Source organism: Marmota monax, unplaced genomic scaffold (genome assembly GCF_021218885.2).
Source record: "Marmota monax isolate L192 unplaced genomic scaffold, Marmota_monax_Labrador192_F-V1.1 WCK01_AAM20220418_F8-fsc00528, whole genome shotgun sequence".
Lineage (NCBI taxonomy): Eukaryota > Metazoa > Chordata > Mammalia > Rodentia > Sciuridae > Marmota > Marmota monax.
In genome coordinates this window covers 89,191-233,369 of record NW_026694026.1, presented here as the reverse complement: position 1 = coordinate 233,369, position 144,179 = coordinate 89,191, and the positions used below count along the sequence as shown (strand labels likewise).

The 144,179-nt window shown below is 41.1% G+C and overlaps 1 protein-coding gene across 2 annotated transcripts; it reads left to right on the top strand.

The window, feature by feature from the left end:
• Positions 1 to 40,452: 40,452 nt before the first annotated feature.
• On the top strand, positions 40,453 to 134,820 carry LOC124106454 (malignant fibrous histiocytoma-amplified sequence 1). Of its 2 annotated transcripts, XR_006856074.2 has the most exons (4): positions 40,453 to 43,659; positions 121,605 to 121,731; positions 127,677 to 127,787; positions 132,304 to 134,820. XR_006856074.2 is itself a non-coding variant. In XM_046464065.2 (3 exons), the coding sequence occupies exons 1-3, from the start codon at positions 40,650 to 40,652 to the stop codon at positions 132,335 to 132,337; spliced, it is 3,171 nt and encodes a 1,056-aa protein (XP_046320021.1). In that variant the 5' UTR covers positions 40,457 to 40,649; the 3' UTR covers positions 132,338 to 134,820. The 2 variants fall into 2 exon arrangements, 1 of the variants encoding a protein (XP_046320021.1); XM_046464065.2 differs by lacking the exon at positions 127,677 to 127,787 and having other exon boundaries at positions 40,457 to 43,659.
• The last annotated feature ends 9,359 nt before the right edge of the window (positions 134,821 to 144,179 follow it).

Sequence of the window (144,179 nt, the reverse complement as noted above, 5' to 3'; positions counted from 1 at the left end):
TCTCCTGTGCCCCATGCCTTGCTGTATATCACTCTGTCAGAACTAAATGCACATGTGTTCGTCTCTTTCATGAGGCTGCAAGTTCTTTGAGAAAGGGGACTGTATCTTCATCAACTTTGTCCTTCCAGTGTTCAATGCTATGAAAGCAGAAAAGAAAGGAATCAGGATAAGTCGGTTAAAACAGCTGACTGTGGTATTGGTTTCGCATTAGGAGTACACAGCTCAAGAAGTTGTCTGGACCCCCAGGCAGGACCTCTGGGATGCTGGGGGAAAGGAAGGTGTGAAAAGAAAAAGAACTTGGCTGGAGGCTCAGTAGCACAGGCAAGGCCCTAGCTTCAAACACACACACACCCACAGTGTTTGCTCACCAGCAATTTTGGTACTTCCTCAACATTTGCTTGCTTGTGAATGTAAAAAGACAAGGGCGTGACCTTTTAAGCAGAAGGCTGCTTCCTCTAAATTCCTCTGCAGAGGACAAAGTCAGATCACTTTATTGTTGCCTTGACCTTTGTCATCTGCCTCCTGGGCTCCTCAAGCCCTGTTAAAGTTATAGGAACAATAGGTCAAGGGGATGCTGCAGGGAGGGAGGAGGCATGGGAAAAATGGAGGAAGTTTAATTGGGCAAAAGGGAGAGAGCATAGAGAGGATGTATGGGGGCAAGAAAGATGGTGGAATGAGATGGACATCATCACCCTAGGTACATGTATGACTGCATATATGGTGTGAGGCTATATTACGTACAACCAGAGAAATGTAAAGTTGTGCTGCAATCGTGTACAATGCATCAAAATGCATTCTGCTGTCATATATACTAATTAAAATAAATTAATTAATATTTTTTTAAAAGTTATAGGAACAAGAAATGTGAATGTTTCAATCTGGTCCTTTAGGACCTCCATGAAAGTAAGGATGAAGTACTCCTGTCCAAATTTTCATCTTTTCTGACTTGTGCAATTACTTAAACTATTTGGCTGCTGGGGTTTTTATTAAGTAATTAGGAAGCATTAAGTAATTAACTAGGAGCAGCATAGACCCAAAGGTGATTATATTCAATCCTTAAACCAAAAGAAATTTGCAGTATTATTTTAGTGAATGAAGAAAATAGAAAAAGCACATAACCCCACTTGCTAGTTAAGTCATTAGCCAAACGAACTCTACTCTCTTTAAGTAGGGTGACACTGAATGTCAGAAAAAAAACTGAATCCAATAAGTATCAATAGCACAACTAAAAAGAATCAGTGCAATGACTAGATGGGGTACCAAGGAGAACCTCCACCAGTTATCACGTTCTAGGTAGCAACAGAAAAACCCAGCACAAATGTGTTCAAACAATAAAAAAGATCTATAGGATCATCAAAAGGAAAGCTAAGAGTTAACAAAGCTAACTACTCAGGGAAGGTTAACACTGTGACCAACAACCTCAAAATTCTGGTGACTCAACACAGTAAAGATTTATTTCTTCATGCAACTATTTAGTCCCATGTTCCTGCTCAAGCAATGGTCCTGGGAAGTCATCCTCCATGTGGTCACTCAGGCTGCTTCCATAGTGGTCTGTCTGCTTGGATCCTTGGCCCATGTTCCACTGGCTAGATCTCAGGCACATTAAGTTAATGGCCGTTAAGTTAATTCTAAGGAAGCCTGGGATATGTAGTCTGGTGCCCAGGAAAGCAAAGAGAAATGCTGGTGAATATTTAGCAAGTTTCTGACAGTTGTGAGGGGACCTAAATGTCTTCTAGCTTGTATCCAATGAGAAGCAGAGCACCCGATCCCTGCATTCTAAGTAAGAGACTGAGAGCCACCCTAAGGGATCCGCCTGGATCACATGCACATCCCTGCACTGATAAACTAACCAAGGGACTAAAGCTCCCCAGAGCCCCTTCCTCAGCTGGGCAGGGGTCAGTGTTCCCTGAAATACCTGGGCTGCATAGGAAAGAGGTAAATATGTTAGAAAATATGAATAGATGATGGATGGGCAACAGATAACGTGCACAGAAGGTTCTAGTTCCAGAAAAACTGTAATAACAAAAAGAATTGCCAAGGCAGCTCAAGAATCTGGAGAACACTATGGGATACACATAACCCGGTTAGTGAAACTCACTTGGCTGTGTAGGAAGAGAAATAGCCTTCCCTCCTGCCTTAGACTGACATCAGAGGCCCTTATTACAAGGTACAGATTAACAAGAGAAAAGCAAACAAATTTACATTTTGTGACATGGAAGCCTTCCTAAGGAAACAAAGACCTGAAGAAATGGGTAAGCCTGCGTATTTTTGATGCAGGGTTTAATGAAGAAGTATGATTAGGAAAAGAGATATAATCAAATGGCAATAAACTGGGGGGAATTTTGCAAGGCCTGTTTTTTCAAATTCTTCTCAGAGTCCCTGTATCTTCAGAGATACATAAATTCCTTTTCTCCATAAGTAGGAGAGTCTTTTCTCAGGTGACAGTCTTATGACCCAATTCAGGGGAAAGGGTCAGGGGAAGATGAGAGTGGTCTTCTTACTTCTTCCTTTTCTCAAATTCCTTCAGCTTAAAATGTTTTCGGGTAGTGCATCCTGAACCCCATTAACAGCCAGTTGGGTACCTTGAATGAAGTCAGAGCCCTGCTCTCCTCAAACTGAGATCAAGGAAACAAGAGTCACCCTGCCTTTATTCTAAGTGCTTTTCCTTGGAGCCCTCAGACCCTCCTGTACCTGTGACCATGAATAAATCCATAGTGAAAGGCAGCACCAGTCTAGACGCTTTGAATCTACAGAGGCCGGAAATGAAAGAAGTCGGTAGAGAGTCTTCATATTCTGCTTCATATTCCATGATGGGATGGAGATTTATTCCAGAAAGTGAATATACAGATTTTCTCATTAAAATCCTCAAAATGGGTTGAGAAAATACATCAGTGGTATATATAGCCTGTGCTTAGCATGTTCGAGGGTCCTGGGTTCAAATCCATCACCAACAAAGAAGAAATATAGCAACAAAAACCCAAACTCTATTATTCTGGAATGGTAGGTTTTAAATCTACTGTTTTTTTCCACTAGTATTTTCAGTCTCCTGAATTATTAGAGAATATCTCTAATCACAAATGAACCCATGATTTTGCCTTCTGATCCAGCTAAGGGAGATGTATCCATCGTCTACTCTGTAATAAAAGAATATAAAGTGAGTCCTACATTTCTTGTGAAATTTTTATTCATTTTTAATATTGTTTTTATTTTTATATTGCAAATCGCCAAGCATACTCCAGACCCCTACATAGCCCCTGTCACTCAAGTTTAATGTTTGGAACTTGGTTGTCATTTATCCTGAGAAAGAATGTTCGGGAAACGTCCTTGTAAAGTTAAAAGTGTTTTGAAATCTACAGCATATTCCCCAAACACCATCTTTTCTTTCTGACCAAACCTGTTTGGCAATATTTCCCATCCTTCAGGAATAGCCAGGCTGGGTGCTGACAGCCCAGAGGAAGTGGGAGGGAAGAAGGATAAACAGGAGAGGGACAGGCATCCAGGAATGGGAATAGAATAGAGAGCTTTGTTCTTTCCTCTCCCCTCCCCAGGCCAGGGGAGATGCAGAGTTTCAGAAAGCCCTTTTTTTTTAACCCTGTCGAACCTGGAAACCACATAGCTCATAACAATGCACCCATTCAACAAACCCGTCTGCAGGGCTCATTGTATTCCGGGTTCTGTTATTGTGCAAGGCATCCCCCTGGGTGAGAGGATTGGATGGGTGGAAATCATCCAAATATCATTCAATAATACATAATAAATATTGGAACAAGTGTAGAATTATTTTAAGATGAGCTAGAATCCTGTTGATAGGGAAAGGTATCCAAGATATATATAGTCAAGAGAATTTTTTTTTCTAGGATAGTGTGTATATTACGATCCCTCTTTTGATTATTTTTAAAGTGTAATTAATGATCAAAAGTGGCTGTACGGTGGACATGAGTTTAAGGCGCAGGAACTCTCATTTGTATAGGTCTCTTCCAAGACCTGAACTTCATTTTGTATTTTGCATAGAGTCTTCAAAACACTTTAAGTGTTAGGTATAACACCTGAGTCACTCCCTGATATTTATTTACATAACAAACATTACAGCCAGCCTTGGCTACCACAGGAAGTTGGAAAGTAGAGACTTGATACTATTCTATCAACCAAAAAACATGTCCTCCTTCTGTTCTTTTGAGGTCCTCCCTTCCCTGGTCCAGAATCCCTGCAACCTTCCCTGTGTTTCCTACCTTACCTCCAAGGGAGACTATTCCTGGGCTTTGTCAATATAAAACATTATTCAAATGGTAGATACTATCACTACCCCACACCCCAGCCAACCTATAGGACAGTGTCCACCATCATTTTTCTCCAACTTCCTTTAGTCTTAGTTTCCCTACTAGCAAGTGTCTTGACCCTTCATTTCCCTCACCTTCCCTTATCTCCAAGCTGCCTCTGCCCCTCCCTCTCCCTGATTCTGTTTATTTTCCAATGAAAAAACAAAACTTAAAAAAAATGACATACACCTGTTTCAGGGGGAGAGACTTTATTTCTTAGTAATGATAAAATAATTGTCTAGCCCAACAAATGCATCTAAAATCTACTTAAAGTTTAAAGACAAAGAATGCCTAGTAATATCCATAAAGCTTTTCCTTTAATCAGATTATGCTGAATTTTTGCACATATTCTTCTTGAAGAGTAATCTTTGGCCCCCAGAGAAGCTTAGGGCTATTTATGGTTATCTAAAATTGGCTTTGTATATAATAGCTGGACATTTGTCCTGTAAAAGGATTTTGCAAGAAGTTAGTTTGGGGTTGGTTTTGTAAGGTACCTGAAATTCATTAAGAAGTCAGTCTCTCTCAGGCTGTCAGTTCTGCAGTTTCTAGGTTGTAGCCCTTGAATTCATGATCCAAGTAGGTGAACAATTCTCCAGCCACCTCATGTATGTTCCAGGTTGCAACAAAAAAGAAAGAATAAACACATAATACTTCCATTAAGAGCAGACTTCCAGAAGTATTGTACAGTACCTTCACTTACATCTCTATAACTAGTACCTAGTTATCAGACCAAATCAACTGCAAATAGTACAAGGAAATGTCATCTTTAACCTGGACTGCAGTTCCCCAGACAAGAATTGAAGATCTCTTACTAAAGAAAAAGGGAAGATTAAAATTTATATTCCCTGCAACTATCTTTCTTTTTTTCTTTTTCTTTTCTTTTAATAAATTATTCTTGGGTTGTTTTGTTTGTTGGTTAGTTGATTGGTTGTTCATTTGGGACTGGAGACTGAACTCAGGGGTACTCGACCACTGAGCCACATCCCCAGCCCTATTTTGTATTTTTTTATTTAGAGACAAGGTCTCACTGAGTTGCTTAGTGCCTCGCTTTTGTTGAGGCTGGTTTTGAACTTGCAATCCTCCTGCCTCAGTCTCCCCAGTTGGTGGGATTACAGGTTTGTTCACCGTGCCCAGAAACATCCCCGCTCTCCGTCAGTATCTTAACATAAATAATATCTTTATTTACAAATTCTTTGTCTCTTTTCATAAAACTTTAATTCTGTTAAGAGGTGATCAAATAAAAATCTGATTTAAAACAAGGTAAAACCGGTTTTGATCAGTATAGTATATCATCAAAATTGAAATAAATTCATCATAACTGCAACTCATGATTGGGCTGCATTCAAGAGTGTTTGCTTGGAGGACCATAGAAATATTCAGGGAGCAACTACTTCTTCCTAACTATTGAAATCTGAAAAGTTCATGCCAGCCCCATGTGTATCTCTCTGCAAAATTCAGTGCTAGAGAACAGAAAGCAGCAGGTGAGGCTCCTATCACAAAAGACATTCCCATTAGTATTGGAAAATAAGCTAAATAACTCTTCAACTTTTGATATATCCATAGTACAAAAGCCTCTCAATATAATGTTAGAGGAAAATCCATAAAGCAATATATAATTTTTCCCCCAATCAAATGTTACAAACAATACGTGCTGAAAGTAATTGCATGTGTTTCTTCTAATGATGAGAAGGTTAAGAGCTAAACTGTAACTAAAGAAAAGATTTGAAAGAGAATGCATAAAGGAGTGCAGATTGTAGATTGAAGAGATTGTAGATTGAAGAGTTAACGTATATTAAATGCTGCTACGTGCAAGCATTTTATGAGGCACTTTTGCATAATACATGAGATAAATATCACTCTTCTGTTTTCAGATGATGAAGCCAAAGCTCTGATAAGTAATTTCCCTTGGTTGATCAACCAGATAATGGAGCAGAATTTGAATGCAATTCTTTTCCAAACTCTATGCTCTTTCTACACAGAATTCTACCTGGAGAGCAGCATAAATGTGTTTTAATCCAAGCCTCACCAGATGGGAGGTTCTGGATGAGGTTGTATTCATATTCAGATTTCATTAGCTCCAAGTGCCCATCTCTTATTCATGTAAGAATTCTGAATTTGCCTGATGAATGGGTCTGCTCTGCAGCCCTGCAAAAGTGTCTACCACCTGGGTAAGTGTGGCCACTACTAACCATGACTGGCTCATGCAAACCCCACACACCCCTGTTCCACTGCCAAAATTCTCTCAATCCTAACAGTTCAGCAGCTTCCCACTGTGAGAAGACTGCTCTCCCCTTTATATTTCTTGCTCAGTTGGTGCTATAGTTTGTATGTTGAATGTCCCTGAAAGTCCCATGTATTAAAGACTTGCTCCACAGGGTAGCACTGTGAGCAGGTAGGGAAACCTTTGAGGGACAAGGCCTTGAAGGAGGTCCTAGAGCTTTGGAGCAGTACACTTGAAGGGGATTGTGGAAACCCTTTCTCTTCTTTTTCCTCTCTGGCCATGAGATGGGTAGTTTTGCTCCACCATGTACACCCACCATGATGTGCCACCTTGCCACAGGCCCAAGGCAACTATGCAAATCAATCATAAACTGGGACCTCCAAAACTATGAGCTCAAACAAACCTTTTATCTTTTATAAGTTCTGTATCTCACATATTTTATTACAGTGACGGGAAACTGATGAACACCTTTGGGGCTATGAGGTTGAAAGTGCTTTGATGGCATAGCAGAGTTGATCAGTTCATTGAGTACTATATTTGTTTCATTCATTCAAGTATGCATCAAGGGCCTCTAACTGAACAAGAGGCAAGCACGACCAACCAACCTGGTTCTTACACAGGCACAGCCAAGTGTTATTTTAGTGGGAGGAGGCAATGGGCATAATAATTGCTAAGGTGGTGAATGCCGTTAAGAGAAGAAACATGAGTGCTATAATAATAAATAATGACAGACAATGAGGGAGGGGTTTACCTCTAAAGTATTAGATGGATTATTTGCATCTAAAGTATTAGAATATCTAATATGATAGCAATTTCTTCTTCCTCAAAAGCAGCTTTGTTTGTTTAAACTTCCCAAAGCTATCACTCATGCCAACATAGCTGAATGAATAATCAAAGGAGCAGCTCTTGGATTGGGGTTTTGACTCAGTGGTAGAGCGCTTGCCTAGCATGTGTGAGGCACTGGGTTCAATTCCCAGCACTGCATAAAAATAAATAAATAAAGTTCCATTGACAATGAAAAAAAATAAACAAAAAAGAAAAAGAAAAAAGGAGAAGCTCTGAGGCTTTCTCTTGCACCACTACTTCCCTCTGTGCCCACACACCCTGACAGAATCCTCTTCATCCCACCCAACCCCCTTCATCTACATCAGTGGTTCTAAAAGCTGACGGTCCACCACCGTATAATGCCATCGTAATGGTACATGTGAACGTCCTGACTGATGCCCTCAAGAGCATCAGTAATGCAGAAAAGGGGGGCAAATGCCACATCTTTACCAGGCCCTGCTCTGAAGTCATCATCTGGTCTCTAACAGGGGTGACGAAGCAAGATTACAAAGGAAAACAGAGCTGGGAGAATTGCTATAAACCTCACAGGAGAGGTGAGGATGTAGCTCAGTGGTAAGGTACTTGCATAGCATGTATGAGGCCCTAGGTTTGATTCCCAACACCATCACAAAAAATGAAACAAAGCAAAACAAAACACCCTCACAGGTGGTTAAACAAGTGTGGAGTGATAGGCCCCAGATTTTCTGTGTAGCTAATATCTGGTAAAATGGCAGACTAAAATGTTCCCTTCCTGTCAGCTCTGTTTCATTATCCTGACAACCTTAGCTGGCATCAGGAACCAAGAAGAAGATGATGGAAAGTCCAGGGATTCTTTTTCTAGGATTGTAAAACATATATGCGAATAAAATGCCTCAATGGACCAAAAATTAAAAATAAATAAAAATTCAAAAATAACACCTAACCAAGTTATTAGACTCCCTGGAAGATCTTTAAAAAATAATCAATAGCATAAAGATTAATAGAGTAGAGGGAAGGGAACAGAGGGAGGAAGGAGTAGAAGGAAAGGAGAAGTACCAGGGACTAAATTAGAACAACTTATATTTCATGCTTTTATAACTATGTACTTCCCCAGCTCAGCTTGCTAGAAATGGCAATGATCCTCAATGGGAAGAGGGAGTGGACCCCAAAATCTAATCAGCCAGTGCCCCCTTTGGCTGGCTGTGGGTTGAAGATTGTCATGGACCGCACGGGATACCATGTGCCCCAGCAGATTAGGACTCCACAGTGTGCCACACCTGACTGGTACTTCCCAGGCTGCCTCTGCTGTGAACACATCACCCTTCCCGCCCCACTCCCAGGTCAGAACAATAACCAGACTTCTAGCAGTTCTCAGGGTCCCAGAGTCACCCAAAGATCTACTAGACCCTAAGCTTCTCATCTCAGGGTTTCTGTTATTTTATTACCATTTCATTGGCGAGAGAACAGAGACTCTGCTAAGTTAGGTAACTTCCCCAAAGTCAGAAAGCCTCTAGTGACTTCCAGGATTTGACACCAGCTTAGTCTGGCAAAGTTGCCCAGGCTCTTCCCATTATGGGGACTATGTTCCCACGGGGCCAGGAACCTGGGCCAACAGTGGATTGCAGCCCAGGAGCATGGATTAGCATTAACGCTGTGTCTTAGACGCCAGGAAAGAGCCCTCCATTCAAAACACGCTTCTCCAATGCTCACTGTCCCTGGCAAAGTAGCTCTGTAGAAAGATTTCCACTTAGAATGATTTGTACTAAGTGTTGAATAAGGCTTAGCCTCCCAAACAAGTGATGGAATTTTAAAGAGTCACTTGTTAACCTAAATGAGTCCATGGTTGCTAGCAAGTATAGGAGGAATTCATGAGGGTGAGTAGGGGTAGGGTGTTGAGGGGCTTTCCTTTCACATAAGACCTTTGAAATGGAAAGGGACACTAGAACATCTGGTCTCATTTTTCCTTGCTCCAAGATGAATCTCCATAAAACAAATTATGAGCATGTGTTAATATACATCTCCACATGTCTGTTTACAATTTTTTTTATCATTATTTACCTTGTTCTAAACAGGAATTGAAGATGAGATTATTTTGAGAATTCAGGTCTATATATTTACTTTATTTTGAGAATTCAGGTCTATATATTTACTTGTCATGTGCTGAGTGACTAGTTACCAGATTCTGTGTTCAAACTTGAAATGTAAAAATCAGAATAAAATTCTTGGCTCCAAGAAAATTCAGTCTCCTGTGGATATCTAATTGTCTAGGGTGCTAAAGTGGCTCAGAGGAGGAAGTAATAAAATATCTGGAAGGAAAGCAGGTATAAGAGTTTATTAGGCTGAGGAGCAGGGACAAGAACCTTCAAGGTGGAGGGCTGGGGGAGGGCACTTGAAAGCCCACAGCAAGTGGCTTTCTTTGGAGCTAAGAGTGGCATGAAGAAGGTGAAAGAAGCAGGCAGGGTCAGGGCGAACCCCCCAGAGAGGTTTTAGGGAGAAATGAAAGTGTGATCATAGAGAGGGATTCACAGAGGGGAGCAGCCTGTGGAACCCAGAAGCTGTTAGACAGGCAGGGCCTAGGGCATGGGGCAGTGGGGTCCAAAGGGAAGGGCAGCTGCAGGGCAGCAGAGAGTTAGCCAGGTTTGCATTGCTGTAACCAAAATACCTGACAATAATGACTCAGAGGTGGAAAAGTTTACTTTGGCTCATGGTTTTCCAGATTTAGTCCTTGGAAGGATGACTCCATTGCTCTGGGCCCAAGGTGAGGCAGCACATTATGGTAGAAGGGTGTGGTGGAGGACCATGCTGTGTTCATGGCTGACCAGGAGCACAGAGTGGGGAGAGGGGCAGGGAAGACCTCCAGGACACACCCCCAGTGACCCACCTCCTCCAGCCACACCCCACCTGCCTGCAGTTACCACCCAGTTAGTCCTTTTGATTTAGGATGATTAGGACGATCAGGTTACAGTTTTGTAATCTAATCATGTCACTCTGAACATCATGAACACTCTGAATCAACACAGCAGCTTTGGGGGGAAGGATCACCTCATATCCCAACCATAACAGGCAGGAAGACAGGAGCCACTGGGATCTGCTCTCAGCTCTCACGATGCCCTTTGGGGATCACCTTCAGGCTGAGGTCTCAGATTCAACAGCCATGCCAGAGAGGTATCAAAGGGATATGTAAACAAACAGCTGCCAGAATCTGGATCTGATGAATACTAGTGCCTTAACTACACGCAGATATGTTGCAGTGTATTTATTTATTTGTTTGTTGCAGGACTAGGGAAGGAATCTAGTGCCTCGGACGTGCCAGACAAGCACTTACCACTGAGATACACCCAGCCCTACTGTTTATTTTATTTTATTTTTAAAAATATCAATGCATCTGAAATGAAGTTGGAATTGAAGTGTTGGGGTTTTTTGAAATTTTTAATTTTTTGTTTTTTCCCCACTCCCTAGATAACTCCACCGGCCGTTTCTGCCAGGACTGATAATGACACAGGGTCGAGAGCAGTTGCTTGGTGCCACGCCTCTGCTGAGTGCTGTGCTCACCCGTTTTGGGCATTAGCTCTCTGCACTGCCTGCTTAGCTTCCTTTCAGCTCTGCCAAGGACGCTGTCTCAGCAACCAGTGCTGGCCGGAGTTTCTGGGCTTCCTGGCAGTCTCCATAGGACCTCGAGGTCAGGGTGGCCTGATTCCTGTTTGTCCAAACACAAGACAGCATGGTGGGTTTTTTTCTTTTCTTTTTTTTTTTTTTAAACTGTTTTATCTTTTGATGTGTAAAGAGTAGGAATCTCCTCCTACCCTACCCACCCCGCCCCCACCACACACCTCAAATATGCACACATTAAGCAACACCTGGGAACAATTAACTGGTTGTTTGACCATAGAAGGTGACTTACCTTACACAAAAGGGCCTTCCTTCCATATAAAAACCTAACGTCAGCTGGAAGACACCTTAGACTCAACTTTATGGTGGAAGAAACTGAGGCCCAGATGGGCTAAGTAATTTAGACCTGGTCATACAGCTAGTTGGTGGCAAAACTGAAACCATAAATCAGCTCTAACTGGAAGCCAGGGCTTTCCCATTATGCCTTCCCTTAACTTTCCATCAAACCATTTGCAAGAGAAGTATATGGAGGGGCACAGAGAGGGAAGTCAAGCTGGTCATTCGGCCATCAATCATGCTGGTCCCTCGATGGATGGGTGATATCAGGAAAATTCCTCTGAAACGTCTCTTGGGGGAAGTGTCTATTGGACCACATTTGTTTGATCAGATATTTGATTTTTGTAGCCATTCCTAAGTAATGTCCAGAGGAAAGCAAAATTTCCGTCCATAATATGGTAGGCAGAAAATCTTGCCAATTTGAGCTGTTAAGCCTCCAAAAACTGTGTCAGAAAATAAATGTTAAGAGCGTTTACAGTCCGGGAGTCTAGAAATCTGCATATACTTTATAAATATTAACATAATCTTTCCAGAAAACTGGAACCAGATTATGAGGAGTACAGTTCTGTATAATGTATACCTGCTGCATCTCCCTTTCCTCTCACTGACTTTAACCTAAAAGCCACATAGAAAGCCCTTCTTTATTAAGACTGCTTTGCTCTGACTCTAAACCAACTGAAACAAAAGAGTATGAAGACTTAGATGGGAAAAAACAAACAAAAAAAAACCACCATATTTTCCTGTAAAGAGAGGACCCCAAACCTGGACATGAATGTTACTAGTCAGGGTCTTTGCATTTCGTGCTGTATCTTGCCACTTTCTAAAAAAGAAATCACTGGAAGACATGTTCCATGATTAGAGAAAATTTCTTGCCTTTTGAAAATTATGTTAATATGGCTTTCTATATGCCAACTTTCTAGCAACTCCAGAATTAATAGTAGTTTCTTAATTCATCTGAATTAAGTAGATTCTTTTGTTGTTGTTGGTTTCTTTGTACTAAGAAAATGTACATCATTTAAAGAAGAATGTCTCAACTACTATTGGGACTCATTTATTCTACTAGGAATCCATCCTAAGGAAATATTTCAAAAGGGGAAAAAAATGCTAAAATGCAGAGATGTTTGCAAACAACTTTATTTATGAAAGCAAAAAAGCAAGAATGAGTAACTATTAGACAATGATTAAATAAAATATGCTAGAAATTCAGTTAAAATAATATGCAAACATTAAAAATGATATGTAGGAAATCACATAAAAAGCAATCACATTATGCCTCATAATTATAGACTTTAGAGTTTCTAAATCATTTTTATATTATCTCACTTGTTTTCACAGCAGCCCCGTGAAATAAAAGCAATTATCTCTATTTGGTTTTGTCTGGGGTCACTCGTGAAATAATCAACACATTAACCATGATGATTTAAAATATGGGCAAATAGATCAAGATGCTGTAACAAGCTGCAAATTGTTGCACCATTAAAACGAAGTGTTTATCTCTGTGCCCATGTTTTTCATAAGACTGCTTTTAACTGATTATTTCTGAGATTATTTATCCTAATCACTGATGCTGTGTCCTTCAGCTTTCTTAGTAAATATCTTAAGAATCCTTGAGATTACCTATCACATAGTTCACTTTGCTTTCTGCAGATAACACAGGAATCCTGCTTAGGACCTGCATTCCCATAAAGAAAGGGAGATTCTGGCTTTTCCAAAAAAGTGGCTTTTACATCTGGCCAGGCTAGCAAGCTCCCACTTTCAACACTGCCATGGTCACTACAGAGCCCATCCACACTGTCTTGCTGGACACCTCGTGGACCCACTAAAGAGATTTCCTCTCTGAAAATCAAACCCATAAATCCATGGTTGAAAGTTTCCAGAGATAATTTCAAGACAATGCCCTCATCTGTTAGGCAAACGAGATAAAGCTTTTACTTTAGGCTCTTGTTTTAATACGAAGAATCTATTACCCCTAATATTTTTCTTTATTTCTCTTTGTTCTCTTTGAACCTTGATGTCTTCTCAAGGATGAATGAGAATGTGGTAATCAAGCTTTGGGAATGTGGTCATCAAGCTCCCCAGTGCTTTATGGTCTAGAGCATGTGGCAAGGTTGCATTTCTCCTCGTCAACCCTGATGTTCTCACTCATGGCTACCATTCCTTCTCTGATGCAGCAGGAACAGTTTCTGTCTAAAAGTGATCTTTCAAGGATTACTGCCTGGCTGCAACTTCATTATAAACACAAATATAAACAGAAGAACTGACATCTGAAAACAATATTTAGTTATAAGTGAGTATCCAGGGGATATAGTGTGTGTGTGTGTGTGTGTGCGCGCGCGCGCGCGCGCGCGCGCCTTTTAAGATTCTCAGGTCTTCTATGATTAAGAAGAGAATACTTTCAAGGATCCCAGTTTGAAAAACATTGCTCTAAACCCACAGCCTTTTGTTTACAGCCTTCTTTCTCTCCTCCCTTTCAGACTCAAGTTTTTCAAAGACTCATCGGCATACATCATCTCCACTTTTTTTTTTTTTTTTTGGTACTGAGGATTGAATCCAGGGGTGCTTAATGACTGAGCCACATCCGCAGCCCGTTTTAATATTTTATTTAGAGACAAGGTCTTGCTGAGTTGCTAAGTGTCCTGCTAAGTTGTTGAGGCTGGCTTTGAACTCATGATCCTCCTGCTTCAGCCTCCCGAGCCACTGGGATTACAGGCATGTGCCACCACGCCCATCTCATCTCCACTTCTTTCTCTGAAGCACTCAGGTTTCCCCTGCGCTGAACTGTCGATACCACTCCACGGAAATTGGCTTTCACTGGCGCTCTTAGTACTTACAGCTTCCTTGTGTGGTTGTCCCTGTTCTTCTCTTGTTCTCCTGACCCAGTCTGTAGTTACTCATTCCTTACATTTTTCACCTACACTACTCTGGGTTTTCTGTCAAGTTCTCAGTCAAGGACAGATGGAAATTGGTGCTAAATCCCTCAATGCCTCCACCTTGGAGTAGAGTGGACCGCATCACAGGTGCCTATCACTGCCATTCCCAAAATTCCCAAAGAGATTCAATGTAGATAATACACCCTTTGGTTTCTTGCTATCTCTCTTTCATTTCCTCATTTCCCCATCACTATTTCTTGGGATCGCCTCCCAAATAAATTACTTGCATTCTAGTTGTTGCTTCAAGGTGTGCTCTTGGGGCGGGGGGGGGGGGAGCCCCTAAGGAAATACTAAATTCCTTTGGGAAGTAGATACTCTTTCAGGATGCTGGTGATGTAGGGCTGGTCCTTCCATGGGTTATGTCCAATCAGAAGGCAGGAAACCTAGTGTTCTCTATACAGGAATCAGTCTCAAAGAGGATGGAGCACCACTGAAAAGGTGTATGTGGGGGGTCAGGAACTATAGGAAGTGGGTGCATCAAATAGACGTGATCGGCATTGACACCGTTAGAGCCAGGCGTGCTACCCTACCATGCTTCTCAGGTAGTAATTCTGCATGGCCTTTGCACTAGTGTGCTCCTAGGATTTATTAGGTCTCCAAGCAGTTTCTGATTTTCTGTAATAGATACTTAGCTTTTGCAATGAGAAGAACATTAAAGAAAATGTACATTAAAAGATTAAAATCATATTTTAAACGAATTGAAACTTTTCTAAAAATTACATATTATAAGTTTGTGACTCAGAATAGCCTAAAGGTCTAATTTCATCTTTATTTGGAGTCAATCATTATTAACCCATGGCACCATAATAAAAATAGCAGTGTCTCTATATAATGGCTTACCACACATGGAAAAAAGCAAACAAATTTAGTATTGTAATCACTCTGCTGAACAGGGTCGATTATAAAAGCCATATTATGGCTTATGAAAGTTCTGTTTAGGGGAAGCAATAATAAAATATAATTTCAAGTCTAGCTCAGTATTAAATATATTTTGTTTAATTCATAAGCAAACTTATGAAATGTCTGGCCATAGAAAGAAAAAGACTGAAATAAACCATGTAATAGAAATTTCTTAGAATACATATTGACAGCCCCTTGCCCCTCAAAAGAGTCATTGCTTTACTTTTTTAAAAAATGTGGCTTTCTAGGCATAGTGGCTCAGGCCTGTAATCTCAGTGGCTCAGGAGGCTGAGGTAGGAGGATCTCAAGTTCAAAGTTAGCCTCAGCAACTTAGCAAGGCCTTGAGCAATTTAGAGAGTCCCTGTCTCAAAATAAAACATAAAAAGGGCTGGGGATGTGGCTTAATAATTAAGTGCCCCTGAGTTCAATCCCCCACCCCACTCCCCATATCTAAATAAATAAATAGATAGATAGATATTTAGATAAATAATAAATAAAAACGTGGCTTAACTAATATCAGAATTCCCAGCGAGAATTCTCTAGATACTGGCTCATTCTTCTGTTCGCATGGGGATATACTGTTCAATATACACAGCTGTTTCTTCTCTCCTGTTGTGTAATGATCTCTTCCTAGGTATGTGACAGGACATTGTAGACAAGAAAGAAGCAGAGCATTGTCAACATTTGGTATGGATCAAATAACTACATTTGATTTCTTTTACTGTGGTAAAATATACGACATAAGATTGACTAAGACTGACCAATTGAACTATTTTTAGGTGCATGGTAGATTATCATCATGTGCATTCCCTTGTTATGCAACCATCACCACCTAGTATCTCCCTATATTGTTAAACAATAACTCCCGATCACCCCCTCTCTCCAGCCCCTGGCAACCACCCACTCGACTTTCTGTCTCTATGCCCTTGATTATTCTTAGTATCTCTCGTAAATGGCTGGCCTATTTCTCCTAGCACAATGTCTTCAAGATCCATCCATGTTGTAGCATGTGTCAAAATTCCATTCCTTTTCAGGGTTGAACAGTATTCCATAGTGCCCACAGGCGTGCATGCACACCTATCCACTATCTTTTTTTTTTTTTTAACCCAGTCATCTAACCACTAACTCTCAGGGGGTTTTCACTTTAGGATATTGTGCATGATTCTGCTATGAACCTTGGTGTAGAAAGTATCAGAGTCCCTTAAACTTGAATTCTAGTAGAAATCTCATTTATGACACATTTAGCATTACCATGTGTTTTTAAGCCTGATTGGGAAGCTTTCCTTTTGAGATATTAGAGCTGAAAAGCCTTTAAAAAGGGAAACTGCTATAAATGAACTATCTGTTATGGTTTTTGAAGTACAGATAGAAAGTAGGTGTAAACAGGAGAGAGATTTAAGAGGAAAGCAATAAAGGGGCAGCTGAATGACTGGATATAAATATCAAGTGCCACAACCACTGTCACACATCCTACATTCCTCCTTTTATAGGTATTTGTCTTAGTTTCCTGGAACTGAATATAAAGAGATGTAAACTTAGGAGGCTGGGTTAGTTAGAGTGCTCTTAGAACAATATTTAACCTTAGTGAAATTTATTTTATGTAACACTGACTTCAAACTCTTTCAACTTCTTCTGTGGGTTTAAATAATCTGTTGCTTTTCTTACTTAAAAGTGGACTTTTTTTCTTTTTGGTTTAAATCTATTTGTGAGTTACATAGTTGCCATTATCTGGCATCTTGGAACTTTGAAAGATGTTTTATTTTAGTTCCATATACTGTCAGATTTTTTTCCCCCTACAACCTGAGTGGTTTTCTGTAAACACAGCAAGCCCATTCGCTTTGTCAGAGGGTGAGATAAGACAAATAAAACAGATGGTTGGTGGAGTGTCAGACAAAAGTGCAGTGTGCCCCAAAGGCAGTTCTTATTTGAAAACCATACAGAACCACGCTCAGCAGCGCAAGTATGTGGCTCAGGCACACCTCTGAATGGGGTCTGGAACTGTTGCTAGGTAACAGTTTCACAATGGACACCTAGCAACTATTAACTGCCATCTTCCTTATCTACTTGTTCTACAGACAGTAATCTTGATTCCTAAATCCAGTGTAAAGACGAACATTTAGGGGAGAAGAGAGATTAGTAACTGTTCATAGAAATAAAGTGAAAACAACATAACACTGATGAATGACTATTTTCCTAATGTTTTCATTATTATAGACTCAAAATTTATGGCCCCCAAATCAAAGCTACTTGCTTATTTATTTATTTATTTATTTGGTACTGGGGATTGAACTCAGGGGCACTCAACCACTGAGCCTCATCCCCAGCCCTATTTTGTATTTTCTTTAGAGACAGGGTCTCACTGAGTTGCTCAGCACCTTGCTGTTGTGAGGCTTGGAACTCTGGATCCTCCTGCCTCAGGCTCTGGAGAGCCACTGGGATTACAGGCATGCACCACTGCACTGGTGCTAATTAGTTTTTTATGTGGTGCTGGGGATGGAACCTAGTGCCTCGTGCATGCCAGGCAAGTGCTCTACCACTGAGCCACAACCCCAGCCCCCAAAGCAACTTGTGTTGCTTTACATTTGTTCAGGTTCTTCTTCTTTCCATTTCTCCCCAAGTCAACAAGTGTGTGATTTTGATATAAATAACAGTATAAATAAATTTATATTGTTATTTGGCTCTTTTAAAACTCTGTTATAAAGATGATGAGTTAATACTGAAAACTTATGGAAAATAATATTCCTACAAAACAGCCCCCCACCCCCAAGAAAAGTGGAGAGAGGTGCAGCTACGGAGAAGGGAGGGGAAACTAGTCAAGCATCAACCTCCTGATTAATCCTTTCTCAAGAACAATGGACCCTAAAGGGAGGTGGATAGGAATGCTGGGCTCAAGGACTTTGACCTTCCCCCATTGCAAATTGGTCCTTAGTGGAGACACTGTAAATATAGAAACTCTGGAGACCTAAGTCCTAGAGAAAAAAAAAAGAAACAACAATGGGCAAAATTTAAGTACTCATCTCTCAAAATCTGGGCTCCCATCTCTCCAAGTAATAATGAGTTTTAACCTTTTTACAGCTGCCTTCCTGAGCTAAGGTTTTAACCTACACAACTAGCCCCTAAGTATCCGAACCGCATGTCCACAAGTTCCAATGATTAAACTATCCTAACTGTACCCTATAAAACTAAAATCCCCTCTGTAACTGATGGCCATTTTTGCATCCATAAAATGAGTCTCTATAGTGCCTGAGTCCACGAATGAATAAACGGCTCCCCTGAACCTGTTGGGGTCCACATCCATCATTTTGTGTTTACAACTACACATTTTGCTACTTACTATTTAGTTACTATTCCATACAAGGGCACAATCTTTTTGTGAATGTTCACTGTGTGTTCCCCCTTTTATGGGCTAGAATTAGATGCTTCAGAATACTCACAGTATCTCACAGGGAGATTTACATCATGAAAAGTTATGTGACCTAATTTTTGTGAGGGATGCAGGAGTTAGAGGAGGGATAAATGATAGGAAGGAAGGAATATAAGTAAAGTCTGTATTAACTCAGATTAAATTCATCTGTGAGTGACAGAAAATCAAAAATAAGAGTGAGTCAAACAAGGCAGAAGCTTGTGTTCATTTCATATACATGTAGCTGGTATGGTAACTCCTGGTTGGGAGAAGAAGACACATTCTTCTGTCTTCTTGTTTTATCCTCCTCAATCCTTGTCTTCTACCCTCTGGGGTCCAAGATGGCTGCGCCTCCCCAGGTATTCTGTCCTCATTCTACGAAATAGAAAAGAAGGGAAGAGCTGAGGAGGGTACTCCCTCATTTAAAAGACAACTCTGGGAGCTGGGTTGTGGCTTAGTGGTAGACAGCATGCCTAGCAGATGCGAGGCCCTCAGCACCTCATAAAAATGAATAAAATAAAGGTATCGTGTCCAACTACAACATATATATATATATATATATATATATATATATATAGAGAGAGAGAGAGAGAGAGAGAGAGAGAGACTTCTGGAAGTTTCACATTCCAGTGCCAACTAGGGTACAGTGCTTATGAACAGCTCTTTGGCCTCTAGTTTAACAGACTCCTCCAACTTCCAGTTACAAAGTGGACATCTCTCCTTCCTCTCTTTCATGAGGTTGTCCCTTATAAGACTGCTTTGACATATCCAGCATTTTATCCCAGGATCCCTCCACCTCCTAAATGATATACCAATTTGCCTACATGAAAGCTCTTACTTCTTGTGCTATAAAATTCTATGGGTTTTATCATGTATTGTTTCTAATATTGAGAAAATTATATCATGTAACAATTTTAATGAGTCTTATTTAATAATTTAATATCAATTTTATATAAAGAGCAACAAAAAATTTGCCCAGGGTTGGGTACTTAGCTCTTAAATGGCAGAGCTGGGTTTCAAACCCAGGGGACTGAGTCTCCAAAACTTCCTTTCCTTCCACTGTACCCTCCCCGCCCAAGAATATCAAACTCTCAATTTCTAATGTGTTGGGAGGATTTTTGTGTTTCCCTGTTGAGGTTACTTGTTCTTTTCTAAATCTTGGCATAATGCTTTCCTAGGTCAGACTAGGAAAATGGCCATCAGTTTGTTTTTAGAATTGCCAACTGTCAGGGGTGAAAAGAGCACATTGACAATTGATTTCATAAAAGACCAATTAAGGGGAACACACAGTGGGAGGTGCAAAGGGGCCTCAGGAAGGGCCAGCTGTAAAAGCCCATCACGTCTCCCATGATTCTTTCTTTTTTGTGGCATTAATATCTTAGACCAGTCAGCACCCTCTGCTGATCTTGCCAGCCAGCATCTCCACTAAATATCCCCGCTGTGTCCTCCCAACTCATGGTTTCTGGAGAGCTCACTAAGGTTTCTCCACCTACTTCTGGTAATGATGTCTGAGAAGTGCAGTAGGAAGGGAGGGAGACGAGTGTTGGGTCCAAAGTTTATAGTTTAAGGGAGAAAAAAACTGACCTTTTCATAGAAATTGAGCTAAAATTCAAAATAGAACCATTACACTTTTCCCTTCCCTGACTTGCCACTCCACTGCATCCTGTGTGGAGACCACTATCATTTCTTATCTCTCCTTCCTCCTGGGTATCAGATTTGTAGAATGATACCATGCTCATGGTCATCCAGAACAATGCCCTTCAACACAGGAATAGGAGTCCAGCAGATAAAGTTGCCTCCCATGGGTTAAGGACAATTCTGATATTGCTAATGAGTTTACTGGAATTGAACAATTAAATAAACAGATGGTGGACGATGGGAGTCACATTTCTTACTGTTGGAACAAGGGGGAGAGGCTAGAATGTTCCATGTGGTAATGGATAGAGTTGGAGGCATCTTGTGAATTCATGTTTAGCTTAATACAGATGCTAATGACTATGATAGAAATATTTATGGATATGTGTAAATATATGGGTTAGCACACGCACAGATATTTCCTTTCTCCTTCAGCTGAGAGATGAACACACCCCAGCAAGAACAACCATCCCTGGCGCTTGGATCTTGATTTGTAATACCATCATCCAATGACCAGCACTTGGGCTCCTTGGAGAAATGGCTGATTCTGGGAGTGGAGCAGGAAATACACCAGAAGAAGCTGGAGCATGTTGTAAGCCAGAAATTAAGGGAGTGCACCCTCCTACTACCACCAAAATGAGGGAGCATGTCCAAAGGACAAGAGCCAACTGAAGGAGCTCCCAGTGGCCAAAGTTGGGAAAGTTGGAGCAAGAAAATAAATAATGAATTGTTGGACTGTCTCCCAAAGTATTAATTTTTTTTTTGCATTTATACTGATATAAATGTATGACTAAAGAAATTAAAATAATTTATGCAAATATCCTGTTTCAAGGAGGTATATTATAATCAGTGTGGGCTGTGTAGTGACTTCCTTCCAAAAATGCAGAATGGAAGGGGGGGGGGGGTGTCAGTGATTTTTATAGTAGAGAAACCTGCCTTGCATTTCCTCAGCTAGGTGATCAAAGGTAACTGCCACAGGATAAGTCATGTTGGTGTGATGTGATGACCATGACATTCTACAACTGTGGTCTTTCTCCCAGGCAAATAACACTAGACAAATCTCACTGAGGGATATCCTACACAATGCCTGACTAGTACTTCTCAAAACTGTCAAATGTATCAAAAAGAAAAAGAAAAAGAAAAAAAAAAAAAACAGGGCTGGGGGCCCTGTGTTCAATCCTCAGCACCACATAAAAATAAATAAATAAAATAAAGGTATTGTGTCCATCTACAACTAAAAAATAAATATTAAAACAAACAAACAACCTGAGAATCTGTCACAACCAGAGGAGCCTAAGGAAGCATGATTGCTAAATGTAATATCATATCTTGAACAGAAAAAACTTGATAGGCAAAAATCAGGGCAACAAGTACAGGAAATATTAAAGTTGATCACAATGTGTCCATAGTAGTATATTATTATTATGGCATTATGTTAATTGCAACAAGGTATCATGATGCTGTAACATCTTAATATTAGGGAAACTGGATGTAGGATACATGGGAACTCTGTACTGTCATTATAATTTTTTTTTTGTTATAAGTTTTATTTTTTCATTTTTATTTTTTATTTGATTTGAGTGGTGATTTTATTATCTTCTTTTAGCTTTTTTTCCCCTTTTTAAAAAATGTTTATATAACAGCGGAATCATTACAACTCTTATCCGTAAGTTTTATTTTTAATAGGATGATAAATGCAAAGCACCTGGCACATTGTAAATATTCAACACATGCAAGATGACCTGAAGTGACTGTCTGATTGGTACCAGTCCCCCACAGCACACAACAAATGACTTTCTTGCCCTGGGAGTTCTGCATAGTGAGTCAGCGTTATTGAAAATTTCCAGATTTCTGTGGAGTTAGTTCCACTCTTGAGAGAGAATATAGCCTGTGTTTGTAGAGAAAAAAATAATAATAAGCTTTTTAAAAAAGGAACAAATATGGACTTGAACATCAGAGAGAAGGGAGTGACACATGAGCAAAGAGCCAAAGCTGAAACTGACTCACTTGGTGGAAGATAACAGAGATGCAGCAAAGTGACCGATTAGTCACACACTCTGCTCTAATGGTGATTACAAAAGCCAAACTGTTTTTATGGGCAACACCCAATGAGCCAGACTAAACAGGAGGAACTAAAGGAGTATTTAAATAGGGGTGTTGAATGGTGACACCAGTCCAGTGGCTTCAGAGACTCAGTACCAAGCACAAGCCCAATAGCCCCAAGCAAAGCTGGGGGAAATGACTCCATAAAAGGGCTTAAGTAGTCATGTGACAAGAAACCAGGACCCATGGCTATGCAGAGAAGGAGGTGATCTGGAAGCACCCAACAGAATGCAGGCTGAAACCCTGAGAGAGCAGAGTTTCTAGTCTTAGCTCTCACAGGGCTGAATTCATGGGCTGCTTCTTGCTAATTTTTTAAAATTTATTTTTCAGTAAATTCTCCATTTGTATCTGATTTCCTATGTTACTTTTGTTACCATGCAGAGTTAACAAGTAAGCAAACCAGATACTTACCAGGTGTGAGAATGTAATAGAAAGCGAAACCATATGTGGTATGACTCTTCGTATGCATAGGTCTGCACTGTTAACTTAGTAATTAGTGTGTTGCAGAAGGGTTCTGTTTTGCTTTATACTGTAGGCATCAGAAGGGGTAGAACTTCCAGGAGTAAAAAAAAAAAATGACATTCATTTTCCAGCAAGTAGGAGAGATGGATGATGAAATCACAATACTTCCAAAATAAAAGCAGACAACTTTTGTGTGTATTTGATTAAGAGTTATTTTTAAGGCAGGCTGTGTCATACAAATAACTACTTTTGTCCTGTATGGCTCATGTGTCCTGTCAATGTTATGATTCATAATAACTGTATCTCACATTTTTATAGCTTGTGTTACAGTTTAAGTATTTCTCACACTTAATCCAAGGTGCTGTCACCTTGACATCCTTTTTAGCTTAGTTCAATTGAACTTATATCTTAGCCTCTGAAAACTAGATCCTGCTGAGAAATAACCCCAATGTGAAGAATACTGTAAGATATTACTAATGACAACATTGAAATAGCTTAAACTACCTAGGATTACAGAGGAAGCCCGAAAACATTATATCCATGGTCTTCTGGCTTTACCTCCTGTATGGGACTCCAATCCCAGGTCTCCACTTGGGAGACCCATAAACTGAGCCTCTTCTATGAGGACCTCCATCTTGGTTGCACTTTAAAAGCTTCCCACATCCCAGATCGTGTAAATTAGCATTTCTCAGAGTAGAATCCAGGAATTCCTATTTTAAAGTTTCCAAAAAATGAAACCAAAGTTAAGGACCACTTTCCCTAAGAATAGAATTCCTGATGAAAAAATGAGATTGTCTAATCTTTTGGGCATATTGTATTTTGGGTTCATATCATTTCTAGTACTGTCTAAAGAATCAAAAGTAAAATTGGATTTTGAGAAAATCTTTTACAGGCACTGCCAAAAAGTTCCTCCCATGTTTGCCTGGATTTGAGATGGCATAATCCATTTTTAAACTAAATGAGGAATGAATTTTAATAAAACCACTAACTGGTAAATTACATATAGACCATAAATTTCTGCTGAGACAAAGATCTTTTATGAAGTACATGACACAGACTGAGGAATGCATTCTTTTTTAAAAAAATTAATTAATTTTAAATATATATATATATATATATATATAACAGCAGAATGCATTTAGATTCATTGTACACAATTGCAGCACAATTTTTCATTTCTCTGCTTGTACATGATGTAGTGTCACACTGTATGTGCAGTCATACATGGAGCTCCGGTTAGGTTATGATGTCCATCTCATTCCACCATCTTTCCTGCCCCCATGCCTCTTCCCCTCCCTTCCTTCCCCTTTGACCAATCAAAGTTCCTCCACTTCCTACCCTCATTGTGGATCAGCATTCACTTATCAGAGAGAACATTAGGCCTTTGGTTTTTTGGGATTGGCTTACTTCGCTTAGCATGACAGAGGAATGCATTCTTGAAAGAGGACTTGCAGTAACTGAGTCACCCACTGTTACAAGGTACCAATTTTCTCACTTAAGAGACTTTTTAAAATTGAGGAATAGTAAATGCTTTTAAATAAGTTGTAACCAGCACAAGACATAGCTAAATGACTTGGAGGAGTCATTTGCTTAAGACTATTCTTATTTTCCCTTTTCATATTCAATCAACTCATGTCAAAAGTGATTTCATCTGTACCTCCCCTGTTACTCCTCACCAGGTTATTCTGAAGCACATCACAGACATCATTTCATCTATAAATATTTCAGTATGTACTACTAAAAGTCAGAGCCTTTAAACTGCTTCCTTTATATCATTACATATCTAGCAAATATTCAAATTTCCTTCATTTCATCATGATTCTTTCTTTCCTTCTTCCTCTCCCTCATCTCCTCCTCCTTCCAACTCAACAGTATTGTTTAAAAAATATGTATTTATTTATTATATTTATTATATATATTTATTTACATAAAATATATGTACATGTATATAACACACAAGATTTACCACTTTAACCATTTTTTAAATGTGCAGGTCAGTGGCATTACATCTGTTTAAGAACATACCAACACTGTTGTGTAACTGTCACCAACATTCATCTCCAGAACTTTTTAATTCTCTCATACTGAAACTCTGGCCCCATGACACATTAACTTCCCACCTGCGTCTGCCTCCCTCAGTAATATGGCAACTGGCATTCGACTTCCTGTCTGACAACTACTTCCTCTGACAACTCTGGGCACCTCAGCCAAGTGGAATCATTCAGTGACTGGCTTGTTTCACTTAGCTGAAGGTGTCCAAGGCCCACCCATGCTGCGGCAAGCTTCAAAATTTCCATCCTCTCTGCAGCTGACTAATATTCCACTATATGTGTGTAGCACATTGTGTTTATCCCATTGTCCCAAATTTACTTAATTGTTTTATTTTGGTCTTTATTTGAAAATCCACTGAGTTCTTTAGGGACAAAGCTGCACACTTTTTTTTTTAACTGTAAATAAAACATGTGGCAGCGATACTTTCAAAGAGTCAAAGAGATAAGGAATCTCATGATTAGATGACTGAATTTAACCTTTTGCAAGATGTTTATAGGCACTCTAACACTCCAAGATTAACCACATTTTAAATAAAAATAAATTTTTCTCCACAGTGGCAGGGCCAGGCTATGATTTTGTTTTGTGGGTGTGGTATCTCTGTTGCACATCATTGCAGAGCACCCAGAACCAGTGAGATGGGCTCTTGCTCATCAAGACTGGTCAGGAAAGAGGGATGTGATCTGGCATGTTGACTTAGTGCCCCTGGCAAAGACACTGCCATAGAGCTCGTTCCCAGACAGAATTTCCCAATACCATTCTACAGTCAGCTTCTAAAGCAACAAGGTGCCATGAACCTGCATTATCACCAGCTCATTCCCAAGTGGTCTCTTGAAAGAATAGCCAATGTCAAGGAGATGAATGTGAGCAGATTTTTTTTGCATTATTGATGTCAAACAGGTAGCGAGGATCTGAAGATTCTGAATTAATTATAGCTATATTGCTACGTATTGATGAGTTTGGGACTCTTGGAATTAGAGTTTTATGACTTTGCCCCACTTCTTTCCAATCTACTTCTTAAGACTATCTTACTGAAATCGGCCTCAGAATCATATAGTGATAACACTGCATATAATTGTCCTTATCATATATTCACTTAAAAATATTTTAATGAGGACCATGAAACCATTAAATTATGTCTAGTTTCACATAATTACAGAATTTTTTATTGACATGAAACATTAAACTATTTTTTAAAAATGTTGTGCATTATGTAGCTTTTGTGTATGCAAAGACACATGTATAATGTACATATCTAAACACACATTTAAGGATATATATGTATATCAATATATATACCTTTTTTTGCAAAACCTCTTCCTTGCTGTAGTACCAGGGATTGAACCCAGGGATGCTTAAGCACTGAGCCACATCCCCAGACTTTTTTATGTTTTATTTTGAGACAGGATCTTTCTAAGTCCTTTAGGGCTTTGTTAAGTTGCTGAGGCTGGCTTTGAATTTGTGTTCTTCCTGCCTCAGTCTCCGGAGCTACCGGGATTACAGGCATGTGCTACTGCGCCTGGCACAAAAACTCTTATAATTGAAAGATGAACTATAATTTTCACTTCACACTGGATTCTAGCCTTACCACCTTGAAGTCTGAGTAAAGCTAAACATAGTATAAAATAAAGTTGTCTAATCAAGTGAAAGTGTATCCAAAATATTCATAAATTGAGAAACGTGGAATGTTAATGCTAAATGGAATTAAAAAGTTCTGTAATTCAGTAGGCCACCATTTCTCTTGGGATTATGAATAGAGAACCTGATGAAAACCATGAATTTCTTCTTTGAAAAATTCATATCATTCTACTTATAATTGTATCTGTTTATGGACCTTCTGATGCACATTGTCAGACTCCAAATTAAGAATCTGATGTGAGGCCAGGTGCAGTGGTGCACACCTGTAATCCCAGCGGCTCGGGAGGCTGAGGCAGGAGAATTGAGAGTTCCAAGCCAGCCTCAGCAAAAAGTGAGGCGCTGAACAACTCAGTGAGACCCTGTCTCTAAATGAAATACAAAAAATAGGACTGGAGATGTGGCTCAGAGGTCGAGTGCCCCTGAGTTCAATCCCTGGTCCCCGCCCCCCCAAAAAGAAAAGAAAAGAAATCAACCAGATACATATTTACAGTTAGAGGAATCAATCCAAGAAGTCTATTGTGCATCATGGTAACTGTAATTAATGAGGATATACAGCATTCTTGAAAAATGCTAAGCAAGTGAATCTTAAGTGTTCTCAAAAGTGACCATAAAAAATATCACAAAATTATGGGCTGGGGCTGGGGCTGGGGCTCAGCCATAGTGTACTTACCTGGCATGTGTGAGGCACTGGGTTCAATTCTCAGAACCGCATATAAATAAATAAATAAAAATAATAAACGTCTATCAACAACTAAAAAAAATAATTCAAAAATCACAAAATTATAACTATGAGAGGTAATGAATTCACTAATCAGTTAGATATAGCCATTCCACAGTGTTTATACACTTCAAAACATCATGTTGTGCAGGATAAATTCATACAATTTTAGATACTGATTTTTAAAATTAATTGATTTAAAAGAAGAAGCCAATGCAATTCAACTCCTTCCTTTTATGGCTGATAGAACCAAGAAACATGATGGCTATGTCACTTGCCCATGGTCACAGAGTGAGGCAGTGTTGAGAGTTCACTCGGTTGTGAAATGATTTTTTTACTATTACTTGGTTATGTGACTTCTAAATAGAGTTCACTTAATTTAGGTGGATTGATGTGAGGGGTTCCATAGGCTTCAATGTTAAATTCTCCTTTGAGACTTTTCTCCTTACCTGCTGTTAACCTTGACCCCATACTCATGCATTTACCTACTCCTCCATGCAGAACAAGGAGGCGGCAGTGGAGAAACACATTATCTAAAAAGTGGGGGTGGGGTGGAAGAGTCTCCTTGGCTAAACTAAAGCTAAGCAAAAGCATGTTTCCAGGACTTCATCTGCTTTAATTTTTTTTTTCTTTTTTCTGGTAGTTGGAAGCTAGTGTTCTGGAAATGTTTTGTATTGTAATACTAAGCAACCAGATTCCTGACATTGTTGAAATGTATTTAAAAATCCCCAATTTTATGAGTCGCATGCAATTAATTTGGAGAAACTGCACATGTTGGATAAGGGTTGTGTTAAGGCTAAGGAGGAAGTTTAGATGGAATATTCCAGGAAGACGGGAGATTTCCTTGTGAACATGTTTGCTCTCAAACAATCACGAATTGAAAGACAGAATTATAGCATTAAATGTACCAAGTGACTGCTTAAACAAAAATGTATGCATATTTTTGTATTCATTTCTTTTGAGATATAATATATTTTGGTGATAAAGATAATACCCCCTATAGAAAATTTGGAAAATACAAAAGAAAGAAAGTAAAATAGCTGCAATTCCAGCAAACAGAAATAATAATTACCAACAATTCGATGCACATATTTCAGACTTTTTTCTATGAATGTACACACTCAAACATATACACACATAGATGTATATAATGTGTAAAACTATTTTACATAAAAGTGGGGTTATGCTTCATATGAGTTATATTTTGATACTTCAACAGATATTACAATACATATATTTTTAAGTTATTAAATTTTTTTGGAAGATTTTTTTATTTTTTATTTTTTTGGTACCAGGGATTGAATCCAGGGGCATTTAAGTACTGAACCACATCCCCAGCCCTTTTTATTTTTTGAGGTGGGGTCTCACTACATTGCTGAGGGCCTTGCTAAGTTTCTGAGGCTGACTTTGGACTGGAGATCCTCCTGCCTCAGCCTCCCAAGTTGCTGGAATCCCAACGACTTGTCACCGTACCTGGTTGGAAGACTTTTTTTTTTTTTTCAATGTGGTGCTTAGAGATTGAACCCAGGGCCTTCTACATGCTATATACTGCTCTGCTATACCCTCCGTTCCTGAAAAACAATTTTTAATGTGTATACAGATTCTATCATACATCCACTACAACATTTATTTTACTGTTGGAAATCCAGAGTGTTTTTAATTTTCTCTGGATCTTTGGGTGGGCGCACCTCTATTTCTTTAGAATAATTTCCTGGAATAGAAGATTTTTAAAGGTTTCTGTTATAGATTATTAAATACTTTACATAAGCATTTACTGTATTAGTTTACACTTGTACCTATTGTACTTGAAAGTGTCCCTTTTCCATAATGTCCTATTAATGCTGGATGTTTAAAATTGATTCCAATTTGATAGACTCTATATGGTATCTGCTGTGGTTTGGATATGGCTGAGTGCATGCCCCCATGGGTTCATGTGTTGGGAGTTTGCTCCTTATTGTGGTGATGTTCAGAGGTGGTGGGACCTTTATGAGGCTGGGTCTAGTGGGAAGTGGTTAGGTCTTCCTGAGGGCACTGCCCTTGGAAGAGGTTAAGGTAGTTCTTGTGGGACTCTGGATCAGCTGTCTTCCCTGGTTATTACAAAGCAACAAGTCTGGTCACATCCTGAACTCTTGTCTTCTTGTTTCCCTCTGTGATCTTTCCATCCCAAATGCTTCCATCATTGTGATGCCATCTACCATGAGGTCCTTTTCACCCAAATAGAGCTGAAGTGAGTACCATGAGCTTAAACCTCCAGAACTGTGGAAAAAAAAAAAAAAAACCCTCATTTCTTTATAAAGTATCCAGTCTCAGGTACTTCTTTATAGTGATAGAAAATGGACTAATACAGGATCCTGTTTTAATTTGCATTGCTTTGATCAATCCCAAGGTCAAATTCTTTTCATGTTTATTAGCATTTTCATTTCTTTCAATGTAAATTCTTTGTCTATTTTTCTATAATACTATTCATCTTTGCAAGTTGATTTGTAGGAAGTCCTTATATATTGAATACAAACTGTCATATGTGTTAAGATATTTTCTCTATCATTTTCTTTAGCTTAGAATGGTACTTTTTCCTTCTTCTGTATCACGAAAAGTCACCTAAATTGATCTGAGCTGAATTGCTATACAAGTCTCAATCATGTTTGTGGAATGAGTCAAGTGGAATAGAGAGAGCAAATGTGGAGGATTTGGGAGTTAAAACTGAAGTTTTGGAGTTGAAGTCCTCAATTTCTCTGGTTTCTCTGAAATATTTCCCTTTTAATTTCCAATATTATACATTTTCCTCAAATATTTTAGTTTCAAAATGGTACAATACAGAATCTGTTGCTACTATGAGACATGTCTTGTGTCCTTGTAGATTGTTTTTCAACTAATTTTGATCTTAGATAGCTTACTGCAATCAGAAAGGCTTCTTTCCCATAATTCTAATTCTTACTTTATTTTCCTCTATTTACTTTTGGTGACACAACCTTGGACTGGAGTCTTTTCCTTCATCCTCTTTCTGCACTTTTTTGAAATTCTGCAAGAACTGAGCACCTTCTAACATACTGTATGTTCCTTGGTTGAAGGACTAGTTACTTCTCACCCCATAAGCGGTGACCTTTTTTTTTCTTCCTGATGGACTGTAACTTGCTAACTCACTTTCAGATAAAATTTTCTATTAAGATCTTTTAGCTTCAAAGGAGAGAAACCAATTCAAGGGCAATCTAGCAAAGGAGATTTAATATAAAGCTTTAGGGTGGGGAATAGATCTAGGACCAGGCAAGAAACCCAAATGTTGTTGGAAATCCCCAAAATAGGCTCTCTCTCCTGTCATCATTTCACATCTGATTTTTTCTTTCTTGGTGAATAGTTTTATGATTTTCTTTTTTGACAGATTGGCTTTCCTCTGCTCCTAGATTTCTATGTAATAGTATAGAGATGACTGCCCATGTCTCCACCATTACCATCTAGACCCACAGAAATTGTGACTTTCCTTCTCTCCGTCCTAAATTCAAATGTCCAGGTGGGGGACTCTCGCCCAGGTTCCATTAAGTGCCCACCTGAGATCTGATTAAGTGAAGGCAGGGGCGTGGGGCCACCCGGACAAATGGCTGCTGGGCAAACAGGGATAGTTAAAAGAACTACTCAACTAGCAAAGAGGCCAAAGAGTTGTACATCATACCGACTGTGTTTCTAAAAGCATGTCCTATAATTTCAGATTTAATTTCAAAAAATAAACTAAAACTATCCTTTTTAAGTTTCTCATCTGCACAAAAGTGAACACTGATATTTGAGAGAAAACCTGAAAGTTTGGTTGTAGTCAAATGCAGTTGTTTTGTAGAGACACAGACTCTAACACAACAATGAAAGCATGGAGGTATGTGATTATGTCAAAGGCAATATAGACCCTAAACTGCTAGGGGTAATATATATATATATATATATATATATATATATATATATATATATATATATATATATATATATATATATATATATATTTGTACCAGGGATTGAACTAAGGGGCACTCAACCACTGAGCCACATCCCCAGCCCTGTTTTGTATTTTTTTTTAGAGACAGGGCCTCACTGAGTTGCTTAGCCCCTTGCTTTTGCTGAGGCTGGCTTTGAACTTGCGATCCTTCTGCCTCAGCCTCCCAAGCAGCTGGGATTACAGGTATGGGCCACCATGCCCAGCAAGCCTCCTATATATTTTTCCAGTTAATCTTGGAGCACATTTTCACTTAATTTGTACAATCAGGTTAAGCTTGCTAAAAGAAAATTTATTAAATTAAGCCAAACTAAGGAAAAAAATATTTGTAATATTTCATATTAGAACAAAACACAAATCCTTAATACATAAACTTAATATTCCAAATGTGATTTTGCAAATATAAATTAAATGTTAATATGACTGTATTTAAGACCATGGAACAATATTCCCCTAAAGGAAGGGAAGGGCTTCCTCAAATTGTTCTTTAATACCTGAACAACCAACGTAGTTAGGGAACAAAGGAATCAAACTGAGGTGCCTGTTGTCTGCTTTATCTAGACCTCCATCAGATCTGCTTTGAGAATTTCTAAATAGTTTCTTTTTAACTTACTAGCAGACCATAGCTTTTGAAGACTATCTTAATCAATAGCAGATAAATAAGTCAGTGAAGAGAACAATGAAGTCTTCTCAAGTTATCTTGTATTCAGACATCTTAAACAGGATCTGACAAAAATATTTGTTGGATTAATAATAAAGCTATGACCAACCATGATATGACATTGTGACAACCCATAATCCCTCATGTTTACATGGCATTATTTCAAGGAACTTCACCAATTCATAGGATGGAGCTGAGAGTAGATAGGGAAATAGGGTATTTGGTTCTGTTTTACAGAAGAATATATAGAAAGGCTTTTTTTGCTACAAGAGTAGTGTTAGGAAGACCATTAATGGTAAATTTGGCTTCATATTCTTGAACAAATACATGGCTTTCACTATAGTCTAGATGTGGAATTTCCACCATAGGCCTCTGTGTTAAAAGCGTCGTCATTAGCTTGGTGCTATTGGGAGGTGGTGGAACTTTTAAGAGGTAAAGCCTAGTGAGAGGGTTAGTCATCAGAACATGCCCTTGAAGGGTGTATTGGGATTCCAACTCCTTCTTCTTTTTCTCTTTCATTTCTTGGGTAAGAGGTAAACAGATTGCTCTGTCATGTGCTCCTACTATGATGGGTTGCCACAGGCCCAAAACAACAGGGCTAATTGGTCATGGACTAAATCTTCAAAGCTTGAGCCAAAATAAATCTTTTCTTTTTATAAGTTGTTTATCCCAGGTATTTGTTACAGTAACAGAAAGCTGACTGGCACAGTTTCAGGAAAACAATAATAATCGGTTCTTTGGGAAGACTTTACATTTTTGGTGCTATGCTTTATGATATGTGTTATATTTTGCCATTATAGACTTTAAAATTGTGGGGGAATGAGTGTTCAAAAAGGAGAGCCCCGTATGCCTGTGTCATTTATTTAAAAGCTAAGAGTCAAGTATATCTCCTTTTAAAAATGAGAAATATTTTTAAAAAACTGTGCCGACAAAAGTAAAGTCCTCAGCTGTTTGTCTCACTGTCACCAAGTTTCAGATTAGTCACTAAAACTCCACTACGAGGTCTACAGAGCTCATGCACACACACACAACCTTTGGAGAGAATGGGTGCAAGTGAAAACCACCCGAGCTTCTTTCGCTGCATGCCCTTGAACATGGCGGTATCTGTGGAATGTGCTGCCTTTAGTGGCTTTGTACATGTTTTTGTCAGCTTTTTCACTGCTGTGATGAAAAGACCTGACAAGAACAATTTTAGAGGAAGAAAAGTTTATTTGGGGGCTCACAGTTTCAGAGGTCTCAGTCCATGACCAGCCTGCTCCATTCACTGGGGCTCCAAGTGAGGCAGAACATTATGGTGGAAGAGAGTGGCGGAGGGAAGCAGCTCACATGATGATCAGAGAGCAGAGACTCCATTGCTAGATACAAAATATATACCACAAAGCCACACCTCCAGGGACCCACCTCCTCTAGCCACGCCCTACCCACCTTCAGGCACCACCAGTTAATCCCATCAAAAAATCAGTTGGCTGATTGAGTTAAGCTTCTCATAACCCAATCATCTCTTCTCCAAACCTTCTTGCATTAGCTCACACATGAGCTGGGGGGAGGGGGAGACACACCTTACATCCAAACCATAATAGCACCATACACCATAGAGGTACCTTTCAAGCAGCCTGACCTTGGTGGGGGGGAGGTCTGTCTGTGGCTTATCATCATCACTGGGCACAAAGTGGAGGGCACCCCCTCTGCCACACATTCACTCTATTCCCTTGTCTGGATGTGCTTCATTTCAAAGTGCCAAGTATGAGATAGTTAGTTCCATTTGTCGTAACTATTTCACAGATGTTTTCCATTTATCTTTCACTGGATTGGTTTTCTTTCTTTCTTTTCTTTTTTTTCCTCAGAACGAGAATATTTGCTCCAGGATTTGGACTGAGAATGGTGTGCAGTAGAATGGGTGGGGTGGGAGCATATTTACACAGCCTAGGAGAAAGTTCTGGAATTGTAGGTGACATTGTGGCAAATCCTTTGGCCTTCAGTGAAATAAACTGGCTCCTGCAGAATATCTTCAGCTGAAAGTACTTTCAATGGGTGCTAAAAATACATTGTAGTTTATTTTCCTCAGTAGGGAGCCTATGTGTTCCCACTTGACCTGGAAACACAAAGAGATCCCACGTTAAATTTAATGCTACACATTCCAAGATAAATTTGTTTTCAGTAGAACAAGGGAAAGGGAAAAAAAAAAAAAAACAACAACAACAACAGACATATTGGTACAATTTTGCTTTTGCTGTCTGGAGGAGACTTGAACACATTTTTTTTTTTTTAACACTCTGTATTTACGTGACTACTCTCAGGCTCTTAACCATTGCTGCTAGGAACTGGCTTGTATTCGAATCAAATCAGATGATGCTTCAAAGGCAGATTTACTTAATTTTGGGAAGAAGGTGGGGCATGCTTAAATAACTTTTAAAAAATCAAAACAAAAAATGTCAGATTCTTTGTCCTTATTTTCACCTTGATAAAGTAGTCTTTTTTTTTTTTTTTTTTTTTTTAATGCCCTTATCAAAATAGTGTGAAATGCCTTCTAATTGAAGTATGGATTTTGTAGACACTGGTATTATACCCATTTGCCTAAAACAGATCAAACAATAACTGGCATAGAAATTCTGTTGGCTCCCTGCAGTAACATTTAATAATAGATGTTAAATTCTGATCTTGTACTTCGGGAATACTGTGTGTTTAGAGCTTTTGATTGCTCAATATGACATTCTTTGATTTTGAGCAAAATTTAATTTCTCCTGAAGAATGGGTGTCAGTCCTGCTTTCCATCTGGTACCAGTGCTTTAGGCTTAAAATACTCAGTCTGCTTCCAGTGAGCTTAGAACATGTCCCCTCCACATTTCTAACCCCTCATCAAATAGCATGGGGACCAAATGCATGAATTTTGCACTCTGCTTGTTTTGAGTTTTGGATTCTGCTATTCACTAGTTCACCTTCATTTTTTTTTTTCTATTTCTAAAATGAGGATAATAATGGAATCCACTGTTCAGAGAGATTGTAAAGATTAAATGAAATACTACATGGATAGCACCCAGCACAGTGTTTGGGTACACAGAACACCATTTAATACATCTCAGTTATTGAGAGGTGAATTATTCTCAGAGCCCAATAGCAGAAGTTCAGATGACACAACTCATAAGACCCTCTTTGGCTAAATTGTTCAATGTTGATTTTTAAAATATTTTATTATTTTTGATTGCCATGTATTAATTGTACCTATTAATGGAGTTCAGTGTGATAGTTTAACACATGCATACAGTATACACTGATCAGATCCAGCCTCCCTTAATCCACTCTCTTCCCCACATTTCTTCCTTCCCAATCTCTAGTAATCACTCTTCTATATCCACATCAACTTTTTTAAAAAATTTTTTATTCTGCATATGAGAGATAACATGCAGTATTTGTTTTTCTGTGTATGGTGTATTTCATTAACACAATGTCTTCTGGTTTGACTCATTTTTACTATAAATGATAAGATTTCATTAATTATGTCTGAATAATCTTCCATTATTTATATATTCCACATTTTATTTATCCATTCCCTTGTTAATGGGCACCTAAGTTGATTTCACATCTTAAGTATTACAAATAGTGCCACAGTATTCATGGGCATATTTGATGTCAATTTTTTGTTTGTTTGTTCATTTGTTTTTGTTTTTGCACTGGGGATCAAATGTAGGGATTCATACCTGCTAGGTAAGTGCTCTATCACTGTGCTACAACTCCAACCCCTTTTTCTTTCTTCTTTTTTTCTTTTGACATACTGTCTCACTAAATTGTCCAGGCTTGAACTGGTGATTCACCTGCCTCAGTCTCCCAAGTACCTGGGATTACAGGTATGTACCACCACAGCCAGTTTGTTGATGTCAATTTTTAATGTTTATTTCTAATCTTCTTCTTTGAAATAAGTCTAAAACATTTTAGAGAGATATCCCTGCTTTTTCTCTGTTTTCCCCTTGATTTCCTCTACTTTTGTAAAGCTGAGCCAAAAAGGGGGAGATTTTCTCTTAGTTACATTTTGTTGGAGAGAAGGGAGCATTGTTGCCGTTTATTTAAAGTAAAACATTGGCTGGATCTAAAATTACAAGAGAAAAATGTGGAAAGTCCTCCCCTTTGTGATCAAGCAGTACACACACTCAACACTTCCAGACTTCAAGGAGAGTTCAAATTCATTTTCTCATGTGGTATAACCCAGCCCTGAGTCTCTTTGCATTGCAGGGTTAAGGGATTGCCAAATATCCTTTCAAGACTAGACATGTAGTTTCCATACTCCATTGTTAGTTAGAACATCCAGCCACATGCCTTTTCTTCTAAGTTGAGAGCAGCTAAGTAAATAAAATCGGGAACTATATTGAGTCTAAAGCTGAACCAAGTAAAATGTCGCACTTTTGGGAAACTGTGCTTTCTGAACTCCTGAATGATGAAAGAAGAGCAAGATAAAGGGCTCTTTTTAAAGACCAAGTAGGTGAACTGACTGTACTAGTTTCCTAGGATTGCCCTGCTTTTAAGCACAGAATGTTTCCCATCCTGGGAAACTCCTCAGTCTTGTGTAAACTGGGACATTGGGTCACCTTACAATAAAGACTTTACTAAGTTGTGAATGACAAAGTTAAAATTCAGTGGAAAAGAGTACTCACATGTTTTTTAGAATTATGCACTTTAATGTAGGTAGAGTAATATAAGTGGAAAAAACATAGTGACTAAGTGCTGTCAAAAGAAGCTATTTGTAACTGGGCAAATCCTAGCCAGTTTACTCATATAGTTAGAGTGGGTCTTCGGTAGCTCTTCATCTAATTGCAAACTTGATTCCTAGAAGGAAATAATTAGTTTTTACAGGGCTCTTTGAAAACCCCAAACTTATCGTAACACCAAATGTCCTACAGGCCAAGAAAAAATAAACTGTCCTAAGGAAGTTTAACATTTTTGGTGATGGGAAGTCAAGGAAGGAGAAAGTGTGAGATGATCTTTTACAGATCAAGATTGGTGACCTTGGTGGGGATGGAATCCAGATTCCTGGGCCCAGAGAGGGAACCAGTGGAGGAGAACCAGATCACCTGGGACAACCCATGTAAGTAAGGTATTCTACAGGGAAAGGCAATAAGGAAATGAGATTGTAACTAGGGTTTAGGATCAAGAGAGAAATATGTCAAGATGGAGAAGAGTTGTGTATGTTGAAGATGGACCAAAAGATATGAGGGATAAAGCTCATGTGGATTTCATTGGTAGTCTTATCAAGGAATAAGAGCAAAAGATCCCTGTCTCTCGACCCCCATTCAAGCTAGGACTGACAGATAAGTAAATGGAGGATCTTTTTCTAGAATGACCACAAGGCTCCCTTCTCCTTAGCCATATCTCTTAAGGCCTCACTACCTCTTTATACATACTCTTCTTAACCTACAAACAACTGTGTGCACCACAGAGGGTCTGGACCCTGGGACAAAGCCGCTGTATGTGGGATGTTATTGCAATCACAGGGCTCAAATGGCAATAGTATAAGTATAAGCAAAATAGAATAAATTAAAAGACTAAATTGGAAAAGTTTTGGAAAGTGTTTAGGTTAGGTCTATGGCAAGAAAATCCAAGGCAAGAAAACTTGTTTTTGTTTTTCAGTATTGGGCGTTGAACTCGGGGGTGCTTAACCACTGGGCCACATTCCCAGCTGTCTCTTTATTTATTTATTTTTTAAAAAATTTTGAGATAGGGTCTTATTAAGTTGCTAAGGCTGGCTTGAAATTTGGGATCCTCCTGAGCCACTGGGATTACAGTCTTTCTTTTTGGGGCAGGGGCAGCGTTTAAGACTTATCCTACCATCTGTAGGGCCTGGGGCAAGAGTACCAAGGGAGACCCATGTACTATGTACCTAAATATGTAAATGTGTTACATCATGCTGACATGTGGTGTGTTCATGCCCCTTTTTGCCCTAATGACTCCATTCAGTGGCAAGGAGCCACGTGGGTACATGGCTACAGTCAAGCCCCATGCACAAACCCCAGGCTCCGGGATGAGTAACTCCTTTTGAATGACCATGACCACCTCATATTCCCTGAGTTTGTTAGCTTTCTGTTACTACAAAATCAAGTTGCCATAAAAAGCTTCCAAAGAGAAAAGGGTTATTTTCGCTCACAGACTGTGGTCCATTGGCTGCATTGCTTAGGGACTGGTTCAAGGCAGCACATCAAAGACAACTCATGGTCGAGCAAGCTAGTCATCTCATGGCAGCTGGAAAGTAAAAGAGAAGAAGAGAAAGGGGCAGCATCCTCTGATCCCCACTCAGGCCTTGTGCATTTGAGGTAAGTACTCTATCAATTGAGCTATATCCCCTTAGCTATATCCCCTATATCCCCTAACCAGGCTTGAGGGTGTTTATATCTGGAATTCTAGGTTCTTTATACCTACTGTGTTTTAGAAGGTAGAGAGGGAAAGTCTCCTTGGCCCATCAGAAACTTAACCACCTAGGGTGCAATATGGCTACAGGAGGACCAAGTTGGTTGCTCAGGGCAGAAGTCCTTCTTGCCTGGGTATACGAGGTATAATAAAGACAATTTCTTTCCCTGAGGTTTTATTTTGTCATTGAGTTCTCCTGATTTGACTTAGTTTTCTAGAACACTGGCTTTCAAAGAATGTGTGGACAAGGCTTCTTACCTGGCTTCCTGTAGTACTAACTGCATCAGTACTTGGCAGGCCAAGGGGCTCTGAGACAGTTCCTGTTGACCAAACTCATTCTTATCAGGTGTAGGACCTCCAGGGAAAGGCCCCAGTCCAGGGGTGTTCTCTGGTCCTATCCAGTTTTCTTAACCAGATAAAGCAAATTGATTGATTGATAAAGGTAGAATACAGTTTTCAAAACACATTTAAGATGGAAGCATACTAATTTTCTGATGGCTTCTAAGGGGAACAGTTTGGCATATGTTATTTGGACGAAATCTAAGCCACTTTAGGAGTTAAGTTTCGGTATTTAGAGTGGAGGAGGAAGCAGATTGATGCATTGTCTGGTCTCCTTCCCCAAGGTGACATTCAGATTTGTTTTGGAAGAAGTGGAAGGATGGAGGATTTGGGGCCTAGTTCAAGAACATTGTGAGGGTGATACACTCAGGGGCATGTCCCACCTGGGGATTTAACATACGTGGCTCTACTTTTTACCTTGCTTGTGTATTGGGAAGCACCTCAATGTTTGGACTCCTTTCTACCTCTGTGGAAAAAGGGTCAGTTTTTCTGCCTTAATTTTTTTTTTGTAAACTTTGAGCCTCTCTGGGAGGGAACCCTTGAGCAATTCAACTGTGGTATGGGAGACCCAGCAGGGGGGGGCAGGGGGGGGGCGGGATTTTGTCTCAGTCATTCTCTTTAAAGAGACAAATTATCACTTCTCCGATGATTGCATAGAGCGGTCCTCAAATGACATGTGGAGCTGCAAGGTTTTAAGACATGCATTTAAGTAACTAAATTCAGTTCCACCTCCCTGAAAACTATTTGATTCATGATTAACCAGCTTGGAGGCAATGATGGAGGTGATAAGGGAAGGTCTTGACAGGTTTAAAGGCTTTGGTAAATTCTGAAGAAATCATTTCCTTAGTGTAGATATGATCTCAAAGACACCTCTCCTTACAGTGGGAACATGAACCTGAGTTGAGTACTGTGAATTCTACCTGAAATAGCTGTCATTTCCTTGAACCCATTCAGCAACAGGTACTATACTGTTTTTCACGCAGCTTTGGAAGATAAACAGGATACCCCAGATAAAACACTTTGCATTGCCCCTACCCCGACCACCCACATTAGGCCATGAATCCCTCCCCTTTAGTTGGTCTCAATATTTGGCAAATGAGTGAATGAGTGCCTGCCTTTCCCTTTCTTTTGTTTAACCAATGTCTCCTTCTAAGCTCCTGCAATGACACCCAGGACTCCGAATTCTGCCAGTTTCATTAGGGTGAGGATGTAAGAGTGGGTGTAAGGGGAAGTGGGTGAAGAACGAGATGGGAAACCAGCGGATACCACAGAGGGAAAAAAAAAAAAAGAAAAGAAATCCTTAGAGACGTGGGGCCAACAAAGAGGCAGACGCCAGCGAACCTAATCACTAGAACCCGGAGCTCCAAATCAGCAGCGAGGACGTGTCCCTGTGCGCCTCCCGGCTGTCCACGTCGCTGGCCGCTCCTGACCGGGTGCCCCCAGCCCAGCACCCGGGGCTAGCCCGTGGCTCCCGCCCCCGGGGCGGTGCCGGGAACACGCGGCGCCTCTGCCGGTCACGTGGGGGCCGCTCCGCCGGGCGGCGCTGCCGCTTCCCTATCGCGCCCTCCCAGCGCCGGGGACGCGGCGCTCGCGCTCCCGCCCGAGCCCCAGGGAAGCGGAGACAAGGAGGCGCCGCCGCCCCCTCCTCGCGGCGACTCCCCGGCCCTGCGCCCGCAGCATGCCGGCCGCGGAGCGGAGCGCCGCCCTCCTCCCGGAGCTCGTGGAGGCGACGACGCTGCCGGCCGCGGGGCCGCGGCTGCAAGGGTAGCGGGGCCGGAGTTGGGCACCCGGGCGCCGCAAGGCGGGCGGAGCGGGAGGAGAAGCAGGCATCCTTCGCGGCGTGGCGGGCGGCGGCCCTGCTGCCCGGCGCGCCCATGGCCCTGGAGGACGGAGAATGCGATCTGCACTCCGCGCCGGCCTCCGCCTCCCCCCGCGCCGCGTGCTCGGCGCCCCCCAGAGCTGCTCCGGTCGCCGCCGCCCCTCAGCTGCGGGCGCCGAGCCGCTAGCTGCGCTAGGACCCATAGCCGCTGGCCGCCGAGGGGCGGAGGCAAGGGAGGAGTGGGAGCGAGAGGGCCCGGGAGACGGGCGCCGGCCCTGGTGCAGCACGGCATGCAGCTGCGGGCTCCCGCGCCCGCGTGAGGGTGTCGGTCCCGGGCCCCGCCATGGCTGGGAAGGACAGTGGCAACCTGAAGACGGTGAGGTTGTGGCGGGACGCCGCCCTTCGCGCCAGGAAGCTGAGGAGCAACCTGCGACAGCTAACCCTTAGCGCGGCTGGGGGCTGCCCCGGGGCCGGAGCCGGAGCCGGAGCGGATCCGCTCGAGTCCCCCGACGCTCCCCAGCTAGTGCTGCCAGCCAACATCGGGGACATTGAGGTGCTGAACCTGGGGAACAACGGCCTGGAGGAGGTGCCTGAAGGACTGGGGTCGGCGCTTGGCAGCCTACGCGTCCTGGTCCTGCGCAGGAACCGCTTTGCCCGGCTGCCCCCTGCGGTGGCCGAGCTGGGCCACCATCTCACGGAACTGGACGTGAGCCACAATGGGCTGACAGCCCTGGGCGCGGAGGTGGTGAGTGCCCTAAGGGAGCTGCGCAAGCTAAACCTCAGCCATAACCAGCTGCCTGCTCTGCCCTCCCAGCTGGGCGTCCTTGCCCACCTGGAGGAGCTGGATGTTAGCTTCAACCGACTGGCGCACCTGCCCGACTCACTCTCTTGCCTCTACCGCTTGCGCACCCTCGATGTGGACCACAACCAGCTCACTGCCTTTCCCCGGCAGCTGCTGCAACTGGCGGCCCTGGAGGAACTGGACGTGTCCAGCAACCGGCTGAAAGGCCTACCTGATGATATCAGTGCCCTGCGTGCCCTCAAGATCCTCTGGCTGAGTGGGGCCGAGCTTGGCACTCTGCCCATCGGCTTCTGCGAACTGACCAGTTTGGAGAGCCTCATGCTAGACAACAACGGGCTGCAGGATCTGCCCACCCAGTTCAGCCAGCTGCAAAGGCTCAAAATGCTCAATCTCTCTTCCAACCACTTTGAGGAGTTCCCTGCAGCTCTGCTGCCCCTGGCTGGTCTGGAGGAGCTTTACCTTAGTCGCAATCAGCTCACCTCAGTGCCATCCCTTATCTCGGGGCTGGGAAGGCTTCTCACTCTGTGGCTGGATAATAACCGCATCCGATACCTGCCGGACTCCATTGTGGAACTGACCGGCCTGGAGGAGCTGGTGCTGCAAGGGAACCAGATCGCGGTGCTTCCTGACAACTTTGGCCAGCTCTCCCGTGTGGGATTGTGGAAGATCAAGGACAACCCACTGATACAGCCCCCTTACGAGGTCTGCATGAAGGGGATCCCCTACATCGCGGCCTACCAGAAGGAGCTGGCTCATTCCCAGCCAGCCGTGCAGCCCCGTCTCAAGCTGCTCCTGATGGGGCATAAGGCTGCAGGAAAGACCTTGCTCCGACACTGCCTCACCGAGGAGATAGTGGAGGGAAGCCATGCAGGAGGGGACAAACAGAAGAACTACCCACCTTCCCTTCCTGCCAGTAGCAAGGGTATTGAGGTGACCAGCTGGACAGCTGATGTCTCCAGGGGTCTGAGGTTCATCGTGTATGATTTAGCTGGTGATGAAAGCTATGAGGTGATCCAGCCCTTCTTCCTCTCCCCAGGAGCCCTGTATGTGCTGGTAGTCAACTTGGCCACCTATGAACCACGCCGCTTTCCCAGTACTGTGGGCTCCTTCTTGCATCGGGTGGGGGCCCGGGTACCTCATGCTGTGGTGTGCATTGTGGGCACGCATGCAGACCTATGTGAGGAGCGGGAGCTGGAGGAGAAGTGTCTGGATATTCACCGCCAGATCGCCCTGCAGGAGAAGCACGATGCTGAGGGCCTGAGCCGTCTAGCCCAGGTGGTGGATGAGGCCTTGGCCCGGGACTTCGAGCTGCGCTCTGCCAGCCCCCATGCAGCCTACTATGGTGTTTCTGACAAGAACCTTCGGCGACGCAAGGCCCATTTCCAATACCTGCTCAACCACCGGCTGCAGATCCTCTCTCCGGTATTGCCTGTTAGCTGCAGGGACCCCCGCCAATTGCAGCGCCTTCGGGACAAGCTGCTTTCTGTAGCTGAGCACCGAGAAATCTTCCCCAACTTACATAGAGTCCTGCCTCGATCTTGGCAGGTGCTGGAGGAACTGCATTTCCAACCACCACAGGCACAACGACTTTGGCTAAGCTGGTGGGACTCTGCACGCCTGGGCCTGCAGGCAGGGCTGACCGAGGACCGACTGCAGAGTGCCCTTTCCTACTTGCATGAGAGTGGCAAGCTGCTCTACTTTGAGGATAGCCCGGCCCTCAAGGAGCACGTCTTCCACAACCTCACCCGCCTCATTGACATCCTCAATGTCTTTTTCCAGAGGGATGCTTCCTTGCTGCTGCATAAACTGCTACTAGGGACCAGTGGAGAGAGTGAGGGGGAGGGGGAAAGCTCCCCAGTGATGTCGCTGCCCACCCAGAGCCAGGACCTGCTCCGGGCCACCCAGCTCCATCACTATGTGGAGGGCTTTCTGCTGCATGGGCTCCTGCCAGCCCATGTCATTCGGTTGCTGCTTAAGCCTCATATCCAGGCTCAGCAGGACTTGCAGCTGCTGCTGGAGCTGCTGGAGAAGATGGGACTCTGTTACTGCCTCAATAAACCCAAGGGCAAGCCTTTGAATGGGTCCACAGCTTGGTACAAGTTCCCATGCTATGTGCAGAACGAGGTGCCCCATGCAGAGGCATGGATTAATGGGACCAACCTAGCGGGGCAGTCTTTTGTGGCTGAGCAGCTGCAGATTGAATATAGTTTTCCCTTTACCTTTCCACCTGGGTTGTTTGCACGCTACAGTGTCCAGATCAACAGCCATGTGGTGCACAGGTCAGATGGTAAATTTCAGATCTTTGCATATAGAGGAAAAGTTCCTGTGGTGGTGAGTTACAGACCTGCCAAGGGGGTCCTGCAGCCAGATACCCTGTCCATTGCCAGCCATGCTTCATTACCAAATATATGGACCGCATGGCAAGCCATCACCCCCTTGGTAGAGGAACTGAATGTCCTACTTCAGGAATGGCCTGGACTGCACTACACTGTGCACATCCTCTGTTCTAAGTGCCTTAAGAGGGGGTCACCCAATCCACACGCTTTCCCAGGTAAGTGGAGAGAAGGTCACAGTTCTGTGGTGTGTTGCAAGTTGCATTCGTGGGATATTTGTTGCTAATTTGGCAGAATGTTTACTTAACCTCACAGGTTCCTTAGGGAAGCTTTGCAGGGTAAATATTGGGAGTTTTGGGGACAAGCAAAGGGCACTGAGTACCTGAGAAACACGAAATACCTTCACAAGTGTCATCTTCTAATGGGAAGACCCAGATTTTTGAAAATCAAAACATTTCCCATCTCCTTTCCACTCTTCTTAATTTAGCCACATTTTGTGGAAGGAAATTTCAGGTGGTTGAACAGAAGCTGGGACTAGAGTGACATTAGTCACTTGCCAAGCCTTGACTGTCAGGCAAATTAGACAGAGGGAGGAGTCTGGATTGGGTCTACCGTCCTTTTCTTTTGTTTAAATCCAAAGTGCAGTCTTCAAGTCACAGTGATGGCTCACTCTTCTTAAGAAATTTCAAAGAAGAATGTTCTGTAATTGGGGGCGAATGGTGGATGAGTAAAGACAAACATTTCAGACTGCCATGCATGACTAAATCCTGAGATTGCTGTTTCACCCCACACACTCTGGGGCATGAAAAAGATTGTTGAAATCTCTGAGGGGAGTTTCCTTGGGTATTTCCTGGCAATTTTGAGCTTTATAGACACACAGTTTGTTTCTTGGTAAATGTTAAGAGATGGAGTGCTCTGGCAGAAATGGAAGGGACAAATAGCTGACAAGAATCCTCTAGGGAGGCTTTCCAATAGAAGACCTTTTTTTCTTTTTGAAACCATCATAGTGGAGTGGGAGAATTTCATGACTAGTTGTTTGGGGTTTATTTTCTTTGTCAGATTTTATTTCCTTTTTTTTCAGAGCAATTTTAGATTTATAGTAAAACTGAACAGAAGGAATGGAGATGTTCCATATCGCCCTGCCCCCAGGCATGCACAGCCTCCCACCCCATCATCAGCACCTTGTACCAGGATGGTACATTGGTTCCAATCCATGAACCTGCACTGACACGTCATTATCACCCAAAGTTCCCAGTTGACCTTAGAGTTCACTCTTTGTGTTGTACACTCTGTGGGTTTGGCCAAATGTATAATGACATGTATCTGCCATTGTTTTGTCATAAAGAAGATTTTCACTGTCCTGAAGAGCCTCTCCACTGGTTTATCTACCTCCCTCGCCCTCCCAGTCTTGCCAACCTCTGATCATTTTATTGTCTCCATAATTTTGCCTTTTCCTTCTCTGGGATTTTTTTTTTTTTTTTTTAAGCTTTGTTAATTAATCTCAAACAAGTGTTTAGCTGGGAATGTGTCTGTTTCTCATTTTTGGGGGTTCTTAAACTCATTTTGTGGAACAGGCTTGGTGAACAGCATTATGAGAGTCCTAGGCATAAACCATATGGCAATTGTGTCATTGCCAGTGGCTTACCTTGTCTCCTGTCCCCTGGGCATTTTGAGGGGTGATAAAATGGAAGACTACACGCAACTCTGATCTTTGTCCTGGTCAGAGTGCCAACAAAAATACAGTTCCTAATAGTATCAGGAAGGAATCGGATACCAATATTTCCGAAGGTAACATCTTTCCGTTGCCCTAGATCTAGGCTGAGTTTAATTCTTCAGTTTGAAAAAAGCCACCATATTGGGTTACCAGTCAACTGAGCCTTTCATTCAGTACTGGCATCTTGTCACAGTTCATGACTTGGTGGACTCTTCAGTTTGTTTTGTATTTACCATTGTAACTTATTCATGGAAGTAGAATACTTCCTTATGTGTTGCTAACTTGCATAAAATGGTTGAGAGTTACATTGTCACAGAGTAGCTTATTGAAGGCCCTACCTAAAACCAGTTTGTAATCCAGAAATGAAGCATTAATAAAACCAATGTTATTAACAACAAAGGGAAAGACATGGGTTATTGAACAAGTAAGGATCTGTACAGAAGAATTCCAAGGCCTTTGAGAAGTAAACAGTGAGGCTGTCCCCCCCCCCCCCAAACCTTAGCTCTTTATCTTTTAACAATCATAAATTCTACAAACAAGTTGTACTATGATGCAGAACAAGCCCACTCTCTTTATTTTTTTGTCCTGTCTGCCTTTCACCTGAGGTACACCTGGTTGGCAGGCCAGGCTACAAGGAAGTGATTAATTTTTCAACTTGCAAAACAGCAACAAAAATGGTTGAAAAACTGTTAAATCTTATGTATTGATTAGGGCTGAATCATTGGTCATTTTCAGAATTTTTATTTCATTTTTATAATCAGAAGTGTCATCTTTTTGATTTGTTTAGGATGGTATTTTTTTCCCCGAAGTATCAAACGGCTCAGAATAGTGGGGCATGTGATTTAAGTACCTTTTTTATTAAATTATGAAGACAAGGAAAACCCACATCTTCCTCTTTTATGTTTTTCTGTGATTGCCATGATTTGTCACTAAGTATCACAATTTTGAAAGATTTGGTAGGAGCTAAAATAATAAAAGTTAGAAGGTGATGTGGGAACAATTATAATGTTTGTTCAGTTAGGGTATGCATTAAAAATGCATTCATTAAGCCATTATGTTAAAACAATTCAAGAGAATCCCTTGAATCTAGTAGTAGCCTTTTGTTTTTTTAAAAAGTCATTTTACTATTTAGGGACATAAAAATTGGTTATTTAGTTTTATATTTAGTTACAAGTATCAAGTCCTGTAAATTATAACAATATTATATACAGTAGTAAAAAAAAAAAAAAAAAAAACACTGGATTTTTAGTTTGTTTTTTAACTTTGGGACACTGCTGTGAGAATATATAACAAGTTACTGTCTACCTTGATATTATCCATAAGAAACACAAAGTTGCATTATTATCTTTTAAAATGTTTTTATGCGAGAAGCCAGTTTAGCCCTGTCCTCTTAAATTTTCTGGCTTGAACTGCATGTATGTAGTTGGCTGAGGTAAGTATAATGCTAGATTTCTCTTTTCTTGTTTTAGTTTTGGAAATGCAAATGTTTTGGAAACTCCTCAATCTGCAACCATTGGTTAAAAGCTCTTGTAAAAAAAGATCTAATCAAGCTGTCAAAGAGATTACATTTTTGTCTTATTTAAGACAGTTGGGCTGAGCCCCAGGAGAATGCTTTCTCAGGTACCCACTACTGACTGCCTCCCTTAGAAAGAGGCTTCCTTTCCTTGTGCTCTTGGCCTGCTGGTCATTTGGTTCTGTGTTCTGGTCTGAGAGCATGCTTCTCTGTGTGGAATAGTTATATATTTTTCTAGTCTATTAGTATGATACTTAAGCCAGAAAAGTCCAGTACTACTGTGGATGTATTGACTAAGACTTGGTGGCTGGAACATTGGCCTGCAGCAAGATTCGGCTGCTTGGATATTCCATTTCAACAACTGAATGAATGCTGTGTGTTCTTCAATTGGAAGAGTGTGTCTTAGTCCAACTTGGCACTGAATGTGCATTTTCACCCCAAATCCTACCTCCCGAATCATTAAAGGTCATTTTTAAGAATAATGAGAAAGCAAATCCAAATCAGTAAACCCAATTAGTTGTATGGTTTTCTTAACTACCTTGTCTTTCATTCACTTGGTAACAACATGAAGAGCTTTCTATACCTCCCGCCAGGTATCGGTTGCACCCTCTTCAGTCCCTTGCACCTGGTGTGTACCTGTCTGATGATGTTCAGTGTATTTTGCCTTATTCCATTGGCGTAGGAGTATGTCATAACATCTCTTTGATGGGATGGTTCACTTGCCTCTTCTAAGCAGGGAGGCACACACACAAACACACACACCTGAGGCTTTGTCATCTCTGGGAGAGTCCCTCTGATGTTCCCTGAATCATTGTTTGGTCTTTTGTGAGAAATACCTTTTCTTCTTTGTCATTCTCATACACTGTCAAATTTCCAGGTAGTAATGTGATGATAATCTGGCCCCTTTGGGCTCCCCCCACCTCCAAATGTTCTTCCAGCCTTCCCTTTGTATCTGTGTTACTGGTCTTGTCCTTGAATGGGTCCTTCATTTTGACCACTGAAGCAAAGGGAAATTCTTGCCTTATTATATCTAAGTTTTAGAATTACTGGAATTTGAGCATGACCTAGTTGTTTGGATTGAATTAGTCATTGTTTTTAATTTTACAAAGGTTATTCAGTATCTTTTTAGTTTTAGCTTTATTAATATTGATGCTCCTTGGCTTTTGTTTTATTTTATTATTTTTTTTGAACAGGCTGCTTTGAACTCCTGGGGACTTTGTTTCATATAAAAATAAAAACCTTACTCATGCAGTGGAAGAAGAACCACATGGAATTAAACGCAAAGACTGGAAAGGTCTTGGGGGTGTTCAAATGAGTTTAACTATTAAACGACCTCTTTCAGTTCCAGGGCAGAATTGCAGGTCCATCTCTGCATAAGTGGTTTAGAATTTTCCAGAGAAAGTGTTTTTTATTTGTTAACAGGCATCTTACGTCACAGTCTGCTGCCTGTTCCTCTTACTCCCCAGTAGACCTTGCCTATTTTGGTTTTTGCTCATTTATTTCATCAAATACACTCTTACAGGGTATGCTTCATAGAGCTGTTAGGGGGGTTGGGTAAGGGAATGGTTTAGGAAAACAGTCTTACCCGTGTCCGAGAAGAAATGTGGGGCTTCACCCATCACATAGGAAGGGGTGACTGCAGAAAGGATAGATTGGACACATCTGGTTGTTTTCTCCATCAACTCCTTAACCGGCTTCTCTCCGTTGGAGCCTATTTTTGATTAAGGACCATAATCAGATCCATAGGGTGCCTTTTGCTTTAGGTTTTGAAAACCAGAGGCAAGAGCTGGCCTCCCTTGTCTCTTGCAGGCTCGGTGCTCTTGTGTCCAGGCAGTGGAGAGCTGCTTCACGTTCCCAGTCTTTGTGGAAAGTACATCAGATGGGGTCTGCCTAGGGCAGGGCCAGCCTAGCCTCAGATCTCCCAGGATCCGCTTATCTGGTTACAAAACCAGTTGCTGGTGGTTGTCAGGTTCTCTTCTTCAGGGACTGGCAACCTTCACTTCAGTGGGGAGGGGCTAGGTAGCCCCACTTAGCCCACATGATCCCATGGTGCTCTAGCACTCGGGAAGCTGGGCCTCTCACCGCTCGCCCCCAGGGGGATGTGGGCATCTCAGATGGCCGCAGAATGCATGTGACCACGTGTCATGGAACCACAAAGACCCTCTCGCATGTAAGAGATGCATTATTACCTACTGTGTTCACTGTCCCCAAGTTCTGATGTCTTGGGCCATGGGACAACAGCAGTCTCTGCCTGACACAGGGCGGAGCAAGTGGAAGGGGCTCAAGGTGCCTTGGTTATTTTGAAAGAACTCAAGAAATTCTAGTGACTCTTGATTCCTTTTGAGGGCTTTGGGTGTTTATGATATTGTTTATCTTAAAACTTGTAGTTAAGGGAGGTACGTCTGATTTCCCCACGGATTGTTCTGGTATGCATATTCCTGCCCTCTGAAACCCTCTCCTAATTCTGACAGAAGTGGGAGGGTAGTGGGCAAGGGGCAGCTTAACTGAGTGCCAGGGGCACGTGGTGGTCAGAGTTGACCACTGAAAGCCTTTTGCCACCTGACGTCATGTTCATTCTCCTTGAGGCAATGAACACCCCTTCTTCCCAAAGCCTACTATTCTGTAACTCTCTCTAAGGAAGCTCCAATCCTCCCTAACACTGGCTTCTGTAAGAGGAAAAGGATAGATTAAGAGGAGCATGAGGATGTGATGGGTGGAGGTGGAATGGGTCTGGGAAGAAAGATATTTCTGGTGGTTTGTACCAGCAGCTTTGCCTTCTTCCTGGTGATGTTGCTTTCCAGAAACTCTGTCCTGGCTAAGCCCACTGGTTTTAGTTCATGGAAGAATGTGGAAGAATTGCTGGCTGTTATGCAGATACAATTCTGTGTATGGTGTATACTATGGAGGCAGCGTGGATAACAATTCCCAGACACTAGTGCCAGCAGGACTGACTTATTTGTGGAGATGGAAAAGGAAAATTTTTGAGTTATTTTTATTTTTGGCACTAAATGCTTGCAAACATTTTCTCATATTTTTTCCTTCCTTAACATCATCTCTTAGCTGAAAATAAATGAGGCTTGATTTCTTAAAGAGTGAATTAGTGAAAAGCCATCAGCCACATTTTGCTTTCTTTAGCTGTAAATTTATGGAAGACAAAGAATATGAAGTGTGAAAACCGCAGAGGCAAGAGGCTGTGGCCAGAGGTGGGACAGAGGCATGGGGTGACTGGCATGGGGTGACAGGCGGTTGATTTGCAGGATCATTGTAAGCCTGGGGGCCATTTCACCACCCTCAGGAAGGGACTTCCTGATCATGGCCTGCAGCCTGGGCAGCCAGGCTGGTCCAGCTATTTTGTTTACTTTTGCAAATCTGTGCACAAGTGTGCTTGGGAGAAGGGCAAGGAGAACAGGAGTGATGTCAAGACTGCTCCTTGGCTGCTCCTGCTGGTGTGTGGCCACTCTGCTCTTTGGGTGGGGTGGCTGAATGAGTCAAGTGCCTGCTGCTGCTGCTATTGCTCCTCCTCTTCCCTGCCCCCCTCTTCCTTTTCTCTTCCTCTTTTGAGGCGGAATTGACATAATGTGAAATTAATCATTTAAAAGTGAACAATTGCTGGGCATTTCCCTCCTTCACAGACTTGTGCAACCAACACCTCTAAGTCAAGTGCTTGTCTAGGCAAGGAGCGCTCTGGCTGTGGGTGGCTTTCTTCCTGGGGCGAGCTGGCTGGGAATTCTTTCCCCAGGCTCTTGGTGGGAAGTTTCCTTTTAGGGCATGTCTTAAGCAGAGTAGGAATTGGATACTTGTGTTGGCCTTGAGATGCTGCATTGATTGAACACCTTTTCCCAGGGTTGCAGTGAGAACCCTCTTATTCAATGTTGATAAGAGGACCAGACACAGGCCATCCCAGCCCTCTGTTCTGTTCTGTGGGGAATGTGATTTAATGGGACACTGGGAAGGATACAGGGAGGAGAAGCACATGTGAGTGCTGGGGAATTGCTGTCTTCTGCACACAACTCTTTTTCTCATTCATCTTGAGCGGATCTGAGGGAAAGGGGATCAAGTGGCAGTGGCACAGAATTAGGACATTGCCAGATGAAACAGAAAAGTGGACCATATGTTTATTAGCTCGGTTCTGTCATCAGTCACTGTTGATACAGCTACAGGCAGAAGTTTGCACTGGACTGAGAGTTTTAGGAGAATAAAATAAAATAAAATCTGACCTCGGGCCATAGGGAGCTGAGGTGGGATCTTGGCTAATGTCATTGCCCATTCTTCTTTTTTGGCACCTGGGATTGAATCTGGGGTGCTTCACCACTGAGCCACATTCCTAGTTCTCTTTTATATTTTATTTAGACACAGGGTCTTGCTGAGATGCTTAGGGCCTCGCTAAGTTGCTGAGGCTGGCTTTGAACTCACGATCCTTCTACCTCCGCTGCTGTGATTATAGGCGTGTCCCACCACATCCGTTGATTAATTGTCAGTTCTTGAGTATATGGAATCTGATCACGTATGGAGAAAATCATTTGTGTATTTGAGAAATTACTGGAAAGAGAGAGAGAGAAAGAAATCCTGGCTTTTGAGTTTTCCAGAAAAAAGAAAAAAAAAATGCTTGTGCTGAAAAAAAAAAAACAAAACTGGCCACAGCTTTAAAGTTTACTTGACATGGATGAGGACTAGGTGGGAAGCAATGCCCCAGTCATTCTTTCCAATTGCTTTTCAGTCTGGATCATTTGTTTGCAGACCAGGCAGACCTTGAGAGGGTGTATGTGAGGTTTTCCTTAAAAGTTCCAAGACTTATCGTCCTTTTTGAAGGAATGAAATGGTTCTTCATCGGGAATCTGTACCTTCCTCCATCATTTATGGATTTGCTCCCATTTTGGAAGGGATTGAAGTCATCAGTCATTTCCAAACACCAAACTCTTTGAATGATCACTGACTCAAAAGACAGTGAATTAAATTGGACGCTGTTGTAATAAAAAGATATGACTGCTCTTTAGCTGTCTTTGTTGAGTGCTTTCCTATTACTAGGCTATAAATGTTGAGAGAATTAAAGAGTTAATTTTCTTAGATCCTCCCTACCCCTAAGATGAAGCGTATGCTATTAACACTGTGTTAGCACTTGGTTACAGTAGTGGTGAATTCTGGGGTAGTAACATCAGCTTTCGTCTCTTCCTCATTCCTTCTCCTCTCTTTCTCCTTCTCTTCCCCTTCCTTCCTTTCCTTCCTTCTATCCTTTTCCATTTTTTTTTTTGACAAAAGAGTTTTTTTTTTAAAGGTAATAGGAGAAATATAAAATTAGAAAATATTTCTCTTAGGTGCTATTGTTTATCAACTTTACTGCTGCAGTGAGGTTTTTATTTCTCAGGCCATAAAGTTTATTTGTTGTGTGTACCCTCAACTCTGCCTTTTTGAGAGCATAGGTGTGGAGAAGATGATGAGACTGGGTGACAATGTTGGGAGACTGGGTGACAATGTTGGGAGACTGGGTGGCAGTGTTCCAAAGATAGCATGAAGTGCCTCATATGGGCCATCTCCTGCAGTCCTGCAGGAACCCTGTGAAGTAGGTATCATTACCACCTTCATTTTCAGATGGAGAAACTGAGGTTTAGAAATTAAGTGAACTCCCCAGAGTGAGAGGGCTCTGGGGTTTTAGCCCAGCCTTCTGCTCCTACCTGCTGCCTGTCCTGCCTCTCAGTTGACTTAGGCACACTTCCCAGTATGCACAAACTCACCTGACTTCCCTCCTCTTTCTATGTTTCTGTGAGGTGGATGTACAGAGACCTGGCACAAGAGGCCTGGGGGTCATAATCAGGTGGTGTAAGAGGTAGGGAGAGCTCTGCTGGGGGTCTCAGAGAGGGATCCGTGATGATTTCCAGGTAGTCACATAAAGAATTAGAGAGCATGGGCATTTCCAATTAGAATGGCATTTAAACAGGCAAGAAGGGCTCAGTCCTGGGTGTGTTTGTGTGTATAAGTGTATATACAGAAGCATTTAGCAATGGTAATAAGGAAGACGTAATGCATAATATTTCAATTATGTTCCTGAACTGGATAACATTTGCCAGTCACCCCTGCTGACCCATAAAGTAGAATTTTGGAAGCCTTCTCCTAGTATGTTTCTTTATCATCAGGCCAGACTCTGTTGAGCCCATGGAAAAGATTTATGGCTGGGACAACTGAAGGGTGGTTTCAGATGATTTGCTCAGATCCATGATCAAATGATTGTTGGGCTAACAAAACACTTGCTCTGTAGATCCATGTCTTAGCATGCCACTGGCCACAGCCGAGGCCAGGGAGAAAAGGAGCATTGGTTATTCTAACAGCCAGAGAGCTGCATGCCTGTGTAATCCCTCAGAATGTAGCCAAGAACATTGATTTTCCTTGATCTATGTCTTACCCTAACAGACCCCGCAATAAAGGCAAATTTGGACCTAACACAATTAGTATTTTATTGTGGGCCTTTTGCATTTCAATCTCTATATACTTTCTTTTATTTCTTTATACACTACAGACTAACTGAAAATATATTTTTAATTAACTTTTTTTTTTGCTGTTGGAACACCAGCTCTTACACATTTCATTTGTTTGGACATGAATTACCATGCTGAGACGGTGGTTTCTTGCACCTTACATCCTATGATAGGATTTGAATTTGTCTTCCCTTGCTTCTCAGTTTATCAGAATATACTTATATACCTTTTAGTTGAAATGCTAGGAAGTACAGGAAAGTTTTAAAACTTACTTTTTTACCTATGTTTACTCCCCCCACCCCCATTCCTGGGGATTTAATCCAGGGGAATTCTGTCAGCAAGCTACACTCCCAGTCCTTTTAATATTTTGAGACAGGGAGTCAGTTGTTTAGCCTAGCCTTGAACTCAAGAGATCCTTCTGCCTTAGCCTCCTAAGTCACTGAAATTACAAGCATGTGCACCCATGCCTAGCTACGTTTAGTTTGTATTTTGACATGAAACAAAGGATTTTGTTTAAAACAGAAGCAATATGGAATGGTATGGTGGTTAGTTGTAAGGGTTCTGGGGATAGACTGCTGGGTTCCAATCCCTGTTCTACCACCTGTCATCTGTGTGATGTTGGCAGTCATCATGGTTTCTGTCTTACAGAGTGGTCCTGAGGATAGAGTTAATGTAGGTAAAAAGCTTAGAAAGATGCCTGACACATGGAAGAGGTCAGTAGATGTTGACTCTTGCTGTGACTGCCAAAATTCCAGAAGGTACAAAAGGCTAAAAGGTATATTTGAAAATCTGATAAGGTTGTAGATAAAACTCTTCTTTTTTTCATAACAGGGGTGGAGAACAGTGTGATCCTTGTTTATAAATACCTTATGTCTTTTAAAAAATGTTTCCTCCCCGTATTAAAACATACAGATTTGGAGGATACAGTTAAAAAATTGCTCAGAGCTGATATACAGCATAATCATACTACATGTTTTGCTATTTCTTTCAGGTATTCCCCCCCAAACCCCACCCCAACTATAAGCTTAGGTTTTAAAATGCATAGTTATTTTGTTGTATAAATAATTCAAGTATTGATTTTTTAAGCCAAATCTATTGTGAATATAGTTTGATGGCATTAATACTTACACAACAATTATAAGTGCTTATAGAGTACATCAAGGTGATTTTACCTTTGTTTGTTAATGTTTTTGGGTACTGGGATTGAACTCAGGGGCGCTCAACCACGGAGCCACATCCCCAGCCCTATTTTGTATGTTATTTTGAGTCAGGGTCTCACTGAGTTGCTTAGTGCTTCTCCATTGCTTAGGCTGGCTTTGAACTCTCCATCCTCCTGCCTCAGCCTCCCAAGCTGCTGGGATTACAGGAGTATGCCACCATGCCCAGCTACCTTTGTTAATTTAACCTCATGTTACCTTGATGTAACCATCTGGGGACTCTTCAAGTTTGTTTTTTTTTTTTAATTTTTTAAAATTCTATGATGACTGCATTTTCTTATAAAAGCTCTTTCCTATTTGTACAGTAATCTCCAAAGTGGAGTCATGAAAGGCAAAGAATGTCATTAAGTCTCAATTCATATAGATGTTGCTTTCCATGAGGGTGGCACAGCTTATATGTCTATCTACTTTGAATGCGAGATCTCTTTCTCTGTGCTTGCTCGACACTAGATGTTATCTTAAAAATGCACTAACATTTAACGGAAAAACGGTATCTCACTGGCAATTCAAAATTCTAATCTGTGACTGTAAGTATTTCTTGTAGGCACGTTCCCTAATTGTGTTGCTGCTTTTCTGAGTTCTCTGATAATGCTGTTTAGCATCATTTGAGTGGTTTTTGTTTTTTTTGTGTCTTACATTGTTTTTAATTTTTTTGTCACAGTGTTTTACCAGTTTATATCAACTCTTCATATATTAAAGGTAATAACCTCATAGCTATCATATTTAAGGCATTTTTTTTCTAGCTTGTTTGCCTTTTCAATTGCTTAGGAAGTTTTGACGTTTTGAGGTTTTAAATATCATTCAATACAGTTGATAGTTCCTTGTTTCTTCCAGAACTTTAAAAAAAATAGCATTATTATTTTTTTTAAATACACAGAAGTAACAGAAGAAATCACACAGTGATTCTCTACCTACATAATTTTAACTGACATCAAAAAAATAATGTCTGCTTTTGAATAGTAAACCCAGTAGCCAATGCCCCCCACTCTTCCCAAGCTGGGCTCATTTCTCCTCTGCAAAATGTTTCTTATGATTTCTTTCAGGGAAAATAAGGCATGTATTTGCATATATTTTACTCAAAGAGATCATGCTATTATGCTCATTGTTCTGTACCTTGCATTTGGTCACTTAAGAGTACAGTTCGCATATGCTTTCATATGAGTAGTCCTAAACCTATTGCCTATTCATGTATTTATGCCTCATAATAGTCTACCCATGACTGTACTGTTTAGTCAGACCTATACTGACAGACCTTTGTTCCTTTCCAAGTTTTCTTTTTTATAGATTTTAAGCTAAAAAGTTTAAGAAATACTCAATTTTATTTCTTTCAAGATTAGCAGTCCTGCTTTGCACTCAGAACACTCCTGAGATGCAATTATAAAGAGACAAATCTCTGAATCAAAATGGTGGGACATAAAAAGAGGCTTGGGAATTATGAAAGTGTAATTTTGTGATTTAAAACAAAGGTAATGTTTTTAATTGGCCTTTGTGATGCATATTGGAACCCCATTGTTTTCCTCATAATTATGCATTTCACAGCTTCATTTATCCACTATCACAGAATGCAAGATGCAATGTTTAGATCTAGCAATAATTACAAATCTTGAATGTTTACAAATAAACAGACCATGGATCAAAATAAGACTGTGGCAGCAAGAATAATTCTGTGGCCGTGTAAGAAATCAATGAAAAAAAAAAAATTGGTAATGAACCGTATCTCGCTGGTTCAGAACACTGTGTAGCCTTCCTACCCAGCTGTTAACCAGAGGAAATCTGCCTGTGCCAGCATAGCTCTTTTTTCCTCTCTGTCCCAGGCTTCCCCTCTGGAGTTCCGCCCTGTGACACTGTCGTATTTTCTAGACCTAGGCTTGGTGTGTTTTGCATAGGACCTGTACTTTGGATGTTTTGTCCTCGTAGCAAGTGGGGGTATAAAATTTAAGAGATTACCCACATTGTTTGCTTTTCTCTGTGGGTAATGAATAAAGAATGAGTCTAATCCAGCACACTAAAATGTGTTTGACCTGGAAAAACAGTAAACAATGAAATCCTGTTTTAGTTGCTTTTGTGTTTAAAAGATAGTTATGGGCATATTTTCTTATTTTTGAAGCTAACAAAGTCATTAGTCAGCCTTGTAGAGTTTAAGAGTTGTTTTTTTTTTTTTTTTTTTTTAAACAGGATCCATTGAACTGTGGTCTTTAAATTCCCCCCTCCTCTCATCCTAAGTGGCCAAATCAATACAGACAGTTGGAAGGAAGAGGGCAGGCCACATTTTCCTGTGAACATGTTATTAAAAAAATATATTCACTGGGATTCTCTTGACTCACCGCATAGCTGGGGTGCCTTTGATTGGAGAGGGTTGCTGCTCATGAATTGCATGGAAAGAACTAAAAATAGAAATGTGAATTTTCCAGAAGAACATTGTGATGCCAAAAATCAGCCCTCTGGTCCGTGGAGAGCTGGGCTGTTTTGTGCCCAGGATAGGATAGGACAGTAATGAAAAAAGGGGATGCAAAACCTCTGTAGGGTGCATCTGTCCCCACCGCTGATACCACTTAGCCTCAGACGGCACATGAAAGGCACATCCCTTGTTGTCCCCTTCTGGCTCTTCCAAGATGTTTTGGTGCCTCTTTTGGGTGAAGCAGGTGTTCTTTTGAATTTACTTCCTTTATTAAGCCTCTGTATCTATGTAGTCCTTTTCCCCCTCTCCAAGAAAAACACATGTGCATGTTCTCTGCCTCTCCCTGGTTTCTACATTGTTTCCGGATTTTTTCCCCCCCTCTTGATGTAGGGAAAGGAAATATCCACTGGTTTTCTGTTTGGTCATTTCAGGAATTTGCCTTTGGGCTGTGTGGTCTGGCTTCTCTAGAGCCACACTGAGCTGAGCAGAAGCCTGCCAGCCTCCCCAGCCACTTCTTGAACACCATGGGTGCTTGTGAGTCTTGTCTGTGTAACGTGGCACAGCATTCAAATCTTATCCAGATAGCAGGAGTGATTGCGTCTTGTTGATCTCCAGGGCTGTTAAAATTTTCTTGCTTAGCCAGAAGAACAGGTGACTGTTTCCAGCAACAGATAAACTGCCCCATATCCGGTCCCCGGTATTCCACAAGAAGGAAGCCACAGGGTCAGAATGCTTATGCCGCCCCCTCTCCACAGTCTATAAACCTTCTGATTTATGGTGCCATTTATGATTCAAGACACTTTCATTCATGGGGGATCTCTACTGAGATCATAACCCACTGTAAACCAGGAGGAAGAATCAGGAATTAGAATGGCATCCATTGTTCTTTGTTAGGAAAGAATCTGATTCTTTGGTTGTAGACAAATACTGGCTTTTGAAGAATCTGGTGTTGTGTCAGTGGCTTTGTTCATATCCCTGCAGAAACATGCTCTCTCGCCTTCTAAGGATTCAGAAGCATGTGTTACACTGGTCATTTCGTAATGCTTAGAATCTGGGTATGTGTTGCTCAAAGCATGAATAACTTTCTGCTTCGTCTTCCCCTTCCCACCACGCCTCTCCTCTGACTTAGCTCATTTCTGTAAAGGGGCTGATCTTCATCTCAAGAAGTCTCTATGGTTCCATAAGGAGGGTGGCTTAGAACAGTTATCTCTCTAGCTACAGCCAGAGGTGAGAACTGGCATGTGGCTTTTTTGCTTTCTGCTAAACCAGAATCAGAGAAAGAGATCTTACATCCTTTATCTTTGGGTGAAGCCAGAGGCAGTGGATTAGGAAGTAAGGAGGCTAGGATCTCTGGGAAGCTTACTTGGCCTCCTTCAGCCTCAGTTTCTTCATCTATAAATGAAGAGAAATAGTCCCAATGGCTCCAAAGCATTTGCTCTTGCTATTACTGTCTTCTCAGATATTGGGAGGATGAAATGATTACTGGACATCTAGAGTAGTTTTTATCGTGAGGTAAGTGCGTAGTAAATGTGAGCTCTGATTACCATGCTCCCTGCTCATAGATGAGGGATACTAAGGCACAGGAGGGCCGGGGACACACAGGATATAGCAGAGTTCAGGCTGTCCCTCAGAACCTACTGTCTGCTACCACCCTAGACTGCGTCTCAGGAAAATAATAGCTTCTACCTGTTAAAGGTGGGTGATTATTTGAATGAAAATGGGTGTCATGTGCAAAGTGCTAGTGGTTCTTTTTAACTTTGGAGCACTGGACTGTGAATGTTAACTGGGGACCTGCCATGACTAGGCACAGTGCAGGGAGGTGAACAAGGTCCTGAGGGAGTGCATGGGAGGTGAACAAGGTCCTGATCCCAGGAAGCTGCAGTCTATGGAAGCAGAGCAAACACAGTGGCAGTACTGTGTGATAAATTCTCTGGGCAAAGACCTTCTGAGGGGCAGGAGAGGCCCAATAAGGGTGTCTGTTCAGAGCCAGGTGGATGAGGTAGATGGATGGGAAGAGGTCTCAGAAGTCAGGTGTGCTTGTAGGCTTTCTGAAAAACACCAGAGACACTGAGTAGGGTGGAAGGATGAGGGTTGCACAAATTACTGGGAACCCAATGATTCATTTATCAATACATTTCATGTGTAAATATTTTCAGCCTATGTATCTGATTAGTTATTTTTTTTTCCCTAAAAAACTATTGGTAGCTCAAATATCGAGCTAAAATAAAGCCTGATGATCTCCCCCCCCCCCGCCTCCCAGGCAAGAGGAAAATATTGAAGCCAAAGGGGAACCGTTGGATTCACGTTTTTGTAGGACCTCTCAAGGCAGTAGCAGAGAAGGTGGATTTGAATGGAGTAAAAAAGGAGTCGGGAACCACTTGAGATCATTCAGAGCCCCAGGCAGGTCTTTAGGAACCAAGGAAACAGGATCTGGGATGTTCATGAGGTGGAGACCTAGCTCCTCACCCTGAGATCTTGAGGCATGTCAAGGGAACTCTGCTAGCTTCAGTTTCCTCATCCATCAGACCTAAAGCCGGACTCTGATTTAAGTTTATGGCTCAGGATAAATTTAAACCACCATGGGGGAAAAAAAAAAAAAAAACTGGGGCATTTATTTTGAAAACAAAAAGCAGAAGTGATTTGATAAGGTTAATCTCAACGGGACTGTTCTGTGTTGCCTGCTTTCTTAATTGGTTTATCAGGGTTGTTTAGTCGCCCTCCTAGATGGATGCACACTGAGCGAATTCCAGAAGATTTATAGTCTCATGTTTGTAAGCAGTGCCATTTGCAGAAGAATAAAGTTCCCCATTTCTTAAATTTGGAAGGGTTGTGTAGAAATAAGAGACTTTATAAATAGTATCTGGTAACCTTTCTCCACTTTAAAATATTGAAAGGATGAATGATGCTGATGGTGGTTTGCTTTGCATCATGAATTATGTATGCAATGAGCCTGGAGTTCTTTATGGCTGCGCATCATGAATCTTCTTTTGTTCTAGGTTATTTTCAGTGGTGGTGCTTGTAAAAGAAGAGGTCAGAGCAAGTGCCTTAAAGAGATCTGTTTGGTTTAGGATGGTTGGTTTTGCTCTCCTATTCTGTTTGTTGCTTTTGTTTGTGCTTCATTGTTTTTTTCATTATCAGATTTGGGGAGGGTGGGAGTAGAGGCCCCTGTGGTGTTCACAGCTGTGGGTTGGGCTAATGGTAAAGCACAGAGCTGGCACATCTCTCCTTGGCTCATGACATTCCCAAAGCAGCTCTCTTCTTGGAGTCTCTTCCCATTCTCTATGCCCCTTTTAAATTTTTCAAGGCGGTGACAGAGATCTGACAAAGATCTTTACACACTATGCAAAAGGAGTTAGATTTTTACTTTTTGACCTAGCAAAATAAAAAAAAAATTGGAATACATGATTAGGAACATATGCATGATCTTTTCCCCTAGCAATTTTCTCTGGACTCTTGATGAATTAGAGAGGATTAGCCTGGCACAGTGGTGCACGCCTGTAATCCCAGCGATTCCAGAGGAGCACAAGGATCATAATTTTAAAGCCAGCCTCAGCAATTTAGTGAGACCTTGTCTCAAAAGGAACTGAGGGTGTGACTCAGTAGTTGAGCAGCACCTCTGAGTTCAATCCAAAGTAATGCAGGAAAAAAAATTAAGATTAAAAAAATATAAAATTGATCAAAGAATTAGTTTGTGTATTCTGATGAGCTATCAAGGGCACTGTTAAAATTTTACACACAAAGTAATAATGACTATAGTGAAAGCCAATTGTAGCATGGCTTGTTTTAGTCATTTACAGCTTCTTTCTATACTGGAAGCTGCTACCTGTGTTTTGAAGGGTGCACTTCCCAACACAGGTGCCATTCTAGGCTCATTGTAGCAAATTGGAAAGGACCTTGCCTGTGTACTTCATTGTAGGTTGGTGAGATGCTCCATCTTTCACAAGATGGTCCCAATAAAAAATGTGAGTAGTTGAGAGTGACTCCAAACTGAGGTGAGCCCAAGGCCAACTGTCCACCTCTGAAAGTGCATATCTGTCTGCCAAAGACTAGTTCCAATGTATTCGTCAAGAGTTAACTGTTAATCAACTTACAGTCACTATAAAACTGTTGGAATTGTCCTTTTGGGGGGTTAATAATGGGTTTTAGCTCATGCTAGATTTTTAAAGAACAGTTTGCAAGCATAATTATTTGACTGAATTTAAATTAACTAAAAGATGCAAAGCAGTGCTCGTGCAGTATAGAGAAGTGGGGTAGCATCTAGAATTTCCATGCAGGTAGATGATATTTATCAGGATATGTATTAATTCATTCCTGTAATATATTCAGCAGGAGGTTACTGAGGCCCTCTGGCAAAGTTCAGATACCAGGGAAGGTCAGCAGGTATCGCCCTCGCAGCCTGTCCTCGGAACTCTGTCCAGAGGGGTGATCAGGCTTGTGCACAGCTCTAATTCACCATGAGAAGTAAATTCACCAGAGCATCCTGAGAATTCAGAGGAGAAAGAATCCTTCTAACCACAGGCCATGAAGAACCAGAGTTCTATGTATTCACAATAGGAAAGGCATGTTGGGAATAAGAGGTAGAGTTAAACACATGATCTCTATTCTTCTAGAGAAGTCATCACATCACTGTTTTTTAACCTGTCACCAAAAGTGGGTAGTAATTAATAATTTTTGAATTATTCTCATGTAATAATACTTTGCATTACTTTTTTGAAACCCTGGGGTTAAAATGAATAATAAAAAGAATAGAAACACTGACTATCTTTAAACTATTTTTCTATGTGGACCCTGTAAAGAGGTACATATATATATGTATCACCTTTTATTTTTCTGTTCTTTTAGGAATTTTTATTACATTTTTTTTGTTCTCTTAGGAATAGTTAAAAGCATAATTCCAAGAGTAACATATTTTTAACTTGTGCTATAAAAATATACCAGAAAGTTTATACAGTGAAAAATTCAGTGGGTCTACATACACTAATTATCATTGTGATTTTAATATGAAAATCATTGTCTTTATTTAATTGCATTATCTGTTAGCACAGACTTGAAGTTCTCAACCCATTTGCTTTATCATCTTTCAATCTGAAGACCAGTTTTTTGTCTCCTGTTCTATTGTATTAGAACATCTTAGTAATATGAGACATATGAATATATTATGTGTAGCCGAGCTGTATATTAAAATAGAAGATATCAAGTCACCTCTAAATTTATAGTGGTTATTTACAAATGATGGAATTATGCCTTAAAATTGTCTCATATATATCTCCCTATCCTCCAAAGGCACCTGATTACTCAAGGAAACTTGTGATTCATGAATTCATGTCATAATTTTATTGTAGGGTTCCTTGTGGTAATTGCTTATTAGGGTAGTTTGCAAAATGAGAGAGATTCAAGTAGTAATATGAACATTTTCCATCCCACTCCTGAAGTTCTGTCTTCTGCATACAACAGATGGTGACAGTCACAGTGAGAATATATAGGAGATTAGAGGGAAGGGACTAATGGCCATATAGTATCACCGACCTTTCCTACCAGGTCTAAGATGGGTCCTTACTAGGTAGCCACAGATCCTCTTCCTGGTTCTCATTTCAGTGCCTGAGTTCTAACTTCTGGAACAACAGTGCTCAATTAGAGGGAGAGTTTGGAGCAGGCAGCGTGGACTCCAGGGGTGTGGACCAGTGGGACAGAGTGCTGCTCCTTGTTTCCTCAATGTTCTTATTCGTTTAAAGAAAGACAAGAATAAATCCACTTTAGTCAAGAGTAAAGCTTTTCAAAAATTGCCCAGCCAAGCCCTGGGGGACCCAGAATTTAAGACTCTTCATCATCATCTCCTTATGAGGGTGGCATATGGTTGGTATTTTTTCCATGGCTGTCCCGTTGGGAGAGCAAACTGAACCAAGCGGGGGTGGAGGACAGCTGTTCTTTAGTAGGAATAACCCCTGCCTTAGTTTTTCTGTCTTCCTGAGTAAAATAATAGAATTCCAATTGTTTTATACAAACCATCCTTCTGACCTTTTTGTTTTACGAAAATTAAATTCTTCTAAGATACTGAATATCAAATTTGGGGACAAAAATAGTTGACCTAAGTAGTGGAAAGGCTGAACAGTGGCAACTCACTTTCACTGTAGGAGAAATTTCGGAGAAGTTACAGGCAGCTCTCCTTGAATATTTGAGGACCTGACAGTTGAGTGATATAAAATTGTACTTAACAGTCATTTTTCAAAAGTAAGAGATTTTTTCCAGGGAGCAGTTAATGCTACATATCATCTGCCTCTCAGCATGACTCACTCTCCAAGGGTGTGCCTCGGCTGAGTCTCTGGTTGGGTTCCAGGTCCATTTGAGTTAGGGTCATGCCTAATCTTCTCTCTTCATCTCCTGAATCTAGCATCTCCTTACCCACTCTTAATGATTACATCCAGAAATTTCTGATTTTAACAAAAATTTTAAAAAGTTTTTTTTCTTAAACTAAGTGGAACTAAGTCTTTATGGCGAAGTAGTTTCTCATCTTCTTATCTTGAAGATGAAATGTTATTATTATCTTTAAACCTAAATGGAGTCCTCACTTTTTTTCCCGAAATTAGATATCCCTTTTAGTAGCTCATGTGTGATCCAAGTATAAAATCAAAAGATATCCCAAGTCATCTTTTGGATGAGAAAATCTTAGCACTGTGATACCACCTCATCTCAGTGTGTCTGCCCTCTGCCCTTTATTCTTTCTCTGTCACTCTCTTTTTCCTCCTCTAGAGAGAGTAGGTAGGTTTAGAGGTAAGTGACTGTCAAGTGATCTCAAGTCCAAGGGCTTCATACTGGGATGTGACTGTTAGACGATAAACACATTTTGAAACCGTGTAATAGGTGGCCAATACAAATTATAGGAAGAGTATAGCTAATGTTGTGCTCACTGTGGTTCTGTAAGATGATATAAATATGTTTGAGTATTTTAGTAGAAAGAAATTTAAAACATGGTCTTGTATTCTTTTATATTTTGACTTCTCTGAAATCTATCAAGGTCAAAAGAAGAATACTTAGAAGATGATTTGGTCCCAGGAATATTGAAAATAGTTTTACCTGGTGGTTTTTTGATATGAAGACATTGTGTCTGCTAATGTCTAAAAGGGGGTGTCTAAATGTCTAAGCATGAACTTGGTGAGACTCACGCCCCTCAAGTTGTGCACTGGATAGCCTGCTTGACCATTAGCAGTTTTAGTTGGATTTGGGTAAAAATAGTTTTGTTTGTTCATTTTTTTTCTTCTTTAGTTATGGAGGGTTTGGATGAGACCCAGACTCTGAGTGACCCAGGCCAGGTCTGGTTTAAGGATTGTCTTGTCCAGGACATGATTCTGTGAGACAGGCCAGGGATATAGACATGAAATGATCAAGATGGAGGTTAGAGACCTTTTGACTATGTGGTTTGGAAAAATATCAAGTCCAGGGGGTTCAGGGGACCCATGTTGGTGGAGCAGGAAAAGAGAATCTGCTGTAATAATATAGGTGAGGTCATCTGGGTGGGGATTCTTTATGCCCCATCTAAGTAAGCAACAGAGAAAGGCCTTTGGGGTGTCACTGGAATATGAGGAAAGAACCACTGTTAGTTTTTAAAAGGAAAAAGGGTGAATGAGGGAGTAATGGCACCATTTGGATTCTTATGATACATATACCACTGAGAGTGAGTGGTCCCATGGGGAATCAGCCTGTGATTAGTAAATTTAAAAATGAATAATAATCCAAGGGGAGGACTCTCACCACCTGATGGTAATACTTACCTGAAACTCTAGTTATTAAGATGGTGTGGTATTGGTTTAGGTATAGACAAACGGGTCCATACATATATAGGCAATTGATTTTTGACAAAGGTGCAAATATAATTCCCATGAAGAAAGGATAATATATTCAATGAATGAGGCTGAAACAATTGGATAACTAGCTGTATTTATAAAAATGAACGTTGACCTGTGGTTCACACAGAACACACAAATTGACTTGAAATGGATCATAGGTATAAATGTAAGAGCCAAAACTAAAAAAATCTAAGAAAGCACAGAAGAAACTTTGACTTTTAAATAGGTAAATATTTTATTTTTTTTTTAAAATAGACTTGTTTTAGGTTTATAACAAAACTGAATGGAAGACACATAGCCCCGTCCACTTCCAACACTCCCACTACAGTGGTACTGATTACAGTGGATGAACCTACATTACAGGTCATTATCTTCCAATGTCCATAGTTTATATTAGGGCTCACTCTTGCTGCTGTGCTTTCTATGGATTTGGACAAATGTACAATGATACATACCCATACATTGTACTGTTGTACAAAGAGTTTCACTGTCCCCCAAATTCTCTATGCTCTGTCTGTTCATTCTTTCTTGAAAAAAAGCAAAGACTTTTTTTTTTTAAGCATAGGTAAAAAATTATAGTTAATCAAAATGAAAAACTTTTGGTCTTAAAAATTTCTGTTAAGAAAATAAAGAGGCATTTCACAGTTAAGGAGAAAATATTTGCAAAATGAATACTGGATTTTAAAAAGTCTTACAACTCAATTGTAAGAACTCAGATTAAAAATGGGCAAAAGATTTGAATAGGCACTTCCCCAAATATGCCATATGAATGGCAGATAAGTACATGAAATGATGTCAGCATTGGACACTGGATAAATGTAAATTATAACCACTGGGAGATGCCACTACATGCCCTTTACATTGCTAAGATTAAGACTGATCATACCATGTGTTTTCAAGGATTTATAACAATAAAGCTTCCTTCTTGGGGATGAAAAATGGTATAGCCACTTTGAGAAACAGTTTGTTACTTTCTTATAAACTTAACATTTGTCATACAGCTCAGCAATTTCATTTCCAATTTTTTACCCAAGGGAAAAGAATTTTAAAAATTAGGTTTTAAAAAAGGTTTATGCAGCTGGGCACAGTGGCACATGCCTGTAATCCCTGCCATTTGGGAGGCTGAGGCAGGAGGATTGCAAGTTTGAGGCCAGGGCCAGCATCAGCAACTTAGCAAGACCTTGTCTCAAAAAAAAAAACAACTAAGAGGACTGGGGATGTAGCTCTGTGGTAAAGCACCCTGAGTTCAGTCCTTAGTATGAAAAAGCAAGCAAGTAAGCAACAAAGAAATGCATAAATGTTTATTTTTAATTTTTTTCCCATTGAGTTGTGTTTCATAGAATATAAGTTATTATTATTTAAAATTTATTTATTTATTCCAACTTACTATACATGACAGCAGACTGCATTTCAATTCATAGGACACACATAGAGAAGAATTTTCGTGTCTATAGTTGTACACAAAGTAGAGTCACACCATTCGTGTCTTCATACATGTACTTAGGAAAATGATGTCCTTCTCATTCCATCATCTTTCCTACTGCATAAATGTTTATAATGGCTTTTCTCATAATAGCCAAATACTGTAAACAATTTGCCGAGTGGATAAATAAATTATAGTATACTACTTAACAATGAAAGAAATGAACTTCTGAGAGAACAGCATGTATGACTCTTTGAAGCATTACGCTAAGTGAAAGAAGCCAGACTCAAAGGAATACATACAGTGTAAGTCCATTTACGTGGAGTTCTAGAAAAGGCAGAACTGCTGTCATGATAGAAATCAGGTTAGGGGATGGTGGTTTAGGTAGGGAATTGAGTGCAAAGGGCCACAGGAGGACATTTTTGGGTTGAAGAAAGTGTTTCATGTCCTGATTGTGGTGGAAGGTATAAGACTGGATACATTTGCCAAAACTCATCAAATTCAACACTTAAAATTATTGAATTTTGTTATGTATCAATTATAACTCATTAATGTTAATATAAAAACAAGCTCTAATTAAAATGATTTCCTTAGATATCTGGAGACATACCTTTTCACATTACTGTGGCTTATGCCTTATGATTATATCCTGTTTATGAATACTTTGGTAAATGGAGCATTGCTACTAAATGAGTGTCTAGACTGTTCATCTTAGTTGATGTGGTTAATCATGTTCTAGAACCATATGAAATTGTTGATGTCCAGTCATTTTTGAACTTTTATAAAAGCAGCACTTTCATGTGGCTGACTAATAGAAGAAGTTCTGTTTGCTTTTTTATTTCATTAGAATGACTCTTGGCAATGGTTATATCTCAAGACTGGCAATCGTTAAATTTCAAGGGTTTTATAAGACAAAAAGCCTCAGTTTTTTGTTCCAAGTTATACATTTTATTTTGTCTTGTTTTGCTTTAATTCAGTTCAATAAATGTTTTATGTCTCTCTACCACTTTTAGGACATTCTGCTTGGAATTGCTGTGGGTTGACATAAAAATGTTGCCTTAACCTGAAATAATTTAGGTGATGAAATTAGAAGACACATAGACCTTGATCATAGTCATTCATAAGGGACTATGAAATACAACGTCTCAGTCATGGAGGAATTAAGAAGTTTGGGTTTTCAAACTGAGGAAATACGTGGTTGTGGATTTGTAAACATATGTACATATAAACATGTTGGAATATGAAAACAAATGGAACCGAGACCAATGATTCACATTGTATGAAAATTAGAAATCTGCTGAGAGCAAGCTTCACTATTAACCTTTTTCAATATAAGAAAAAGTCAGCCAAGCCTGGTGATGAGTGCCTATAATGCCAGCTGCTCAGGAGGCTGAGGTAGGAGAATCACAAGTTTAAAGCCAGCCTCAGCAAAAGTGAAGTGCTAAGTAACTCAGCGAGGCCCTGTCTTTAAATAAAATACAAAATAGGGCTGGGGATGTGGCTCAGTGGTTCAGTGCCCTTGAGTCCAATCCCCGGTACCAAAAGAAAAAAGAAAAAAAAATATATGTATGGAAAAGTCTGGAATTTACCATTACTTAGCAGATAACCTCATGCTGACTCTGCCTTTAGTTATTGGTTGACTATGTCAAGCCATTACTCCTGAGAGAAACCCTCTGAATGACTTCATGGCCTCTCATTTGGAGGGAAGAAGATATTGGGAAATGGCATTAGGGCTGTCACTTCATCCTAAAACCTCTTGTTTGCTGTGACAGTGGCAGAGGCCATACTCAGTGTTTGATGAAGAGCACTGGGAAATGCCTGAAGACATGCTCTAGAGAATTCAGCACAACAGCATGGCCAGGACGGTCAACCTGATGTCATGTCTTCTTGGATCTCTAGGGAAGATCCATCTTGCAGAATGGAGAAGGGCAAAATGCATGCATTCAGCTTCCCACCTGGCACATTCTCTCCTTCTGTTTTCTAGTAAATAAGAGCAGGGAACTGAGAAGGCAGATGGTTTTTGTTTCTATGAGGAATGGGCCTACCCTGGCAGTCAGAGGTGACATTGTCGACACACAGCCCATAGTCTGTTGTCTTTGGATATCTGCCACAGGAGAGAGTGTACCCAAGGACCCATGTTATGTAAGTGGGATGGGCTTCCATGTTTTGTTCAGTGCTCTCTGTACAGAATCCCAGGCCTGTGTGTGTGTTCCCTCTGACACTGCCTTTGCTTGAGTAAGGATTTGCAGCTCCCCTCCTAAGTACTTCAGGAGTTTTGGGGGAACATTGTGAGACGGTGAAGGACAGTTCAGGCTTTGCAGCTCATCAAATATGGCTTTGAATCCTAGGACATCCGCTTAAATTATAGAATCCTAGGCAGATTATTTAATCTGTTTGAGCTATTACTTTTTGAGCCTGAAAAATGAGATTAATACCAGGTGCCACTTAAAATTGTTGGAAAGTAAACACTAAATAAGAACTAATAGTCTTTAAGAATATATCTATATCTATATCTATACCTAAATCTATATCTATATCTATCTATATGTCTATATCTATATTTATATATTTTAATTATAACCATGTAGTAAAATTGACTTCTTTGGTATACATTTGTATGAATTTCAAATCATATGTATATTTATATAACTACCACCATAGTCAGGGTATAGAATACTCTATTATCCCAGAAAAATTCTGTCCTATTGTCCCTCTTCCATAAAGGCTTATTATTAAGAAGGGTCTTGATGTGCAGATTATTCTTAATTTACATCACCCAAAACTTAGGAAAATCTTTATGAAATTGAGAAAATTCTCTATGTTCAGAATTCTGTGTCCTGGTAGGAGGAGGGGGTAGATTTGTAATTACTTTTTCCCCCTTCATCCTTTTCTCAGAAGAACTTATATAATCCCACACACTTATTGGAGAAGTTCATTTCTAGAAAGTCTTAATTCTATAACTACTTCCTCCACATTGAGGTCCTTTCTAATGCAATCATATAAACTGTGTTTATCAAAACTATGTTTTGTACCACCTTTAATATTAGCTCCAGATAAGGTTGCAAAATATGTACTTTGTCTACAGAATCTCTCAATGTTTTGAGGTAGAATTCTTTAAAAATCCATGCCTACTTTTTGGTTACTTGCAGTCTAACTTTGGAGACGAAACTAAGACCAGCCTTCTGTCTCTTATGTATTGAGCTGTATTCACTACCCCCCACCCACCCAGAAAAAGATATGTTAGAGTCCTAATCCCTAGTACCTGACCTTATTTTGGGACAGAGTGATCACAGAAGTAAATTAAAATGACATCAATAGGGTGGGCTCTAATCCAGTTCTACTAGTGTCCTTAATAAAAATGAGAAGTGGAGATAGCAATACCCATAGATTGAGAGTATCACATGACCGTGAAGGTTGGGATGTGTATCAGCAAGCCAATGAACACCAAAGATGGCCGCAGAGCCTGAGGAGAGGCCTGGAACTGATTCTTCCTCAGAAGGAATGGAGCCTGCCCGCACCCTAATCTTGGACTGACATTCATTAGAACTGTTAAGACAAATATTTCTGTTAAGCCACCCAGTTTGTGGTACTTTGTCATGGCAGCCCTAGGGAACTAATATGTGGTCCTCCATTAAATGATTTTTTAAAAATAATGAGTTCTTTGTGTTTATGAAGCAAGGACAATTGGTGTATGATAACTTTGAGTCTTGGTGCCGAGATTGCTCAGTATGTGACAGTGGACAGTTCCTGGTGCTCCTGCCATCATACAGAGACCCCTTTACTGCCACTGTGTTTTCTAAAGTGTTTTATCGTTGTTATAGCTTCACCTCTCTTCCTTTGTATGTTCCTCAACCTCCTCTCCTTCCTTCTGCCTTCCCAGTCCTTTCTCTCTCTCAGTGCCCTGTCAGCTTCCCCTAACCTGTTCCTCCAAGGTCCTATGCTCTGGCTGCCCAGAGCTGAGCTGAGTGACTTGGACTTTTATTGAGTCCTCCTCCCTGACAGGAGGAAATCCATAATTGTTAGGTGGTTGGTGCTTCTTGGGTTGTGATATGTTTCTTTAAGAAAACTACTATCAGCAGCTGGAAGTCTAGACTAAACCCTGCTTTGGGTTTTTTAAAAAATGTAGAATTGGAAGATCTAAATTCATAGGGCATATTTGGTTAATTATTTACAAAGCCATTTTAGACTTCTTTGATCACTGGGACATCAGAGTTTGTTGACCTTACCCCTTGCCCATTTTCCCCAGCCTGTTCACATCCTCACCTCCTTAAGCACCCGGTTGAGATGGCACAGTCCATCACCGAGTGTTCAGGTGTACCCCTCGATTCCCCCAGCTCAGTTCTCTTGCTGCATGATAATTTTGATGTTCAAGTATCTGAAGCTGACAAGATAAAAACAACCACATGGAATGGTCTTACCATAACCGAGTCAGATCACATCTCTCAACTCTTGTGTGAATGGTGAGACCATCCCGCTCCATTAACCTGATCATTTTTTCTTTCTGACTTTGTGGGGGGACATTATAGCCACATTAACCCTGCTCCTAGCAGGGGCATCTTCTCTCTGTCCACTCTGAAGCTCCTCATTCTTACACTCATCAGCCTGGTCATTCCCATCTGCATACTATGAAGGCGTAATAGCTCCCATCTTGAGCAACCAAAAAAATATTTTTTACCCACTCAAGCTGTTGCCATGCTGTTTTTAGTCAAGTTTCTTGAAAAAGTGGTTTATGTATCACATTTACTTTCTTGTCTCTCATTCTTTTCTTTGTCTCTGTTTCAGTCAGACTTTGTCACCACCCTTTCTCTAGAGCTTGCTCTTGCAGTGATTTCATCTAAGGTAGATGGGTGGTCCTCAGTACTCCCTGCACTTGACCTCTCAGTCATTCCCTCCTTCAGGAAATACTGCCTTCCCCTGGCATTGTTGTCGATCATTATTATTATTAGCTACTTTTAGGACATCATGCTCCTAGTTGTCTTCTTACCCTACTAGATGCTCTTCCCAGTCTCCTTTTGCTGGATGTGCTTCCTCACCCCAGCATCTTAAGGGATGTAGGCCACCCTCTGCCAATCCTGTCCTCAGACTGCTTCTTCCCTCCTCTCTGTCTCTGAGGGGTTGGCAGACATTTTCTGTGAAGGTTTTAGGGGCTGCACATGCTATTGCAGTTATTCACATCTGCTGTAGTACCAGAAAGCCTGTATAGATCTTATGTCAATAAGTAGGTGTGGCTATTTTCCAGTAAGACCATGGATGCTAAGATTTGAATTTCATATGGTTATTATACCTCCAGAAATACTTCCCAGTCTTCCCAGTCCTTTCTCTCTGTCTCAGTGCCCAGTCAGCTTCCCCTAATCTGCTCCTCTGAGGTCCTACCACCTACCATTTTTAACCATTTAAAAATGTAAAAACGATTCTTAACTCATGGTTCATACAAAAACAGAATACCTCATATGTCATGAGCTATCTCCTCCCATTCTTTGTCTTAATGCATACAAATATGCAGATGAATGACAAATGAATCCCACCAGACCTGTAGTCCCTTGAATTTTAGATGAACATACTCAGCTCCCTACTCTATACCAACACTTGGATATCTAATAGGTGTCTCATGCCAAAAACAGAGCTCTTGATTTTCCTCCCCTCTGAAGTTGCTACTCCCCTGACTTTAACTCAGCAGAAATAGGAAGATAGTGACCCATCCAAGCTTTGGAACTGCAGTTGGTGGAGAGGACTGGCAGGGACTCTGGAGGCAGATGGGCTCAGATTCCTGCTCTCTGCTCCTTGATACCTTTGTGACCCGAGGGAAAGTTACTTAGCCGAACACCACCCTTTTCTTTTTCACCTGAATATGAAAAATGCCTGTTCCTGAGATAGGATGATGAAAAATGTGCCTGGCATATAATGGGTTCAGTAGATTCTTACAGAAATGTACTAAAAAGCTGCCTGTAGGAGAATATCAGAGGAAAAAGGTTTTTAGTCTATTTTTTGCATGACAAAATAAGAATACCTTACCAAACTAGACTATAAATGAGAGCATCAGCGATTACAGAAGGACACTCAGAGAAGTTACAAAAACCCATAAGGGTCCAACTTCCCAGCAAGGGTGTGTCAGTAAACTTGACTTCATCTGTGTCTCTTGCCAGTTTGGCATCATTGGAAGGTATTTTGGGTTAAATTGTGTCTCCTTCAAATTCATAGGTTGAAGCTCTAAGCCTTGGGACTGCTGAATGTGAGTTCAGGTGGAGATACTGACTTTGCAGAGGTAATCGTATTACAGTTAATTCATTTAGGCAGGTGCTAATCCAGTGAGTGGTGAACTCAGGAAAAGGAGAAGTTTGGGGATAGACAAGCACATGGGAGGAAATAGCCATCTATTAGCCAAGGACACCTTCCCTCATCCCTCAGAAGGACCAACTCTGATGACACCTTCCAACCTCCAGATCTATGTGATAGTCAGTTCCTTTGGTGTGAGCCACTCAGTTTCTACTAGTTTGTGTTATGGCAGCCCTAGGACACTGTCATGGAGGGGGCCTGGAGGACTTCTACAGCATGACTTGATTGGCGGATCTATGCCAACACCCCTCTGTTGTTCTCTTCATGCCTCTGAGTTGTGCACACTGTCCCTGTTGCTAATGAAGAACCAGGGTCCATCTATGAGTTGTGGTTACACTCTGGGCTGAGTTCTGAGAATCCAGCCAGTGTAGACCCTGGGAGTCTGACTTAAAGCAATATTTCCCATTCTGTATTATGCAGATTATTAGTCCCAGAAACCCTCTGAGGAAAGGGTTTCTTGTCAAATTAGTTTGCATAGAGCTGTGTTTTATACAGCTGTCTTTGAAAAGCACCAAGTGTCTTAGCATGTGAGAGGACCCTCAAGTTCTACAGTTAAGATGGCGAACTTGGTTTTACCAAACTTATTTGACTGTAGAACCTGTGGTGTGTGTGTGTGTGTGTGTGTGTGTAAGACAGTCTCCCCTGGAGTTGGTATTATATGGAGTATACTTTGAGAAATGCTAAATAGAGGAATCTAGCTTATGTTCCTTTATAATTTTTTTTGACTCAGTATTTTATTAATACAGTTGTGGAGACTTTTCTTATTTCTGTTTGGTCTGATTTATGTGTATACATTTATTACACAGATGTATTGAGGTGTAAATGAGATACAGTAAACTGCATGTATTTGAAATGTATAATTTGGTAAGTTTTGACATAGGTATATGTCTGTAAGACCTTTACAGCATCAAGATAATGAATGTATCCATCACTCAGAAAGCCTGAATATTTTTAATATAGTTGTACACATAGCATTGCCTAGTCATTTTAAGTTGTGGAGATCTAATCTGTGGCTCTGGGTCCCAGTAAAATACATTGCTCAACTTGGGCCCTTTTTAGCCACCAAATTGGAATGGACTATTTAATAGAATTTTAAATATTAAATTTTCTTTCACTTAATATGGTAATAGGGCCTGGGGCCATAGCTCAGTGGGAAAGCACTTGCCTGGCATGTGTGAGGCACTGGGTTCGATCCTCAGCACCACTTAAAAATAAATAAAATAAAGGTCCATCAACAACTTAAAAAAATAGGGTAATATAAAGAGTAATATAAAAGTAAGAAAAAGATATAATGTGGAGACACCTGAGTCCATTTCCTTGGTTATAAAAAAAAAAAAAAAAGCTTACTGTTATTTAGAGCTATTTTAAGAATTAAATAAGATCATGTATGTAAAAGTGCACAGCACAATGCTCGGCATGCAGTAGGCACTTACTAAACAATTTCCTTCCTTCTCTTCCTGGTTTCTTAGCCACTCCCTACCTGTTCATGGTTCCCCTCACCCCAGTTTGTGTTTGGACTCTGGATAGCTCTTTCTCCCTGTAGGTGAAGGGTTGTCAGGCCTGCAGGTAGGGATGACCCAGGTCCCTGGACACCAGTTACTCTACTAAAGCAGTTAGTTTGGTGCATCTCAGCTAGTTGAGTCACCTTGGCCTTTCTTGTCAGTTTGGACAGTGGTTTACCAGAAATTGCTGCTGAGGTATTACTGAGAGCAGTGTGTGTGTGTGTGTGTGTGTGTGTGTGTGTGTGTGTGTGTGTGATCAGCTAGTGGGGTGGATCAGCAGATGGAACATGCCCAACTACAGGGGAAAACGTGCTACAATTTAGATTTTTGGTATTTTAAAAATCAACTTGTAAAAGCCACTTTTTGTCAGATAAACAAATAGTTAAAAGTCATATCTATTGAGCTTACAAAAGACTGGTTTTGAACTTATTTTTAAATTACTTAAATTCATTTTATTTTGCAGTTGTCTATACTCCTTAAAATTTTATCCTTAAAATTTTAACCCTAACCCTAACCCTAACCCTAACCCTAACCCTAACCCTAACCCTAACTACCCATGTTAGATACACACTACTTATGTATATCTGCTATATGTAAGCATGTTTTAAGTTATATATTCTCATATATTATTACCTGTGATTGAAGGGACTATACCATTAGTGGTGAATAAGAAGAAGAAAAAATGTACATAGTTTCAGAAGGTTTACAGGTGTATTCTAAGGCTGAAACATTTGCAATATTTTGACCTGGAAGGTGTCTCATTCTGGAGTCAGAGATCTGAAAAGAATACTAAATTAGAAGCAAATTTGTCCTGTATTGGCTCAACAATGAAAGTTGGATCGACTATTTTATAGTTAAACAATAGGTCCACATCTGGTATTTATTTATGGATCTCTCATGGAATTTCTGTTTAAACTTTATTGCCTTGAATTGATACAGTTTCCCCCCCTCCTTTGTTTAATGGGCTGAATTAGTTTTTGGCTTTTCAAGATTCTTACTAGAATTTGTCAGTTTTTTCCAAGATGTTCCATTTTGCATTGCATCCAAAATAAAATAATCAACAGGCTGCCATATGTGTGTGTGTGTGTGTGTGTGTGTGTAATGAAATAGTTTCACATTTCTTACTTCTCTGATGTAAAAGCGTCTGCCTTGGGCTGAATTGTAATCTGGGCCTTGGAAAATGAGAACTTGAGTCAAATTCCCTTTATCACCTAGAGAGTCGTGTTGGCTGTCAGCACACTGTATAAATAAAACCAAGAGGCTGAAAAGCGTTTTTTCTGTGCATCCTAATACACTAATGAGTGCTCATGATAGGGAATCTGGCTCATAGAGTTGAAACTTTATGGACCCCATCCATTAATTCGTTAATTTATTCAAATGTCATGGAGGTTCTGCTAAGTGGCACCACAGTGCTAAAAGTGGACTATGCCCAAGAATAAAAGGCCAGTTTTATTTTTGAAAGTATTGGTATTTTAAATACTAAAATGTGAGGCTTTATAAATAAAATAATACCAAGTGAATTACCCAAAGTAAAATCTTTGAATATTGTCTTTGATGTAAAATGTACCCTGGCTTCCCAGCAATGGGTCCCAAAGTCTTACCGGATGCATGTGGCAATCATCCTGCCCTCTTTTCTGTGCTCTCAGGGAATCTAGCGGGAGATAGGCACATGCCACCTCCTGCCTTTCCTGCTTCCTTTCTTTCTTTGCTGCCCTCCTTAGAGAAAAACTATATTTTATAGAGCTGATTTCAAGATCAAGGTGAAGTGAGGTAGCTCTTTAGGAGAAGGCTCAGGGTGTCTTCCAGGCAAGACTGTTTCTGTGTCAGGCTGTGCATGTCACACCGGCTCTGGGGCCAAGAAAAAGACAGAGGTGAGCTCAAGGCAGGTTGCCCCAGCACTGTCCTTGCTTGACCTTACCTGACTGTTCACTAACATGCCTTTCCCGACTCCCATGGCTGATAGTGCAAAAATAGCTGGAGAGGTTTGTGCATTGCAGTCCCAAATCTTACTTTTAGGGCTGTGCATGCAAGACTTTGTGGAGACTCCCTCACCTCAGCAGAAAAGATGAGGATCATCTTTTCAATTGTAGTTCTGAAACAGGAAAACTTTCAGACCATATAGATTCTCAAAACAGGTAATTGATGGGAAAATTTGACATTATAAACAGCTCAACTTACTTTCTTATCTATCTTTTTGAATCTGCTTGATGGCCAGTGTTCTCTAACTCCAGTTCAGTTGACCTTGACAGTAACTCACTTCAGATGCAAATAATGACAGAAAACCTAATTCTTTGCATTCTTAGTTCTCCTTTGTTTAGATCTTGAGCTTGCATATGAAATTGTGTGGCATTAGTAAGCTCCTGTTTTCTTCCCAGATGACCCTTCTGAGTATCTACTGCATGCTATCTAGGGTGCTGTCTGCTTTTACCTAGGTTTCTGGAGGTTGTCATCAAGGAAATTCCTAGAGGTTTCAGAAACTTCAGCCTAGCTCAGGGCAGGCTTCTTGTGCTGGGGATTTTACTCTTAAAAGGCAAATGCTACATGATGTCCAGTGAGGAAAGAACATTTAGAACACTTAGCTCATGATCAGGATTCAAAGGTCTTTAGAATATATAGAATTGTAGAGTAAGTTCTATAGTGTTTATTTTGGTATGTATCTAAATTAGTATTGAATTGCTCCCTCCTCTTCTCTCCAACAAAAAAGAGTAAACACTTCTAATCTACCATTGTACTCTGTATTATTCTTGTTTATGTCTGTTTCGCTCACCAGGTGGTGAGCTGTTGGGGGTTACATGCAGTGTCTTCATTTATCTTAGTTTCCCACATCCTAGCAATGTTGAGATTGCCAGGCCAAATACAGAATGCCCCATAAAACTGAATTTCAAGAAGGGCATGCTGATATGTTCCTCTAATCTCAGTGACTTGGGAGGCTGAGGCAGAAGGATCACAAGTTCAAAGCCAACCTCAGCAATTTAGCGAGGCCCTAAGCAACTTAGTGAGACCCTGTCTCAAAATAAAAACTGAAAAGGGCTGAGGATGTGATTCAGTGATTATCCGCACCTGGGTTCAGTCTTTGGCGTGAAAAAAAAAATTGAATTTCAATTAAACAACAAGGTGTTAATTATAGGTATGACTCTTGCATGCATGTGCTTTTAAGTTTGAATTTCAGATAAATCACAGTAATTTTTGTAGTACTAATGCCTCATGTAATATTTAGATTTGATTCATCATCATTTATTTTTATTTGCTAAATCAAGAAACTATATACAATATCCATTATTTAGAAATTATTTCTTTGTTCCAAAATAGGTATAATTTTATAATGTTTCCACAACTAAGACAAATCAGTGGACTTAGTTTCTTTTATGGAAATTTCACACCAGGGTAATTACCCTCACCTCTTGGGTGATTTTGCATTTTAACTAATAAAACAATTGTCTGGGATCCTGAAACAGTGGTGAGGAGTTGATCTATGCTGCCTTCTGCCCTTGTGGCCCTTGCTGAGGTTCTCAACACAGTGCCCAGAATTCCCCTTTGTTCCTGGGAGGGGGAAAGGGCAGGCAGGACAGGAGTTTGTCTTCTGTTGAGCTGGAGGGTGATGTCTTCATAAAATATGCTAGGACTGCAAGCTTGGGGGTTTTCTCTGTGTGTGTCGGGGGGGTGTGGGTTGGTGTATTTATGCACAGTGTAGCTAAATAAGAATGAGTGGACGGTGTTAGCCTCATTTTTATAGAAGGAGAAAATGGAGCAGGCGGGGGGAGTTAGGGACTTGAGAGCAAGGACAGGGCTGAGTCACGCAGTGGCAGCTTCTGAGAATAGAGCTGAGTCCTCCTGCCTCCTTTAGGGCATATAGGGGTTTTTAAGGCCATTTTCCTATCCACAAAGTAAGACTCTGAAATCTGTCTGGGTGTAAATGTTTTTGTGGAAATGTGAACATTCCGACATTAAGTATTTGGAAGGAAGGACTGTGCTCTTCTTCCATCCCATAAATTTGACTCATTAGTGTAAAAGCAATAGCCTAAGGGAAGAAAGCAGATCACAGACTTTGCTCTAACGACAGTGTGGTACAGCTTTGCATGGTCGGGGGGTGCCTTCTTGGTCCTGCCCTACTAGGGAAAGCAAAAATAGAAAGCTTGTTCTCTGGACTTTGGAACCCAATCGATGTATGGTTATTAAAAGCATCATGGCATTGGCCTCAATGAGGCCAGTGGTGGCCAGAGAACCCTGTATTTGAAAAGAAACAAAATGATCCCATCGGTTTTGGAACCATTGAGAACAGTAGATGCCGGCCATAAAAACCTCTTTGGTATGTTTTACGTAGTCATGCTCAGGCCATCTGTACTGGGCCCGGTGCTTCCAGAACCTTGGCTCCCTGGAGGGCAGGATATCTGGTGTGGGTGTGACTCCCGTGGAGCTGGAACTGGTCTAAGTGGAAGCTGGACTTCTACCCCATTCTTGGATCTCCCACATTCGACTTTGCATCGTTGTGCTCAGGGAACACCTGCTTGGTGACCTGGAATTTGCACTTTAGCCTCAGCTTTGTCCAGAGAAAATACTTTATCACTGAGGACTGAGACTGGAGGACCCATGATGGTTCTTGAAGTCTCCCAGGCTAGAAAACTTTAGTTTCATAGGAAGTATCAAAACTTCCAGATTTTCCATTTACCTTAGTTTAATATTATTACAGGTGTTTTGGTCAGATTAACTTCCTGTTTCCGTTTTTATTTTAAGTGCCTTCTTTGGTGAACGTGTTAGTGAATGGAAGGAGAAAAATAAGAGGAAGGGGTATAGGAGTAGAGAAGAGAGCTTTGTTTTCAGTTCTGTTTTGGTAAAGAATCTTCAAATGTTCTGTTCCCTGGTGGTTTACCCACACAAGAGAACTCCATTTTGTAGTACAACATGGTCTGATGAAATCGGTTAAACTGCCAAGCAAATTCGTCTTGTTTAGATAGCAACTCCACGTGTGGAATCTGAGGAGGCTGTTTTGTCACATGCAGACCTTGCTGTGAAGAGTTCTCCCGAACATCTCTATGCATCCATGAGGCACTTGTTTGCTGACTACTGGTTGTGTGTCTGGGTGAGGCCCAGGGACCTGCTCATTTGCCAGAATGGTATGCACTTAAGTGACCGCAGCTCTGCACATATTAAGTGCTGAAGCAATGAAAAATGTTGATATTTGAGATCTAACAACAAAATTTAGTTTCTATTAATAAGACCAAAATCTAGTTTCTATTAATAAGACCATCCATAGCACAAATGAAAAGTACATGTTCTTTTTGGTAAAATCGGGCATCCTGAAAACAATCAAAGTTAAATAAAGAAGAAACAAATTGGATTTTTATTATTTATTTAGTCAGTCAGTCTGTGGATTGGACCCAGGGCTTTGAACACGCCAAGCCCATACCTCACTACTGTGCTATGGCTACAGCCCCAGCCCCAACACTTGTAATTTCAATCTTCTGTCATTCATTTAGCCCTGGAATTTACTCCCAAATCTTTGAGGGATAGTTACCTACAAAACCCTAGTAAGAATTTGGGATTGTGAAATGGAGGACCCTCACTGTAAGTCAAAACTGGTCATCCATTAGATAACTAGTTCCACTAGGGGTAAAACTACTGATGGAACCCACTGGAGGAGTGAGTGGCTCTTGAGGAAGGAAAGAGGAAAGTTCTGTGGAAAGGGCCTGAGCCTGGAGGGTTAGGCGGGTTGGTGTGTGACATTCTGGCTTAGAAGTTCAGGGCGTTCTGATTTTATTTATAGTAAACTCTTGTCATTTTGGACATGTCATTTCTCTGGTCCTATCTCCCACTCTTTAAATGAGGAGCTAGAATAAATAATCTCTAAAGTCTTTTCAAATTAAAAAAAAAATTTATATTTTCAGTGTAAATTCACTGTTAGGAAAATATTAGCACCGTCGTCTGTCTCTCTAACATATATTAGAATATATATATTTTTTCAGGCTGAGTATCAGTGAAAATTACCATAGCTATTAAATATTTTATAAAAAGTGGGAAATTTTTATTTAATTTTATTTTTTAGTTGTTGATAGACCTTTATTTATTTATATGTGGTGCCAAGAATGGAACCCAGTGCCTCACTCATGCCAGGCAAGTGTGCTACCGCTGAGCTCCAGTCCCAGCCCAAAAGTGGAAAATTATTAGTGCAAACTGTCACACCCTGTTAAACCATTTGCATTTCGGTTAATGAAGGGAAACTTTAAGTGACTGTTAACATTTACCAAGGATTGTAGCTAAGAATTAACAGTTTATAAATGCTAGCTAGTTTTATAATTGGTAGTTGCCACCAGAGTTAAAGATTTACACTCCAATTTTGGTTTGGGTTTCTTCAAACCTAGCCAAGAATAGATGGTTCATATAAAAACATCTTCACTAGAAAAAGCTTGGTATTAGTGATCAGTGTTCCTCCAGATAAAGATTTCAAACTCTATGAAGCTTCGGTAATTTAATTGCTTTGCTTTCTTGGAAGTTTTTACTATCCTGAGAAAGTCTAGTAGCTTCTTTGGAGACCTGGCTGCTTTCTGTCTCCAAGTATTTAAAAGAAAGTATGTTTTCTGAAAGCAGACTTTTCCCTGGGTCACTCCAGGCAATGAGGGCTTTGAGCCATAAACTGTCTCCCAGGATTTGGTTCCCTTTAGAGAAAGGGAAAGGAGATAATTTTTGCCCTTGCTAGGAAATGAATCTTATCTGCCCTTACCTTTTTGCAGCGTAGACAAAGGAATAGCTTATTTATGTAACAGTGTGGTTTCCCTTGACCACAATGAACTATCCACTGGGGATGCTCCTTTGGTGCCAGTCTTGGGCTGAAAAGTGACCCCACATTCTTCTTGCAGACAAGAAGCACATGTGTATCTGCACACACCTACACACACACACATACACACATCATACCTGGGCTAGTGAAGGAATAAAGGTCAGTGGTAACTTTCAGAGTTAAATATTGCCAAGTACTGTTCTTTCATTTCTCTACCTTTCCTATGATTTGGGGAGGAAGTGATAAATTCAGTCACTTAGCAACTTAAGAGAAATGTAAATATAATGGTGTCTTGAATTAAGAAGTAAATCTTTCTCCTACTTTCAGAAAAATAAGATGGTAATTTGATTGAACCCAACCAGTTTTGCTTGGGGACGCTGACTTGGCCTCACCTGGTGGAGGTGGTGCTGTGGACAGTTAATTCTTTTGTGCCTGCGGGCTGGTGGCTTGTTTCTGTGTGTGCTTTTCATTTGTTTGCTTTAAAAAGAAAACTTCAACATGAGGACTAAAAGCTTTGTCCGGTTTCTGTTGAATAATTTACATATGCTTTAAAAATAAATATCCTGCTCTGTTCTTAGAAGGCTTGTCTTCATCTCATGACACTTTTTAATATTTAACTCTCAGCGTTTTTTGAGGTCCACCTGAGTGCCTTTTGCTGTCATGCTTGTGTCTCTTTAGCTCAGTGGCTTTTGCTTTTATTTCTTTGTTTGTGATGGAGAAGGAAATGAAATTGGGGGATTTTTTAAATTTTATCATTTTTAAGCCCAACTGGCTTCTTACAGATGGAAAGTGAGAGGCCCTCCCAACAGGGCTAATGTGGGTTCAACCGTGTGTAAACTGGGTCACGGAATTCTTTGAAGACCAGGAGGGGTGCCATTATGATAAATGTTGTAAAAATGATTAAAGACAGAGTACAGAAGGATGCACTCGGCACTTTGAAACCCTTGGGTGTCGGGCGGGACACCATCTGAGTCCTGCTTAAAGCCACAGAAGCAGCCGATTAGCTGGTGCAGCCCTGTGCTGACAGCGCAGAAACCAGTGGTCCCAGGTGAGTTTCCCAGAGTCCTGTTTGCTGGGTTGTACTTTGTCTTATCTCACCTTTTATCATAGGCTAGAGAAGCATGTCCCAGTACAGGGAGGGATATTGGTATACTGTCTGTTATATGACTTTTTAATGCCACATCAAATTAATTCCCCTTCTCAATATCTTCATTTTTAAAGCATAAGTGTAATGGGAAATTGAGGTTATTTGGCTATGTGGGCTTTTAACAAATATTGGCTATACTAAGCTGATTATGCTATTGATCATTTATTTGACCTTAGACACCAATTGTTTGAAGCAGTGAGGATTATAACTCTTCTATTCAGCATTATGATTAGGTAGAATTTAGTCAATAAATGTTTTCTGAAGGTATAGAATGTGCACAGAATTTAATACAAAATTGGTTTATTACACATGCAGGGAGGTGTCCTCATCAGGATACTAAAACATGATAATTGTAAACATCGGTTGTTTTATTTCTTGCCATATGACCGTTAGTTGTCTCATTAATAATGGATTCTTATTCTCATATTTTCCCAAAATTCTAAGTAAAACCTGTATACTTTTGAGAGTCTTTATCTCTTAACATATTTCTAAGAAGTGCATTAGAAACAACCCCCCAAAACTCAGTTGCAGATCCTTTCAGGGACTCCTGGTTTTTGATGCTTCTATTTGTGTTGTGATTGGCAGTGATTTGGGCCATGAGTCACCTCTGAGCTCTTGGTTGCCCCTAGTACCTGGAGCTTCTGTTTATGGGCCACAGAGAACCCTGTCTTTAAAATAGCATTATTTCCTTAGGGCAAACTGTGAGAACGTAAATTATGAAAACAATGTTTATTGTCAGAGCCTAGAAATGGAAAGAGGAAAGTAAAAATCACCTGTGATCTCACCACAAAGTGGTTTTAACTCCATCTTTATTCTTCTAAAATGCTGTTACCACCTGTATTCCATGGCAAGACTGTGCCTTAATTTAACTAGTCCTAAATTGTTGGCTATTTATGTTCTTTCTCATCTAATTTGCCATCAGACTGTGTTGAAAATCGTCATATTGGAATCTTTGTGGGCACCCAGGACTGTTTCCTTATGGCAAACTGTTAGAATGTAAATTGCGAGAGTATATCATTGCCCAGTGATTTGACTTTAAATGCCCACTATTTGAAGTGATTGGAATGGTGAAGTACCCCTTTTGCTACTTATGAGAAGGTTGAATTTTAGTTAGTGAAGACATTCTGAGTGTGTAACAATTGTAGAGTTCACTGCAAATGGGTTCATAAATGTGAAATGAGGTGTCTTTTTTCAGGTAGTTAATATGTGGTAGTGCATATGTCGAGAACTGTGAAGAGTCTTGAGATTTTTACCTTACTTCAAGCTAACAATTTAGTCTAGCCCATCACAGTTTCATGGATGCTGGCAGAAGACATGAGGTTCCCAGATCAGAGGCAAAGAATGTTATTCCACCATGGCAAGTAGCGTGCACTTAATGTTTGTATGATTCATTTTCTCTTCCATGTTTCATGGGGTAACAGAGTGGCCCAGGTAGATGCTGTAGCCATTCTGGTTTTGTTTTACAGTCAAGGAACCCACGAGTTTAGGAATCCTGAATCTTTTATGATGGGATAGGCCCTGCCTGATCATTGTCCTAGAGGAAGATGTTATCTTTGCTATTCTGGTCAATAACCAAATCTACCATCTGCTCCAAAGTGAGACGCCATCTCTATCTTCCAGGGTGGTTCACTATCCAAACCTTCTTGAAAGGATGATCCCACATAAAAGGTGTTAGTGTCTTTGCTTGGAAGGTGTACAGAAATGAGAGCAACCCAGGGAGACTGTCTCCTAATCATATACTCTCAGGGTCCTTAACTGCTATTGCTAAGTTACCTTTCAAGAAGAGTATGTTATTTTGTACTCCTACTATTCGTACATGCAAGCGTCCATTTCTCCCGCCATTTTGTTTTCAATCATTAGAATTAGTCTCATTTTGATAAAGGATTTCCCTGAGAAATCTAAGCCATTTTTTTTTCTGCTGAGAGTGGTTGGTGGAGGGATGTTAGAATTCATTCTTTTTTAAAAATCTGTCTATTCAATAAATATTTATTGTTTTGGTTCATAGTAGATACATAATTCCTGATTCCTAATTCATGCATTCAGCCAGCATTCAATATACTGTGTCCAGTATATCAGAGGCCATTATAGGTACAAAAGGAAGCCATTGTTTTCATGGATTTTTACATGATAGTGGTGAGAGACAGTAACCAAGAAGATGCTGTTTTCCTGTCACACAGGAAACCTTCTGGGCAAGTGTTACACTCAGATTTTTTTTTTTTAACTGCCATGACCAAAAAACTTGATAAGAACAATCTTAGAGGAGGAAAAGCTTATGTTGGGGCTCATAGTTTCAGAAGTCTCAGTCCATAAATGGCCAACTCCCTTCCTCAGGGCCTGAGTGAGGCAGCACATCATGATGGAAATATGCGGTAGAGGAAGGCAGTTCAGGACATAGGACATAGCACCAAGAAGCAGAGAGAGAGAGAGAGAGAGAGAGAGAGAGAGAGAGAGAGAGAGAGAGTCAGAGAGAGACAGAGAGACACTGAGACTCCACTCACTAGGGATAAAATATGTACTCCAGAGTCATGCCCAGGATGCCCACCTATTCCAGTCACACACTACCTGCCTTCAGTTACCACAGTGTTAATCCCTATCAGGGCAATAATCCATTGATTGGAGTAAGGCTCTCATAACCTAATCATTTCACTCCTAAACTTTCTTGCGTTGTCTCACACATGAACTTTTGGGGGACACCTAATATCTAAACCATAAGGGACAAATGACACTCAAGCAGAGACATGGATGAAGTAAGGGAGTGAACAATATTGTTTTCTGGGGAAGGACAGTTGAGTCAGAGAGAACAGGTGCAAAGGTCCTGAGACAGTAGTGTTCTCAGTTTGTTTGAGGCACAGCAAGAAGGCTGTAAGCCTGGGGAAAGCGATAAATGAGATCAGAGATGTATCACACCAGATGGATATTTTGGGAGGATTGGAAAGCCATAGGGGCTGTTGGCTGAGAACATTGTAAATTAAATATTTTTAAAAGCCCCCCAGTGGGTGTGTGGTGACCTGGCAGGGGTCAAAGCAGGGAGGTGGGAGAGAAAACTTTTGCAGTGGTCTAGGCAAGAAGCTGTGAACCTTGGATTGTGTAGCAGCAGTGGAACAGTTGAGGAGGGGTCATATTTTAGGTCTCTTTGGAAGATGGACCTCAGGGGCTTTTTGATGAATTAGTTCTGGGTTATGAGAGAAGGAAGTGAAGAAAGACATAACGGTTTTTGGCCTGAGCAAACGGAAAGATGGAGTTGCCATTTACTGGACTAGGGAAGATTAAGAAGAGGAGCAGATTTTGAGGGGGACCTCCAAAATTGTATGTAGGACCTGTTTAGTTTTTCATTCTGGTAGTTAGGAAAAGCTAGTATTTGTCTCATGCAGTCTTCTCGGTGCTTTTCTGTGGAAATAAGTGTGGTGTGATTAGTAAGTCTAGGGACAACTCTAAGCATTAAGATATGGAATCTTTAAGTTACGGAAAGAAAAATTCAGGATAAAGACTAGAAAAGGCCCTTTGGGAGGAGCAGCCCCAGAAGCCTGACGTGGGCCCAGCAGGAGAGTCTTGTAAAAGGCAATTTAATTAAATGATGGGTGTCTAATTAGGAGCCTGTTTCTAGGCAGCCTCACAGATGCCATTGACTGTCTTTGGTTCCTGCTTCTGGCATTGACTGAGTGTGCACCGTGGTGTGGACTTCGTTCTCCCTGGTACACTGTGAATGGTGCAAGTTGTGTTTTTGTTGTAGTTGTTGTTTAGTTTTAGGGTTTTTGTGTGTGTGTGTGTGTGTGTGTGTGTGTTGGGAATTGAACCCAGAGCTTCAGGCAAGCTGAGCATTTGCTCTACCCACTGAGCTACACCTGTAGGCCCTAAGTTTTTATGAGACTGTTTCTGACTTTTATACAAACTAACCTAGAAAACTCCATTATTGGTTCAACTGATTATATCTGAGAAAAGCAGGTGAGGCGAATTTTTTTTTTTTCTTAAATTGACCTGATTTTATTTTCTTTGTATATGAACAAGAGCAGGCCAGTTTAAATCTGTTTCCAGCTTTAAGGGGGAAGAACATATTCACATTTAAATGATTAAGGGAAGTTATAGCTTAGTGAATTTTATATGACCTCAGAGTTTTCTCTTATTCCAACTAAAATGGGTTATTTTTTTCTTTTCCTTTTCATCTGGTGTTGTTGTTGTTGTTCATGTATTTATCCAAACATTTCTTTGTTATGCTGGTGGTGTTTGGACCTTCTTTTAAAAATACAGCAACAAGCCAGGTGCAGTGGCACATGCTTACAATCCCAGCAACCCCTGAGGCTGCAGCCGGAGGTTCGAAAATTCAAGGCCAGCTTTCGAAGCTTAGTGAGGCCCTTAGCAGCTTATCGAGACTCTGCCTCAAAACAAACAAACAAATAAGAAAGACTGGGATATAGTTCAATGGTAAAGCACCCCAGTACCATAAAAATAAATAAATAAATAAAAATATAGCAGCACCCTAAATGACCAGTATAAGAACTTACACTTTTTGGGCCAGGGGTTATGGAACAGCCCTAAGAACCAGGCACAATTGAAGGGCTGGGGACACGACAGTGACAGATCTTGACCTGCTCTCCAGGAGCTGAAGATCTAGTCGAGGGAGGTGGACAGGTAATAATTTCATAATCTGCAAATAAACAGTGATTTAAACTTTAAGGAACTACAAGGGAGGGCGAGGGCCTCAGAGAGTGATGGGCACTGTGTGGGAGACCATTCGAGGAGGCATTCGAAGCAGATTCATCTCTGCATGAGTCTCCCAGTTTGTGACAGAGAAGGTGGCTGGAAGCCAGCCCTGCCCCTGAGTAGTTTCAGATCTTCTCAGATAAGAAGCAGTGCAAGAATCATGCTAATTTTAAACAGTGGCAGGAGTGAAGTATGCGCCTGTGCATATTTCATTTGTAATTTTGTAAAGAAACCTGGCAGAGTGGGAATAGGATCATATTCTGAAGAACATGATACAGTTTACTAAAAGGAGCAAATGACACATTTGAAGCCTGCATCTGATGCAAACATCTGTGAGTCCTTTTCTCCTTTTTTTAAAAGAGAAATAGACTGGGTGTGAGGGCTCATGCCTGTAATTCCAGAGGCTCTGGAGGCTGAGGCAGGAGGATTTCAAGTTCAAGGATATTCTCATCAAATTTAGTGAGACCATCAGCAATTTAGTGAGACCCTGTCTCAAAATGAGAAGTAAAAGGCTGGGGATGTAGTTCAGTGGTAAAGTGCCCTGGTTTAATCCCCAACACCAAAAAAGAAGACAAGAAGAGAAAGAGAGCAATAGTTGTTTCTATTTCTCTGATGCAACAATTATCTGACTTAAAGTCATGTTAGGACTGATATGGGAGGACATTTGGCTGACTTCTCCCATTTCTTTGGATGACAAGATGAGATTGAGAGCGCTTTCCCAGGGCCTCTTCAGGGCCTCTTCTGGTTAGTGGAAGAGATGACATGACAGTTGAGGTCTTCCAACTTCTGGGTTAGAGCATGACATCAAGACCGTTAGAGTCCCAGAGAGGAACAGATTTTTAATTCTATTAATTGATCCTGCATTCACTTATAAAATAGCTTTCTGCTATTTATATTTTATCTCAGAAGCAGGAAGTTCTGCTTCTGAGAATGCTAGGAGAGAATCTTTCCAATTCTGCTTTTCTATTGTGTTTATTATCACTGACCTTAGTGTGAATGTTAAGTTTAAGAGAAATGCCAGGTTTTCATTTCTAGCCCATATGATATGGATGGGTTTGCTGGCATTCACTGGGGATCAGGCACAGGTTGAAGTACAGGAGAGAGGTGAGCAGCCTCTGCCCTTGGTCCTCCTGTCCCACCATGCCTTGCCCTTTTACATTAGGTCTATCCAACTTCCACTTTTCTTCTCTCTTGCAAACAAAACCCCCTTCCCTGCTTTCTTTATCACATTCTTAAATGCAAACCAGACACCTGCTTTCTTTTCCCATTAAGACCATGCTAAATTGTAAATCAAAATAGCCAAAACCCAAGTGAGAAATTGGAGGCACCAAAGGAATGCCATGTGCATTTGTGCATTCTGAAGCACAGGATAGGAACAACTAAGAGGCAGTGTCCTGGCATTGCTTAGAGATGGTGCAAGTGGCTACCAGGCTTGGGCAGTTCTTCTCAAGCATCAGTGTGCTCATCCAGCCCCTGGGCACCTTGTCGAGCTGAGGATCCTGATTCAGGAGGTTGGGGCCAGGCTGAGCTTGTGCATTCCTCACCAGCTCCCAGGTGATGTTGGTGCTGCTGGTCCACACTGCGCTTGCTAGCAAGGCTGGGAGGGGTGGGCTTCTAGTAGGATTTGCACACGCCTCCAAGTCACTTTGAAGTTGTGATTCACAGTGCACCATGGAAGTGTCAGTATCTAAAATTAGATGCCTGAAATTGCAGCCTCTCCCAAAGCATGGAGGGGTGGGTCCTGCTTCTCCTTTCAGGGCTTACCTTTGAAACCTGCATCAGGCAGCCAGATGACTTAGATCTGCTCCTTGAAAAGGAAAATCCTGTTTGCACTCCACCTCGCCCATTGGCGTGGCTCTTCTCTTCACTTTTGGTCTAGATAATCAGGTCCTGATTATTTTTAACTGCATGCCTGCTGACTGACTGAGGAAAGGATTTTATTTCTAGTACTTATCAGAATACGCATCCCTCTTTTTTTTTTTTTAATGTGGAAAATCTCACGTAGAGTTGCCAAAATAGGATGGCATATTCCCAAAACTATGTAATAACATAAGGGATGGTTTATTCTGGGACAAAAACAGTAAGATCAAGTCTTTTGTCCCATTCTGCATAGAGAATTCGGGATCCGGTGGTATAAATGGGGATAGAAAATCTGGAACAGTGACAAGCAGGGAATTCACCCTCTGCAGCTTGGAGTGAGCTCCCTTGTCCCTTTTGGGCCTCAGCGTGACCATTTTTAAAATAAGGGTCTTCAGCTTGACTATCTGATGAAGTCGTTGGTGACTCATATGGCTTCTTGAATTAGGGGTGTCTCTTTCAGTGTTGTGTATGGTATGGACTCCTTGCTAATAAAGATCAAAAAGAAATATCGAGGGCTGAGGTTGTGGCTCAGCGGTGGAGCGCTTGCCTTCCCTGTGTGGGCTCTGGGTCCAATCCTCAGCACAACATGTAAATAAATAAAATAAAAGTATTGTGTCCACCTACAACTTTAAATAAATAAATAAATAAACAAAATAAATAAACAAACGGACAAATAAATAAATAAACAGATAAATAAATAAATAAGAAATATTGAAGTAGAGCCTGCCATTGGTTTTTTTTCTGTTTCTGTTTTTGGTTTTTTTTGGTGTTGGGAATTGAACCCAGGGCTTCGTGCACACTAAGCATGAGCTCAACTACAGAGCTACACCCCAGACCCCATCATTATTTTCAAAACCTGTTTTTAGGAGGTGTTGCATATTTAGCATACGATCTTTATTAGGGAACTTTGCTTTGGAATTTCCCTTCAATTGATTATGATCCAGTTATTAGGGTTAAATGAAGGAGTTTAAAATACCGCATACAATTGAGCTTCTTAATATCTAAAGTTTCATATGATATCACAGTTATTATGCTTTACTTCAAACAAATCCAATATGCAATTATACTTTGGTATATGAAGTGGATTGTTTTACAAAAGGATTTATAAATAAACTGTTTATAAACAGCAGCTGTCTTTCAGACATTTAAAAGTGTTGGTGCTTACACCATCTTTTTAAGAGCACGCTGAGCACACAGGGCAAGACTTCCAGGCAAACAGAATTGCAGGGGAACGTAGTGAGGTGGGATCCGGGGAGTCGGCAGGGATTCTTAGTACCAGGAGCATCCAACTAATGGCATTGTTCCTAAAGGAATGTTGAAGAGATGATCATCCATTTAAAAAGATTGCGTGTGTTTATAACAGCTAAGGGGCACTTTGCTTTCATGTAAGTGTGTCATGTTTGCCGATGATGTCATCACTGGGCCCCTGGGTCACCAGCAGCAGCTCAGCTGCCCAGTGCTGGAGATGTGAATGAGAGGGTGCAGACAGTGGTGAGCCGTCGTTTGCATCCCTGGAGTCTCCTAGTGATGGAGAAGTTGACGGTTGGCACTGGGATGTATGTTTTGGTGAACAACAAACCTTTAAAATGTCACATTACACTGTATATACACATATCTGTTCTTTCATTCATTTACTAGAGCTCAGTGAAATACATCCAGACACTTGGGGGCTTTCTGGTTGTTGTACTTTGAGTAGACATCAAAACTCATTTGTTGTCCAGTCATCCTAGGCACCAGATCTACTTCAATACTACATGAAATGAGATGTTCTTTACTTCTTAGGAACAATGGGATTCAACCATGTGATTATTATAACATGGGCGTCTTTTAGAAGAATATCAGGACAGTTTTCCACTGATATGTATAATCAATAATGTATTAAGTTGTTTGTACCAGATTTGTAAGAATAAGTGAGATTGTCTTGAATTGAGAGAGGCTTGATGATTTTAATAGTTCATGTGCAGTCCTCAGGCAGAGCTGCAGAGCAATGTGATGGGCATTGATTGACAGGGAAAAAAAAAAAAACAGGTTTTAAGACAAGTGACTAGCTTGCTTGCCCAACGTAATTCAGTTCTTCATCTTTAGAGTCGGGACCATAACTAGAATATCTGATTTCTAGCTCAGTGTTCTTTCTGGGATACCATGTCACAGGGACATCCTGCCTCATTGATGGTGGAAGTTTTCAAGTGTATAGCTCTCTACAGTTTGCCGGGGCTTACACACTAATGCCACATTTTCTTCACAATTCTTTAAATTACTGATGTTGGACCAGAGTTGAAAAGAAACTTTTTTTTTCTTTCTCAATTTTTTGCATCAATTCCTTTAAACTTACAGTCCTGATTTCTTTATATTCTCTTTTCTTCAGGTTTAATTTTCTAGAGTGGAAAGAATATAATACCAATTAGTATCCAAAACAAATATCTTCTGCAGGAAATAGGTTTATTGGTCTCATGAATTTTAGTGCTCTAGTTTGTCAATATTATTCTCATTTCTTAATAGCATTTGTCTTTTTAAGTAGCAACTCGTAATCAAATTGAAATCAGTCTTTCTCAGTCTTTCACAGTTAAGCATCAAACAAATCCTATATGTATCATAAATAATGTTACTTTCTTTTGTTTAATTTGCATTCGGTGCGATCAGAGGAAAATCCCTGAAATATGAAAATGACACATTGAGGAGGAGAAAAAGAGAACAATGATATTGTATGGAGTTATATGTGAGGTTGTTACCATCAGGGTGTCCAGTAGGGGTCCAAGTTCTTGGTGTCCCAAAGAATATAGCAAGACACAGAAGTGACAGGCAAAGTGCAGATTTATCGAAGGTGAAGGTGGAAGTAGCACTCTGTGAGTGGGCCAAGCAAGAAAGAGGCGCAAGACGCCATATCTGGAAATTAGCATCTTGTATGTGAGGTGGTCTCTTCCCTACACAGACCTGATTGAAGACCTTACTCCATTTGTTCCCATTGGTTACCTTATAACACCTGGTTAGTACAGTGTCCAATTTTCCCCTGTTGGTTACTTTAGAAAACCTAATTAGAATGCTGTCCACTTTACCCCCTTGGTTATTTTAGAATACCAAACCTGTGGGGGGGGGGGTTCTTGTGGGCCATTAGTCCTCAATGGCGGGAGCTGTCGTGGTAATGGGACATATCGTAAACAGGGACATGATGACCCATCTCCCTGCCTTGTCTTCCAGTGGCATTTTTTCTTGCACCCTCCTCCTCCATCTTGGAGTCCCTGAACTCCTACCTAATGAGGTTTTTAGAAGGTGGGAGATGAAGGACAGAAGGGCATCCTGATTTGCTTGTTAACATTTTGTTGTTGTTGTTCAAACACCCAGCCAGATAATTTTAAACTTTTTATTGAGTTATAATTTATATACTTCATAAAATGCATATATATATATATATATATATATATATATATATATATATATATATTATACTCTTCAGGGGGTTGTGATAAATTTATAAACATGTATAACGACCACCACAATCAACATCGCAGAGCATTACCATCACTCCCAAGAGTGATTACCATCACTCCTTCCCAGTGAGTCTTCTCATTCCAGTCTAGGCAGTCACAATGGACTTTTTATCATCAGAAACTAGATCTGCCTTTTCTAGAGCTTCGTATGCACGGAACCACAAAGGACAGTCTTCTGCAGGTCTTTGTACTTAGTGTAATGTTCTCGGGTTCATCCTTGGTGTTGTCTATATAGTACATAGTATTTGTCCTTCCATTGCAGGACACACCACAGTGTGTTGATGCATTCACTTGCTGATAGACATCTAACATTCATGTGTAAGTCTTTGGGTATCAGACCTCTGCTATCATTTCTCTTGGTAGGTATCTAGGAGTGGAATTGCTGTGTCATATAGTAAGTACAGGTTTAACTGTATAAGAAACTGCAGAACTGTTTCATCTCCCCCCCCCCCAGCCCCCAGCAATGTAGGAGAGAAGTCCAGCAGCACTGCGATCAAGACTTGGTGATATCTTTTTCTTTTTCATCATTCTAGTGGGTGTGTGGTTTTAATCTGTACTTTTTTGTTGTCTAAAGATGTTGAGCGTCTTTTCACATGTGTATTGACTACGTGTCTTCCTTTGTGAAATGTTCCTTTAAGCCTTTGCATATTTTTTAGAGGGTTATTAGTATTTTTATTGTGGTAATTTTTTAAATTGTGGTTTATTCTGTATGTATTCGGGATGTAAGTCTTGTGGCATTTCTTTCATTTTATTTTTTATTTTTTTATTAAGGTGAAATGCAAAACAATTTTAAGTATACTGTTCAGTGGTATTAAGTATGTTCATATTGTTTTCAATCATCACCACTATCCATCTCCAGAATTCTTCATCTTCCAAAACCAAAACACTATACACATTGAACAACCATCATTCTCTACCTTCTATCTATGAATTTGATGACGTTAGGTACCATGTAGAAGTGTAATCGTGCAGTAATTGTCTTTTTGTGACTAGCTTATTTCACTTAGCATAATGTCTGCAAGGTTCATCTGTGTTGTAGCAAATGTCATAATTTCCTTTTTATGGCTAATATTCCACTGTGTGCACACATTACATTTTATTCACCCTTTCACCCATTGGTGGACACTGGGTTGCTTCCACATGTTTGCTATTGTGAATGAACATGGGTGTGTTTTTGAGACCCTGATTTCAATCTTCTGAGTATATACCCAGAAGTGGAGTTGCTGAATTCTATTAATTTTTTGAAGAACCACCATTCTCTTTTCCATCTTGCTACACCATTTGACATTCTCACCAGAAGTGAATAAGGGATCCATTTTCTTCACATCCTTATCAGGTGTTATTTTCTGTTTGTTGTGTATTTTGATAATGGCCACCTCAGTGGATGTGAGGTGATATCTCATTTGTATTTTTTCAATGGGAAGTTGCATTGAACATCCTTTCATATGTTTATTGGTGAGTCCTCTTTGGAGGAATGCCTATCTAAGACCTCTGCTACATTGCCTTTTAGAATCTTTCAACTTGGAAGTCTAGCAAGATCACTTTTTTGTTATTCTGCTCCGAGAATATACAAAGAGCTTGTTCAATTTAGGAGCACATTTGTATCATCATTTAAGAACTGTAGTGATATGAGCATCGAACTGCCAAGTACAAATTTATAACAGTCTGCATTCCACGTGCTAAATGAATATTTGTAGATACTGAGTTTAGTTACTTTATCATGTTTCATCAAAGTCACTAGGTCCCTCACTGTTCTCCCTAACCCAGAGCAGCTTATACAAAAATACTCAAACTTTTTTTTTTTTTAAAGAGAGACGGGCGGGGGGGGGGGGGGGGGGGGAGGGGGAGAGAGAGAATATTTTAATATTTATTTTTAAATTTTCGGCAGACACAACATCTTTGTTTGTATGTGGTGCTGAGGATCAAACCCGGGCCGCACGCATGCTAGGCGAGCGTGCTACCGCTTGAGCCACATCCCCAGCCCCTCAAACTTTTTTTTTTTAACATTGAACTATGTTTTGATCACTATATCTAATAAACAGACTTCCATATATGTATATAAGGATGGCTCTCTTTAATAAAAAATGAAATGACGAATACTATGGGGAAAATAGGAAAGAAGAAAAGGTGGTTAACAAAAAAAGAAAAAACAGGTGAAATTAGATGGGAGAAGGTATTGGAGTTTTCAGATCCGTTGTTTGCCAGCTTTCCATTGCTATAACCAAAGACCTGAGCTAATCAACATAGAAGAGGAAAAACATAGTCTGTCTCACAGTTTTAGAGATTTCAGCCCACGATCCGATCCATTGGGTCCTTGCTTTGGGGGCTGAGGTGAGGCAGTACATCATGGTGAGAGTGTGTAGTGGAGGAAGCCGCTCAGCTCTTGGCAGCCAGGAAGCAGAGAGAGGAAGCAGCCAGGGTTCCCATATCCACTTCAAGAACATGCCCCCAATGCCTACCTCATAAAGATTTCACTACCTCCAAATAGTGCCATGGGCTGGCGACCAAGTCTTTAACACGTGCGCCTGTGGAGGACACTTGCCCAATAGCATCCATGTGAAGAGAAGGGGGACAAAAGAAAGCCATCTCGACTTTGTTCTGTGGTGACCTTGAATTCTTGGTCAGGTGGGTTGAGACACCCAGGAAGTGTTTAAGAAGGAAAGCTAAATATTTTTTCCTAAGAAATGTAGACTAATTGATATTCACAACTCAGAAGCTAGTTTCTGAGTGCCTTACAATCTAGATGCAAGACACACATTTTCCCCAAATTTTCAAAGCAACCGAGTTGCCTGAAAATTGCATTTGAAATAATCAGTTTTCCTCCCGTATCATAGCCTGCATGTAATCACTTAGTTTTTTTTTTTTTTTAATATTTTATTTATTTATTTTTTAATTTCTCGGCGGACACAACATCTTTGTTTGTATGTGGTGCTGAGGATCGAACCCAGGCCGCACGCATGCCAGGCGAGCGCGCTACCGCTTGAGCCACATCCCCAGCCCCAACTTAGTTTTGTTTGAAAATAAACACTTCAGTTGTTTGGTTTTCTCCTATATTTTCTTCTCAGTCTTGCATGCCTCCTTATGTTGTTTTGGGCCAGATACAGTATAGATCAAGGTTCAGCAAACTTTAACTGTGAAGGACCAAATAATGAATATTTTTAGCTTCACAGGCCATGGGCTCTGTGGCAACTACCTATCTCTGTGGTGGTGGCAGAGTTGGAAAGAGTTGTACCATCTTGGAAAATAGCCATAAATAATATGTAAATGACTGGCTATGACTTTGTTCCAATAAAACTTTATTTACAAGAGCAGACAGCAGGCTGTATTTTGTTGACCCCTGTTCTAAATAATTGTAGGCGGCCAGGAAAATTTTAGTCTAGTACATGTTTCCTGAGAATTGTGTCTGAATGTTGGCTCTTCACTGGGGTGTTATGAGGCTCCAAATATTACTAGAGGACTAAGGAATCTTTTAAAATTTTAATTTGGAACCTTATTCAGTGACTAGACTCCTCAGGGAGTAAGGAAGAAGAGTTTTATAAATACTTAAAAATGCTGAAAATTGAATTGCTGAAATAAAATTTGTTCTCATAAAAAGATGATTATAGAGCAAGTTTGGAATTCAGCTTTAATTTCCTTGTGGAAACATCTTCACTATGAATAACATTAGGGTATTAATGATAAACATTTCCTGAGTACCCGTTGTGAGTCTGTGTTAGTCACTGTGGGGCAGCTACGTAAAGCTGGTCGCATAGCTCCTGTTTTGGGTACTTACCAACCCAGGATAATGCTTAGGGCCCATAGGAGAGGATTTTTTTTTTAGCTTAACTTTTTTGGAGATATTTTATTTTTAAATAAAATTTATTGAGATATAATATACATGTAATAAAAACTTACTCTACCCTAAACATTTGATAAATTTCGATGTGACACCATTATAGTCAAGATACGGACCATTTCTCTCACCCCCACCCCCAGACTACCTCTGATATGCTTTCTGTCACTGTGACTTTAGGTTTGTCTGTTCTAGAATTTCATCAAAGTAGATTTCGTATAATACACACTCTTTGGTGTCCAGCTCAGAGAATCGGTAATTTTTACATGGTGCAGTTAAGTGCCTAGTAATTCCATTAGATCTAGAGAGCTCATTAGAAGTTGTTAGCAATTGCTGTTTCCTTCAAAAATTTAAAATACCCTGTGGTATACATGTGAGTTCACTGTGGAGGATACCAGGATAGGGTGAGTTAGTACACCCACAGTTGGGGAGCTACAGGTCTGTCTTCTTTCACTCTGCATAATGTTTTTGAGATTTATTCATGATGTTGCATGTATTAGTAGTTTATTTTTATCATTGTATTCCATTTTAAGAAATTCTACAGTATGTATATTCATGCTTCTCTAAGATTAGAAGTGTTGAGTCACATGGTAAGTGCTTGTTTAACTTTATATGAAACTCTTCAACTTTTCCAAAGTGGTTGTTCCATTACATTCCTACCAACAATGTACTGGCAAATATCATTATAAATCTTTTTGATTTGAGCTATTCTAAGGTGGCTGTTGTATGTATTAATATGGTTTCAATTTGCATTTCCCTGAAGAATAATGAGCATCCTTGTATATGCTTGCTTGTTGGTCATTTTTGTGGGTGTGTGTGGGGGAGGTGTGTGTGTGTGTGTGTGTGTCTAAATCTTTTGCTCATGTTAAAACCAGGTTGTTTGTTTTATTTAATTGTAAGAGGTTTTTTTTAAATATATGAAGGTGTATATATATAAATAGATATAGAATGATTGATTGATTCAGCATACAAGTATTTTGCCAGATATCTGGTTTATAAATATTTCCTCGTAGCTGGTGGCTCGCCTTCTTGTTTTCTTAACTACTGTCTTCTGAAGGGCAAGAGTTTCAATTTTCAATTTTTTTCCTAGTTAGTAACCCCCCCCCCCCAATAGTAAAGTTAACATTTTCACGTCTTTTCTAGAAATTTTGTCATTAGGGCTTTTACATTTAAGTATAGGATTTATTTTAAGTAATTATTTGTATATGCTATAGTCAATTATTTCACCTATATTTTGGAAACAAAACAAAACAAAACCTTGGTTTGCCTTTTGAATCACCTAAACTCCTTCATTAAAAATCAGTCTACCATTTTTGTATTTATATGTTTGTGAACTCTGTTCTGTCCCTTTGATCTGTGTGTCTTTTCATGTTACCTTGATTTTTGTAACTTCATGATAAACTTTGAAATCAGGTAGTGTTCTAGAGAGTGTGTTTGAGTTCTTTCTCAAATGCATTATTCTACTTCTAAAAACTGAAGCATATTTCTTTTCACACTTGAACATTGTTATGGACTGAATTATGTTACCCCACAAATTCATATGTTGAAGGGCTAATCTCCAATGGGACTGTATTTGGAGATGGCCTATAAGGAGGTAGTTAAGATTGAATGAAGTCATAAGGGTGCACCTCACTTCGATGGAATTAGCATCCTTATAGGAGACACCAGAGAGCTGCTTTCTCTCTTCTTCTACTCTGTGAGGACACAGGGAAGGTGGTCATCTGCAAGCCAGGAGCAGGGCCCTCACCAGAAATCCACCATGCTGGTGCCCTGACCTTGAACTTTCCAGTCTTTGGACTGTGGGAGAATGAATACATTTCTGTTGTTTACTCAATGTGTGATATTTTGTTTTAGCAGCCTAAGCTGACTAATACAGATTGTAATTAGACCTTAAAGACAGGGCAAATATACTGAGAAATCAGGGCATGAGATCTTGATCCCCTGCTTTGATGCCTGGGGTCTCAGTTTTCTTGCTGTGCAATGAGAAGACTGGCCAGGAGTACTCTAGAATAGTCCCCACTCCTGTACCATGTAATTCTAACAACCTGTAATATTTGATGGGCCATAAATGATTTTCTCCTTTAATCATATGTTGTGCCATGATTCAGGTTTTAAGATAGCCAAGCAAAACAACACAGGAAAACAAATACCTTATGAAAACAGTGGCTGATAATAACAACTTAGTACTCTTAGGGTCAGAATGCTTCAGGACAATGCTAATGGAGAAGCAGACTTTTCAGTTCATTGTAGGAGGGTTTACATTCCTTCCTTCCTCAGGTCTTTTTATTTGGTGTTTCCTGACATTTGACTCTTGAGTGCTGCTTGTTCCTTAGTTCACAGCTTCCCAAGTCAGAGGTTCAAGGCTGCCTCTCATACTGTCTGCATGGACAGATCTCAGGGTTGGGGAGAAATGAGAGCCTCTATATTCTCCTGTTCCATCAGAAGGTGGTCCCTGGATCAGGGGCTCAGCATCTCTAGGAGCCTGTTAGAAATGCATAATTTCATTCCCCACCCAGACCTATTGCTGTGTTCACACCTGTGCACATTCAAGGTTGAGGAACTTGAACAGTGGAGAACCTTCTATCTGGTTTTCCCAGCAAACCATCTAGCTTTTGAATATCTCTGAAGGTGACCCCGTTAGAGGCAATCTGTTCCTTTTGTGGATTGTTCTACTCAAGTTTCTTTTTCACACTGATCTGCAACACATTTGTCTCTAAATTCTGCTTTTACTCGCAGTTCTCCATTGGTACTGCCAATGTGCCAGGCATTGGGAATACAGAGGTCAGTAAGACAGGGCCTTGTTTTTCAAAGAACTCATAGTCTAGTATAGAAAAAGAAACATCTATAAATGAACTGTAGCACATAGCGCAGTGGGAACAGCTCAGTGAAAATTATGTGCAGGGTGCTGAGGTGGCACAAGAGGAGGGGCTGATTCTGTTGGGACTGGGATGTTGGTGAGACCTTTGATTTGAGTTGGGATCTGCTTCCCACAGGGTGGAGGAGGGGTGGTGGGAGAGCCACAAAGACAAGGAGCATTTCAGACAGAGGAAGAGCTTTGCTGAGGCCCTGGAGAGATGATTGTGGAGGGGGTTACTGAGAAGTTTGAAGAAGTGGCTTATGTTACAGTGTTTAGGGCTACAGAAGTAGACAGGGGCCACATCACAAAGGACCTGGTAGGCAGTGTGCAAGGAATAAAGTTTAATCTAAGAGATTGGCAGACAGAGGTTCACATTTTAGAAAGATGGATACTGGCTGCAGTGTGGAAGATGGGAAGGTGACCAAGGGAGAGGGGGATGAGGGAGAGGTGTGGCCTAATCTAAAGGAAAGACCCCACGAGTGGCAGGATCTAGGGCTTTCCCCCTGGGCTGTCATGGCCTCTCTCAGAAACCTCAAGAAACAAATGTCCTTTCAATTTACTTTTCAACTCCTGTTTATTAGGGGCTGGTTAATGCCAGACTGCTTGGCCTGGGGATGTCCTGATGGAGAGGCATGGGCCGGCCCTCCTCCAGAGTTTCAGTGTTCGGTGGGGCATGGACATCGCAGATTGCTTCTTCATGTGATGCTTCAATTAAATATAATGATTCCAAGTGATCCCTAGGTTGAAAAATTTCCAATAAAAACTAGAAAATACTAGGTTGTCTTTATCATTTGCCTTCATCCTCATGGAAATGGTATGGTTAATATTTCTCTTAAACATTAATGTCTAGAATAGAATTTAGGGGTCGTAGTAGTCGGAGCAGTGTAAAGTAAGGCATGGGTATTCCCTCTTTTCTGTTAAAGTCTGGATGACCTCCTCCTCCTCCTTCTACTCCTCCTCATCCTTCTCTTCCTCCTCCTTCTCCTCCTCCTCCTCCTCTTCCTCCCTCCTCCTCCTTTCTTTTCTCCTCCTCTTCCCTTCTTTCTCCTCCTTCTCCCTTACTTCTCCTCCTCCTTCCTCTTTTTCCTCCTCCACTCCTCCTCCTCCTACTTCTTCTCCTCTTCCATCCCTTCCTTCTTCTTCCTCTTCCTCCTTCTTCTATTACTCAGAATGAATTAGCAGGATGAGATCTCAGACTTAAAAGTATTTTATAGTTTTTACTGGGAATTTTTCAACCTAGGGATTACTTGGAATTATTATCTTTAATTAACACATATTCTTATTAGACATTATAGTTATGCATATTATTGGGTATGTTACAGTTATACATATTATTTATTTTGATATAATCTTATAAGCATAGAATATAATTTGCTCCACTTCAGTCCCCTGTACTTCCCCTTTCCCTCTCCTCCTTCTCCCCCTCTTCCACTTCTTCTCTATACTGGTTTTCCTTCTATTTATTTGTATTTTTCTTTAAATAGTGCTTTATAGATACACATAAAGGTGAAACTCACTGTGGTATATTCCTACATGTACATAGCGTGGACCTGCTTCTTTTGAGGTGATCTGAGACCACTTTGGCTCTCAACTGTTAAGATGAAGCTACTGATCAAATTCCAAAGAAGATTGGACGTGTGCTGGCCTCCCACATTATTATTTCCCATTCTCTATTTGTTGCCTTTGATTTCACTGCATTTAAGTGTAAGATCTAACTATATCCTATTAGACATTACCTGTTCTGCATTTCCTATTGTTCCAGCCTTTTGAGAGACATTTTTAAGTCTGAGGTTTTAGCCTGCTAATTCATTATCTTGGTTGTATGCCAAACAAGTGATTTATGAGCTCCCCTGAATATTTTCATCAGCATCATTAACTGACATGCCCATGTAAAGAGGGCCTACGTCAGAGTCCTATCAGATGTCTGCTGCTTCACACTGGGCCTCCAGATGGGAAAAGGTGGCTGGTGTTCCTGATCCGTAGGGGAGATACACTCTTCAGTGTTCAGTGAATGGTGTTTAGGATGACTGGATAGCAATTGGGGGAAAAAAAAAGAAAAAGAAAAAGAAATCTGGAGGCTCTTTTCTCATTCTCGAGACAAAAATGGAATCACAAAGATTATTAGAATATGTGTAAACTTTAAGTATATCTTGTAGTGGAGACCAAAGACCTTTCTCCCCCTTGAAGCATGTCACAGAACAAAGAAGCCATAAAAAAAGAGACTTGACTTCCCAAAAAGAACAAATTCGTGTGCAAATTTAAAGGTCCTGTTTGGCAAACATTTTATAAATGAGTCAAATGATAAATAATGTCTTGGGAAAAATATTTGTGGCATGTATGACAGAGAGCTAGTTCCTCTTTATGCAGAAATAAATCTTAGACATCAAAAAGGAAATGATGAACAATGAGATAGTTATTGGGCTAATGTTCATTGCTAAAAGTGAGCATAAAAATACTAAACTTCATTCTGTTTAAAAATTCAAATGAAAACAGTAACGAGACTTCATTCTTTTTGCCTATGAGATTGACCATGATGAGTTTGAGAATTCCCATTTGTTGGGAAGAGTCCAAGGAAATTGACACATAGATAGTTGGTGAGCATTTTCAAAGGGCATTCTTCAATATCTATGAGAATTTAAAAGGTACATATCCTTAGGCTCAGTAATTCCACTTGTGACCCTATGGATGTTTTCCAGCAGATACACAAAAATTACTGCACAGATATCTGTTATAAAAGCATTTATAATAGGAAAAAAATGGAAGCAGTTATATGGTCACCTGTATGTACACGGCAAAATATGGTTCAGTGTTAAAATGGCACAGTCCTCTGTATACTGATTGGGAAAGATGCAGGATGTTAAATGAAGCTAATATCCTGTGTATTAAAAAAAAAAAGATGTATGGCATGTGAGTAAGGAAAATATTAGCTCTAACATGAAGTCTCCTATATCATAAAAGCCAAAATTTTCCCAGAAATCCCAGCCAACTTGTACTCAGATTTCATTGGCTGGAACTGTCCCACACTGGGTGCTGAGACCTTCAAGGGAATTGCTGAAGGTAAAATTTTGATTAGGCCTGTGTACTTCTGTGACACGAAATCCCAGTGTTCCGTGAAAATAGAAGAGACAAGGGGATGTTGGATGAGTAGCTAGCAGTGTGGCTCACAAACACACATTACATACACTTATGTGTGTGTGCAGTACTTTTGGAAGGTGTCCAAAATCGATAGCAGCAGCTATTCTACAGAATAACCCCATGGTCAAGAGGAAAAGGGACACTTATTTTTCATTTTATATTGTTCTTTCCTGCAGAGATTTTTGTTTGTTTTTTAAACAATGAATATGTGTTAACTTTAGAGGAAGGAAGTTGGTAGGAAATTGACATCAATCCATTTTCAGAACCCCTTGGGTACAGCTGTTCAGCCAATTATTTAGAGCCAGGTCCCTGAACTCCTGTGGGCTTCAGCCTCAGCTGTCAATTGAGGGGTCCCATTAGACATCATCTCGGACTCCATCTAGCTCGGAGCCTCTTGCAGTTAATTACCTAGTCCCTAGGAGCCAAAGAAGAACAGAAGAGCATTTTGAACAGGTTCTTAATTGACTTTATTATGGGCTGAATCGTGTCCTCTTGAAGTTCATATGTTGCAGGCTTATTCCCAGGACCCTAGAGTAGGATTGTTCGTGGAGATAGGGTCATTGAAGGTTAAATGAGATGATTAGGGTGGGCCTGAATTCAACAAAACCAGTTTCCTTATGAGAAGAGGAGATGGGACACAGACACACACAGGTCAAGATACTGGGAGAAGACACCTTCTTCAAACCAAAAGGAGAGGCCTCTGAAGAACCCTGCTCAGCAGAGACACCTTCTCTTGCACTTCCAGCATCCAGAACTGTGAGGCCATAAATGTCTGTTCTTTAAGCCACCAGTCTGTGGCACTTATGTGACAGCCTAGCAAGCTAACGTGGTTCTCTGGCCCTTTCACCTTCCTGAGAGTAGCTCTTTATGTTGCAGAATCTCCAGGACAGGGGGAGATTGCAGTAAACTTGGCTCTAAGGGGACTGGGTCTTCTCTGGGTCTGAAGGAGGGCACCTTTCGCTGGAGTGAATAATACTCTAGAACACTCTGTGCACTGGGAGGGAGCCAGGCTTGCCTGTCTAACAGATGTTGGAATAACTGAAGATGAGCAGATTGACCTTGAGGAATCCTGTTCTCTGCTGAGCCCCAGGGGCGGTTGACCTTACTTAGGGGATTTTCCTGCCTCTTAACTAACTTCTCCTAAAAACAGGCACAAAGCATGGCTGGGAGAGGCCGCTGGCCAGGTGTCAGAACCGAGCTGCCCACATGTAAATATTTAGATCTGATTCAAAGGCATGGAGCTGGGGGCTCCTAGAGGGTACTGTTTTGCTAAGTGGGAACTGAAAAGCACTTTTACTTACGTGCAAAATTAAATCTCGCCTCTTTTGGTATGAGTTACCCTTGTTTGCTTCACTCTAGGGAAACTTGCCCTGATGAAGAACAGAGTAACAGGCCTTTTATGTGAGCATTCAGCTCATACATTATGCACGACATGGCTAAGTTCTTTAAAGCCCACTGAGATGGGCATATCTCCTCCACACTGTGATGGGCTTTACTAGAGAGATTTTTTTTTTTTTTTTTTTTGGCCCTGACCATCTCCTGTGCTAAATAAATCTGAGACTGAGCACAGCCGCCATGGATCTATTGAAATTTCACACATAAAAAATTTCACAGATCTTCTTGGTTCTGGCTGGATTTGGCACTTTGTGGCAAACGGCGCTGGGTGCCAATGGCAGAATTAGGGAACGGGTGGGAGAGTGGCCGGGCAGAGCCAAGGACATGTTTGTATGTCCTATTTAGGAGATTGTTCTACTTCATGCTGAATTTGTGAGGAGTTTAACTTGAGAAGCCTAGAAAATTAAGTAGAAAATACATTTGCACAGTATTTTAAGCTGCCACAAACTATTTAAAGCTGAAACAACCCTAGAGATCAACCAGTCTCTTCCTTTCACAGCTGAGGATCCAGGCCCCAAGGACCCATAGTTTGTCAGGAACCTGCAGGGAGTCAGGGCACACCCAGGGTCAGAACCCAGGCTCAAGGCTCAGCTCTCTGCTCATCCTGCTTCAGTGGGAATGATCACGGTGCCTTGTGACAAGAGTCTTGGAAACAGAAAAAGGCATGCATTCTAAAGCCAAGATTTCAAGAGCTGTTTAATAGTAATTTTTAAGGCCACATAATAACTTGTAAATAGTAACATAGTTAATGAAAGAAAGGCATACTCTCTCTCTCCCTTTTTTTTTTGGTACTGGGTTTTGAACTCGGGGGCACTCAACCACTGAGCCACATCCCCAGCCTTATTTTGTATTTTCTTTAGAGACGGGGGCCTCACTGAGTTGTTTAGCACCTCGCTTTTTCTGAGGCTGGTTTTGACCTGTTATCCTCCTGTCTCAGCCTCCCAAGCCACTGGGATTACAGGCGTGCGCCACCGTGCCCAGCAAGGAAAGCATACTCTTAATAAAAGATTCTTATTAATTATTGTAGTCAAGTCAGAGCTTTTGAGCTAATTTAAGGGAGGAAAGCAGGCTTCTGGCAAGGAGAGACCTACTCCAGAACCCAACAATAAGAAACAAACCATGGGTCTTTCTTGCGTGCCTAGGAACTGAAGGTTGCTCTGTGTCTCTGTGCTTCCTCCCAGATTCTCTCCCTGTCCCACCCCAGATCCAGGATTTGTCTCCACTGTCCCCTAGGCCGTAGGTACCTTCTGTCCTGTAATTCTGGTTGTGGGTCCTTCATCCCATCTCACATCCCTGGTTCCATCTCAGTCTCTCAGCCCTTTCTCTGCCTGTCCCCATTGCGGTATCCTGTCTCCATTTGAGTCCCCTGTCCATCTCCATTTTAGTCTCTATGTTACCATCTTGGGTCCCCTGTCTTCATCTGATTTCCCCATCTTGGTCCCCCTGTCCCAGTCTCAGTCCCCTTTGTCTCCATGTGAGTTCTCTGTGTCTCAGTCTCAGTCCCCTGACTCCCAAGTTCCCTGTTTCCACCTCAGCCCCTGACTCATGTCAGTCATTTGTCCCCTTCATCCCCATCTGAATCCTCAGTGTCCATCTCCTAAACTTGGCCCACCCCTTTCCCTCCTCCCATCTCTGTCCCTCCATCTGTCCCTGTGCCTCAAGCATGGTCACATCTCAGTGCCACCTCTCTCTCTCCGAGGACTTGCTCTATTTCTTTCTACCCTCAGAGCTACTTGCTCTACAGCTCACACGTGATCCCAACTACACCTCCTGCCTCTCTCCAGTCGCCCACCACAGACTAATTCTGTCTCTCACCCCAGTTTCAAATTCCCTGGGGAGTAGCCTGACCTGCCTGCTTCAGCTTCTCTCCCTGGGTTGTGTGTCGCAGTCACACTGAGGAGCCAACCTCCTATAGCTGGGTAGACAGCCCCGGTCTCGTTATGGGGCCGGGATCATGGGAGTTCATGCCAAATACTTGTGCTTATCTTGTGCTTAACTCCATAAGGCATGCACTGGAGATGAAGAGACTGGCAGTGACACCAAAGCCATTGCCAGGGTCCCACTGCCAGGGGTGGTAGAACAAGCAGGCACCCCCTGAAGATAGCATTGCATGGTCCTTCTGCTAACTTCCGTCTTGTCTGAAGTGAATTGGAGAATTCCTGATTCAGTATTTCTTTCCCCCCATCTGTGAGGAGTACATTCCAAGACCCTCCAGTGGATGCCTGAAATCTCAGACAGTGCCAACCCCTATTCATGCTGTTTATCCTAGGTGCCCTGCAGTGTATCTGAGTTAATCTGTCCTTGAACACAAACACTGTGGTACAGTGACAGTCAACGTCAGCCACAAGTCACTAATGGGTAGGTCCCATATACAGATGTATTACCTGGACCGAGGGATGATTCACATTCCTTGGCAGATCAAAGCTGGCCAGTGAGAGATTTCATTGTGCTACTCAAAACAGCATGCAGTTTAAAACTTGCATTTTTTTTTATTTCTGGAATTTTCCATTTAATAATTCTGGGCCACAATGGACCGCCGGTAACTGAAACCAAAGAAATTGAAACCGCAGATAAGGGGAGACTACTTTAAGTCAAAATGTTCTAATGCTGCGTGAACCCAACTGTCTCTTTCACATGTTTCCAAAGTTACCATTTAGGTCCCTAGGCTGTCAGTCTAAGCTTGATATCAGCTTGATGTTTTACTAAAACCTCAATTGAGAACCTGAATATATCCACTAATATGTTCACATGCTTGGGGGTGAAGGATTTCTTTGATATAAGTCAAGTACTGTTAGAAACACCAAAGGAAGGTTTAAACACAGCTGCCCCCACGCCCATTGGGAAGGTCTAGCATAATTAACCAGTGATGATTGACTTGTATTTTCATAATCTCTGGCAACAGTGAAGACATTCCATGGACCTGAGACTTGTAAGCACATTTGGGAGGGAGGTGATTGTTTCTACACTAGTCTCCTGGCCCAACAAACTGAGATAAGTACTTGGAATCCACAAAAATTTGCCATGATGAAATCTAAGAACCAAGAAATGTAGGGTGGAAATAGGCTTAGTAATAAACCGCCTTCCGTGTCCACTCCTTCCTCCCTATTAAGACTCTTGGACCTCCCGCCACAGGGGCCTTGGAGGCATCCCTGTGCTTTGCACAGAAGCCGCTAATCCCCCAGCAGTTCACTCTGTCTCCATCTGCAGCTGCTCCCTCTCACACCCAAGGGCAGGCAGGGAGTGGCCGCTGGGCCTGCAGACCCACGGCAGGCAGGGCCAGTGGCTGTGGCTGAGACCCAGCTACATCCCTGCCCAGACTCACGTGCTCCCTGCTCCCTGTTGGCTCTGAAAGAAAGGAGAGGAAGGAAGGACCGTGAAACTAAAGGTCTTTACTTGCTTGATAGCTTTCCTTGCCACATCTGTTCTGTTTTAATCAAATGTGTGATTATCTAGAGACTTCTTTTAGATTATTTAATTCCATGATGCAAACAGCATGACATCACTGTCCTGAAATCACAGGTCATGCTTGGCCAGAGCCCACCTGCATTTAAAGGTCTAGCCAGTAGCTGCAGGTTGCTCACGGAATCACTGGCTTCTTCCCTTCCCTGACTCTGGGAAGCCCTTGGAGCCAAGTGGGAAAGCCTTGGGAGGACCACAGGGTGGGGCGGGGTCAAGTAGACTCACCTCCCCAGAACTTGAGATTGTTTAGGCATGCAGAATTCCATTCAAAAAATTAAAGTATGACACAAGTCCATTTGTGTAAAATTGTAGGGACATGGGGTTGGGGGCAAGGAAGAGAAAGACATGGAGATTAGGTGGATAAAGAAATTGAAAACAAATACAGTTCTCAGTCTAGCTTTGATAACAGATAACATACTATCAGATGAACGAAAGGTATGGATATGCTTATGGGATGAGTCTACTTGGAAGAAAAAAAATTAACAAAAAAAAATTTTTTTTTTTTTTTTTTTTTTGGTATATATAAGTGATTTGGAGAAAGGTCGGGAAGGGCGTACACCAGATCAACACTGGGTACTCAGGAAGGGAGGAATGAGGAAAAACGATTATACCCTTTTCCTTACACATCTTAATATTGATTTACTTTTAAAACCAGAACTTGTTAACTTTTATAATTAAAGAAATAAATTGAAAAAAAGGCTTCAAAAAAACCTAACAAAGCTGTTCTAGGGAGGAAAAGGAAAAATAATTAAATTCACATGGTAGTTGATTATTTTAAGATTTGTTTTTAATGGCTAGTCTGTGTGAATGGTTCCACACTGCAGAAGGTACAGAAGTCGTGATGGGGAGAAGAATGTCATCTCTCCTGTCCGTAGCCATTTATTTCCCCTCCTGGAGCCGCCGCTGTTGCCAGATTCTTGGCTATCCTTGAAGAGAGGAGAGAGAATGTGTGTGTGTGTGTGTGTGTATGTAAGGAGAGTCCCCCACCCAGAAATGGTAGCGTGACATGATTTTGTATCCCTTTTTAAAGTTAAAAATATATGCAGGGCATATCAGTATAGATAGAGCTCTCTTGATTCTTTTTTTATTGCCTATATACATGTCTGTTGTATGAGCTGGTTTTATTTAACCAGCCTTCTGTTGGTAAGCATTGGAACTGTTTTCAGTATTTTGTTTGTGCACAATACTATAGTAAATCCTCAAGACTTGCCTTTGACATTAGTATACCCACAGAATAAATATTGAAGTGGGATTGCCACATTTCTCTCCAAAGAGGAGGTATAAGTTTATACTTCCTTCAAAAACAAATCAATATGCTCAATATTCTTCATAGACCATGTGCTGAAATGCTGCCTGGGAGGTGGGATGTGGTCCAAATGGTAGCAACAGGGCTTTAGAGAAGGAAATAGGAGAGTCTAGTCCTTTGTAGTCACTCCTCTTCTAGACACCTCTCTTTCTAGAAGTTATTTTTGTTCAAACATTGGTTTTCATGTTTCACTCTTGTTTGGTGAGCTGCTATTAAGTACCATGCATAGGATTACATGGTTATTGCAAATATCATTATTTAATTCTTGTAGCACTCCTATCAGGTATATATTTGGCATGTATCATCCACAGTTCACAGATAAGAAAAATGAGGCTCAGAGGGGCCAGGTAATTTCCCCCAACATCACACAGTGAGTAGAGAAGTGGCAAAGCCATCTTCCACACTTTGTCAGAGTTTTTTGGTCAAACATTTTTGATCCTTCCTGACCCCTCTCTGTCTTTCAGGACATTAGAAACTTCTGCATCTTTTGCATTATGTAAAATTTGAGGATGCATTGAGCAATGAACTAGGTATACGACCAGTTCCACCTCTTTTTGGCCCGTGACACATGACTTTGTGCCTAAGAAGTTTCTTTTAAGAGGTCTGTGTGGTGTAAAGAGAAAGTTTGCTGTGGGATTATATGGATTGTCTGTAACCACAAAGGGCTGTGTTCCAAAAATCCTTCTTAGTCCACTGACTCTAAAGAAGAAGACGCAGCCCCAAAGCGGTGGTGCTCTAAATACTGGTTAGGCTTCCAAGCCCATCCACAAAGCCCACAAAATGAGCAGTGTTCTAAAAGGATACTGGTGGCCATAATTTCTTGGCATGCTCTTAGTCCACAGCAGAATGCATAGATGAGAATGGATTTCTAGAGCCACAGCAAGAAGAAAAACAGGAGAGGCTGTGTAGCAGCACTTGGGGCTACAGGAGGCTGGGTCTGTCTCAGGTGGAATTGCTTGCTTCAGGCCTCAGACGGAGTGCAGCAAAGAGGAATGGGGCCAGTTTCTATTCTGGAAAATCAAGTGTGTGTAGATTGGCGACTGCCTGTACCTTTGATTTCAAATGGCTTTCATAGACAGATCATTTCTGCATCAAGGGGGCTTTCCTTAAAAGAATGTGGATATAATTTGGCATAATTTCTCTGCTCAAGAAGTAAAGTGCTTTTTTTTTTCTTCCATAAAAGCCAGGAAGAATTGTCTTTGTAAGTGATAGAGACTATTATAGTAAGGTTTTTCCATTTTTCTGTTCATTTTCTCAAAAATGGTATAATTTGCAGTCCAGGTAGAGAGAGGATGATGATCTTTAGAGCTAATTTGGTGAGTTTGCCCCTGAACTACTACGTGCTTCAGTGCTGGAAGGAGCAGTCTCCTTATTCCAATTATTCCGGGCCTTGTCTCCTCGAAGTTTAGTGAAATAGTGTTGGATGAACTAACACAGTTTACCTTAAGGTGATGATGCTCTTAAGCTTGTTACAGGCAGAGAGTCATTTCCAAAGATGAAAGAGGAAGAGGAGGAAAAAGAAGCCAAGCTTACATGCCTCTAGTTGCTTAGAGATAGGTGAGGCATCTTTACCTCGACTTACCTGGTCCTAAATGTCAGCTTTTCCATGTTTGTACTTAGCAGCATAACAACATGGAAACAGTGTGCTACTCTTTGAAAGATTAAAGCATCAATTATCTTTAAGTTCTTTGACCTCCAAAATTTAACAGCCATTGGTAGATAATGTCACCTGCCAGTTATTTTTAGATGTTAGTATAATTAATATTAGCACTTCCTACAGGATTGAGTATAGCCTCATCTTGAATTTTATCCAGTGGTATATACCTTTCCTTTTGTAAAGATCACAGTGAGGCACACATGAAGTGAAACTGAAAAAAGGATCTCATCAAAATGACACATACCCATAGGGCATTACTGTCTTTCCACCAATTTGATCTCTGCGATTTCATGATTCCACAGCATGAAACTCATGGGGACAGGGAATAAATAAAATTTGCCCTTCCTGGAAACTGTCAGGCATTTCATTTTCTTGGGGAGAGAGACTGGTTGGTATGTTCTGAATGTTGGTGTACCCCCAAATTCATATGTTGGAGTTTGAAATCCACTGTGATAGGTGTGAGAGATGAAGCCAGGGGCAGATGTCAAAGTCTCCGGGGCTCCACCCTCATGAGTGGGATTGGTGCCCTGACAAAAGAAGCTGATGCCAGCTCCCTCGCCTCTTCCACCTGTGGGGACACAGCAAAAGGGTGCCACTTATGAAGCAGAGAGCCCTCACAGATGGAGATGTCCTGGCCTCTGATGAAGCCAGTCCCCTTTGGCCATCCCACATTCTCTTCCTGACTTAAATGCTTTCACGATTACGTCCTTTTCTTTGTCTGTCTGTGTTTAGGCTTCTGCTTGGACATCCATTACGTCTGCTCGCTGATTGGAGTGTAACTGAAAGATAAAGAATTTGTTCTTGTTCACAATTTTTCTAAAAAATTGAATGGAATGTTGGGTTTCGGTGATTCGTGCAATTTAATGCATTTGAGGTCATCATGGATACTATGTGTTTAAAATGGCCTGAGTTCCAGTTTGGATCTTCAGCAAGTGACAACTGGGCCTAGGAAGGGTGTTCCAGCTAGGATACTTCCCTGTCCTGCTTATTTATGCTTGTGGAAGATATTCCTGTGCAGAAGAACGTGCAACCATAGAAGGTTCTTTCTCACCTTGCGACTCTGTGGGTCTGACTTCAAGCCTGTGGGTTTTCTCACGTCTCCTAGGTCCTTTCAGGGAACCCTTAGCTCTTCCAGCCCCAACTCTCACTCCTCTTCTTCCTTCCCTAACTCAGGGAAAGTCGCAAAAATCCCTGTCTTCTTCCTTGTTAGGAGAAGCAAATGAATGATGTCTGATCATCACCAAAGACTTCCCCGGACTCCCTTAGTACTGCAAAAACAGGTTGATTGTGAAAAGGCCTTTGGGCCGGTGTTTCCAATTTCAGGTACTAAAGCTTCCTCTAGTGTTGGAGGGAGAATGTTTTCATCTGATGCTTCTATGCTGTCTGCATTAACTTCTCTGAACTGGAACCTTTTCTGACTAAGAAGTAGGTGACAGGCTATCCAAATAAAGAGTCACCTTTTGAAAGCACTTCAGCGCAGCAGCAGAGCAGGTTTTTATGATCCTGACTTGCATTGGAGAGAGAGGAGGGCTGAGTTGGTTTGGGCTGTGCTTCTCTCTCGCTCCCCAGCCCCTCAACACACTTTGATCTGTGAAGCTTGTCTAATCCTCAGCCAAGTCTGCTGGAACTTTATCCAGAGCAGGAAAAAGGGAAATAGTTTTCCTTTCTTGGGTGGATTTGTATTTATATAAACCCTTAGCCATGAAAATGGAGCCAAGTGGCAGGCGCACGTGTCTGAGGGGAGGCGCATGGGAATGGGTGGGTGGCGGCAAGAGGCGTGGCCCTCTGGCCCTCGGTCCCCAGGCGGCTTCAACTTGGGTCCAGCTGTGTCGGGTCTCCTCCTAGGTCAGCAAGAGAGGACAGTCTAAGTCCTCCTGTGCATTTTCTCGAGGATGGACCGTGTGTAGGGCCACTGTGGAACAGCAGGGGACAGTCAGCAGCTGACTAGTCAACTCCAATCATGATTCTGGTGGTTGTGTGTGTGTGTGTATGTGTGTGTAGAGCAGTTCACCTTCTGCTACTGTTAATAAAGAACAGTGTGGAAGCCTTCTCTGTCCTCTGTACCTTCAGTGTCCAAAGCTTTAGCTTCACATATTATGTTACGCTGTTTCTTTCACTTGTATGAATTTGTTGAACCCTTTTGGGTCCAGCCACTTCTTGTGGATGGAGAGCTTATGAAGTGTGTTTGCCATCCGTGCAAATGTGTTCTCGTCAAAATCCCCTCATTTAAATTTCAAGTATTTTCCCCTGGTTCTTTCTTTCTGGAATAGAGGGTAGCTCCCTTTTAGATCCTGGGGTGAAATCTCATTTAGAATCTAAAGAAAGGAACAGTTATTCTTGTACACTACCAATTATTGCAATCTGTATCATATCTGGGCTAATCCTGAACTGATAAGAAAAGTAAATTTAAGGATATAAAATATCTTTTACTTTGCTATTTTTGCTGTTTCTGAACACAAAGCAAAGCCCTTCCTAGTAGGTGACATCTTCCTGCAGACTCTGTGGTCATTTCTCCTGCACACTGTTAAGTGCCAGGGGAGTCAGGTTTACCTGACATACAGGGATATTAATTCTGGCCCCTAGAAATGTTTATTTTGCACCTCATGCTCTGGAATCCTCCAGAAGTCTCTACCTGGGCCTCAACCCAGGAACTCTAGAGATTGTGGCATCACAACTGGTGAGCTTCTAGGAGGATGAGCAGCCCAGAGGCAGATGAGATGGGCTGTTATTGTACTGCAGGTACTAGAAACAGGAGCGCTGGAGGAGAGGAGATTTAAAACAGCCAAGCACAGGAAGGTGTAGGGAAGAATGCTAGTGAGGATTGGGGATGTGTGGATGAAACACCAACAACCACTGGGAAAAACAACAACAACAACAACAACAAAACCCCAAGAGATTTATGAAAGGGGAGGTTGAGCTTCTAATGGGAGAAAAGGAGCTAAATTCAAGTGGAGATTTGAAAAAGAAATTTTGTTAGCAGTCTTTTCCTTTGGGTTTTCCTTGGTTGACCTTTTGCCAAATGGTTTGGAAAAGGTGCTGTGGTCCAAAGCCACAACTTTTTTTTCCCTCTTTAGATCTTAAAGAGTATTTTCTCAAAAAGTTTATATTATCATGATATTTACTCAAAGCACTCATTCACATTATAACTGGGGACAGATGCAGCAAGATCATGGATGCAGTACAATCTCACTATGTACATATTTATAAGAACCTATATAATAATAACATGTTAATAATGGTGGTAGAATTATGAGTGGTTTTATTTTTTAATCTTCATCAAAAATGGAAAATAAGCTGGGCATGGTGGCGTATGCCTGTAATCCCAGCAGCTCAGGAGGCTGAGGCAGGAGGATCACAAATTCCAAGCCAGCCTCAGCAAAAGTGAGGCGCTAAGTAACTCAGTGAGACCCTGTCTCTAAATAAAATACAAAATAGGGCTGGGGATGTGGCTCAGTGGTCGAGTGCCCTTAAGTTCAATCCCTGATACCAAAAAAGGAAAGTAGATTTTCTACTTTTTTTCACCATAAGAGAAAACTTGTTTGGGGTATTCTAAGTAATAGGGTCATTTCTATTGTCTAGACAAGTTTCTGAAATGCCTGAGAGGCATTCAGTAATTGATCTTCCCTGTTCACAGGGTGGTGTTTCAGAAATTGTTAAGTCGCAATGCAAAGACACTGGCAAATCCACTCTACCTCAAAACTAGGACTACTGTGAAAACAGAGTTTCTCTGCTTCTGCTGGCAGGTTGGGTAAGCTGCAGGCCTCTGCAGTCTAGAAACGTGTTGCAACTCTTAATCTGGGGCTGTGCCTTTCAGTGTTTCAGTAGACCCCAGCAGCTCATTGCCAATGTCTTTTTTCTGGGTTCTCATCTCTGTAGATTTCATTCAAAGAATGAAATCTACAGACAAGGATGAGTGAGTGTAAGAATAGGATTATTCAAGTGTAAATAGAAACAGAGCTCATTCCGTATGAGAGTGGGACCCAGTAGGCTTTGCCGCTTGAGTGTGCTAATCTAGGGGTTTATATAGCCCTTGAGTCAATGCTATTGGTCCAAATTTATGCCAATCAGGGTTTAGAAAAGTACTAGGGCTGTTGGTTGAAATTCATGCTAATCAGGTTTTGGAGAGTATGAATGCTATTGGTTAACCCTTGAGTCTGAACTCCCATTCAGGTCTTTCCCACATCCACTTTCTCGCTGGTGGCCTGTAATCCCTCAGTGCACCTCAGGCCCACCATCATGGCAGATGCCACCCCCATGCTCTACTGCTGCTTCTCAGAGGAGATTGGTGGGCTGGCGTGTGGCTCAGTGGATGGGGGACTGTATCAACTGCACTATTGTCTTACTCCTTTTTTCATTCAGGCAATTGGAGTTGGGGACACATTACCCTGTGCTTCAGAGGTAGGCCCACCCTCATGATAAAATGTATTGCTTTCAACCATGAAGACTCTGTTTACACTTAGCATGTACTAGGCAGGCCTGCAGGTCTTCATCCTCGCACTCCAGCCCTTCTTCATGTTCTCCATGTAGCATTTTCTTGTTAGTCATTATAGTCCTCTACACTCTCCCAAATGGGAGTGCCGTAAATGAAAGCCTATCTGAGCTTACAACTTGTTAATCTAGAAGAGACCTGAGCGATTGCTCCGCAAGAACTCCAGAGAGCAAGTGAAGCTCTTTGTTTACCACATCAGAGATACTGCGTCCACCCCTTCTCCTTCCCTGTCCCATAAATACGAAGAAAGAAGGCTTGATGTAATTAGCGACTAAGCATTACTGTCAGGGCAGTCAGGAAAAACTGAGCTTGTCCACTGGAGATGGGCACCTGCCACAAAAAAAGAATGATGAGCTGTGTCAGTCATTTGTACCCCAAGTGTGGACCCTGCTTGGCTCCTGTTGCATTATTCATCAGGAGAATCTGAGCATTTCAGAGTGGGGTCATTATGGGAGTCACAGAAGTCATCACGATTGTGATTCTTGTTTTTCCTTTTGCCTGTAACTGTCACCTCTGTCATCACTTTGGGGGAGGCTAGGAAGAAATTGAAGTGTTAAAATCAGTTTGTTTAGTGCTGCCTGATGACCAGGCCATGAAATCTCCCTAGAAGATAGGTAGAAATGCACCCTTAGACGAAGGACATCTCCAGAAGCCCTCAACTGGCCTCATTCTGGTTGGTCTGTAGCTTATACTGTCTTACTAATAAGACTTTACAAATCATCCCTGAAGCTTCAAGACACAGGAAGGCATTTCTGGTACTTTTTTATTGTACTTAAAAAAGAAAAAAACAAAACCCTCATTATTCATAATCAAAACTGGACTTCAGAATTCAGTAAATGGCTAGAGATGACAATTTCTTACACTGTGAAATTGCCTAGAACTCAGAGTATGTCTTACATTTGAAGAATCACAAGGATGTATGGTTAAAATGAAAACCCTGGTCTAGGAGAGGCTCACAGTTTTCAGTGGTTTACATTTTTGCAGCTGCCTTTGGAATTTATGCCTTAGGACATATGTCTAGTTATCAACTGGCCCTATCAGTTTGACTAATTTTTAAAAGGAACTGAGACAAAAACAAATCCTGTGCTCACAAAGAATACAGCCTCCCTGCAGAGTGTACCTCCTGAGAGTAGAGATGGCCCAGTGCTGGGAAACATCTGTGGCCACCCCAGCTGACTTATCAGTGGCCCAGCAGGAAAAATCCTATGGATGAATGGCCATCCCAGCCAATTTCCTGGCCAGGTCAGTGGCCTTTTCCAGGGGGTTTGAGGGTTGTCTATCTAGCTGTCTCCCTCATGAATTAATTCAGTGGCTTCCTGAGGGGTTTAGCTCTTAAGGGACTCTAGCTGGTGCCCCATCAGGGTTCTCAGTGAGTTCGGCAGCATGCCCTCCTCTCAACCTCCTTCCCCAACCCCAACAGGCAGTTGAATTTCTTGGCCCCAGAGGACAGTCTGGGTGCCAAGCCTCCTGGCTTCGGTCAACTGACTGTGGCTTAGTCTGGCCTAGGGCAACCCAAGAAAATTCACCTGCAGGGGGAGAGGGAGGCTGTATCAAACCCAGTCTAACAAGGTCCAAATCTCAGCCTTTGGCAAGGGGGGGGGTCTCTCCCCCACTCCCAATTTTTCTTCCTTAGATATTCTTATTTAGCCTTAGGGTGTTTTTTAGAGTTCTTTTCTGTTCCCTCTTCAAAGTTATACCCTACAACCAGCAAATGATAGTTTATGTTAAGCCTTACTTTGTGTTCCTGTCTCCTGGCTAGACCTAGACTGATCCATACATTTCTTCTTTCATTCAGCTTCTCCTTGCTATGGACTGAATGATTATGTTTCCCCAAAATTCCTAGGCAACTTTTGTTGTTTTGAGAGGTTTATACCTTGGGTCTTTATCCCAAATCAGCAAGTGGCTTTTTTTTTTTTTTGGTTGCTCAAAACATTACAATGATGTTGACATATCATATATCATACATTTGATTCAAATGGGGTATGAATTCTTTTTTTTTTTTCCTCCTATATTGGGGATTGAACCTAGGTCCTTATACCTCCTAGGCAAGTACTCTACCACTGAACTACATTCCCAGCCCACAGGGGGCTTTTTGATTTACACTGAAAAGATTTCAACATTCAGTATTTTGGTTTGGGTTGTCATTAAAATAAGTTTTTAGTATTTTGCATAATGTGTCTAACATTTGAGAATTCCTATAATAAGCAAAAAAGAGGCTCATTTCACTTATTTCTATCAATTAAAAAAATGGTAATAAAATCTGATGTTCCCTTGTTGCACAGAGGAAGAAGCAGTTGATAAGAATTGGCTAGCCTTCTAATGTCAGAAGTCTTGAGCCAGAGTAATAAAGCAGTTTTTCATAACTTTAATGGGCACAGGAGACTGTGTAGTGGTCTCTCTGGATGCCAGTGTGCTGCTCAGTAGACCACAATTATGCATCTTCAAAAACACTGATTGCATTGGAAACTGCACAGGGACAGAAAATCTCCAACTAAGGAGAAAGATCAGCATTTATCGCTGGCATCTCCCTCAATATGAAATGTACTTTGTAGTCTTTTATTGTTGACTCTAACATAAAAAGCAAGTAAATAACCTCAGGACTGTTTACCCTTGAATGATCTATTTCATTCTAAATTCTAATTAGAATGTGTTTTCAAATTTATATGGAAATGCCACATAGTATTCTATCTTGTTAGTGTGTGATTATTTTTAGCCATTTCCCTGTTTTGGGGACATTTGAGAAAGTTACCAAGTTTTCTTCATATAATACACAGTGTGTGTGTGGGAGGGGGACCCCAGTGATGCTGTGAGCAATCATTGTATAATTTTTTGTCAGAAAAACCTACTTCCTTTAAGCAGGTTCCTGAGAATGGAAATATACCCAATCAAATGTATATTTTTTCTTAATTTATTGTTAATGTGCTCTCATAAGTATGATTTTTCTTTTTACAGCTCCTGTCAATTTGGGGATTTATCTTTTTTGTTTACTTTTGTTAGGATGATGGATAATGTAAAAAAAATCTAATTTTTTTAATTTGAATTTTCAAATATCTAGTGAGGTCATGTTTTGCATGTTGATAATTTATGTTCTGATCCTGGTATATTGCTTTTATATGCTTGTATGTATTCTTTTTTATATTTGGAAGAGTAAGCTCTTGCATAATCTTCTTATCACTATAATAATAGTGTCAAGAACTCATCAAATGCCGGATGATAGTGTTCGGTATTTTTCATAGGTTATCTCATTTAATTATCTCTATATCTTTGTCTTGTCACAGGACACTGTGATGTGGTGGTTAAGAGCTGTATCAGACAGTCCTGGGTCCAGATGCTGGCACTGTTCCTTCTGTTACGATTAGCATTTCCTTATCCATTCTGAGCTCTGGGTTCCTGTCCTCTATAATGATGATAATAACTGTCCCTACCTTACAGTGTTGTCATGAGGGTTGAGATGATACATACATGACATCAAGCTACTGTGGACTTCATTTTTTTTCACTCTGGGTTAATGCAGGTTTGTTCTCACATTGTTGATGTTTATCCCATCTGCACACATTCTTTTTCCATATTGGTAATGAATTTTACTGGTTTTATTAGACAGCTTTGCATTACTACCTGACAGGCTACTATAAAGTATAGAGAGATTTATTTGGGGTCATGACCCCATTTATTTGGGGTCATTTATTTTGAAGTTCAAGTCCAAGGTCAGGCAGCCCACGGGTCTGAGCTTCTGGCAAGGGCAGCATGCTATGGCAAGAGCACGTGTTGGAGACAGTATTCACATCTGGACAGTCTGGAAAAATAGAGAAAAAGACTGGCGTGCCACAATCCCATTGCATGCTTTTGATGACCTCTCCAACAGGCCCCACCTCTTAAAGGTCCACCCCATCTCCAAAACCCCCACCCCAGGGACCAAGCCTATACATGTGGACCTTTCGGCATATTCATCCAAGTCATAGCAGGGGGGTCTTTTGGCTAAATATTCCCCATTTGTTGATCCCTTTCACAATCCTGCAAATCAGTACTGACCTCACCTTCCCCTCACTCCTCTAACATCTTGTAAGAATGTCCTTGGGGCACTCGTCATGCAGGATTGAGTTTTTCACATGGACATCTTCTCTCTGCAGACCCTGAGGTCCTTCCTGTTAGAACCCATGCCTTACGTCCGTATTTCCCCTGCATCCTCTACAGTCCCCACACATACAGGAAGGTCTCAGTCGTTGCTCAACTCAAGAATGTACTTTATTTTGAAGATCAAATTTATGTTAAATTTGAGGATGATTAGCTTTGCAATTTTACTTGATGATTTACGCATTGTGAACTACTCTTCACATTTTGGAGATAGGTTTGAGAAGAAAAAATTGTTGTTCTTATGTTGTCAGTCTAGGAACTATGCATGTTTTTTTTTCTCCTTTTTACTTTATATTAATTTTTATTAGTATATTATAATTATACATAATAGTGGGATTTTTGTGACATTCATGTATACACATAGCAATACATTGTTGGAGAATGTAAGTGCACTTGAAATTATGATCTGTTGGGGCTGGGATTATGGCTCAGTGGTAGAGCACTTGCCTAGCATGTGTGAGGCACGGGGTTCGATTCTCAGCACCACATACCAATAAATAAATAAAATTTTAAAATTCTTCAACAACTAATGAAATATTAAAAATATATTATGAACTATTCCGCTTATTGCTCAATATTCGTTGGCATCAAGTGAATTTTTTCATGTGTGAAACTTCTCTGCCTTCTACCTTCATGCTCTGTTTTCATGTGTATTAGTCCTCTTTTCATTACTACAACAAAGTACCTGAAGCAGACTGACTTTATAATGAAAAAAAAAAGGGTTATTTAGCTCTCATTTTTGGAGGCTAAAAGTCCAATAGCATGCTGCAGTTTCTGGCAAGGAGTCCCTTTGGCTGCATCATCTCATGGCAGATGGCAAAGATGGGAAGCCCTTATGGGAAGAGAAATTATAGCAAAAAAAGAGGAAGCCAGAGAGAGAGGAGTCCCTCGATCTTTTCTGAGGACATGTGTGCAGTTGACCTGAGGATCTCCCTCAAGGCCCTACCTCTTAAAGGTCCTACCACCTCTCAGCACCTCCACATGAAGTATTAGGTCTCCAATATATGAACCCTTGGGGTACAAATCACATCCAAACCAAACACCAATACAGACCACACTGCTAGGAATAGGATTCAAACAAAACCAGTTACCTGACTTTTTCAGGAAGGACAGTAACACTATTGGTTTAAACAAAATTGGTAACTAAGGCTTAATAGACTTCTGCAAATTATTTCCAGTTTTCTGGCAAACCCACCTTCCGCTCACCAAAAGCTGCAACATGCTCAGCAGAGAAGCCAGCTGTACTGGACTGTTGCCCAAGTGGGGTGTCGGGGACAGGGACTTGGCATCTGTAGTGTAATCCAGTGAACCCAGGGAGCCAAAAGCAGATGAAGTTGAGGCCTGTGTGAAATTCTGACTTGCAGGGTTTTGAGGGGAAACCAGAGAAGCCCAGGCTATTCAGGCTTCGGGGATGATCTTAGGACCAAAAGTAGAACTTGAAACTGTCAGAAGAGGCGACAGTGAGGGCAGTCCAGCCAGGGTGCTCCAAACGCCCTCTCGTGTGGTCCTGGCACTGTGTGTGTGTGTGTGTGTGTGTGTGCGCGTGCACGTGTGGGGGTGGTTTAAAGATGCACAGCTCTCATGGGATGTGGGGCAGATCTGTTAGAACTCAGACAGTTCCGACTTACCAAGTGGTGTTTGGACTGGAGGACTTCCAGGATTCAGTCTAGCTCTAACATGCTGCTGGCTTGAGTTCATCTTATTACTTTGATGGCATTTAATGTTTACATTTGTCACTGTGCTTTTATATTTGGGGATCTTTTCCTAACTGTCAGAGTGTAGTTCTGACCCCATGAGACAAGCTAATGATGCCAAATGAACTTTAGTGGTGATTTGGTGTTTCCAGCAGTTTCTGGTACTGAATATTGTGCAAAGCCATATAAAAATGTTCCAATCCAGAAATTAATGCCTTTCCTGGAAGCATAAATATGTGAAAGCTTTAGTTCATTATTTTCAAATAGGGATTTTTAGATTACTCCTCCTGGAAAAATACGTTCTGACATGGACAAGCAGTCCCTGGTTGGGGGATATTCTAGAGGCTGGTGGCCAAAGGTAGGGGCCCAAGAGATGGGAGCCAAATTTATGTCCCCAGTCTGCCACTTGTTATCTCCTGATTACTGGGTATATCACATAACCTCCCTGAGCATTAGCTTCCCCATTTATAAACTGAGGACAAACCTTCCCCAGGATGTTGTATGGATTGAATGATATGTCCACTTAAAGCTCTTAAGTTCATGGAGTGCTGGTGCATGGAGTATATGCTTTGAGCACAGCTAACAGATGCTTAAAATATAGGTTTTTTGGCGGGGGGGCAGGTACTGGGGATTGAACCCAGAGGTCTTTAACCCCTGAGCCACATCCCCAGCCCTTTTTTATATTTTATTTAGAGACAGGATCTCGCTGAGTTGCTTAGGGCCTTGCTAAGTTGGTGAGACTGGCTTTGAACTTGGGATCCTCCTGCCCCAGCCTCCCGAGCTGCTGTACAGGCGTGTGCTACCACACCTGTCTGGAAATATGATATTTTGAGCAAGGCAATTTTTTATCCTGTCAGCTTGTCCTCTGGGGTCTCTAGAGTTTCACATGAGCGGTAGAAGCAATGACTACCGTCAAGCTGAAGTGTGACATTCAGTCATGTCTTTCCCCTGTGGGCACACCTTGTGTGTCCCTGGTCCGGTTTATTTACTTTCTAGGTTCAATGAGGGCAGTTCAGGCAAAAACTGCCATCATCAGCCAGAGCTGTTTATTGAAGACTGAAGACAGAGCACCCTGTGCTGGCCCTGAGAACAGAGGGAGGCAGGGTGGACCATGGGGAGGGAATGAAGGAATGGAAGTAGAAGTCCAGCTCTGCTCTTGGGGAGTTAATGATCTAGTTGGAGAGAGACTATATCCGGGGCATGCAGTATCCGATTTCCTCTAGGCGTTGTAGCAATCCATTAAATTAATCACCCGTTTTTACTAGGTCCCATTAGTCATAAGATAGTGCAGAGTTGGTGCTTTGAGCTTGGCACACAGACCTGGCCTGGAAATGCTCTTGCCGGGAGGGGGCTGGGCTGCTTTGGGGCCCTTTACCTTGTTAACACCTTTAGTCTGCCACCCCTCCAGGTCATCTGTGTGCAGGGCTTTGTTGAAAGGCTGCTATGTTCTGTCCCAAACCCATCTGCCCCAAATCCTAATTATGAACACCCTCCCTGGCAGCGCTGCCTTGCTGGGCTCCAGGGAGCCTGGCTCCTAAAGATCTCTGGAGTAAGTGAAAAGGAAGGTGAGCAGGAGGGTGGCAGATGCCGTCTTTGCCTTGGGGACCAGCCTTCCTGCTATAATGCGGGAACCTTTTCCATGGTGATGCTGATGACAATTCAGACAGTGAGAACGGGAGCCCAGCCAACCCTGCTGTTTTGGGCGCACCTTTGTTCTCTGTGTCCGTTGTCTGTAGATCCTCACTACCTGCCCTTCTCCTTCCCTTTCCCACCCCAAATACCTTGTTCCTTTCTCTGCAGGGCACCTCTTCTTAATGCATTTTCCTCTTCTCCTGCAGGGGAATTGCTGAGCCAGCCCAGACCAGAAGGAGTGGCAGAAATCATTTGCCCCAAGAACGGCAGCGAGCGAGTGAATGTTGCCTTGGTTTACCCACCTACGCCGACTGTGATCAGCCCCTGTTCCAAGTGAGTTTGGAAAGCCCCACCGGCCCCCGCTCCTCACTCCTGATCCTGACTCTGTAGATGTGATCTCCAAAACCTAAGTGAAACCGCATCTGCACGAATATCCTGAAAAGTCCCTGCAGGAAGATGTGATTCTTCTGAGTGATGTCAACACCATGGCTTAGGCAGCATGCTATTGCCATTTTTTTACTTTCACTGATAAATTTAGAGCATCTTTTAACAGCTTCATTGAGCTATCACAAACAAGCCACACAGTTTGCTCATTTTAAAATGCCCAATTTAGCTGGGCACCATGTCTCATGCCTGTATTCTTAGGGACTCAGTTTGAGGCCAACCTCAGCAACTCAGTGAAACCCAGTCTCTAAAGAAATAAAAAGGACTAGAGATATCGCTCAGAGCTAAAGTACCCCTAGGTTAAATCCCCAGTGCCCGCCTCCCAAATTATAAAATGAAATGTTCGGTTTGTTGGGTTTTAGTTTATTTGCCAGTACGTGTAATCAAAAGAACATTTGCCCCCAGATCATTTGTGCATAGCTCTTTGTTGAAAGGTTGTTAGGTTCTGCCAGAACCCCAAAAAGTGTCCCAAGTGAGTTCTTAACTCTGACATTGCAGAATTAAGTGATTCTTACTTTAGAGAATAGTGAGGGACCATTAAGTAAGAAAAGCCTATAATAGATTCTTTTTTGCTGTGGGGCTCTGCATTTCTAGTCCATCCCTGAAAATCAAGGACCATGCAGCTTGCCACCACCCTTCTCCCCAAAAGGACTTAAAGACAAAATGCACCCATGCACACTAATTATTGGGTAGAATGTGAGCTTGGTATTTTAGATGAAACCCACCCTGTTTGGGTTTTTAACTTATATTCTTGTTTTTGTAATACTAGGAACCAAGAAGGCTGTTTTCAAACTGAGATGAAATGTCCATGTACCTCATACCTTGAAAAAGCAGCCACAGATCTTCTTGGTCACCATCTCATTATCCGGGTGATATCGGCAACATGACTCATAGGCATGCAGCAGACTTTAATTTTTCTGCTTGGTCGGCCATATAGAATTATTTTTTCTACTTAAGTTTTCTATTTTTTTTGAGGGAAGCTGGAAATTTTGCTTATGAGAATTGTGATTTTTAATCTCATCTTGAGAAATTTCCTATCCAGCCATATGCCAGAGCTCTGTGTGGTAGGAGCCCATACCTTGTCCCCAAAGTGGCAGCTCTTTTAGGAGCATTTTTTTTTTCTGCACACATATTTATTTATTTATTCTAATTAGGTACCTATGACAGCAGAATGCATTTTGATTTGTTGTGCACAATTGCAGCACAACTTTTCATTTCTCTGGTTTTCAGGAGCTTTTGTGGTGCTCTCTGCACTGCCAGGCTCTCCCAGTGGCACTGTCACTCATTAGCAGCTGCAGTGGAGGTGTGAGGCCCCCTTTTCTCCAAATGGAGTAACTTACTTGACAGAACATCCCTAATCCATCTTTGCTGGAAAATATCACTGAAGGAAAGCTCTTATCTAATGCTATATTCATAATCCTATTTAATCTAACATGTGCCTAGTATATTTCATCACTGATGTGACCTAAACCACACTGAAATCTTGACGTGCTTCCTAAATATTAAAGGAGGATTACTTAGCAAGTTCCTATTATCCCCTGTCCTGAACATACCAACATGCAGAAACTTTTTCGTGTTTTTTTTAATTTGTTTTTTGAACTCATGCATATTGATTGATTCCACCCCCCTTTTTTTTTCTGATTCATCTAGGGTCAGAATGAGGGGGTATTTTAGAACCAGCAGGTATGGGAATACAGGGAAACAGTTATTCAATACACTTAGCATTGGCATAAATTTCCCAAGAGAGACATTAATCTATTGTTTTGCCGAAGATGCATGCCATTTAATAGGCGAGGTAGAGGTAGGAGTTATAATATCCATTTGCACAAGGAAGCTATACTGGCACCCAGCCAGCGTTATCAGTGTTTTCCCATGGGCTTCTTGTCCTGCCACAGAAAGACCGCATTTACACCACCTTGGAAAAAAAAAAATGTTATCAGCCTTTCCCTCTGACAGCTTATTGAACCTAAATGAACTAGCAGCTTTAAAATCTTGGACAATCAGAGAGAGGACTCTGACCTTTCTCCTTGCTGGAGGGAGCATCATTAGAGATCGAACCACTTTTGACCTAGCAATCTGAATAGCTCTATTTTGAAACAGGTAAAAAAAAAAAAAAAAAAAAGTCTCATAAAATGGATGGCAGTTTTTCAACTCTAAATGAAGGGGTATTCTTTAAATAGGAAAGTTTTGCTTCTGTGGTAGGACTCAGTTTTTAGCATGGAGGTGAAGGGAAACTGTACCTTGCATGACCATATACATGAACACATGCTTAGATTTGAAGCCTCTGCTTGTGCCCTCCTGTTTTACACCCCATACTCTTTAAGCATCCACAGCTCATCCATGAACACAAAAGCATACACGGAGGCAGGTCACACCCAGGGAAAGGTCTAATAGCACATGTGGGTGACAGTGTGCTAGAGCAGGAGATTGGGGGGATCTATGAGGATAGCTGTCAAAGGAGGTAGTCATTAAGTCAATGTGGCCTGGTGATGAGCCTGAGACTTGGAGTCCTGGCAGGCATTGAAATTGGGAGACTGAGGCTGTTGATCACTAGAGCAATCTACTTTCTGTTATCCCACAAAATGTAGGTAGATGGACAAAACGGAACTTTTTTCATCAGGCATATGTATCAGAATTTCTAGGGGAAGGGACCAGGCATGAGTCTTAAAAACACAGAAGTCTCTCAGTTGATTTATGTATGTGGGTTGGATATCCTGGTCTCACAGATCCCTTCTGCACCTGTAAGGGTGGGCTCCCAGCCGGTAAGGTCACCTTTGTCTGTGGGGACCTTTTTCTTGTCCATGTCCAATTAGCAGCACCAAGACACAACTGAGGGGTGCTGCATTGCTGTCAGCCTGTCACAGTCCCTTCTGCTTTCAGGTAGGGTGAACATATAGTTTATAGTTCACATTAAGAAAGGATGGCCAGGCATGGTTCTACATGCCTGAAATCCCAGTGGCTCAGGAGGCTGAGACAGGAAGATCATGAATTCAAAGCCAGCCTCAGCAAAAGCAAAGCGCTAAGCAAGACCCTATCTCTTGTTGATCTAGATCTTATTTGGTTTTAAAAAAGACATCTCAAGCCTTTCTCAGTTGACTCCTCTCTTTTATAGATGAGATCAGACTTGTCATTTAATTACCTACCTCTGACTAAATAAAAAAAAGTGGTGGTACAGTGCAGTTTTATGAAGAAAAAAAAAAAAAAAAAAGTCCATGGCTGTTAATTGGGCCTCCTTATGAGTTTTCGGTTTTGTTTATTTCAGTACTGGGATTGAACCCAGGGCCTCACGGGTGTTAGGCAAGAGCTCTACCATGAGTCTTCCTTATGAATCCCAAGCTTTTTTATTTCTCACTTAAAATTTTGATTTATTCCCTCATGGGGAGAGACACAGAATCAGGAGTTGGTAGGCACAGAACCAGGAGTCATTTTTTTTAAAATGTGATTTACTCTTGTGGCTTGTCTCAGTGGTTGGTAGCTGAGGTGTCCACCAGCATTCTATTGAGAAGAGGTCTCAGGAACAAAATGAAGTGCTTCCCTTCCCACACCTGGCCCTCCAGAAAGAAATGGGAACTAAGTGGCTTCTTGTCCTCTTTGCTGATGATCAAGTAGAAACATGAGCCATTTTCCATACTTTGGAGATCATGATTTTTAAGTGTGTATGCATTTGACAGGAGATGAACATTGCATCTTGTAGAAAATTCGCCTGAGTTGCTCCAAGAAATGCCCACTTCGTCGAGGACAAAATTTGTGTGAGATTCATATTTTTAAGCTCTACTGTTGTATAATTTGTATACCATAAAACCTCACTCATTAATGACTATCAGTGTATTTAAAGAGTCATGCAGTGTATCAGTCTGTCTTCATCAGAAAGAAATCTTGTGCTAATTGCTGTCACTTGTGTCTAATACATCACCTAGTGTCCCATGCAATCCATTGATATTTTTAGTGGTTTGGCTGCCTAGTGTGTTAGAGTGCAACAGATTTCTGAGTTTTAAGGAAGTTCCCAGAAAATCATGTTATCCCAGGTACAGTTCATTTCCCATGGTAATGAGTTGAATTGGTACCCCCATTGCCAGTCCCTTGTTTCTTGGATGAAGGAAGGATGAAATGAAGGTGGAGCTGCATGGAGGGAGATGACCCTCTTTCAGGGCTTCTTGGCGGCAGCCCAGTTGACCCCTAGATATTTAAGGGATGCTGAGTCTTGGACATTAGGAGTTGCAAGGGGCAAAAGTAAGCACTCGCCCTATGGTATCCATTAGAGGATTGTTTACAGAACCCCCACTCCACCCCCATGGACAAAACAGAATATGCAGATGCTCAAGTCCTTTCTATAAAAAAAATAATACTATGCATATCTGCATATAACTATACTACACATATTTCTCATATACTTTAAATTATCTCTAGATTACTTATAATATGATGCAAATGCTGTATGAATAGTTGGCTAAACTGTATAGTTTAGGGGATAATGATGAGGGCAGGTTCCATACACATGCAGTATGCTACCACCTCCAAACATTTTCAGCCTGCAGTTGGTTGAATCCAAGGATACAGAATTCAAGAATAGGGAGCACTGACTGTACTCTCAGTGGGGAAAGTAGAAAGAGAATATTTTTACATTTTTTATTTGCGAATGCCTGTCTCCATCCAGTTGCTCCCAGGTTGAGACACTTAATATTCTAGCTCACAGGGAACATGAGCTTCTTTGGGTAAATGGCAGCTTGCCAGTGGTATGTTATTTGTAGGTATTCTGCAGAGTGTCTCTCTTTTTCTTTCCAAAGAAGTTCAGAGCAATGTCCAGCTCCACCAAATGAACTGTGCACTATGTGACAAACTGCCTGGTAATCAAATTGAACTGCTGTGTTCTGTGCAAAAGACAGAATTAAACAGGTTAGCAAGTGAAAACATTTTTCCTTGAGGCATGCTGGCACACAACCCACATTCTTCCATGTGGTTTCTTAATGGACTGACCCTTGAACATACAGGAAGTGGGGATGTATCATTTTCATTTCCTGACAGTTGACCTTTCTCTTCTAGTGGCACTACGTCTGTGTTTTCCATCATCTGGGGAGTGGCGGGAGTTTGTAGAGAGTGAAGAAGGCAGTTAATTCTGATTTTGGTGGGTCCTATGTTATAGAATTAGTGAAAATGGGCTGGTTTGGAAATTGCTGGGCCAAGCTTTCTCCTTTTCCAGAAAGTACTCATAACAATAGAGGGCAAGGCTGATATACCGCATTTCAAAGCCCCTTTTTAAAAACATGGATTCTTGCCTATGTACAGTAGAATTCTCACTCAAGCAACAGCCCCACTAAATTCCAGTGACTTGCTGCTTCTAAGTATTCTCAAAAGTACACTGATTACTTTGCACAGGAATTTTTGCAATGACTTTGTTATGACAAAGGATATTTAAGGCCAACTGAAATTGGCTTTTATAAAAAATAGAATGAAGACTGTGATCTTTATTCTCACCAAATAAAGGGGCAAAGAATGTCTTAGTGCACTGAGATTAGTTAGCATGGACTTGATGACCTATTCTAAAAAAACAATGGTACAAGATGAATTTGGCTTGATCACAATGGAGAATTTTTCAGGGACCACAGAATTTTAAGACATGGAAGGTGGGGATGGTCTGGTGTTTTAGAGGAAAAGGCCAAGTGTGGATGTTGCTTGTGGAGTGGTCACATTGATTTGCATTGATTTGTTTTATCCTATGCAAGGAGTAACCGTTCGTTGCCTGACTGTTCTTACAGGCTAGGAGAAATTATGTTTCTTCAATCCTTTAGTCTCCCATCAGCCACATTGATACTGGAATTTTTCCCCTCTCTGCTTAGGTACCTTCATACTTTCTTGGAAAATTAAGTGGAAAAGATAGTGCTTCTTTCCCTTATGCCATCATTTTTACTGTACCCAATCTGTGACTTTAGGAGCACCAAGTATTAAGGGTAAGTCTGTGGGAAGTGCAGAGAGTGTCTTGAATAGGTAAGACCCTCCTGAAGACCTGGAGAGCTTTTGGGGTGAGGGTGGGCTGGGGATGAAGAGATTCCACACAGAAGGGCATCCTAGGGTAGCTAATCTTTTACTTGTCCAGAATCCACTCACATTTGGAAATTAGGAATAGGAAACCACTTGATTCTTTTGTTTAATTTACTATAATATTTCATGAGTCCATAATCTTAGATACTTGATAGGAAAAAAAAAGTAATTTTTAAAATATTTACACCATGCGGGGCACAGTGACCCACACCTGTAATCCCAGCTACTCAGAAGACTGAGGCAGGAGGATCACAAGTTCAAGGCCAGCCTGGGCAACTTAGTAAGACCATGTATCAAAATAAAATTAAAATGGCTAATGATACAGCCCAAAGGTAGAGTACTTGTTTAGCATGCAAAGAGGCCCTGGGTTTGTTTCCCAGTACCACACATATATTCTGTGGTTATGCCAGAATATAACATCAGGAAAAGCTGAGGTTGGTTAATGCAGCATGTAGCTTTTTAAAAATAAGTGTTTATATTTCTTTTCTTAAGGTTGTTTTACACTTCCCAAGTTTGGCTCTTTACTATTTCTTAGTGCTATTTCTTAGTTGTCTTTCTCTCTCGGAGATCTTCATCTGTCTGTGTTTTCTGTCACAAATGTCTGTAAAATATAGATAATAGAAGTACGTATCTCATGAAGTTGTTTCATATGCACAGACCATTGCAGATGAAGCATTTAGTCTAGTTACCCCCAGAGTGCACAAACGCTCCATACATTCAGCTATGGTCTTTTCTACTAGGAATATATATTGATAGAATATATATATGGGTAAAAAATTTTTGAAAATTCCTCTGAAGATGTAGATGCTGTGGCAAAAATCTACCTTTCAACTTACTTAGCAGCTTATTAATTGAGGTACCTACTCAAGGAAAGTAAATGTGTAAGCTGGTTAGGTAGGTAAGCCATTGGCTTCCCTTCTCCTCTATCACCAGCACAGGTGCACAAAGTGCACAAAGATCTGTTTATAAGGTACCTGCTGTAAACCTCAGTACGCCGACCCTCCCTTCATAGAATAGAGAGGAAAGGAGAGCTATCCTTTCTTTCTTATTGTAGTCACAAATGCCAATAGTATCTGTTTAAATGCCTCAGATGAAAAAAAAGCCCTGAGTCATTGGATCCTGCTAGCAACCAGGTAAGTCACAGAGGACAGAGTGTAGAGTCCAGGCAGAGCCTTTTGCCCACAGTAGCAGTTACTGAATGCACCACTGCATCTGCGATCTGTGTCTTGGCTCCCAGCTTTGGGACAGTTTTCACAGTGCTGGAGGCTCTCACTTGCATGTATATTTTAAAATACAGTATATTCATAGAAGATTTAAAGTACAGTAAGGCAAACAGATCAGCAGACAACTGCCATTGAAAAGATACTTTAACATCCACAATTTCTAGGAGAAGGGGGCATGGCACACCTTGGTGATGGGAGGCTACCTAGGGAAGGAAGTACTGAGAAAGAGGGAGGAACCATGGGCAAAGTCTTTATTGTGGTTTCCATGGGAAGGAGCAAGTGAGGCAGTGAAAGAAAGCTTGGGGTTGGCTCATTTAAATTATTCCAGTGTTCTCAGGTGAAGGGCTGTCCTTAGATGTCAGGCATTTGGCCCGGGGGTGATTAGAGCAGGTGGATGGTGACCCAGAGTGTGAGAGCCAATAAAGGAGGTGGCTGGGCTCTGGGCTCTGGGCTCTGGGCTCTGGACTGGTTAGTTTGTATGTGCAAGGTACATGGACAGCTGAGTTGTTTTCTCTTTTTAGGACCTGGCTCCTTCTGGGAGGGCCAGTTCCTCCAGGGTCAGCAAGGCCCCAGATATCAAAGCATCAGAACATAGAAATAAGAGACATGATTAATACAAAATGTTATGGCTTCATTTTTACCCTAAGTGTTTAAATACTTTGAGTCAAAATTTCTTTGTTCCATCCTGGGAGTGTCAGGTCCGATAACCTGGGAACCCCCCAGGCGGAGCCCTCCCTTCAGTTTCACACCTCAGTCTCCAGTGTCCCACCTGGCAGCTCCCCTGGACGTCCTATAGGCTTCACAGGTGGAGGACTGAATTAGTTGTCTTTCTCTCCCAGAACTCTTCATCTGTCTGTGTTTTCTGTCACAGGTAGTGGCAGAGCTTTGTGACCATCTTCCCAGCCTAGGAATTTGTCAGATTCAATGCCTTCCTCCTCTATTCCCCATGCATGGTCTATCACCAAGACCTGTTGTCCCCTCTTAGCAATGTTCCTTGACATGCGTCAACTTGGCCATGTAACTTTCTTTTCAGCATTGTGCTTTCCTCTAGACCCCCCTGGTTTCTGCCGAGATCTCTGTGATGGAGTGTCAATTGGCCTGTTACCCTCTATCATTTGTCCTTTTCTCTCTAAACTTTGGATGTCTTCCTGGTTATGTTCAAGTTCAAAATTCTGGGCATATCCCGCAAGGCCCTTCACAGATCCCAGACACTCTGCTGACCCAGAGATGCTCCCTTACTATGGAGGGCGTCAACCACAGCGCACCCTGGTGGCTGCCATCCCTCAACAGGCTGCCACCTTTCCCTTCTACCCAGTGAAGGTCCGTTGTCCTTATGGCCATGTTTTGTCTCTGGGAAGCCTTCTAACTCTAATCAGTTATTTTTTTTTCCCTGCACAACTTTGAGGATGCAGAAATGACCAAGTCAGACCCTGCCCTTGAGACTCTTTTATAGAATGAGAATCAAAGAAATAAGCAGACAAACTTGTGAGTGTTGAATTGCTGTTAAAATAGGATGCCTGCCATGACAGGTGTGGAGTCTGGGGAGCACTCAAAAGATAGAACTCCACCAGGAGGAATCAGGAAAAGTCCCAGGAAGTAGTATTTGAGGTGGATGTTGAGTTTATTGAGAAATAGAGAGGGTGGGAGATGTGATGGCTTTTTTCCCTAAGAATCAAAAGTGAAAAGTGGTAGTGATATGGAAAACTGCTGAAAACGGTAAACAGTGGGATATCCCCTCTCAGGTGCCCTGGATTAGGAGTTCTTGCATTTCTCAGTCTTAGGTGTGGCTCAAGGGAGTAGCCAGCCAGATCCAACTGGCTGCATTTCGAAAGGTTCATTAGATTCAGTGAAAAAAAAAATTTGTTATGTAGCCCATCACCCATATGAACCCCAAATCATAGCACCAAAGCCAACTGCCTGGTTGGGCTGTTTTCACACTACCATCCTCTTTACAGTTAGATCAATCATATTATTATTGCTTGAATTTGAGACAGTTTCAAAACCTTCTCTACTGGGAGTTGACTGTATTAATAGGCCTTCTCATAGTTGGGGGCCACAGAAATGTGAAATTATCCTGAGGATCTCAAAGAGCCAACCTGCCTTGTATTCATCAAGCATGCTTTGGACTCACATGACTCTGGTTAAATGCCTGGCTCTGCCCTCACTAGAGATTTCACCTCCCTCCAGGAAGTCATTTAACCTCTTGGACTTAGTTTCCCTCTCAGTCAAGTGCAGAGTAAGATTTAGCTAACCTGGTGGGATTGTCAGTAGGTGAGAATTACTCAAATCATGTGCTACAGTGAAAGGAACGGTTCCCTGCATGGAATTAGCAAATGGAAGAAACTTACTTTTGGTGATGTTTTCATTAAGCTTGACCAAGCTGATTCTTACTTGGGATGGAAGGATGTCTTAGGTGGACACTGAATTATCAGTGTCTGTGAACTCAGGAAGCATGTAGAGATGGGATGAGGGACAGAGATCATACTCCTTTTTCCTTTTCTTTCCTTGTCCTTGTATGGTTTCTTAAATGGTGCTAAAATGCTTTTAAAACATGCTGTCCCATGTCATTGTAGGAGAGCTGAAATAAAGGATGGGGATTTTGATATTCGTTTCCTGTAGCTATTTGGTTTGACTTAAATGCTGCTGTGTCTAGTCAGTTGAGATGCAGCGGCTTCTTCAGTGCGTACCCATCAAACTCTAGGTCTGAGTCAACAACCTTGCTTATAACACTACCTCAAATCACGCTTTTCAGACCCAGATAGGCATCCATTCTTGCTTGTTGGTACATAGTTTCCCTCTTGGAGTGTTGTGTAACCTGGGTCCCCATGTGTGCGTGTGTTTATTGAAAGGAAGCAGTTTTGTGATTAGAGTTTGGGTTGTAAATTAAAAATCTAGTTATGCTATAAAATTTACAATGGAATAAGTGTTGTGGCCAGTTAGCATCACTCCCTCTTTATGGCTGATCTGAGACTAACGTCACAAACAGAAATATTTGACTGATTTACTGCTAAAACAGCTTCCCTCCATGAGGATGGTAGTGGCCTGACCTCTACATGTTTATAAGGAGTTAGAGAAGTAGAGATGAAAACCCATGCAGAAAATGAATCTGTGTCGATCATCACTCTTCATTTCTTATCAGTCAGACTGTCATTGTTGGTTCACTGTAGTCATTTCTGTACTTTCCTCTCCTACACCCATCTAGGAAGAACGTTGGTGAAAAGCACAGAAACCAGTGACTTGTGGACTGTGGGATTTCCATGGAGAAAATAGAGCATCACAACTCACCTGGGAACCCTCTGCACCTCCAAGCACATGCTGGGCACTGGAGTGAAGAAGAGCTCAGGATGCTTCCAGAGGACCACCACAGAGGTGTGGAGGGGGCAGAGGAGGGACAGAGAGAGCATGGAGCTAAAGTTTCACAACCGGAACCTCAGAACTGTGATCCTCCAAGGAGAGCGCTACTTGAAGAAAAGAAAAAAAAAAAAAGTCGAATGGCTTCTCAGGGATTTTGTTTTCCGTGCACATATAAGCCATAGTTACAGTACAGTGGCAGTATTTAGAGCACTCGGGTTTCAGTTCTGTTCAGTGTGAAAGAGGAATCAACTGACATTCATTGCTGTTCCGTAACTAGTGTAAAATATGTATATGTTTATCTTTATTTTTATAATATGCAAATACATTTAAATTTATACAGTTTGAAGCTTCTAGCGTTAGTTAACACTGGGTGCAATATTTTGCATGAGAACTGTGCCAAGATGGGGCTGATTTCTTATTTTAGTATAAGACTTTTTTTGTTGTTGTTCTTTTCTTTATTCTTTAATCGCCTTCTCAGATTTAAAAAAGAAAAGAAAAAAGATGTCTGTGTATTTGTTAGCCCACGGATCTAGTGTTGCTTCGTAGATTGCGAGTCATCCACAGGATCCTTCAACATGCATTTCAGGCAGTGTCCCTTCCCATCTTTATCCAAGGTCTCTGCCTGTAAGTCACTGGGCATGGTGGCAGAAGCATTCCTTTTCCTTACCCACATATCATTAGTGTCGAGGTAGAGACGGGCGCTCTTCTGGAACAAAGAGTTCATGGAAAACCTCAGTTAGTGTAGCTTAAGATCATCGGGAGTCTGTTTTGAATCATGCAAGGGGCTCTGCTAATTATTACCTCTCCTTTCTAGAACAGGTCCAGAATTTAGCAGAGCACTTTGTAAGCCTTCCACATCTGGTCTGTGGGACCTTCGGGTAGTGAGCTTCCTACCTGGGGAGCATAATCCCACACTGGCTATTCATACAGAGCCTCTTGTAGGACAATCTACTGCCAAGAACTAGTAAACCGCTTGTTTTGAAATCTCCAGGAGGTAAAACTTAAAAAGCAAACCCTACCAATTGCTCTCTAGTCTCCTCCTAATTGGGGCCAAACAGCATATGCTGCAGTAGTAACACATTCTTTGAAGAATGTAAAGGACTCTGTTTACATCTGCCTCCTGCGCGTGTTGATAGAAAATGTGCAAAACTGTTTCTCACCAGTGTCAGACAGAAGAGCGAGTCAGCTGGTGTTACTCTTTCACTTTGTTTAGAAAGCACTGACTCTTGGAATGCCACAGTGGTCTCCACATGTTCAAAAGAAAGAATGAACAAGTGGGCTGCATTTCACGACCTCACAAATCAATTTTTATAAAATATTTTGTGCCCCAGGAGTTAATTTCACTGACTCCAGAAGCCCTGGTTATGATTTCCTTATCATCTTAAAATCAAGAGTGGGATCAGATTGTCTTTACATTTTTTTAAATACTTGAATATATGACACTTCGAATTGGAGATTTCATTTTCCTTTTAGAACAGAGTCACAAGACTAATCTGGTTAATCCTTTTGCCACAGTTCTCCTGTGTGTGTGTGTGTGTGTGTGTGTGTGTAAACTGAATGGTAACATTTAATTGCTTTATGGACCATTGAATTGTTGGGCAATAAGTTTTTTTAATTGGCATGAGACAGTACTTATACTGTCCAATCACCCGACTTGACCAGTCCTTTGAAAGAGACTCCCAAGCATATGACTTTGGGCCAACTCCCCTTAGGGCCATATAAATGGAAATAATGCCCCTTCGGGTGACATACTCTCAAAGTGTTTGCTATTTTCACGAACATAAATGCCCATGTTCTTAATATCTGCTCTTTTTTGACCAGTCATGTTTTGTGCTGTCATCTGAACCCTAGAGAAGCAGTGTAAGAGGAAACCTTGCTGCCACGTGTGTTTTGGCCAAAAGGTCCATATGATAAGAGGGTCATGTGACCACAAGAAGCTCCAGAAAAAGCAAAGCGTGAGAACTTGCTTCAGCCTGTGGGGGGAGGGTTGGAGATACAGAAAACACTCTGCTCTACAGGAGTTTTCCACAATGTCTATGTAGGAAATTCCGCTTTCTCTTTCAACACCCAGGAAGATTTCAGCGGCCCGCCGAGGCTGACAGGCAATTCACTAAGCACAAGAAGAATTTTTTTCCAACCACGGAGTCCCTTGCCTCTCAAAGAAATGCCCTCCAAGTTTGTTATGGTTTCTATTCCTGCAACTTGTGGTATCAGAGCCACTTCCTGCAATTGTAAAAGTGCTGCCAGAATAAATGTTTTTCCCCTTCTAAGAAAAGAAAAAAAAAAAAAAATGACAGTGCTCATATTTGACACTTGTGCATTGGACTCTCTTTTGAATGAATAAAGAGGAAAGGGTTTGATGTGATTCCTGATGGAGTGTGTGATGTTTTTCATGCCACAGTCTGTGAATTGTAATTGTGGTTTCTCAGTTCACTGTGGTATTTGGGCAGAAATTTAAAAAAAAATACAAAAAAAAAAAAAAAAAACTCAATAAAAATACAAAGAAATGGTTAAGCAACGATATTCCCAGAGTTTAGTTATTTCTGATTTTGTTTTTAATTTTATCGGTTAAGGAGTAGCTATTTTATATGTTTGGTTCTTAAATTTGAGCCATGGGGGTTGGCAGCTATCTTCTATCTGGGGACTGAATCCCTGAGGGGATGACTCAGTCCCTGTTCTAAAACTCTTGAGTCTGGAATACTGGCTGTCTCCTGGGGCTGGAGGTGGAACCCAGGGCCTCAGACATACTAGGCAAGCATGCTGTCTGAGCTTGACCCCTGTCCCCGACACCGGCACTGCCTCTAAACCAGATCCTCTTTTCAGTGAGCCATTATATTTATAAATCAAAGCTTATGAATTTATGATAGGTCTGGAAGTTCCCTTTCCCTGATCTTCCTTTCAAGGGCTCTTAGCAGGAGTTCTGCCACAGCCTTGTAAGTCCTGCCCTGGGGCCTCTGGCAGGGAAAGAGGAGGCCTTCAAGGGGCCAGACTGATGCTCCATTCCTGCTGTATTTTTCAAAAGGGCAGACAGCAGGTATGGAGATAAAAACAATGTGGCTGTTTCTTACAGAGACACAGCCTCCGGGGAAAGGACCAGACCAGACAAGCCCTGACCTGAGATGCTAAGACATTGGGCACAAGAAGGGACCCCCTTGGACCAGGAGGGCCTTGTCACATGGTTTCTGAAAAGAAAAGTGAGGCCACCCCGAGTGCCCTGAATTCAAACATTCCTCTCCCTGTGGAAATGTTGAAACCATTTGGTAAAATTTCCAAAGGTAGTGTAACAGAAAGTGTGGCCCCTGTGGAGTGGCTCCCCTCACAGCTAATGCCACTGCTGTCCCCTCCTGTCAGGAGAGCACAGTTGGAGCATACATCATCAGTTGTTTTTTTTTAAATCGGGAAACTCTTAGTTTTTTAAACTTGCTGAGCAGGTCACACAAAAAAAGCAGGTATCAGTGTTGACAATTAGAAGTACATTATTTATCACATACATTGTTCCCTCCCAAGGCTATTTCCTCCAACTGGTGAGTTTTTTGAAGTAGGTCCCACATTTAGTGAACTTCGAATCTAGCACACCTAACACACAGAAATTGCTTCTCTGCTGATTCTCACGGCACAGGGCTACAAGTGGGACAGGAAGTGAGGAAAGTCATCACCTAGTGGGACTTGCATATCTGCATTGCAAAGGAAGGCCTATGGCATGGTGGAATTGGAGGGCTTTGAGACCAGATGACCTTTGGAAGTTATCTGGGTTGAGCAGCAGGAGAAAATTCACCCATGCAGAACCTGATTTGAATATTTATAAGTTCCTTCAGGAAAGAAGTGCTTTTATGCAAAAAAAAAAATGTTTTTGAATAAAATGAATGTCATTCTAAACACTGATCCTGGGCCCAGGGGTGTAAATCAGTGGTAGTGCTCCTGCCAAGCATGCTTGAGAGTCTGGATTCAATCCCCAGCACCACAAAAATTAAAAACAAAATTACTTCATTTATTTTGATACTGGAGCTATCAGCCCTTAAAAAAAAAGATACTTTAAAATGTCTTAGAAGAATGTTATGTGAATAAGTGAAGTGCAGGCAAAACACAAGTGCAGAGAAATTGTGAAGGTGTGTACAGATTGAGAAACTGAAATTGTAAATGTGTGGGTAACATACTTGGAAGACAGAGTTTGGGACCACTAACAAATTTGTCCTCCACCCCCACCTGGGTTTAATGCAATCCACAAACAGAACAGGTGATTTGCCTAAGAATGTCTGAAGGACTACAAAAGCTTTTAAAATTGCTGACAGAAAAATTTATTGGAGGATTATAGAGACATAATAAAATTATTTCTTAAATTTGAAATTTAAACATTTTACAATATTATTTCAATGCAGCCCAAGATTTTTCAGATAAATACAACTCAAAAATTTTGGGAAATTTTATTTGTGGAAACTTCTACATATTTTAGGAGACCCTGATCCATGTCCTCAGTGACTACTTCCTCCAGCCATGCCCTATCTGCCTCTGGTTGCCACCCAGTAGTCCCTTTGAATTATTAACTCAACAAAATGAGTTTATTCACTGATGAGGTTATAGCAATTGTAATCTAGTAATTTCACCTCAGAAATTACTAGAATTTCACCTAACACATGAGCTTTGGGGGAACATTAAAGATCCAAACCATAACACCTCATGGGTGGATTAATCCATTTGGTGGGTTGATAATTTGAATGGACAACTGGTTGGTAGCTGTAGGCAGGTGGGGCATGGCTGGAGAAATAGGTGACCAGTAGCATGCCCTCGGGAACTGTATCTTGTCTCTGGCCTGCCTCTTTCTCCCTCCCCTCCGCCCCCCCACCCTTTCCTTCACCATACCCTTCTACCATGATTTCAGCTATCCCTCAGACCCAGAGCAATGGAGTCAGTGACCATGAATTGAAACGTCTGAAACCATGAGCCAAAATAAATAATTCCTCCTTGGTTGTTTCAGGTATTTTAGTCATAGCAAAGAAAAGCTGATAAATACCCAATAGATCCCCCATAGTTCCAAGTTATGGAAGTTCTACCCTGGGCCCTTCATTCTGGGCAGCTGTGGCCAAGTAGAAGGAGATTTCCCCCTTCGCTTGACTCCCTGTCTGGGGCTATAGTTTTACTTAGTAAGCGCCAGGCTGCTGACCCTTTCTAGTATTCCCCAGCCCCTTGTTGCAGAAGCTCTAGTCCAGGCAAAAGTGTCTGAAAACATCATGGGCCCCTCCAGTCTGCAGGACTAAAGCTCCACAGAGGGCCAAGAACACAGCCTGATTGTTCCTGCTCAGCTCTCACACATAGGGGAGATGCCATGCCAGGGGAGGTAAGCCAAGACCAGAGGCTGCCTCTGCACCCTCCTCAGAACCCCGATGGAGCAGGGGTGCCATTCCAAAAGAGGGTTCCTCCCTCAGTTCCAAGCTGAGTCAGGGCTTTGCCATAAGAGGAACAGCTCCTCAGCTATTCCTGAGGGGAACAGAGAACAGACTGCTGAAGGGCATCCTCAACACCACTGGAGCTGTTGGTGGAGATCAGGAAAGGTGACTGGCAGCAGCTCCAGGTACAGGTAAAATGCAGAGCAGTCTGAAGGTTTAAGGAACCAGGGGAAGAACCAAGAAGAGCACCCCTGAGATCACAGTGGATCCTGGGAGACGGGAAGACCATGCACATATGCAAGGCTGCACCCAGTGGGGCAAATGAAACAGGATTCTGGGCAGCCCTCCCCAAGCCACACACAGACCAGTCCACAAAAGGCTGAAGCCTCACAAGCCCAAGGGGCTGAAACACAGCCACTGAGCAAACTCTGGAATCCCAGGACACCAGTCTTAGCACTAAAGCCATACTGATTCCTGGCAGTCTGGAAGACTGTGTGCATGTCAAGGGCCAAACCCCTCAAATGATTAGAGAGAGAGAGAGCTCCAAGCTCCTTGTCCCTGGTTAAATGCAGAGCCAAAACAAAACAAAAGAAAAACAACAACAACAACAAAAGCCAGGTAAATTTCCCGAAATATAATTGCAAACTCCAAGTTATACACTAACAGTGAAGGTAAAAGTCTAACAGACAAAGGGTCATAAGTACTACCTTTAGCCAGTGCCTACAGCAGATCCAGAAACTTAACCTTTAGGTAGCTCAGCCAAACAAAAATAAGGAGGAAAAATCTGATCAAGGACATCAATGAGCCCCAATACAGGAAATCATATGGATAATGATAATAACTGCATCACTGCATATTCTTCACTTTTCTTCTCTTGACTGACTTTTTAAAAAAGTAATTGCACAGAACATTATTTATCTAATTATACTGTTGGTCCTATAACATATAGAAATGAAATATATAGTCATGTGCCACCTAACAATGTTTTAGTCAATGACAGTATATACAACAATGATCCCATAAAGCTATATTGTCTAGTGACTTTGTAGCAATCTTCATTTGTGTAAGGATACTCTGTGATATTCAAATAACAATGAAATTACCTAAGGAGGTATTTCTCAGAAAGTAGCCCTGACACTAAATGACTCATGACTGATAACATGAACCCAAAGGAGGCAGATGGAACGAAGGAAATACACAAGATGGCAAAGATCAAGCCACACACTCCTACATACCTGAATCCAAGAAGAAATCACAGAGAAATTAGAAAACACTTGGAGATAAATACAAATGAAAACACAGCATACCAAAACACGAGACGTAGCTAAAGTAGAGCACAGGACACTTTGAACTGTAAATGCCTGTATTAAAGAGAAGAAAGACCTTACATTAATAGATTGAATTTCACCTTAAAAAGCTAGGGAAAAAAAAGCAAACTAAATGCAAAACAACCAGAAGAAAAGAAATAATAAAGAACAGAAGTAAATGTAATTGAATAGCAAAGGTAGATAAAATCAATGAAATCAAAAGTTGGTTCTTTGGAAAGATCAAAACTAGGTCTGGAGTTATGGCTCAGTGGTAGAACACTTGTCTGGCCTGTGTGAGGCCCTATGTTTGATCCTCAGCACCACATATAAATAAATAAAAGATCCATTGACAACTAAGAAAACATTTAAAAAAAAACTTTTAGCAAGGCTGAACAAGAAAAAAAGAAGATTCAAATTGCTAAAATTATGAATGAAAGAGATGTGACTATTGATCTCACAGAAGTAAAAAGGATTATAAGGAAACATGGTTGTAGGCTGATTCAACTGGATTACCTAGATGAAATGGATAAATTCCCATAGAGATAAAAACTAACAAAACTGACTCAAAAAGAAATAGAGAATCTTAATAGACCTGTATCAAGTAAATAGATTGTTAATTTTTAAATTTCCCATAAAGACCCAGACCTACATGACTTCATTAGTGAAATCTACCAAATGTTAAGGGAAAAAAAATCAATACTAATTCTTCTCCAATTCTCCTGAACTCTGGTGTTGGAAAAATCAACCCAGGTTTTTCCTCTGCTCGAATACCACAAGTTGAGTCAATGCAGAAGACTTCTGTGGCCTCAAAAGTTATGGGGATTTCTCCCCAGCAGAAAGCAAGTAAGCAATCCTGCAGTGGACACCATCCAGTGTCCTGTAATTCAGCTTACTTCTGGCACTAAACACCTGGAGATAGCATGGCATCCCACCACCGAGGGTTCAGTCCCAAGACTGCCCCTTGCCCCCACATGCCAATTCCAATTGCAAGCCCCAGATGGGTTTTCTTTGCTTCTGACTGACCAGCTATAAATTCTGTGTTTTGGTTTGGATGTGAGATATCCCCCAAAAGCTCATGTGTGAGACAAAGCAAGAAGATTCAGAAGAGGAATGACTGGTTGTGAGAGTCTTAACCTAATCAATGAATTAATCCTCTGATAGGGCGTAACTGACTGGAGGAGGTGGGAATTGGGGTGTGGCTTTGGGGTATGTATTTTATATCTGGAGAGTGGAGTCTCTCTCTCTCTCTGCTTTCTGATCACCATGTGAGCTGCTTCCCTCTGCCACACACTCCACCATGATGTTCAGCCTCACCTCGAGCCCCAAGGAATGGAGGCTTCTGTCATGGACTGAGACCTCTGAAACCGTGAGCCCCCAAATAAGCTTTTCCTCCCTAAAATTGTTCTGGTCACAGCTTTTAGTCACAGCAGAAAAAAAAAAAAAAACTGACTAAAACACTATGATTCCCATGCCCTCCTCCTCAGGTTCAATTAATTTACTTGAGTGGTTACAGAACTCCTGGAAACATCCACTTCTACTGATTGGTTTATTATAAAAGATACTACAAAGAATACAAGTGAAAGGACACACAGGGCACGGCCTCTCTGGAAGCTCTGTCCTCCAAGAACCTCCCTGTATTCCGCTCTCTGGAAACTCTCTGAAGCCTATCCTTTTGCATAAGCTCAATTGAAGCATAAACAACTATGTCAAAATGTGAATATATGTAAAGGGTATGAGTCAAAGCTAACAGACTGGGAGGAGAAACCCAACAAGGACTGTCAGCTTCAGTGTTCTTGACCTTTCTCTGCAGCATTCCTCCCTCTAGGGCAAGGGGCAGGACCCTCCGGAATGAAAAGGGTTTTATGACCTACTAGACAATAATAGGTCAGAGGATCTCTTTATGGCTGGCTCCAAAACAGAAGGTAGGGGGAGTTCAGTGTTTATATGACCAGTCTTAGGAAAGAGAAATTCTGGTTTCCATGACCTGCCTTGGGAGAGGGTTACAAACTTGGAACCATGGTCAAAAGCCCCCAAATACATATATCATAATATCACAACTCCCTAACCCATTCTATGAGGCTAATCTTAAAGCCAGAAAGACATCCCAAGAAAATTAAAGATCAATCTCTCTAAAGAATATAGATGCAAATGTTCTGGGGAAAATGCTGGAGAATAGAATCCAGTGACACATAAGAGATCTACACTACGACCAAATGGGATTTATTTCAGGAAAACAGGATAGCTTCACATTTGAAAATCAGTTAATATGATAACGCTACATCAATGGGGTAATTTTTTTTTTAAAAAAAGATTATCTCAGCAATTTTAGAAAAAAAATTAATGATTTAAAAATACATATTAACAACAACAACAAAACAACTAACCCTGAAACAATTCCTTGATCTGATAAAGGACATTTATTACAAATACAGCTGGCATGCTATTTAATAGGTAAAGACTCAAAACCTCCTTCTCAGTTCAGATGTAAGAGGAAAATGTTCGGTCTCATGAACTGTCACATTATATCAGAGAGTCTAGCCAGGCAAGAAAAAGAAATGCAGGAATTCAAGTTTGAAAGAAAAAATTTAAAATACCTATGTAGGTAGGTTATATGATTTTTTTAGACAGAAAATTCTAAAGAATCCATTAAAAAAGAGATAGTGCAGCTAACAGATGATTTCAGCAAAGATGCATAAGACAAGATGATAGAAAAATCAACAGTGTTTTTATACATATGCAAAGAACATTCCTAAAATTAAAATTCCCTTTTTAAAAGGGAATTTTAAAAGGGAATTACAAAATTCCCTTTTCAATAGCATCAGTGAGAATCAACACCTTGGAATGAATTTAACAAAAGAAGTGTAAGACACATACTCTAAAAATTATAAAACATTGTTGAAAGAAACTAAGTAAAAGTGAAAACAAGCCGAACATGGAACACAATATATTAATCTACAGATTCCACACAACACCAATATTTCAGCACCTTTCTTGTGGAAATCGACAAACCAATCCTGAAATTCATTTGGAAATGCAGAACACCCAGAGTAACCCAAAATCTGAAATTAAAAGAATAAATGTGGAGGCTTCACATTTCCCATTGTGAATTTCCAGAGACTGCTACACAGGTGCAGTAATCGAGATGAGGTAGTAAGAAGATATACATACAGCTCACAGGAATAGAATGGAGATTCCTAAAATTAACCTTTACATTTATAATAATGTTTATTGACACAATAAACATGATATCTCATGTTTATGATTATGACACAGGATGTCAAGATAACTCAGCGGGGGGAAAGAATAATTATGACAAATCGTGCTGGGTGGGTACCCGGATATCCACGTAATGAATGCAATTGTACTCCCACCTCACACCACATACGCAGATGATTTAAAGGCCTGGATGGAAGAGCTAAAACTATAAAACTCTGAAAAGAGCTTAGGAGTTAATCTTTGTGACCTGGGGTTAGGCAATGGAAGTCTTCTGAAGATACAAAGTCAAAAACACAAGTGACAAGAGCAAAAATAGGTACACTGGACTAAATCAAAATTTAAAACTCTGTGCTACAAACAATGCCACTGAGAAAGTGAAAACAACCCAAAGAAAGAATAGAAGAAAATATTTGCAAGTCATATATCTAATGAGGGACTTGCACCCAAAATATGTAAAGAATCCATAGGTTGAAAAGAAAAACAAGGATAATCCAATTTAAAATTAGGCAAATATTTTGAATAGACATTTACCCAAGATGATAAACAAATGGCCAATAAGCACATGAAAAATACTGAAAATTATTAGCCATCAGGGTAACATAAATCAAAACCATAATAAAAGAATGTTTTGTTCCCATGGTAATGAGCAGCTATAATAAAAACGATAGACAACAAGCCTTCGTGGGAATGTAGAGAAATTGGAACCCTCCTATATGGCTGATAAAATGGTGCAGATCCTTGGAATACAGTTTTGCGGTTTCTTAAATTGTTAAACACAAAATTATGTTATGACCAAGCAATTCTCCACTCTTTGTATCTAAAAGAAATGAAACCAGATGTCCATTCAAAAGCTTGTTAACATTCGTGACAGCATTATTCGTACTAGCCCTAAAGTCAGAACAACCCAAATGTAGATTTAATGATAAAGAGATAAATAAAATGTGGTTTTCTATACAATGGAATATTATTTGGCAATAAAAACCAATGAAAGATTGACACATTACCACCGAGATGACCAATGAAGACATTAGGCGAGGTAAAAGAAGCCAGTTATAGAAGACCTTGTACTTTGTGACTCCATTTATATAAAATATCCATAATAGACAAATAGAGACAGAAGGATTAGTGGTTGCCCAAGGATAGAGGAAGGACAAATTGTTCATGGGCTCAGTGTCCTTTTAGAAAGGACAAAAATAACCTAAAATTAGATTGTAGTGATAGTTGGATGACCCTGCAAAAATATTAAAAACCATTGAGTTGTATGTATGCTTTATGTGAGTGGAAAACATGGCAAATGCCCTAAAGCTGTTTTACAAAATAGCAGGAGAACAGAACACCACGGTGTGAAAAGGTATGTTGTATAATCTCTAGTTTCTGACCCATTAGTAGCAAGGGATCATTCATCTAGGAACCTCGCTGTGTTTATTTCAAACACTTGCCTTAAGAATTCCTGTTCTACGTGATTGTGAAACAGTAGATACATTTTACTTTGGACATTTAATATTGCCTTGGATTTAATCTGAGAATTTGTATTTAAATTTTGTTAGGCGATTTCTTTGAACTTAGTTCCTGAAGTTCTTCCTTGGGTACACATTTCCAGAAGAAGGTAGCAGGTAGACGTGACCCTTTGTTTCTTTGTTCTGAACGTCAGGAAGGTTTGGAATCATCAACTCGATGTCAGGGAACTGGTTGAAGCCAGATCACACGTGGCAGTGCACAAACTGTGCAATAGCAATAAGAGGAAGAGGGAGGGGGTGGAGGATTAAGAGATTGGGAAATTAATTGCTAGCCCTTATTATATGGGTCCAAATGCTTTATGT

Coding starts and splice junctions, on each gene's coding strand:
- LOC124106454 (XM_046464065.2), top strand. CDS start 40,650: ATGGCTGGGAAGGACAGTGGCAACCTGAAGACGGTGAGGTTGTGGCGG. Junction 43,660..121,604: donor CAATCCACACGCTTTCCCAG/GTAAGTGGAGAG, acceptor CTTCTCCTGCAG/GGGAATTGCTGAGCCAGCCC. Junction 121,732..132,303: donor GTGATCAGCCCCTGTTCCAA/GTGAGTTTGGAA, acceptor ACACCCATCTAG/GAAGAACGTTGGTGAAAAGC.